This window comes from Dama dama, chromosome 11, assembly GCF_033118175.1.
Source record: "Dama dama isolate Ldn47 chromosome 11, ASM3311817v1, whole genome shotgun sequence".
NCBI lineage: Eukaryota > Metazoa > Chordata > Mammalia > Artiodactyla > Cervidae > Dama > Dama dama.
The window spans coordinates 100538655-100679241 of NC_083691.1; the positions used below are offsets into that span (position 1 = coordinate 100538655).

Sequence of the window (140587 nt, forward strand, 5' to 3'; positions counted from 1 at the left end):
TCTCCAGGCAAGAATGCTAGAGTGGGTTGCCATGCCTTCCCCAGGGGATCTTCCTGACCCAGGGATCGAAACCGAGTCTCTTGTCTGCTGCATTGGCAGATGGGTTATCACTGGCACTACCTGGGAAGCCCTTGATTCAGGGGTACCAGGGAGCAAACAAGGCAGTAAGAAGTCACAGGACCAAGATCTGGAAAAAGAAAGAAACCCAGAGACATCTGGGGCTACTTTCTCCCTAAAGGATCTGGTGATGCAGCAAAGATGCTGAGCAGAGCTGTTGACAGCCTCTGGATCTAAGGAGGTCAAAACTAGGGCCACCAAGAGTGGAGGGGTTGCCTGAAAAATCCTTCATGCTTTAGGTTGGGACCCCGGATGGTTTCATCCCCAAAGTATGAATGAACTGGAAACAGACAAGTGCTCCAAGGCACTGCAAATCATCTCAGTCCCTGAAAGCCAATTAAAACAACTTGGTCTGCAAGTTGTTGGATCACAAGCCATCTGTCCAATGTACACATAATCCTCATGGAGCAAGTTAACCTCATTCTGCCTCAAATTAGTTCTATAGATTTACAGATAAAATATGTGGCGCTTACTTTTTTCCAAGTAGGCAAGGAGACAATACTAACAAAAACCAAGAGAAACAATAGACAATAGAAATAGGCTCACAGAGGCTCCTTATTAGGGAGTTACTGAACTTAAACTATACCTAGTTTGGTCAAATATATAAAAGACAGGCAATATTGATAGAGAACTAGAAATTATTTTTTAATCATTTCCTATTTTTATCCCATCAATTTCATTCTTAAAATGCAAGGTGCTACAGTTCCCTACGCAGGACAACAGATGAAAAGCAAGCCAAGAATTGTTCTGGGAAAAGCCAAAAAGAGGCAACTGTGCCACATTTAAGGATGCTGGTCTGAGAGTGTGTTGGCAGTAGTGAAAATGGGAACACCATCCCAATTTCTAGTAGCAATTTGTTGCTGGTTTTCTAAGATGCAATTAAAAATAGACACCCCCTGGAAACCCAGCAGATTCTTATCTTACAGGGCTTTGCTCCTTTGAGCAGGAACCTGTCTCCCTCTTTGCTTGTATCTGCCCAGACCCAGCTCTGCCCCGGCCCAGAGTAGTCATGGCAAAAAAAGAGAGAGAAATAGCAGCATTTGAGTATTTGCTTTGTGCCAGTCCCCTGCCAAGGGGTTTGCACACATTGTTACATTATTTACAACCCTGTGAGATGGCTATGGCTCTTTTCCCATTTTACAGGTGGAAAAACTGAGGTCTGCAGGACCCATGGATCATGTTCAAGGTACCCTGGTCACCACACACTAGAGCCCAGAGTGAAGCCAGGTCTGACTGCTCCCAGAGTGGGCCCCACCCCCACCTGCTCATCGTTGGGGTGACCCCTGGATGCCTATGGTCAGAGGAGGCCTTGAAGTTCCCTCTCCACCCTTATTGAACACCAACCACATCCAGGTCCCCAGCCTGGGAGAGCTGAAAGACCCAAGGCCAAGGCTTAGCCAAGTGAAAACACTTTAATGGATTCGAGGTCCTGTCCACTTCCTGTTCTCTCTCTTCCTCTTCCCCACTTCTGGAACTCAGGACCTGACACAAAGATGGAGATGGGATGACACCCGGCCACATGCATGGGGCTGAAGGAGTAAGGGCCATCGTGCAAAGTCCTCTTGTGGCCACCAGATCTCTCCAGGAAAAGCTGGGTAGCTGTCAAAGAGGCTACTTTCTGGGGTACCAAGGGTGAGCCCCCAGTGCAGCCCACACCCTAGGTCCCTTCCTAGGAAGCCAGTGCTCAGAGAAGGGCCTAATTCCCAGCCCTGGGGCTCAGCCTTCACTTGGGCCTCCTGCACCCCCGGGGGCCAGGAATCCAGGCTGGGGTCAGTGGAGGGATGGCCCCAGGGCCCTAGGAATGGAGGGCTCAGGGGCCATGAGGCACAGCCTGCAGCTGGCCCAGGCTCGCTCAGTGGCTTTACCTGATCAGTGTGGTTGGGCAGGAGGGGTCTCGGGGTCAGCAGGATTGGGGTAAGGTAAAGAGGGGACACAGGAGGAAAGGGCTTCCCAAGGGAAGGAAGTGAGGGCCAGGCAGGGGACAGAGCAAAGAGGGCAAGTGGGCAAGGAGCTTGGAGGGGGCATGCGGCAGCACGGGGCCGGGCAGGGTCTCCGCCCCCCAGGGACTGAGGCGGGGGGGCTTCCTCTAGGTGGAGAACAGGCTCTTCCTGGTGCTGGTATACTGCAGGGAGGAGGAGACGGGAGACACCTGGGGGATTCTGTTGGCTCTGAAGCTCAAAAGAAGCTAAGTGTGTTTTTGAGAACGAATGAATGAAGGGGTCATGAGCAGAAAGTGGGGTGCAAAGGGATTAGCAAGAGGGTGTCTGGTAACTGGAGACAGGGGACAACCCAGGCCTGGATGCCAGCCTGGGCTCTGGCAACAAAAGTGACAGAAGTCCTCTGGTCCCAGCCAGGTCAGTGCGGAGGCAGGCAGCCCTGTGCATCACCCTGCGGCCATATCTGTGCTGTGGATAGATAAGAACCAAAGGGGGGAGGGCGAGGAGGTGGGAGGGGAAGAGCCGACCTCAGGCCTGTCCGTGCCGGCCACATCCCAGAACCTTCCTCCTGGGCCCTGGGGACCCCAGACCCCAACCCTTCCCTTCCCTTCCTGCCCCCACCCGAGGCACCAAGGAATTACGGGCTTGGGAAAACTCACTCACTGTGGCCCTAGAGCTTCAGGGAGGTGACCCGGGGGATGTGGAAGAGCTGCGTCTCCTCGGAGCTGGTGGAGCTGCAGCATTGTCACAGGGGATGAGTGTGTGAGCCCCCAGGCCCAGGCCCTCAGCCCCGACACAGGAACAAGCCCAGAGCCCAGAAGAGCAGAGTTCCCCAAAGCTATGAACAGTGGGTGTGTTATAGCAAGAAGCCTTCGGGGCAGACACATGGAACAACTTTCTGGCCCCGGAGGCCCTCAGAGCATATGACTCTTCAGGGTTAGGCACAGGCTTCCCTGGCCTGGAGGGGTGTGTGTCTCAAGAAGTTGGGGTGGGGGCAGCAGGGGGTGGGGAAGGGCTCCTTCCTCAGCCCCTGGCCCCACCCCTAGTCCTAGCAGCCTCCTCACCTGAGGCGTTTCCGAATGGGACGGAAGTACTTGGAGGTCTTGACAGCAAAGACGATGCTGGGGATCAGGAAGAAGGTGCACCACCCCAGGCAGAACCAGAAGGCGTTCTGGGACAGAGGATGTGGGGTCAGCACGCTGTGCTGGGCAGCGGTGCTCTCCGGCACGGCTCGACACCCCCAGCACCCCACTGACTCAAAGAGCGGCGCGGGGACGTGACCTCAGGCCCGAGGGGAAGGACCGGGGTGTAGGCGCACGGTGCCTCTCCCTGGCGGCCTCCCCGTCCATGAGCCCTGAGAGCTGGGGCAGGGCGCTCACCCAGGGGTCAGCCACCATGTCACACAGGATCACACGGCCATTGTCCAGGGCTCCGGAGAGGGGCTGGCAGGTGGCAATGCGCTGAGTCACCTGCGGTGTCAACATGAGGCAGCTACATGCCGGCACACCCAGACCCACGGGTGTCCAGAGAGAGGCCGACAGGGACGCGGGACGGACAATGAGGACCCGCTGACGTCGGCCTGTCGCTCACCTCCTGCACTTCCCACCCCATTCACCAGCCTGTGTCAAGCCCCTGCTGGGTGCCCAGAGATGTCCCCCAAGTCACTCACACTGGAAGGCAACACATGTGCACACACACAGTGCACTGCACACGTTCATACCCACACACGCATACAGACACACTCAGGGCTAAGCAAGACCCTCAGCCCAGTGTGAGCGGCAGACTGCTTGCAGAAGCTGTGGTCAGCAAGGGCCCACGGAAGGAGGTGGACCCTGAGGGCTGCGCCAGCCTCAGACAGGCTGGCGAGGGGACCAGCACGAGGGAGGGCAGGGGGCCGAAGACAGCGTGTCCTAGAGAGCGACGCTGGCCAGTCCCAGCCCGGCCATGCCCGGGCCTCAGAGAAGGGCTGTGGCAGAGGTTGGGGGAGGGCAGAACTCAGCATCTGGATGCCAGGTTTGGGAGTTTGGGCCCAGGGCACCCCCAGGGGCTCTAGGGGGCAGAGGAAGGGAAATAGATGGGAGCTTGCCTGAGGCCAGGAGGGTCTGCACACCCACTCACCTCCTCTCTCACCCAGGCTGTGTACTGGGAGAAGTAGCTCATTTCCCGCATCAGGAAACACTCACTTTCCTGCAAGGAAGAGAGGAGTCCTGGGCTGGTAAGAGTCCCAAGGCCAGCAGCCCTGTCCCCCATGCCTGGCACCATCAGGACAGGCTGAGCTGTCTTTCCTGGGAGCCCCCTGGTGAGGGAGCAGGGCTGGAGAATCCTAGGGTGTAAGGCCCCTGTGCCTTAAGCACTCAGCTCACCTCCAACTCTGAGGCTGCCCCCTGTCCCTGCCCCACACCCCTCACTCACATTCCTCAGGATATGGGTGGCCCGGGTTGGCAGCTCGCCTTTCAGGTAAGTGACTCTGTCCAGGACACCTATGATCTCTGACTGTGGGAGAGGAGAGAGGATCCGTCAGGGAATGGCCACTCATTCACTTGTCCATCCATTAACTCAACAAACGACACACAACACACTCAACTTGGGATGGGGGATGTTAGGCCCCAAGGACCCAGAGGCCATACATGGTGGTCCCCAGGGGTCTGCCCGCCCAGCCTCGTGTTCTCCCACCCTACCCTCCACCTCCACTCGGACAGATCAGAGCAGGCAAGGTTTCGAGTCAGCTGAACCCCCATGTCCTTCCTCCCGCTACTGCCCACCCGCCCCTCCTCAACCTCCCCAGCCCTCCCTGGCAGCCACCTGGAGATGTGGGGCAGAGGATGCCAGTGCCTGGACACTGAGGTTGAGTTTAGCCTGTGAAAGAGAGATCAGGGCTGGTTAGGGGAAGGAGGGGTGGGAGGGAGGGTTCACAGCATGCCCCCTTCTCTTCCACGCCCCCTCCCTGCATCTCCTCTCCAGGTCCCCAGCAACCTGAGCATCCAGACATACCACAAGGTTCTGCTGCGGGAGGACCTTCTCCTGATGGAGGTGTTGGAGCCCTCGGGCCTCCTCTTGCAGCTTCTGCCCCAGCGTAGCATTGCCCTGAGGGGAGGCAGATCAGAATGGCACTCTGCCCAGGCCAAGACAGCCTCTGCCAACATACCCTTCACCAAACTGCTCAACAAGACACACTGCAGGGTGTGGAAAGTGCTGGAATCAGAGGTTGGGCTCAGAGGCAGGAAGCTCGTGGGCCACATCTGGGTTTGGGGGCCTACCTGAGCCCAAGTTCCAAGTTCAGCCCTCCCTTGCTCTGCCCACCATGGGGGAGCTGGGGAGGGCTGTCTGTGAGATGTCTCCAAGAGAACTTTTTAAACTCTCAATATTTATAAAGACAAAGTATTCTTTTTTTCCAGTAGATTTTAAGCTTCTAGAGGCAACTGTAATGACATCTGATCCCACTGTCCTCAGAACATCTGATCCTGCGGATGCTACAAGCCATGTGCACCTAGTAATGCCTGCCCAGCTGTGTGATGTCAGACATCGCCCAGCATCTGATCTGAGGTGGGGGATAATCTACTTTAGAGATGAAGGCCCAGAGATGTAGAAAGATTTGCCCAAGGCCCCACAGCCAATTGGTGGTAGAGTTTGAGTCAGAACTGACTCTACAAAACTGACCCTTCACCCCAGTGAGGGGCCCAGGGTCTCAGCCCTCAGTGGTGGACCCTACAAAACTGACCCTTCGTCCCAGTGAGGGGCCCAGGTCTCAGCCCTCGGTAGTGGGGCCCTCAATCCCCTGCCTTTGCCCTCATCCCATCCCCAATTCATAACAGACACGGGTTCAATCCCTGGGTCGGGAAGATCCCCTGGAGGATGGCATGGCAACCCACTCCAGTACTCTTGCCTGGAAAATTCCACAGACGGAGGAGCCTGGCAGGCTACAGTCCATGGGGTCACCAAGAGTCGGACACGACTGAGCGACTTCACACACACACACACCTCCCCAGGTCAGGCACTCTGCCCAGCCCTCTCCCTGGCTTCTGTCTCCAGCCGGCCCAGCAGGGTCGCGGCTCCCTTCTCACTTGGGTCTGCGACAGTCCCTCCAGCTCCTGGGCCAGCTTCTCCACGTCGCTATTCACCACTGGCTTCTGGATCTAGAGATAAGACAGGAGAGGCCGAGAAGGGATGAACCCCGGCTCCCCAACCCTAGAATTCCCATTATTTTCGAAAGTACCCACACCAGCTAAGTCTACTGTAACAACACATCAGTCACAATGGGTTTGACCTGAAATTGTGAAATATATGAGACATTTTCCATTAGAAAAGAAAAAAAAAAGTGAGGCACCCTCTGGTGTAACCCAATGGAGAGGCAACGTCCCATGAGCCTTTGTAACAGCAGTGGGTTCAGGACCATGGACAGAAACACCTGTGGTTGGGTGGGGCGCATTCACTCCCCGCCAGCCCTGGGGGGTGGGGGGTGGGGGTGGCACTCTGGGGCACAGGGTCTGGGGACATCCCCAACAGAAGAGGCCCCAGGGAAGTCAGGGAGAGCAGACGGCCCAGATGAGGTGAGACGGTAGCCCTCCCCACCTCCTCTGTAGGCCCCTCTGATCTACCAAGGTCTGGCCTGAGGTGCCCACTGCTGACCTCGACAAGGAAGCCAGGGTAGTGGATGTCCTCGAGCCCACTGCTCTGCAGGGCCTCCAGGTCCCGGCGGGCGGCAGGGCTCAGCAGGTCCAGATTCTGCACGTCCACTTTGAGCTTCTGCAACTCCTGCTGCAGCTTGACGGTGTACTGGGAGGGAGCGGGCAGGCTGGGGCCGTGCTCGGTGGCTGAGCCAGGACCCCAAAGCTGCTATCCTAAGTGACGAACCCCTCAAGGCCCTCCTTCTGTATATCGAGGACACTGCCAGCCCCAGACAGGCTCCTTGCAGATCTCTGCTCCCCACTCTCCCCATCCCCAACTCTCACTCACCCACCAAGACTCAGCACTCTTCTAGCACCTGTCTTGCTATGGGACAGCAACACAGACCTTCCAAGGTCACCCAGTAGAAACAGCTTCCTTAGCCCATCTTTATTATATCACCTTGTATTAAGGTCTTCATAGCATGCTATTTACTTACTTAACACATAGTATGCTATGTGCTTTGGGCTTCCCTGGTGACTCAGATAATAAGGAATCTGCCTGCAATGCAGGAGACCTAGGTTTAATCCCTGAATAGGGAAGATCCCCTGGAGAAGGGAATGGCTACCCACTTCAGTATTCTTGCCTGGAGAATTCCATGGACAGAGGAGCCTGGCAGGCTATAGGGTTGCAAAGAGTTGGGCATGGCTGAGCAACTAACACACACATGCTGTGTGCTTTATTATATCACAAAGTATGCTATATACTTATGTGGGTACTTGTTTATTGCCATCAACCCCATGAGAATGGCATCTTGTCTGCTCAACTCCATACCAAACCAGCAGTGTCCACAGCAGAGGTTCACATGTGACGGGTTCAGTACAAGTTTCTTGAATGGGTAAAAATAAATGAATGAATGAATGGACACAACATTTCTAAGATTTGTTGTTGTTCAGTTGCTCAGTGGTGTCTGACTCTTTGCGACTCAGTGCTCATGCACTGCAGCACACCAGGCTTCCCTGTCCTTCACTATCTCCTGGAAGTTGCTCAAACCCATGTCCATTGAGTCGATGATGCCATCCAACCATCTCATCCTCTGTCGCCCCCTTCTCTTCTTGCCCTCAATCTTTCCCAGCATCAGGGCCTTTTGCAATGAGTCGGCTCTTCGCATCAGGTGGCCAAATTATTTCTAAGATAGGGCAGTTTAAAAAGGGATTCGACATTTTCCAACCATTGCTGGGAGAGATTTAAAGGGCATGAAATTCAGCCGCAAGTTTCACAGATGAGAAGATGAAGCCAGGAGGAGCATCAGAGGATGCAGCTCAGCCTATCTCTCCCCATCCCCCACACTGCCTTCCTCAGGGGAGCAAAGGCCCATCCTCTCAGAGGCCAGAACCTTAGAGGTTTTAGGCATCAGTAACAGACAGGGACACGTGTCTCCAGATGGGCAGAGCCCTCCTGGGGCCCAGGAAGGCACACGTTGTCTTACTTATCTCTGCATCATCAGCTCACTATTACCTCCTTTGAGGACAAGTTCTGCTAAGGTCATATTTGGAATGTTGTCAGATGGCCCCCGAGGACTGCTCAGGCCCTCCGGACCTGCAGCTCTTCTATGACTTGGACCCCTTCCCTGGACCAGGGCTGAGAGCGCCCCTTCCTTCCAGTCAGAGGCGCGCAGGGCCTCGTCTCAGCGCCCCGGCCCCTCACAGAAGCCCTCCCTGGCCAGCTTTCAGCCTGCGGCCTCCCACCAGGACAGAGTCTGCTCAGACGACCTCCCATCTGATTAGAGATGCTGAGGGAAGAGGTGGCGACAGTGGGAGGGAAACTGCCCCAGGTTATGGTTTAAGACATGGAGTTGGGACTAAAAATCTGGACCACTTGGCTATGCTATGCTGTGGGCTAGGAATGGATGGTGAATTCAAAAGGAGTTGGAAGGGGACTTCCCTGGCAGTCCAGTGATCAAGACTCTGCACTCCCCATGCAGGGGGCACAGGTGTGATCCCTGGTTGAGGAACTAAGATCCCGCATGCCCCCTAGTATTGCCTAAAAGTAAATGCATAAAAATAAAGCAACCACAACGAAAATGCCATGAAAAAAAAGGGGGGGGGGGCAGAAAATGCAAGTAGATACTTAAATAAATATTTTTTAAAAAGGAGTTGGAAGGATTCTGAAGAGGATGCAGAATCAGGAGTTAGCATCTTAGGAGGAGTGGAGGGAGGGCAGGAGGGGAATTTTTACAGCCTCTGTGCACCCTTGGGAGAATCACATTCACAAAGCATGTCTCCTCTCATGAAGTAGATTTTCCTTCTCTTTGTTCTAGAACTGTCTCTTTCCAGTGTGAATAAGTTTCTCCAGTTCTACACACCAAGTTCTGGCAAAGTCCAATGGTTAGGGAGCAGGCTGGTGGGGGGTCAAATCCTGACATCACCTATGGGCTCTGTGAGCTCAGGAGGGGGCTTGTGGGGAGCCCTGCTCTAGCGGGACCCAAGGTCATCACCACCATTTTCACTGTCACACCCCCCCACCCTCCCCACTCCCAGCTGGAGCATCGCAGCCAATGCCTGTCCCGGGTCGGGACACACACCCGAGACCTCTGCCTCACTGTCACCACCCTGTCGGCGTTCAGTCTTCCTGGGAGCACAGCTCTCTGAGCTGATCACAGCCTCCAGGCACTCATGCACCCACCCACACACTCTGGAGCCCACGCCTTCCCTGGGCTCTAGCCCTGGGCCATGCCCTGAGCTTGCACCTGGCTCTTCTGCCCCAGAGGCACCTCCATCGCTCTTGCAGACTTCTCAGGTTGAAGGAGAAGTTTCCTCCATAAAGGCAGGACCAAAAGAGAGGGGACCTGTAGGAGAGGGGGTCCCACTGTGTTCCAGAAGTTTGTCTCACCTGGCTGATATCCAGGTGCTTCTCCAGGTCATAGGAGTCATTGAGCTGCAGGACAGTCCAGAGTGCGGCCCCTTGCTTGCACTGCCTGGGGATGGACATGGGAGGTGAGAGAAGGGAGGGCAGGTGAGTCATCCTAACGGGACACCCACCTTGGTGCCTCCTCACACCCCACCCCCAGCCCAGGCTGCCCACTCACTCATAGGCCAGGAGGATGCTGAGGTTCCTCTTCAGGCCAAGAAGTTGGGACAAGTTCATGGACGGTGGCAAGTTCCCTGGAGTGTCTACAAACTGGGGATGGGGCAGGAGGGAATGGGCTTGGAGCAACGAGTAGGGGACAGGGCCACCCCAGCTTCCCAGGGCCTGGTCCCCTGCCGCCCTGGCACAGCAGAGACCACACCCCTACGACTTCAGCCCACACCTGCCTCTATCTCCAGTCACTCTTGGGCCCTAAATCCTGGCAGGGACTCCCTCCAGGAATCTCTAGGTGGGTGGCCAGCCTGCTCTTCAGCAGAGGATCTGGGCCAGCATCTCAGCTCACTTGCTCAGTGCAATGGGGAACCGGGATCCCCAGTTCCCAGACTTAGTGTTAGGAAACAGAGGGGCTCATGCCTGGGTGCCATCCCTCGCGGCCCCTGCCTGGGGCCTGGGCAGCTGCCCCAGGACTCCCCGGCTCTTACTCCTTATTTACTGGTGAATTTCCGCCTCTCTTCTTAGCCGTCTCCATCATTCTTCCTGTCCCTTTCGCCCTCTGGCCCCCTCTGGCCAAACTTCCTTCTGAACCTCCAGCTCTACCCACGTCTCTCTCCATGTCCCTCTGGGCCCGAGGGCTAGGTAAGCCCACCTCGTACAGCTCTCCGCTCTCCCAGCTCTGGCACACCAGCGTCTGCACGTTGCCGCCCACCAAGAAGGTGGAGAAGACGAGGAGGATGAGGGGCACAGCCAAGAGGAAGCTGAAGCCCACGCCCCTGAGGAAGGTGGGGGGACATGGTTGAGACGGGCGGAGAGGGGAGGATGCCCTGGACCATGCTCTCCATCCCCATTCTGCCTCCCGGGGCCGCCTTGGTCAGTGAGCCGGCCCCAGGGCAGAGCCCTCTGGGGAGAGGACCTCACAGGACGTGGCCTCCAGGGCAGCAGGAAGGACTCAGAACTGGTGACTGCCCCACCTCACCCCACCCCATCCCCACTCCATGCCCTGGCTGGCAGCCTAGAGGAGAGGGCAGCTGTTTTGCTCAAAGAGCCAGGGCTTCAGGATGAGGGGGACACATGTATACCTATGGCTGATTCATGTTGATGTATGGCAAAAACCATCACAATACTGTAATTATCCTCCAATTAAAATAAATTAGTTAATTTTTTAGAAAAAGAGCCAGGGCTGCTGGTCTCTGGGCCGAGGGCACTTGCAGGTGGCCAGTTCCTGGCTCAGCCTCAACATGGCTACCTGGCATGGCCAGCCAGGACTCACCCACAGCTCACCAGCAGAGGCAGCCACCTATAGCATCCAAGTAGGACCCCTACACCATCCAGAGCTTCTTTATGAGGTAGGGATGGCTCCACGCCAGGGTTTGAAGCTTGGGGAGTGAAACGCGGGCTGGATTTCACTCACCCCTTGGGCCAGGCCACTTTATGCAGTGCCCTGCCTGCAAAACTGAATGTGGCAGCCCTGGCCTTAGAGATGATCTAGTTCAGGGATGGCAAACAGATTCTACCTCTGGTGCCACCTGCTAATGGCTGGACACTGGGTAAAGAAGGATTCTGAGGCTGAGAGAGAAAAGTGCCCATTGATTATTATAGTTAGTAAAGTTGCCATTTCCTTCTCCAGGGGATCCTCCCAACCCAGGGACAGGACCCTCATCTCCTGCACTGGCAGGCAGACTCTTTACTGCTGAGTCACCATTATTCACCTGGGCTCAGAGAGAAAGGCACCCATCATTTACTGTAGTTGCCACCAGTGGGGAAGGGGAAGTGCTTCTTCTTTGCCATTCCTGCTGTAGGCCAACCCTTTTATACAAAGGACACTGAGGCCCAGTTGGGTTATAATTCACCCAGGGCCATGCAGCAAGCTGGTCCAGAGCCAGACCAGAGCTCAGTCTCTTGATCCCCAGGACCGGCTCCTGTAGCCACACTAGGAGCATGAGAAGAATGTGCCAGCCCGGTGGGCAGAGACGCTTCCCCTCTCCCCCAGCCCTTCTTACACCATGAGGAAGCGGGCTCCGGCTTCACCCTTGGCTTCCGAGTGGCTGGGGTCCTCTCTGGCAGATAGCCCCCAGATGCCCAGATTGAGGCCCAGCAGGTTACAGACCACCACGAGCAGGACCACCGAGCACAGCACGCAACCTGCAGCCCACCTGCCGAGGAGGAGGTGGGCGTCAGGGAGACAGGCCGGGGCTGACCGAGGGCCTACTGGCTGGGGGAGGCGCCAACCCCGAGGCTGGAGCTTTGTAAGTGACTGCCTGTAGGGTCCTCAGGCTCAGATCCCCAGGGCGCACAGCGGGGTCGGGGGCGTGGGGGCCCAATGAGTAAGGGGTCTTGGCTTAAATGGAGGCAGGGACTTAGTACAAGGAGGGCTGACTAGGGCTGGAAGCTGGGCCCAGGGTGGCTGACAGGCTGAACCATCCACCCCCTCCACCTCGCAGGTTGCCAGACACCTGTATCTCTCATATCTCTGCACTTCCTCCAGGAAGGGGCGGCTGCTCTCTTCGACCTCTTCCAGGGCCTGGCTCCAGCGAGAAGCTGCCTCCCAGACTGGGAACGCTTCTGCCATTGTGTTTAGCCCTCTGGGCTGCTCAGCTACCACCTTCTTCAGCTCTGCCCAAAGCAGCAGGGGCTTAAGGGATGGGGAAGATCCCCCAGGGGCCCAGGAAGGAGACAGACAGACAGGAGGAACATCCGGGATGCATATGGATGATCCAGAGGGCAGCCTCCAGCCTCCCCCACCCCACTGTCCTGCTCCTTTCTCAACAAGCTTCTTTGGTAGGGGTGGGGTGGCGGGCATTCTGGACAGCCTGCCTGGCCCCTGGGCAGGCCCTCACCTCTGACCATGTCGGCCGTCTGCAAGGCAGCCAGGATTGGGAGGGCGTTGAAGGTGGTGTTCTCCTGCCGGAACCAAACGAGGCTGTGCCTCCTGCTTTCCACCCGGGGGGCCCAGCTTGGGGGACCCTTGTTTCGCCAGGTCCGGAGGGAGAGCATCCCTCCATGGTGCTTTCAGGGGACTGGGCTTCCTTTTGCTCTCTTGGTCCTTCTCCCCTCCCTTGGCCCAGGCTGACTCAACTCCCCCAAACATGGCTCCTTTCTCTCTCCACCCGCCTGCCCGGTCTGTGGCAGTAGACTCCAGTGTCTCATCTCTCCCAGCCATTCTGCACAGGACCCTCTGTCTCCCTCAAGTCCAGCTCTGGGCTATTCTTCCAGCCTCCAGTTCCACTTCCTTCCTCCTGGAATAGTTTGCTCTAGTCACCCAGCACAACTGACTCACCAGTTCCCCAACCCTGGCATTTTCCAGGCCCTGGGTCACCGGTGCTGACTCACCTTGCACCCTCCCCCCACAGCCAGTCTCCACCCAGGAGAACCTGCCTGTTTTCTGGGGCTCAGGGTGTGAGCTCGCTCCCTAGCCATCCCCAGCCCACACCTCATGAGGATCCTAGCCCTTCCTTCTGAACTCCAGGCCTACCTCCCCCACCAGACTGTGCATGCAAGGACCAGCATCATGAGCCTCCAGTCCAGAGTGCCATGTGGGAGGTGAGGCCCTAATTGGACCCAAGCCTGAGGTTCAACTGGGCTCCCACCCCAAGAGAGAAGAACTGAGGTCCCTCACTTTTGAGTTCCCAGGCAGGCGGGAGAGAAGGCAGGTAGACCAGGGCAGGCACTCACCTCCCAGACCATGCTGTAGAAGTTGGCCTCTGGGACGTCTTTCAGCCGATGTAGGACGTGGCCCACAGAGGGCACCTGAAACAGTTTTTGAGAGGGGCTTGTTATGACAGAGTCCATGAAGAAGCCTGGGAGGGGTCCCTGGGGAAGGATGGGGGCAGAGGCCTCTCAATACTGTGTCCTCACGTACACGGTGGGGACCACCACAGCCCCGACAGCCCTGGGTGAGAACTCAAGAAGCTAAGTCAGGACTTCCCTGATGGTCCAGTGGTTAGGAATCCACCGCCAATGCAGGGGACATGGGTTCGACCCCTGATCTGGGAAGATCCCACATGCTGTGGGCCACTGAGCCCATGCATGCTCCACAACAGGGGAAGCCACTGCAGCGAGAAGCCTGTGCACCACAGCCGGAGAGCAGCCCTCTCGCCACAACTAGAGAAGAGCCAGAGCAGAAACAAAGACCCAGCACAGCCAAGAATAAAAAAATAAGCAAACAAAGAAGAAGTTAAGTCATGTGAGGCTTACGGCACAAGCCTGGTACAGGGTGACGGCCACTAACCCCAGGTGTGTGGAGAGAGGAGGGGCAGCTGGGGAAAGGGATCGGGTGTTCGCTTCAGAGGACACCCGGAACACAGGTTGCCCAGGGATGTCTGCAGCCACGGGCGGAGCAGCCCCCTTCGCCCCAGAGGACTCAGTCCTGGGCCAGCACCTGGCTGAAGTCTGCTCCCAGCTCCAGGGTGTGGCTTTTGTTCAGGGCCCCTGCGCAGCCCTGGCAGTGGGGCTCCCGCAGGAGTGCCAGGAGGCGCTGCCGGTGCCCGTGGAGAGCCGGCGCCAGGGCGTCCTGCCCCTCCTGCAGCTCCACAGAGGTGGCGTTCAGGCCTCGGAGGTGGTCCACGGAGACCTGCAGGGCTGAGAGACCCATATCCAGACTGAGGGGCCTCTGCTGCTACCAGCATCCTCAGAGGCCTTGGGGGAAGTCAGAGCAACCCAAGGGGCCTGGTGGTCCTCGGTCTCTGTAGCTGTAACGGAAGCGGCCCCAGGGCACAGGAAGCCAGGTGTGGACAGAGAGTCCAGAAAGGCAGGGGTGGGCCCCACTGAGGTGGCAGGAGAAATGTGGGGCCGGGCCCCCAGAGACACTCACCCTGGCCCAGGCTGAGCACTGAGGCCAGCGCCTCATACACGGTGCTCTTGAGCTGGGAGTGCATCGCCTTCCCGATGCTGCTGCCGACACCTGGAGAGCACAGGGCAGTCTGCAGGGCGGCCCCGGGCCCCCCCACCCTCCCCCCGCCTCCCCTTGGCCTCTCGGGGTGCTCCGCAGTGGAGTGAGTGCCACGCCGCCCAGCTGGGCCCAATCCCCACCTCCTCAAGGGCGTGGATGAGGGGATGAGAAGCCCCCATGGCAGAACCCAGCCCAAACCCTCACCATTCAGTTCCTCCAAGACTTGCTCCTGAGGAAGGGAAAACTGCTCTGCCACAGCCTGCAGCTCCTAGGCAAACACAGGGCCGGAGGCTGCTCTTCCCCATCACGGGAACAGCCCGGCTCCCATGCCTTCCCCGCCCGTCCTGCCCAGCATCCCCGCACCTGGGAGTCCATCCTGAGAATAGCAACAGTGTGGTTATGAACGCGACTCCCCAGCAGAGGGCAGTCAGGTGCACGCTGGAAGAGGCACCCTTTCTAATGTGCAGGCTAAGCAGGAATTTGCAGGCCCCACCCTGCTCGGTCCCATCCACCCGGGGGGCGTGTGGGGGTGAGGGGGTGAGGGGCTACTCGGTGCTCACCTGGGGGACCTCGGAAACTAGGCCCCGGAGGCTGAGCAGAGCCTCCGGCACAGCCGCGGCACTGGGGCCCATCTGCTCGTGCATGTGCTGGTTGGTGACAAAGGCAGTGACCACACCGATCCTGCGGGGGTGGGGGAGAGGGAGGGGGGCTGCTGGCTGGATGCCCAGGGCACCTCGGGCCTCGGCCCATGCCTCCCGCATGACCTGGGCGCCCCTCACAGCAGCACGAGGGTGGTCAGCAGCAGGAAGGTCATGAGGACACCACGCTCGCAGGCCATCGTCTTGTGCTCCATCTTCACTCGACCCCCGCAGCGCCGGCGGCAGCGCAAACAGCAGAAGCAGAGCCCGGCGGCGGGCATCGCCAGCAGGTAGAGGCCGGCGATCACAGCGCACACCAGGTAGCCCGCCTGGTACCGCAACACCTGGGCCGGCAGCGAGGCATGAGGGGCTGTCCCGACCCTCCCTCCCAGCCCTCTGCCGCTGGACATCAGAAGGCGGGGGGATGGGGGCACCTTGCCCACGTCGCCTATCTCCTTGTGAGGGGCACCGTGTCCTTATTGTTATTTGTTGTTGTTCAGTCGCTAAGTCATGTGTGACTCTCTGTGACCCCATGGATGGTAGCCCGCCAGGCTTCTCTGTCCATGGGATTTACCAGGGAAGAGTACTGGTGTGGCTTGCCATTTCCTTCTCCAGGGGATCTTCCAGAGCCAAGAATCAAACCTGCGTCTCCTGCATCGGCAGGCAGGTTCTTTACCACTGAGCCACCTGGGGAAGCCCCATATTGTTATTTACCATCTTACAAATAAGGGAAGCAAGTCCAGGGAGTTGGGGCTCCCTGTCCCAGGTGGCGCTAGTGGTGAAGAACTCACCTTCCAATGCGGGAGTCATAAGAGACGCTGGTTCGATCTCTGGGTCGGGAAGATCCCCTGGAGGAGGGCGTGGCAACCCACTGGAGAATGCCGTGGACGGAAGAGCCTGGTAGACTACAGCCCACAGGGTCTCAGAGTTGGACATAACTGAAGCAACTCAGCGCGCAGGCACGCCAACCCCACAGCCACTTAAGGGCAGAGCTGTGGTTTGCAATCAGGTCCGCGGACCGCTCACAGAAGCGAGGAAGTGGTGCCTGAAGCCCACCCCGGGGGTCACCAGCCAGGTGGGCTCAGCTGAGAAGGGCTGTCTCCTCCTGCCCCAGATGCTCACACCTGAACGCCCTCCCGCAAGCCGCCTCCACGCTCACCTCATCCACCTTCACAGAGGCCGGCTCATTCAGCAGGGTCTTTATGAGCTCTGGGGAAAGAGTCAGGCTGAGTCGGGGCAGCGGCCTGCCTGTGTCCACCCCCACTGCCAGGCTAACCCTCTCCGGAGCGGGTCCTCCCATCACCCGGCACCCTCAGGGAAGGCGGAGTCACCGCAGGCCAGTGCCCACCTACCCTGGCCTCCGCACGGCTGCAGGAGGGTATGTCTGAGGGCAGGCCTGGCCCACCCCTCCCTCTGGGCCCCCAGGTAGGAGAGCAGGAGGAAAGCTGGTTAAGAGCAGAGAAGGGGCCTGGTCTAGCGGCCCTCCCCGCTAAGAGTCAGGGACAGGCTGTGGGTTGAGGTGGGGGTCTGGCCGGCCCTCCTGGTCCTTGCAAGCTCCCCACGACACCAGTCTCAGAGAAGACCTCAGTGGGCTCTTTGAGAACTTTGAATGTATCTTCCTCTACTTTAGGGCCGAGAAACAGAGGCTCAGAGAGGAACAGGGGCTCGCCCCAGGTCACTCAGGAAGGTGATGCTCTGGGAGCTTCTGGGGAGGAAGGTGGGGGTGGGGAGAGCTGGGGACCCTGCCCTCCAAGTGGCTGCCGGGGGCGGGCGCGCCCCGCGGTGGGCAGGCGGTTAAGGTGAGGCTGGGGACCCCAACGCGTCCAGGCTCGTCGGGGCAGGGGCGCACTCACCCGCGGGGAAGGGGTTGAGCTGCACCACGGAGAGGAAGCTGCGCACGGTGCCGTACAGGGAGTCCAGGGGGCCCGGGGCGCGGGCGCGAGGGGCCAGCCAGCGGGCCCTGGCCGCCGGGGCGAAAGCCAGGCGCTCCGCGGGGCCGAGCGCCCTGCAGCCCGCCGCGCCCGCCCCCGGGAGGGTCAGGACCACCCCCAGGCCCAGGCGCAGGAGGGCCGCCAGGAGGTCGGGCGCGCGCACCATGGGGTCGGCCGGTAGGCTGCGGGTGGGCGGACGGGGTTCAGGGAGCCGAGAGTGCCAGCGGCGCGCGGGGCAGGCCGCGCATCCTTCGCCCTTCTCCGTCCCGCCGCTCTCCGCTCTCCAAACCTGCCCGACAGGTTTGGGCTACCTGGGCACCCGCCCGAGCGCGGCCGGGCCAGGGGTGGAGGCCAGGGCTGGGGGTGGGGTGGGGTGGGGTGGGGGCAGGGCCTGCTCCGGACCCGCCCCCAGCCGCCCCGGGTGGGAACCTGGGTGCCCTCTGCCCTCGCCACACGCTCTTGGGAGGACTTAGCCTCCGAGCTGAGTGGGGGCGCGCACGTCAGTACCTCTGGATTATGGAGGATGGCCCAATTTCAACGATTATATTCAGTGCCCAGACTCAGAAGCCAAATTTGGAGCCTGGGAAAACAGCCATCAGGCGAAGGCCTGCAAGGGGCGGCAAGCCCAGCCACCCGGGCCCAGGAGCCAGGTTCCTCTCTCAGCTCCCCCTCGGGCCTGTTCTGTTGGCTCCAGCCATGCCTGGGCCCAGGCCAGGTCAGTCCGAAGCAGAGAGGCCACCAGGCTTTGTCCAGGGAGGCTCTGTGACGAGTCACTCAGATGGGTACAATCCCTTGGGAGGGTGAATCCTGGCAAAGGTGTGCCCTTTAGCCCAGCAATGCCCCATCTAGTCATCGCCTGAAAGAACTGTCAAGAATATGCCCAGAGATGTGTCTGCACAAGCTTCTGCTTTGTCAATGGCTGTGAGCCCAGTATGCAGAGGGTGCCCACAGCTGAGCAGGCTGGAGGAAATATTTGCTAAATGGATGGATGTTCCTGGCAGCATTATTCACAATCCCGGAAACAGCCCTGATGGCACCATCATTGGGTGGTGGAGAAACTGGCAAAATGAGCATCTCACACAGTGGGCTGTCAATAAAGAAAATGATGCAGAAATGGCTCTTTTGAAAGATACTTAGTGTCTTAACAAGTGCGAGTAGCTGATGACAAATTGCTGGGTACCTGGAGTGAAGGCATAAAACCATGATCATCTCCAGGTGGAACCTCAGGCAATTTCTAATTCTCTTCTGCTCACCTGCACTTACTAATGTGTGTGCAACAAACGTGCGTTACTCATGAGAAGTTTGTGAGTGGCCATGGCAGCCACCATGGAGCCCTGGAAAGAGAGGATGCACCTGTCCGTGGGACTCCCCAGCTCAGGCTTGGTTTGTGGTGTGTGTGAGGGGAATAGGGGTTTGGGCTGCTCACGGGGGTCTGTGGTGGAGAAGTGACTCAAATTTTATTTTTTTTCTTTTAAAAAATATTTATTTACTTGGCCATGCCAGGTCTTAGTTGCAGCATTCAGCATCTTCCATCTTTGCTGCAGCATGTGGGATCTAGTTCCCTGATTGGGCTCACAGTCTTAGCCACTGGGCCACCAGGCAAGTCCCCTGAAGTGCCTTAAGCTTAAGCCACGGCTGGGCCTGCAGCAGAGCCCCAACTAGACCCATTGCTATCCCTGCAGAGCTGGGGGTTAAGAGGTGCAGTTGTGGAAAGAATAGTCTAGTTAGTTAATAACAGGGCGCAGACAGGAAATGGAACCTCATCAAAGGGTGACTCAGAGATGAGGATCAGGGCTACTCGGGGAATGGACTGGGGTGCCCAAGCTCCTTGGGTCTGGAAGGAGGGGTGTCCAGGGCCAGCACTGACCCCTGGAGCCCAATTGCAGCTGCGGAGGGAGACCTCTGACTGCTCCGCCCTGTAACTAAATGTAAACTAAATGCAGGCTGTGCTCACCCTTCTTATCTGACTCACCTGAGCTTCACACCTGAGCTGAGGACACCAAGGCTGCCATCAGGAAGAGCTGGTCCCCCCAGAGCCTGCCTGCTCACCCTCACTCTCCTCCTCCAATGTGAGCTGCTAGAAGGAGTGACTTCCCTGGCCATCACTTTCTAACTTAGTCCTGCCGCCAGTAGGATGGAAATAACCCCTTCCCGGCTTGGTATAACCCACCTGTGCAATTTTGGTAACTGCCATTTAGGCTTTTCTTCGTGCTTTGACTTGGGTGCACCAGCAGCAGGAAAGCTGAGGTCCTAACCACCTGGGGAGGAGCAGAAACCCTTGGGGCTTTGGGAAATTAGCAGCCCAGACCCCCATGTCCTGGCTCCCCACCCACCCCTCTCCTAACAATTATTAAACTAAGTTTCCTGTGTCTCTAACAAAAACACTGCACTTTGAAGATAAGAGTCTTCCCAGTTGGGACTTCCTTCTTGGTCTAGTGGCTGAGACTCCGTGTTCCCAGTGCAGGGGGCCCAGGGTTTGATCCCTGATTGGGGAACTAGATCCCGCAGGGCTCACCTAAGACCCATTGCAGCCAAATAAATCAATAAAAATTAAAAAAAAAAAGAAGAGTTTCCCCAAGAAAAAGCAAAACATACCAAGCCTCCTTTTTAGGGTACGGCGAGGAGGGTTGATTAAGATACTGAATTTGCCTATTTGATAGGTGAACCAAGTGAGGCTCGGAAGCAGGAGGGACTGTGCCAAGGCAGTGGTCAAGCCACGAGTCTCCTTCCTGAGCCAGATCCTGATGAAGCAATCTAAACAATCTATCGTCAGACCGGCTGGTGGCCCGAGTCTCCTCCCCTCCCCCAGGCCCACCAAGGAGAGCAGGTGAGGCTCAGGGGGTCAGCCCTGGGTGCTGGGCAGAGGAGGAGAGGAAATTGCTGCTATAATTGAATTCCTAGGAGGAGCAGACCAAGCAGGCTGTGTGGGGGCTGGGCCTCTGGGCCCCAGGGTTACCCCTGCAGCAGCCTCTAAGGCTGTGGAGCTGGCAGGCGGGGGCTGCAGGGCTTCTAGAATCAGGAAGCGGGTCCAAAGGAGGTTCTGTCCTGCCACCCCTTGTAGTCACACCTTTCTGGGCACACCTGCATGCCCCGTCCTCCTGCTATCCCTGGGACCCGCTCCCATCCATGGAGATTCCTTCGTTGATCTGGGATCGACTGACCCTCATTACCTTGGGAATATTTCCAGAGCCACTTCCCTACACTTGACCTCACACATTGTCAGAAGTTGATCGTTCCCAAATCTCACAGGCCTTGAGGTTGGGGAGGGGAATGTGGAGGTGGAGACCTGAGCGGGCTGTAAGGGGGACCTTTGCCATGATTCACAAAGCAGCTGGGCCCAAGGACACCAGGGGGCCCTCTGGCTGCCTCATGCCGCCTCCCTGGAGACGGAGAGGGAGAGAAATGCCCAGCGAGGAAGCAGCAGACAGAGCGGGTTCCCCCTCCTTCCCGCCTCTGGGGTCTGTCTGCTGCCCTGGGCTGCTGCTGTCTGTGCTCGGTCGTGTCCCCCTCTCTGCAACCCCGTGGTTGCCGCCGGGCTCCTCCATCCGTGGGGTTTCCCAGGTGCAAACACTGGAGTGGGTGGCCATTTCCTCCTCCAGGGGATTGTCCCGACCCAGGGATGGAACCTGCGTCTTCTGCACGGCAGGCGGGTTCTTTACTGCCAAGTCGAATGGGTTGTAAATCATCCCAGGGGGCAGATCAGCAAGGTCAGAGCACAACACTGCCTCAGTCAACCCTCTTTTGATGGCAAGAATCAGAGATCCACTTAGAGATTTTAAAAGTGAGCATTTATTATAGGGACACAGGGCATTTGAGGAGCCCACGCACGGGCAGTGGAGCTGGGCCTCAGGAGGGCTGGGGGCCGAAACAGGAAGCCACTGAGTGCTCCTGCTCTGTCTCTGGTCAGGGACCTCCCCCACTGCACACTGGCCAGGGATCAGACCCACAGGACAGAGAAGGCTGTCCTGCCAGCCCAAGGCTACCTGTTCTCCCAGATCTGCTGGTGCCAGAGACCAAAGAACCACAAACCACATCCTGAACTCAAGCAGTGAGGCAGTGATGGTGCCAACCTGAGACAGCCTCCCCCAGGCCACCGTGGTCCAGCCCCAAGAGAGACCCCCAGAGGTGCCGTTTCTTCCCATTGGGTGCTCATGAAGCAGCACGGAGCAGACCCCCAGGACCTCTGTCCGCACCCTGAGTCTCCCCTTGGACATGCTCCATCCAGGTGCCCAGGAGTTCAAGGCCAAAAATCTTAAAGAACTAGATCTTATGTTGTATCCAGGAAGCAGTGGCTCCACCCTCTGTCCCCACCATACAGCTCTGCAAGGACACAGGCTTAGGAGTGGAGGGCTGGAAGAGGGGGTTAGGCCCAAAAGAAGCCCACCCAGCCATGACCAGGAGATGAGTGACGTCATGGAGAGTGGGGAACAAACAATACCTAAAGTTTACAGGGAGTCTTTCCTGGTGGTCCAGTGGTTAAGGCTCCATGCTCCCAATGCAGGGGGCCCAGTTTTGATCCCTGGTCAGGGAACTAGGGCCCACGTGCTAGAGCTAAGAGCTCACAACTAAAGATCTGGCATGCACCTAACACCCAGTGCAGACAAATTAATGTTTTTAAGAAAGATTTTTTTAAAAACCCAATAAAGTCTACAGGGAAGTTTCACGTGACATGTTGCCTGCTAAGAATCAGAATCTGTCTCCTGCTTGATGCTGACCACATGAAACTGGGGAGGAAAGCTGTGTGGTCCTGATGATAGACGGAAGATTCAAAAGAATCTCCATCCACTGGACTCGGGTGGCAGGGGCGGGGGGGCATTCAACTGTTGAGCATGAGATGGTGCGGGAGAACTGAAATAGCCATTTCACAGATTCCTAGATTCATAACTGTTTGTGGGAACAAAAAAGACCATGATGGACCTGCTGACCGCAAGGGAGCATGAGTCCAAAATGAGGTTAGACAGCTAGGATGCCCTCTCAGGGCTCCCTCCCAGCAGCATTTCCCCGTTTCCATGCAGCTCCTACATCCCCAGGCTGATGATGGGGCTGAACAAGTTGGGGCCCCCCAGACCCCTGACAGGAAACCCCTGACACCTGAGAGGTCACAGGCACTCCTGCACTCCCACAGCCAGCCCCTCGGAGGTGAGTCTGCAGCAACCACCCTCAGGAGGCAGGATGCTGTCTGCAGGAAGTGGCAAGTTGCTCTTCTGAGCTCTTTGCTCATCTTAGAAGAAAGGAAGGTCTTTCTTCTCTGGGTGATTTACAGGTAGAACTGCCCTCGCTCTCATTTCATTGTTGTCCAGTTGCCAAGTCGTGTCCGACTCTGCGACACACGGACTGCAGCACGCCAGGCTTCCCTGTCCCTCACTATCTCCCAGAGTTTTGCTCAAGTTCATGTCCATTGAATCAATGATACCATCCAACCATCTCATCCTCTGTCACCCCCTTCTCCTCCTGCCCTCAATCTGTCCCAGCATCAGGGTTTTTTCCCAATGAGTTGTCTCTTTGCATCAGGTGGCCAAAGTATTGAGGGCCATTTCATTAAAGAAGTTCAAATCCAAAGTGAGGGCTCGCCAAGGTATGCACTGATGCTGATTAACACAAGTACCACAAAACAAAGTGTGGACATATTCACCTGGGAGTGTGAATTACACAGCAGTTCCCGGGTGGTGCCAGCGGTAAATAATGCTCCTGCCAATGAAGAAGGCATAAGAGACACAGGTTTGATTCCTGGGTCGGGAAGATCCCCTGGAGGAGGGCATAGCAACCCACTCCAGTATCCTTGTCTGGAGAATCCCATGGACAGAGGAGCCTGGCGGGCTACAGTCTATGGGGTCCCAAAAAGTCGGACAGGACTGAAGCGACTTAGCACACACTGTGCTCCTAAAACCCCAGGAAGCCACGGAAAACTGCGGGGCTTCTGAGTCACGTGTCCTCACCTGAAGTGACGTCAGCTTCTCTTTTCTAAAAATAATTGTGTTTATTTTTGGCTGTGCTGGGTCTTTGTTGCTATGAAGGCTTTTCTCTCATTGTGGAGGGCACGGACTATTCTTCGTTGTGGTGCAGGGGCTTCTCATTGTTGTGGCGTCTCTTGTTGCAGAGCAGGGGCTCTTGGGGCGCCGGGCTTCAGTAGTTGTTGCCCCCAGACTCTAGAGCACAGGCTCAGTAGTTGTGACGCATGGGCTTAGCTGCTCCGTGGCCTGTGGGATCCTTCCAGACGAGGGATCAAACCCGTGTCTCCTGAATTGGCAGGCAGATTTTTTTTTTTTTTTACCACTGAGCCACCAGGGAAGCCCTGTAATGCCAACTTTTGAGGAATGGGGATAATGGCAAAAGCAATCATTCCCATGAGAGACCTTCTGTTCCTTGTAAGGTGCAAGTCCTGAAACTTCAGCGCGAACTGGGCTTTTCAGGGCTGCAAAGGGAGCTGTCATCTGCACAGGGGCCTTGGGCTCAGCCAGCAAGAAGAGCAGAGACAAGGCTGGGGGTGGGCTAGGGGGTCTCAACAGGCTGCCGATGCCCCAAGCTGAATCACCTGCAGAGGCCTGGGTTGCAAATCTCCAGGGGTGGCGCTCAGGTCAGTGTGGGTTCCTGCACTCCCAGGAGGTTCTGATGGGCTGAGAGTGACCTGAGAGCCACTGCCATGGGTGGTCCCAGCCCCCCTCACAGGAGTGCAGCCCTTATCCTCACGCACTCAGGAGATTTCCTGCGGGGACACGGGGAGGGGGTGTCAGGACTCTACCCCTGCCCGAGGCCATCCCCACCTTCTGCACCCATTGTAACCGCTGAGCCAGGCTTCCAGGACCACATCAGTGTAGGTGTGGAGACTACACGTGAGCAGCCATTCTCAGGGTGTGGTGGGGGGAGGCAGGAAGAAACTGGGGGACAAGAAGGAGACTGGCCCCACAGAACCACCTTTTGGGAAGCCTGCAGTTACTTGTGGGCCGGCTGGGATTTGGGGGAGTAACACCTGTCCCCAGAATGTTTGGAGATCGGGAGACTTCCCTGCCAAGGCCCAGCAGCCTCTGGGACTCCTTAGGGGGCTTCTGGGGGCCAGTGAGGCCACAGTGAGCTCTTCGGGGGGCACTGTTCTGCAGGCAAGAAAGACGACGAGTCAGTGATCAAAGCAGGGGGGTCCCTACCTGCTCCAGCTGGTCCTTCAATGCAGAAGGACTTTTAAATCAAGACGACAGAGGGGCGGGGACAACGGAAGCCTGTGTTTTCTAAATGCAGAAGACGGTGGGCCAGTGCCTCCTCTGAACACATAGGAGGGTGAAGGGGTCTTTCCCAAACGCAGAGGTGAGTAGACCAGCACCCTGGGGACGCAGAGAACACAGGAGCAGTTCCTTCCAAAGGACTATGGAGCAGTGACTCCAGATGCAGAAGCTAGCAGAACAAGCCAGGGAAGTGGCCCGCGGAGCTGTGCCTACATGTTCAGAGAATGGCGGGCAGTGCCATCGAAACACAAAGGACATCTCAGCTGTGTCTTTAAAACACACTGGACAGTGGGGCGGGAACTGTCGGCCAAAAAATATAGTCACAACCCAAAAGCAGGGAGTTATTTTATTTGGTGGGAATGTCTAGGACTCCGAGTCCGGGAGAGTAACTCTGAGAAAACTGCTCCCAGGAAGCAGGAGGGGAAGACAGGCTATAGACAAGTTTGCAATAAAGGTAGCAGGTAGTCTGAACATCAAAGATCAGGTATCAAGTTAAGGAATTTAGCATTCTGTGTATGGGAAGATACAAGCCTCTGAGCTCAGTGAATTCATTCCTTTCACATGCACCTCAGCTATCTGGGGCCAATTCTGTTTCCTTGTTTACCTTGCTTCTTGTATTCCCCCAGTCCCTCAGCAATCACCATGCAGGAGGGTATGGGGGCTGGGGGTGTGGCGGGGGTGGAGTGGCAGCATCCGCTGGATCCCAGTTTTGGGAGCCCTCATTCACATTTGGAGGCCAGAAATTGCTGAGAGCTGTGACATTTTTTTGTTTATTGATATGGCATGAGAGATTTTCACTTCACACCCCCTTAAGCCACGAGAGTGGCAGTGATGTCCTAATACCAGAGCCTGTGGAGCAGAGGCTCGGGATGCACGGGGCGGGGCTCAGCGCCTCCCACGCTCGGAGCGGACAGGAGGACCAGCCCGGACGCAGAGGGTGATGGAGCCCTGCTGACAGAGGAGCGGTCCGTGGAGAGGCAGTGGGGCCGTGCTTTTCACCACAGACGACAGGGGAGCGTCAGCTTCCAACGGAGAGGAGAGGGCGGCGGGCCTCAGTCTGGGGCCCCGTTTCCCAGCCGGCCGCCAGTCTTGGGCAGATCATATTGGCTGCTCTCTACTTCCCACAGGTGGGACCCTCAGCCAGCTGAGGTGGTGGGATCCTTCCCACACTGACGTCCCCATCTATCACATTTCTCCTGCCTCTTCCACCTCCTCTGGCTGCTCAGCTCTTCTGCTTCCCAGTCTGTGATTAGGAACTCACACCTGAATGTTCCAGGACTGGCTTTCTATCTTCAAGCCAGATGATTAGTGACCTTAATTACATCAGCAAAGTCCCATCACAGAGTGCTTAGAATAGTATTCAATTGAATAACCAAGTGACAGGACTTCCCTGGTGGCTCAGTGGTAAGGAATCTGCCTGCCAATGCAGGGCACACAAGTTTGATCCCTGCCTGGTCCAGGAAGATTTCATCTGAGTTGGCTCTGTGCTCACTAGAGCTCTGGAATCACAACTACTAAGCCCAAGTGCTGCAACTACTGAAGCCAGTGCATCTAGAGCCCATGCTTTGCAAGAAGAGAACCAACTGCAATGAGAAGCCTGGGCACCGCAACAAAGAGTAGGCCCTGATAGCTACAACTAGAGAAACCCACAAAAAGCAAAGAAGACCCAGCACAACCAAAAATAAATAAATAAATTACATCCTTAAAAAAAATTGACCAAGGGACAGGAATCTTCAAGGGGCATCTCTAGGATTCTGTGTATGATAGATTGTAAAGCTTCTCATTTGTCTTGAATTGGCTAATATGCATTGTGACTCTTACCGAAGGAAGTCTTCTATGCAAGCCATTTCTGTTATGATTACATTTAACTGACTACATCAGAAAATCCAAAATGACAATGGGTAAGCCAAAACAAAAATGGATTCTTATGCAAAGTGAGACAGGAGGTTGGTCATCCAGAGCTAGCCTAGAAGTGGCATGAAGTAGCAGTGCCCAGGCCCCTCCTCCCTTTCGTTGACTCTGGCAATTTCTAACCTCATGATTGCCTCATGGAACAAAATGAGAGCTGAAGGTCTGGTCATCACATTGACATCTCAGGCTGGCAGATGGCTGGAAGGGGCTGATATCCCTCCTGGCTAAGGCAACTTCCTTTAAAGCACCCTCTACCCCACCACTCTCAAACACCCACCCCAAGTCACTCCCAGACCCTGAATGTACATTTCATTGACCAGAGGTTAATCAGAAGGCCACATAGGGAGGCTGGGAGGTGCTCTTTGGGCTGGGTGCTCTGCGCCTGGAATAAGGCCGGGGTCCTGTGACTCCAGGAAGATGTGGGGTGTGCACACTGGTTAGATCCAGCTTTCACTACCACCCTGGGTTCTCCGAGAGTATGTGACTACAGATGCCTTGTTTTCAGAGCACAGTGCATAAAGTGTGTTTTCCTTTAACCTGCAGAAAAATGTGTTATGTCTAGCTGCTCGATAAATTTATGTTCTATTCTCCTAGTTCCTGAGCAGTGAAAGTATTTTAAGGCCAAATGAGGCAGCACTGAAGAATATATAGGCTTCCCAAGTGGCTCAAATGATAAAGAATCTGCCTGCCGATGCAGGAGACACAGGAGATGCGGGTTTGATCCCTGGGTCGTGAAGATCCCCTGGAAAAAGAAATGGCAACCCACTCCAGCATGCCTGCCTGAAAAATCCCATGGACAGAGGAGCCTGGCAGTCTTCAGTCCATAAGGTCGCAAAGAACTGAACACAATTGAGTGACTCAGTAGGCATGCACAGAGATAACATAAACAATCATCCCTAAATTGTATCAAAAAAGAAGCCTGTGTTCCTAGAGCTCAAGCCACATCATTCATGTCTCCCTTTGCCCCTTTCACTCATGTGTGAGGCTCAGTCACTCGTCGTGTCCGACTTTTTGCGACACTTTGGACTATGGCCTGCCAGGCCCCTCTGTCTATATTTGACTGTGCTGGTATTCAGATGTGGTGCAGCATGTGTGGCCAGCACAACAGCTCCAGGCAAAACGTTCAAGGCGCAGGGGAGCTGCAGGGCCTGCCTCGCGGCCCATCTTGCCAGCTGGGCCCCCCAGGCCTGGACCTCTGAGAAGGAGGGTCCCCAACTCCTCCTCTCCGCTTGTGTCCAACTCAAATAGCTCAGTGCCCACCCCACACCACCCCCCTCCACTTCCTGTCAAGGTCACTTCTCTGGCGGAGGTCTTGGAGCAAAGGAAGCCTATCTTGGGTTCCCTGTTCACCTTGCAGCTGGTCCCCACCTGGCGTCTGGGAAGCGGGTCTTTTTTCTTCATCCCTGACTCACCACTCAAACAATTATGTAAGGATCTCTGACTAATAGCTAGGGGGCAAAGCAAGGTGACTGCAGCAGAGGAAGGGAAAAAAAACAAACTTCAAATTGAAATGTCAGTCATCATATTCCCAGCAACAAGCTCGGCTCTCTCCAGGGGGTTTCTCCTGGGCTCTGTCTGTCCTCAGGACCTTCCTCCCCTGTGTCCTCTTATGTCTTCCTCCTGCCTCAGACCCTGGTATTGAAAACCCCAGCTTGTAACCTGAGGGTACTAAAGTCAAGGTTTTGTTCGGGTTGGAATTCAAGCTCCCTGTCTGTATTCACAGCAGGTGACACTTCACGGACACATCACATCAGAGAGGTTGACTCTGGGTCCTGGCCTCCCACTTCAGCCTCATTAACCTCTAAGGATCTCAAATGCAGAAGGGAGGTTTGGTCTTGCTTGATTGCCGAGGTTGGCCCTTCAGCCTTACAAAGTGACTGACGGCCGATCTCTGCTGATGGCCAGGAGGGTGAGTCCTGGCCCAGACAGCGTCATTCCCAAAGACGAGGCAGGCCTGGGACTAGAGGCAAGGACACTTATTTTCAGGGCTGGGTCTTCCTGGCCCAGAGGGAGGAGGGGTGAAAGCCAAGAGACAGAGAGCATCAGGGCATCGAGGGAGGGGCAGCCGACTGAGTGCTGAAGCCCCTGACCCGTGGGATAAGTGACCGCGTGCTGGGCCTGCTGCCGGGGGGCCAGGTCGGGAGTGTACCTCGTCCGGGACGCTGTGCCCCAGAGCAGACTGGCCCTTCAAAGGAGGCGGGAGGGGGTGGGGGTGCGGGCACAACGGGAGGGAGAGCAGACGGAATGCTCTGGCCAGACTAGGGGCCGGGCAGGGGCATGGGGTCAGAGTCAGTGAGACAATGAGGCGGTCAGCCAGCGATGGGCAGAAGTTCGGCATCAGGAGATGGCAGGACGGAATTCTCTGGAGGCCCATGGTTGGGACTCTGCACTTTCATTGCCGAGGCCACAGGTTCAGTCCCTGGTCAGGGAACTAAGATCCCCTGCAGGCAGCAGGGTGCAGTCAAAAAAACAAAAACAGAGAAAACACAGGTAGCATCAGGCTAAGCACAGCAAGAATTAGATACACAGGGGGGCCCAGGTGAGCGCAGGTATCAAGGCTCGGGCAGGTGAACGCAAGTCTCAGCAGGCAGGTAGCAGGCATCCAGGGCAGGAAAGCTGACCCAGGGCAGCAGGGGGAAGGAGGTCCTGACTCTGGAGCCTGTGGAGAGCCCTCCAGGGTCAGCTCAAGAACCCAGGTTCCACCAAACCCAAGTCCTCATGAGAAGCCTTGGGCTAAATGGGGCTCCTCTTGGGTAGATGTCAGGCAACCAGAAGTACCTGGACACTTTCAGGGAGAAACGGCCTTTGCTTCAGGTCAGAGAGGGACTTCCCCAGTGGCGCAGTTGGTAAAGAATCCGCCTGCCAATGCAGGAGATGCAAGAGACTTGGGTTCGATCCCTGGGTCGGGAAGATCCCCTAGAGTAGGAAATGGCTACCCATTCCGATAGTCTTGCCTGGAGAATTCCATGGACAGAGGAGCCTGGCGGGCTACAGTCCATGGGGTCACAGAATCGGACGTGACTGAGTGACTAAAAACAACAACAAAGCATCTAATTGCATCACCCAGCAAGGCCAGGGCCTGAGTGTCCATGGCCAGACCTCTCCTCTGAGAGTATAATTGTTTCTGTTCCTCCCTCCACCTGACTCACGTTCCTGAGACACGAGTCTACATCCCTGGGAGAACTCAGGGCAGGCTCACGGGGATGCTGGGCTGGGTTTCCATGGGAAGGCTTTTCTGGGGGCAGAACCACCCAGGGGCCTGTTTCCAGGCAAGGGGTCTTGGGCCTCACATCTACGCACAGTCAGAAGGAGCCTCAGCTCAAGGCACAGGGGCCTCATTCTCCCCAACTGAAAAACCGGGGTCAGAGCCATCTCCCCACTGCAGGTTGTATTCTGCTCCCCTCTCCCGAGGCCTCTGGTCATTTCTATGGCAACAGCTTTACAGACCTGACTCAGTGGGAGCCTGGGTGATGTGACACTGTTGGCCTGGAGAGGCCACAGGAGCAGAAAGCAGCAGCCCGCCCCAGCTGAACAAAGTGTATGTTCAACGGGATAAGGGCCATTAAACCTCTGGGATGTGTGTGTGCGCGCGTGTGTGTGTTCAATGGAAGAAGGACCATCTAAAACCTTTGGGGGGGGGCGGGTGTGTGTGTGTGTTCAATGGGAGAAGGGCCATTAAACCTCTAGGGTGTGTGTGTGTGTGTTCAACAGGAGAAAGGCCATTAAACCCTCTGGGGTGTGTGTGTGTGTGTGTGTGTGTGTGTGTGTGTGTTCAATGGGAAAAGGGCCATTAAATCCTCTGGGGGGCGCGTGTGTGTGTGTGTTCAACGGGAAAAGGGCCATTAAATCCTCTGGGGGAGGGGTGTGTGTGTGTGTATTCAACGGGAAAAGGGCCATTAAACCCTCTCGGGGGTGTGTGTGTGTGTGTGTGTGTTAGTGTGTGTGTGTGTGTTTTCAATGGGAAAAGGGCCATTAATACCTCTGGGGTGTGTGTGTGTGTGTGTGTGTGTGTGTGTGTGAAAAGGTAAAACAAAGACCGAGAATTTAGAGTCCTTAACAGAAACCCTCTCTCAGGGGGGTGTGTGTGTGTGTGTGTGTTTTCAATGGGAAAAGGGCCATTAATACCTCTGGGGTGTGTGTGTGTGTGTGTGTGTGTGTGTGAAAAGGTAAAACAAAGACCGAGAATTTAGAGTCCTTAACAGAAACCCTGGACAAAGCTGTGCTTCTAAAATCTAAAACCATAAGTCCCGAATGTGACTTGAAGTCGTCCCCAGAGAAAAGTGCATCTTTCAAACCCAGTTAGTCCAACAGAGAACAGGACATCCCACATAATGAGGCAAGCTAGAATTAGAGAGCTAAAAATAATTTCAGGTGTGTTTTGCCAAGAATTCAAAAGGCCTTTCGGTCCACCAGCCTTCGCTGGGTACCCATTGTGTATCTACCACACACACTGAGAGCTGGAAGCATGGGTATGTGGAGGAATATTTCTGCAACTCTGTTCCCTGAAGATACAGGGCATGGAGGGAAGGGATTCAGGGCACAGAGGTGTGCTCGGTGATGACAAGAGAGAATCAATTTTCTCGTTGCTGTTTCTCCATAGACAAGGCTTCTAAAGAGACACACCACTTTATTCCTCTTTGAAGCAGACAGACTGAAAATCCTGTTGGCAAGCCCACAGGAAGCACTAAGCTTGACAAGCATTGAAGTGGTGAGGCCACCCCAGCGTTTGGAAGGGATGAGAAGCCAAGTCCCATCATAGGAACGCCAACTAAAACCTTTCTCTTGTTGCTTTGGAGAGGCCCAGGCCTTGACCATGCGCTTGGATCCCAGCTGCTAGGGCCACGCCCAGCTCCCCTCTTCCCAACATTGGACATCACAAGGACGCCTTCTCATCTGCTCTGTAACCCGAAAGTTTGGTCTATGACTAGTCCCTCCCTCTGAAAGCAGAAATGATTTCATGTACATTCAGCACTTCCACAGTCCCTGACGCGTGGCAAACGCTCAACAAAGGTTGGTAATTACCAGTATAATGAGTCTAGGGCTCATTAATAAATTGACAATCTCGGGGGCATGGCTCTGTGAAGGTAAATCGTTTTCCAGACTCCTCCGCAGGCTGGAAAAAGATGAAAGGCATTTTCCGCTGAGGCTGGTAAGTTAAATAGGTAATCGGGATGAGTAATATCATCTGCCCCAAAGTGGACGATGATGATAACAAAACCTGTTCTCCCTAGGGGCTCCGGAGACCACAGGTGTCTCCAGCGCGCTGACCTGTCCCAGCTCCAGCCTGGTTGGTGCAACACTGCCCCCCGGTGAGGACAGAGGAACTACAGGGAAATTCTTAAAAGGACCGTGGTTGAAGTTTAGTCGCTGAGCGCTGTCTGACTGGTTTGCTACCCCATGGACTGCAGCCCACCAGGTTCCTCTGTCTATGGGATTTTCCAGGCAAGAATACTGGAGTGGGTTTCCATTTCCTCCTCTGGGGGATCTTCTTGACCCAGGGACTGAACTGGGTCTCCTCACTGCAGTTGGTCTCCTGAATTACAGGTGGATTCTTTACCACTGAGCCACCTAGGAAGCCCCCTTTGTCTGTAGCTCATTCTTTTTATGGTTGAACAGTAGTTCATTGTGTGAATAAGCCTTAATTTAGTTTTGTATTGTACTGATGGTGACATTTGGTCTGTTCCCAGTTTTGACTACTAAAAATAGCACTACTAGGAACAATCTTGTGTAAGTGTTTTTGTGAACACGTGTTTTCATTTCTCTTGGGTAAATATTCAGGAGTCAGATTTCCGGGTCAATGGGTAGATACATGTTTAACTTTCTAAGAATTTGCTAAACCATTTTTCCAAAGTGGTGGTAGCATTTTCACCTTCCCATCAACAGTATATGCTGCTGCTGCTAAGTCTCTTCAGTCATGTCCGACTCTGTGTGACCCCATAGACGGCAGCCCACCAGGCTCCCCTGTTCCTGGGATTCTCCAGGCAAGAACACTGGAGTGGGTTGCCATTTCCTCCTCCAATGCATGAAAGTGGAAAGTGAAAGTGAAGTAGCTCAGTCGTGTCCGACTCTTAGCGACCTCATGGACTGCAGCCTACCAGGCCCCTCTGTCCATGGGATTTTCCAAGCAAGAGTACTGGAGTGGGTTGCCATTGCCTTCTCCAAACAGTATATGAGTCTCCTTTTATTTCTAAAGTTTGGAGAAGTGCAGTTCTACGTGAGCAGCAAAACAAGGAGAATGAGCATTCATGTAAACTATGACGTCAGGATTTGATGAGAAAGCTGTTCTTTCTAAAACTCCCTGCACAGAGACTTTCCTGGTGGTCCAGTGGTTAAGGATCTGCCTTCCAATGCAGGGGACATGGGTTCAATTCCTGGCCAGGAAACTAAGATCCCACATGCCATGGGGCAAATAAGCCTGCATGCGGGAACTACAGAGCCCACAGGCCACAACTGGAGAGAAGCCTTCACTTCACAAGAAAGATCCCTTGTGCCACAACTAAGACCCAAAACAGCCAAAAAAGATGTAAATATTTTAAAAATAAAATCCCTACACAAATGGAAATGCTGGATTAAAACATCATAGGTCTGCTTATAAAAATGTAAGCGCTACCTTCAGACAGCAAAACCAAAAGAAGAAGAAGGACTTCTTACTAAAAGAAACCAAGGATCTTTGGGGAAAGGCTAGTTTCTGATTTGGTACAAGGAAAGAAAAAAAAGTAAGCCTGGAACCCCTTCCATGTCAGACTAAGGACGGAGTGGCCAGCAAGAAGGGTTCTCACTTTCCACTTTTTATTATAACAAAATGATGGAAGATAATATTCCTAATACAGATAACTAACAAAGAACTTCTATCAAGAATACATATAAAGAACTTCCACAAATGAATCAGAATCTTTTTTAATGAACAAATGACTTGAATTGTTGTAATAGGGAGCAAACTTTGTGTTCTGTTATTAAGTCAATCACTAAAGGGATATTGCCTGTAAATTAAATTATATATACTGGTCCATCTCTGAGAGGGGCTTCCCAGGTGGTTTGGTTGTAAAGAATCCACATGCCAACACAAGCAGATGGAGAAACATACCGTGTTCATGGATTGGAAGAATCAATATTGTCAAAATGGCTATTCTACCCAAAGTGATCTATAGATTCAATGCAATCCCTATCAAGCTACCAATGGTATTTTTCACAGAACTAGAACAAATAATTTCACAATTTGTATGGAAATACAAAAAACCTCGAATAGCCAAAGTAATCTTGAGAAAGAAGAATGGAACTGGAGGAATCAACCTGCCTGACTTCAGACTCTACTACAAAGCCACAGTCATCAAGACAGTACGGTACTGGCACAAAGACAGAAATATAGATCAGTGGAACAGAATAGAAAGCCCAGAGATAAATCCATGAACCTATGGACACCTTATCTTCGACAAAGGAGGCAAGAATATACAATGGAAAAAAGACAACCTCTTTAACAAGTGGTGCTGGGAAAACTGGTCAACCACTTGTAAAAGAATGAAACTAGAACACTTTCTAACACCATACACAAAAATAAACTCAAAATGGATTAAAGATCTAAATGTAAGACCAGAAACTATAAAACTCCTAGAGGAGAACATAGGCAAAACACTCTCCGACATGAATCACAGCAGGATCCTCTATGACCCACCTCCCAGAATATTGGAAATAAAAGCAAAAATAAACAAATGGGACCTAATGAAACTTAAAAGCTTTTGCACTACAAAGGAAACTATAAGTAAGGTGAAAAGACAGCCCTCAGATTGGGAGAAAATAATAGCAAATGAAGCAACAGACAAAGGATTAATCTCAAAAATATACAAGCAACTCCTGAAGCTCAATTCCAGAAAAATAAATGACCCAATCAAAAAATGGGCTAAAGAACTAAACAGACATTTCTCCAAAGAAGACATACAGATGGCTAACAAACACATGAAAAGATGCTCAACATCACTCATTATCAGAGAAATGCAAATCAAAACCACAATGAGGTACCATTACACGCCAGTCAGGATGGCTGCTATCCAAAAGTCTACAAGCAATAAATGCTGGAGAGGGTGTGGAGAAAAGGGAACCCTCTTACACTGTTGGTGGGAATGCAAACTAGTACAGCCACTATGGAAAACAGTGTGGAGATTTCTTAAAAAACTGGAAATAGAACTGCCATATGACCCAGCAATCCCACTTCTAGGCATACACACTGAGGAAACCAGATCTGAAAGAGACACGTGCACCCCAATGTTCATCGCAGCACGGTTTATAATAGCCAGGACATGGAAGCAACCTAGATGCCCAACAGCAGACGAATGGATAAGGAAGCTGTGGTACATATACACCATGGAATATTACTCAGCCATTAAAAAGAATTCATTTGAATCAGTTCTAATGAGATGGATGAAACTGGAGCCCATTATACAGAGTGAAGTAAGCCAGAAAGATAAAGAACATTACAGCATACTAACACATATATATGGAATTTAGAAAGATGGTAACGATAACCCTATATGCAAAACAGAAAAAGAGACACAGAAGTACAGAACAGACTTTTGAACTCTGTGGGAGAAGGTGAGGGTGGGATGTTTCGAAAGAACAGCGTGTATATTATCTATGGTGAAACAGATCACCAGCCCAGGTGGGATGCATGAGACAAGTGCTCGGGCCTGGTGCACTGGGAAGACCCAGAGGAATCGGGTGGAGAGGGAGGTGGGAGGGGGGATCGGGATGGGGAATACGTGTAAATCTATGGCTGATTCATATCAATGTATGACAAAACCCACTGAAAAAAAAAAAAAAAAAAAAAAGAATCCACATGCCAATGCAGGAGATACAGGTTCAATCCCTGGGTCGGGGAGACCCCTTGGAGAACGATATGGCAACCTACTCCAGTATTCTTGCCTGGGAAATCCCATGGACAGAGAAGCCTGGCAGGGCTACAGTCCGTGGGGTCAAAAATGAGTTGGACTCGACTTAGTGACTAAACAACAACAATCTCTGAGAACCCTGCCTCCCCGGTAATGAGTTTTCAGTGAAAATACCTTTGTTTAGCTCACAGTAATCATCCTGACCATACCCACCTGTGAATGGCTGCAGGCAGGAAGAAATTAACAATCTGCACTGGAGTCTGGCCAGAATCAGGACTTTACCTCCTCACCTATTAGTATAAAAGAAGCCTGAATTCTAACTCAGGGAAGATGGTTCTTTGGGACATTAGTCTACCATATTCTTGGTCTGCTGGCTTTCTCAACAAGTCATTACTCCTTGTCCCAACAACTCGTCTCTCGATTTATTTGCCTGTCATTTTGGCAAGCCATAGTAGCTTGGACTTAGTAAGATAGTCACTTAAAAAAAAAGATATCCAAATGTTCAACTAGCATTTGAAAAAGTGATCAGTATCATTAGTTATCAGAAAAATGAAAATTAAAACCACCACAAAAGACCACTGCACATCAACCAGATTGTTAAAAAATTTAAAGGCTAAAATTAGAGTGTAGACAAACTGGAATGCTCATGCTTTAATGACAGAGGTGTTTTAAATTGGTAAAAGTTGTCTGGAAACCATTTGACATTATCTTCTAAAGCTAAATATACGTCTGCTCCGTGACTCAGGAATTTTCCTCCCAGGTATATGCTCAAGAGAAAAGCATAGGCCTAACAGGAATGTTCATAGCAGTTATATTTATAATAGCCCCAAACTAGAAACAACTCGAATATCCATCAACAGTAGAATGGATTGTAGTATAGTCATACAATGGAATACTATATCGTCAGTGGAAAAGAACAAATTACTGATGCATACAAGATAGTTGGGCTTCCCAGGTGGCACTAGTGGTGAAGAACCTCCCTACCAATGCAGGAGACATAAGAGATGCAGGTTTGATCCCTGGGTTGGGAAGATCCCCTGGAAGAGGGCACGGCAATCCACTCCAGTATCCTTGCCTGGAGAATCCCATGGCCAGAGTAGCCTGGTGGGCTACAGTCCATGGGGTCACTAAGAGTCTGACATGACTGAAGGGACTTGGCATGAATGCACAATGTAATAACTGATTCAGGCAAGGATCTTCAATGGAGTCCAAAAACACTAGGTGAACTTTTGTTGGGAAGCAATACATTCAGATGACTTATTAAGTCAAAAAGGAGAGATGATTAATTATAATAAGGGAATCTGGACAAACATTGGAAGAAAGTAATCAAACTTAGCATTAGGAACAACAGGACAAACTGGCATTTTGAGTTTCTTGATATGATTTGAGGATTACACAACAGTCAGGTAGATTTCTTGCTAAAAATGCTTAATCTGGTTCTAATCATGAGAAAATAATCAGAAAATACAGATTGTGGGACATTCCACAAAATGACTGTCCTGGACTCCTCAAAATGTTAATGTCATGAAAGACAAAAAGAGGTTGAAAGATCATTCTAGACTGAAGCAGCCTACAGAGGTAGGGCAAAGAAAATGCAATGTGTTATCATTGATTGAAAACGGATGGTGGAGCTATAAATGACATTTTGGGATAACTGTGGATGAAATAAAACTGACTATATATTAGATAGGGCTTCCCAGGTGGCTCAGCGGTAAAAGAATCTGCCTCCCAATGCAGGAGACGCAGGTTTGATCCCTGGGCGGGGAGATCCCCCAGAGAAGGAAATGGCAACCCACTCCAGCATTCTTGCCTGGGAAATCCCATGGGCAGAGGAGCCTGGCGGGCTACCGTCCACAGGGTTGCAAAAAGTTAGACACGACTTAGCAACTTAGTAAATTTAATTTACAACTTAAATTCTTTTATTTAAGACCAAGGACAATGTCTCTTCCACCACCACTCTCAACTCTGGACAGACAATGCAAATTGCCAACCTCTGATTTCTACCCCTTCAATTTGCCTAAAAGGACCACTTATCCCTTTAAAATGTCATCCCCTTAGCATTATGAGACCGTCTAGCTCAGTCAAGATGTCCTCTTTCCATCATGGCACACCCTGTTTCCTGTGCAAGGATTCAGCAGCGTACATACACATCAGGGTGTTGGAAATAACTCTCCTCTCTCCCTAGGGAGATCCACAGTGTCCTCTGTCAGGATATTTTTAAAAAATGCGAAACTCTTCTCTCACATTCTGAGTAAGCTATGTCCCATATCACCAATGACTTCTCAATTAAATTTCTTTTGTAACATAGTCTTAATTCCTTTGTAGCCCTCACAGCATTATAGTAATTGTTCAGTAAGGATGTTCTGAATGTATTGCATTTACATTGCTTTTATCCAGTATCAATTCTCTTTTGCTGGTTGAAGGCTGAATGCTCACTAAAGGCTTTTCCATATTCCCTGATTTTCCCTCCAGAATGAGTTTTCTGATGTTGAGAAAGGGATGAACTCTGGCTGAAAGCCTTTCCACATTCCTTACACTTATAGGGTTTTTCTCCAGTGTGAGTTTTCTGATGCTTTGTAAGAGATGAGCTCTGGCTGAAGGCTTTTCCACAGTCCTTACACTTGTAAGGTTTCTCTCCAGTGTGTGTTCTCTGATGGCGGATAAGGGCTGAACGGTCACTGAAGGCTTTGGCACAGTCGTTGCACTTGTAGGGTTTCTCCCCTGTGTGAGTTCTCTGGTGCTGAGTCAGGGCTGAGCAGTAGCCAAAGGCCTTCCCACATTCGTTACACTCATAAGGCCTCTCCCCGGTATGAGTTCTCTGGTGCTGAATGAGGCCTGAGCGATCACTAAAAGCTTTTCCACACTCATTACACTTATAGGGTTTCTCTCCAGTGTGGATGACCTGATGCTGGGTAAGGAATGTGCTTTGGCTGAAGGCCTTCCCACATTCATTACACTCGTAAGGTTTCTCTCCAGTATGAATTCGCTGATGTTGAGTGAGGTATGAACTCTGATTGAAGGCCTTCCCGCATTCATTGCATTCATAAGGTTTCTCCCCAGTATGAATTATATGGTGCCTAATAAGGGCTGAGCGGTGACTGAAGGCTTTCCCACATTCGTGACATCTGTAAGGTTTCTCTCCCGTGTGAATCCTCTGGTGCAGAGTCAGGTGTATGCTCTGACTGAAGGCTTTACCGCATTCATTACATTCATAGGGTTTTTCTCCTGTGTGAATTCGCTGATGCAAGACAAAAGCTGAGTAATAACTAAAGGCCTTCTCACACTCATTACACTTCCAAGGTTTCTTTCCTGCACAGATTTTCTCATGTTTCATTAGATCTGAACTTTGCTTCAAGTTCTTTTTAAATGAATCACGGCTGTGTCGGCTCTCTCCTTGCTGTTGGACAAGTAATGACCTCCGACTAAAATTTCTTCCAAATTCATCACACTGGTAGCTTCTCTCCCCAGAAGGTTTCGTCTGAGGGCCAGCCTCTTGTATTAAATGTTTCTCATGGTTTTCCTGCTGATTCTTTAAAGAATCTTCACATTCACTGGAACTTTCCTTTGGAAATCTCTCTACTAACACCCCAGGGGTTGATTCTTCTTCAGAAATGTCCTGCTCTGGGGCTACCTCCTTGCTCTCTGGTTCTGTACCCCAGTCTGAAATAAACAAAACTACAATGTTATAATTTCTTACACTGGGAGAAAAATAATTGCTGTGAAAGGAAAATAATGAAAGAAACAAAAAATGCTTACAGGGAACAGAGGAGCTTGGAAATTCCCACAAATAGCCTTGCAACCTTGAGTGAGCATGAGAAAAGAAAGATGACTGGGCAAAGGGGTGCAGAGGCATAAAGGGAGAGGTGAGCAGGTACTCAACAGTCCCGTGTCTAGCATGGGAGGAAATGAGAAAGAGTAATAGAACAAGACAAAACAGAGGTGATGGGGGGAACAGCAGATAACAAACATGGTCTGGTGGAGACTGGGGGGATCAGAGAGGGACGGTCTGCCAGGGACTGCCCACTGTCACAACCTTATCAGAGCATCATGTTCTGAGAATGTCCATTGTCAGCTGACCTTACCACGAATCTTTTCTTATTCTAGTATGTCCCAATCACTGCTAGCAGACTGAACTTCTAAACCCATACCTCTTAACACAAAAACCTTTGTTGGTTCCACCGTCTCAGAGTGTGACACAAAATCCTCGAAGCTAGCATTCAAGGTAGTCCAGATCTACAAATTAAATTAGTAACTGAAAGGCAACTTAGCAGCTCTGATCACTCCACACTGAAAACACTGGAAGGAGTAAGCCAGAACCAAGTTTTTTCAAAAAATGAGCAATGTATGGGGAGGAGAATTTCAAACCCCTCACAGACTCAGTTTGGTCCAGACTAGGCCTCAAATTCTAGACTTCTTAGTAAGAGTTTGGGGGAGGGGATGGGGAAAGCTGCACCACTAGCAATGTTTAAATATTCCAGGCTTAAATGGTCATTAGTATCCATTCCAACCAAGACTTTACATGACATGAATCAATACAATACAATGTTCTCAATAACATAAAATCAGGGAAGTGCTGGGATTATAATGACAAGTTGGTGGAAACAGGTTAAAGGCAAACGGACTTTTGGCTAAGGGGAGTGGAAGAACTGAAGGCCCAAACATTCATAGAGAACACATGGTTAGTGCAGGGTAGTCAGAGACTTGCCTGTCTGGTGTTAAGGGTTCAAGCTGAAGAGAGAAGGTACAATGACTAGGCAGGTAGGTTAGCAAAGGTCTTGAGGGCAGAAGAGGAATACGGAACTGGAAGAGTTAAGTAGCTCACAGTGGGGAATCTGGCAGTAATATGCTGCCTAAGTAGACAAGGATAAGAAAATATAATTAAAAATTAAAGAAAGTATAATTAGCTGGTGGTCTATTACAGCATCCAGTTTGACAGAAGTGATAGGCTCAAATCTTTCAAAAAGTTAGCAGGACTTAATCCTTAGTTATCATTTGCTTAGCATAGAGCCAGGTACTGTTCTAAGCATTTCTCTTAGACTATTTCATTTGATCCTGACAACCAACCCATGAGTTAAAGCTATTGTTATCTGCATTTTACATATTCCCCATTTTACTGTTGGGAAATTTGAGTCACAGAATGGATAATTCCCAGATGGCTTAGATGGCAAAGAATCTACCTGCCAATGCAGGAGACATGGGTTCACTCCCTGGGTTGGAAAGATCCCCTGGAGAAGGAAATGGCAACCCACTCCAGTATTCTTGTCCAGAAATCCCCCATGGACAGAGAAGACTGGCAGGCTATAGTCCATGGGTGGCAAAAGAGCTCGATACAACCTATTGACTAAACAAACAAATCGATACTTCACTAGAGCTGATAAGTAGTTCAAATTGGCTTTGAACCCAGGAAAAGTGGTTCCAAAGTCTGCACTCTTAACCACTATGCTATGCTGCCCCCGTTTAGATAGACAGTAAGGCATGGGAAGACTCAGAGACCAATTTATGGTCACTGGTCTGAGACAAAAAGTCACCTTATCCTAAAGAGATATTAATAAAATAGCATATATTAAAAAGCATGGTTTAGAGCCTTGCACCCAAACTATTAATAAATATTTAAGAGTTGATTTCACTTCACCTTATTTGGAGAAGAGAACTGATTTGAAAGGATGGAAAGTATTTGTTTTCCAAAAAACAAACCTATGACTTTACAACAGATCATCATCCACAGAGATACAATGAGGCCCAGGAGAATGGCACTTTAACCTTTCCTTGGGTCTAGCAAAATCAAGCATTTCTAAGATGTTGTTCCCATCTGGGTTTTCTGTTTATGGTTTCCAACAGTCACTCACCTGGATTAGGTGCTTTTGAGACTTTTCTTTCCAGCGTCTCCCCACTCTCCAACTGAGAAATTACATCAGGCTTGGAAATTGGAAGCCCTGTTTACAGGGAAAAAAAAAGGAGTCTCAGTGTATATGTTCAGTGTGAGTGACTTGCTTGTCAGAGAGAACAGGATAAGACAGGATTTCTCTGAAGAAGTTAGGAAGATTGATATGTGGTCTACTTGAGTTCAGAACCAGTGAATCACTTGTTTTCACCTCTCCCTATTAAAAAAATAAGCACCCATTTCCTTTTTTTTCCCCTTTAGCCACAGATTTATTATTTGAATATTTGCAACTATTATTCTATACAAATTTCTTATAAAACTCTACATTCCATATTTCTAGGTCACTTCACTCTCCATTTTATGTACCATTTTCATGAAGAAATACTTCCCAAATCACAATCTGCTTGACAGTGTTTGCTGTTGTTTAGTTGCCAAGTGTCCAACTCTTTGCGACCCCATAGACTGCAGCCCACCAGGCTCCTGTGTCAATGGGATTTCCCAGGCAAGAATACTGGAGTGGGTTGTCATTTCTTCTCCACACCCATTTCTTAAGAGGTGTTTCTCCTAGAACTTTGTCTCAGCATCCTCAGTCAGGAAATAGGGAAGAAGGATGGCTACTACCTTGGCAAATACAGTTTTTAAAAGGTGTTCATTTCTGATTCTAGAAGTGTTAAGCCTATGTTTAGAAACAAAGAGCAGAAGATACCTGCCTTATACCGGGATTAGGAATCATTGCATCTAAGAACCTCAGAGCTCCTAGGAACTGAGGAAGCCAGGGTACCACATTGAGTAATTTCGCAGGGTGGGGGTGGGGGTGGGAGTGCTGCTTACCGAGCAAGACCAGATTCCTAGGCTTCTCAGGCTTGCCTCCCTGTGGAGGGTTCAGCTGTTTCCACTGGGTGACAGCCTCGGCCATGTCCCTGATCATCGATCCCTGAAAACCAACCACATCAGTGCTCACCAAGGGACCTCCTACCAGAAGCCTCTGGGCAGGACTCAAGAAGATGGCATAGGAGAAGGAAGACAGGGAGAATAGGAAGGTTAGGCAAAATGACCTCTACCATTCCAACACTGATGTATTTACAACCACAGACTCGCTCCTGACCGTCATGCACCAGAATTGAATATAACCTGCAGCTGGGAAGGAACATCTTCAGGGTAAAATCCAAGGATACCAAGTTCCTAGTTTATGTATCAACAAGTTAAATGATAGAACTATAGAAATCCTTACTATTTAGACATGGGAGAGTAGAGGAAATATAAATTAAGCACTTTGTTTATGGTAGGGTTTAAAAATACAAGAGATTCAACAAATAGGAATTACTTTTCCCTCTAGTTTTCCTTTGACAATATAATCAGTCCAATATATTTACAAAAAAATCAGGATGTTTGCTACACATGTTGCAGTATATAGATTTATTTATAAAACAGCATTTTAAGCCCCAATTATTATGAGTTCCCAAAGTGTTTTTGCCATTTCTCCCCAATCAGTCTGACTACTCTGCCACCCACCCCCATCATCTACTCTCTATCCCATCTCACTCTACTCCTCCTGTATTCTCTGTGCTGCAGGCAGCTGGTGGCTGCCTGAAATGTGGGCCACAACTACTTCTGTCCCTTTATACATGTTGCTTCCTGTTCCTGAAAGTTCCCCCTTTGCCCCATCCTTTCAGCTGTTTTTTAAAAAAACTGTATTTATTTTTAAAATTTTTTTGCTATGCCATGTGGCATGGGGGATCTTAGTTTCCCTACCAGGGATCGAACCAGTGCCCCTTGCATTGGAAGCATGGAGTCTTAACCACTGGATCACCAGGGAAGTCCCCCTTTCAGCGATTTTGATCCTGCTCACACTTTGGCTTTCAGCTCAGGGAAGCCTTCCCTGACTCTCTAGGTTGTAGCACCATGGGTTTTCCCTTTTCCTGGGTTATGCACACGGTGAGAAGACTTTGTGATGAACATCTGTCTGTCCCCATTAGACACTAATCTCCACGGCAGCAGAGACCAGGTTTAATTTGCCTCAGTGAAGCAGCCCTCCTCTCTGGCACAGAGCAGGAACACTGTAGATATTTGTAACGAGTTCAAAGGAGGAACCTTTGAACAAGAATGAATAGAAACAAGTTTAAATGGGGTGTTCTATGAAAGTGTGCCATGGGGACAGAGGTGGGAGGGGAACGGAAGTTTATCAAGTGTTGAAAACACTGCAGAAGTGTTTACTTTACCTTCCCTTGACCTAGGTGACAGGCAAAAAGTTTAGATTGTTTAGTCAAATGTAGGGAGAGTGAGCAGGGTGGGTAATGTTCCTTTGAATCTATAGCTGAATCTGTTCATGAATGATAAAACAAAAGTCTCATAATTTTTCTAATTCTATTAAAACTTTTCTCTATACAACTTCAAGTTAAAGGAGACACATTGAAACAGACCAGTCCCTGGGATGCTAGCAAATGAACCAGTTATGGCTTTCTTTGAAACACCACTTTTGCCATAGCCCCTTGAATATAAATGTATTGGACTGGCTAAAAAGTTTGTTCAGTGGGTATATATTAAAAAAAATTAAGATGTTTGCTACACATATAGATTTATTTATAAAACAGCATTTTAAGCCCCAATTAGGACTACACACACACATATGTATGCTCCAAAACCAACTGGTTAAGTAATTCACATAATAAAATAAAGTTAAAAGAGCTACCTACTTGAATATTCTCTGCTCAAAATAAGTTAACTATTTTTCTAATACTTGAACAATGAAATCACTTCCCTTTTTGAGTTAGGGTTCCTTAAAGTCATATGCCTCAGGAGTGCTCAGCACAGGCAATATAATTTGTACAGTGTCTTTTCTTTACAAGCAAGGCAGCAGAGACAGACTACCTAGCACTTCCTTTCGGGCTTCAGTTCTGAGAAAACCTCAGCGATCAGACTCATTCAGGAAGGGGGCTGCTGCTCAGTGCGCCTGTGCGGGGCCTGGAGGGCAAGTAAACCAATCATGCACCGTCCAGTGGACAGTAGAGCGCCCCTCTTTCCTCTGAAAGCTGTTGTTGTTCAGTCTCTCAGTTGTGTCTGACTCTTTGCAACCCCATGGACTGCAGCACACCAGGCTTCCCTGTGCTTCACAGTCTGCTGGAGTTTGCTCAAACTCACGTCCATTGAGTTGGTGATGCCACCCAACCATCTCATCCTCTGTCACCTACTTCTCCTCCTCATTCAGGTCAGAAGCAGTACTGGTGTTTCCTCCCAGAGTTCTGGATAAACTGTCAGCACCTGGATGCTGTGAGGCAGGTCTGACGATGACGGGCAGTCCCAGTGCGTTTACCACAAGGTCTGCTGTTCTCCCAGGGTCCTGGACCAGATCCTTCAGGGCACCTAGACTCATCTCCTCTCCTTAATCAGTCATGGCACGTTTTGTCTTGCTGGGACTCTAAAAACTTTCATGGGGTCTTATCTGTCTTTGCAATAAGATCCTGTGTGGGACTTCCCTGGTGGTTACGAAGGGTGGTTAACCCTTCCCAGTGATTAAGAATCTGCCTGCCGATGCAGGGGACATGGATTCGATACCTGATTCAGGAAGATTCCACACACCAAGGAGCAACTAAGCCCGTGCACCACCACTACCGAGCCCCTGAGCCATAACTACTGAAGCCCACACACCTAGAGCCCGTGCTCTGCAACAAGAGCAGCCACCACAATGAGAAGCCCGTGCGCCACAGCAAAGAGTGGCCTCCACTGTGGCAACTAGAGAAGGCCCGAGCACAGCGACAAAGACCCAGCACAGCCAAGCATAAATTTCAAAAAATAAATAAAAAGTTAAAAAAAGATCCTGTGTAGACTTTCCTGTGGTCTGGCTACAACAGGCATACGCTTCTCTCACCACACTCCATCCAGCTCACTCCACAGTGACACACATTTCCTCTGAAAATCTCTGACTCTCTCATCACTTGGAGACTTTTTTCCAAAGCTGTTCTCTCTCTTGGAATATTCCTATATTCTATTTTCCATCTATGTACTCTCTAATCTTTCAAAATGCAGCTTTTATGCCAACACTTCCCCCCCCTAAATACTCTAGAGGATGGAAAAGCTCTTCAAGACCTATGATGACTTGTCGGTACTAGTAATTTCTTTCTATTCTTTTTTGATTTTGAAAAGTTTCTTTAATTAAAAATCTTACTGTCTTACAGTCAAGAATTAAACCCTTATACACAACTAATGAAAGGAAATAATGTTCTTTTGGTGGTCACCACTCTTACAAGGTAACTGTATAGTCTGTGGTCAGAAGTGAATTTTTTTTGTAATTGATGAATTTATTTTTAACTGTTTTGTTCTACTAGTAATTTCAGTATTTAAAATTTCTCTGCATTTAGAAAAATATATCTCTTCTTGCTGTTTAATTATGTTTTTTTTTTTTGGTTGTGCTGGGTCTTTGTTGCTGCACGCAGGCTTTCCCTAATCGTGTTAGGTGAGGGGTACTCTCTAGTTGCAGCGCGAGGGCGTCTCACTGTGGTCACTTCTCCTGTTGCAGAGCGCGGGCTCCGGGGTGTGCAGGCTTCGGTAGTTGTGGCCTGAGGGCTCATTAGTTGCAGTGCGAGGGCTTAGTTGCCCCAAGGCACGTGGGATCATCCCTGACCACGGATCTTCCTTATCTATACCTTGTTTCCTCAGTAAACTTCAGGAGGCAGAGGCAAATGGCTTTTACTCCTTTGCATCTCACCAGCAGGCCAATTACAGCACAGAAGAGCTTGTGCACATCTCGTACTAAGCAGACGGAGAAGTCATGCCAGGAGGCAAAATTCTGCATAAGACAGGAGCAATGACTATCAGTTTATCAGTTTATCAGGATAAAGACAGTGGGCTAGGAATCAGGGCTGAGCAAATCCATAACAATGCTGGAAACCATATTCATGTCCCGAGAACAGAAAAAAAAAAAAGAAATTTAAACCCACCTGGGATGCAGGGGTCAGCAGCACAGTGGTCAGGCCATTTTCTTTGGGGTTTCCAGCCTGAGGAAGGTCTGAGTCCTCAGAAAGTGACCCTATAAATAGATACAGGAACCAGGGTGACTACTCTTGTTTGCAGTAAACTCCCAGAAACTGCCAAACACAACGACTAACTTACCTAGGAAGAGTCAACACAGGGAACCAAGGGACAATTCCACAACATCTCTGAAGCAAGACAGCCATGACCATGGCTGCCTCAGGGATCTCCTAGGCTACTCTGCCCTTAAATTCCAGCAGAACACTGCTGGAAGATCCTGGACACTTAAAGACATGTTTATTTATATCTCTTATCTGCTGAGTGACAGTCAAAATAAACGCGAAGTCCCGCTTATGTCAATCCCTGCCTCTTAATGAGTCATTCCTGTTCTGGTCCAGGTTCACAGGATGAAAGAGTAGTTAAATTCTTTTTGAATACTGGCCTTCTCAGAAAAGCAATGGGCCGTGGGGGGGGGGGGGGGGCGCGGGGATCCAGGGCACTAAACAAATCCTGTGACTTCTCAAATCCTCACTTTCCCCCATCTGCCAAATGGGTCTATTTGGATATTCTCCTTCCTCTACAACAGCCTTATGGGGCTCCTGTGAGAACACATGTCATTATCAAAAAGCCAAATGTTCAGATCTGTCGATTTCGTGGGCAAAAGAAGGCATACATCAACTTAAAGACGGCAGGGCACCCGAAAGACCAGCAGGGCAATGCAGGTCGGGGGCTCCCCTTAAACCCCAACGTGAGATCAACTAGTAGGAGACGTTTTTGTATCTTCCTGAGCCTGCCCCAGCCAGAGGGCAGCCTTTCTCCTTTTTTCTCTCCAGCAGGCGGCATCCCTCTGAAATCCTCACCTCTGCGCTTCGGCTCCATGCTGACTCCCTCCGCGCTACCGCCGGTGACGACTGCGGGAAAAGGGAGAGGCGAACGCGCGAGGGGCCGGGGGTCCACCGCGCCGGCCCACCTAGAGGCCCGGGAACGCTCTCGCGACCCTCGCTGGGCAGCTCGGCGCCCTCCACCCGGGGGCCCTCCCCGGCCCTCCTTCGGGGCACTCAGACTCAAGAGAAGACGCACTCAATCCTCCTGGACCCTAGGCTCGACCTCATGAACACCACTGAGTAGGCTTGGCGGGCGACAAAGGCATCTAGGAGCCTGCGGGGCTGAGTCGCGCCGGCCCGGACTCGCTGCTGAACTACGATTCCCAGAATCCTCCGCAGGGCGCGGCGCGCATCACCGGATGCTGCTTCCCAGAGGACCCCGCGGGCGGCTGGCCAGGCTACTTTCTGCGCTGGGGGCTGTGCTGGGTCCCTACAGGTGCTCAGTCCTTCGGCGCGCTCCTTCCTGGACGCCACAGGTGCGGCCGCTTCCTCAGTGTCTACTCTGGGCTCCGACCCCGGAGGTGCTCTGCCGAGCCAAAACCAGCCTCGAGAGGGACACTCACTCTCCGCAACTGTAACTGGCAGAGGGCGGCGCCACCCGCCCACCAGGATTTCTCTCTGGCTACTGTGCTCCCCCGGAGGGTAGGCGTCCGCATCCCAACGGCTGTTCACTCCGCTCCGTCGCTTCCGGTCTACAGCGCCTCCACACCACTGCGGCTCGGGGTGGGGGTGGGGTGGAGACAGAGATTACCCTAAGTAACCAGACAGCACCTTGGAATAAGGAAAAGTAGAATCTCAAAAATTATATCTTGGTCTCACAAAACAGCAGAGTGGAGTTTAAATCCCTTGGTATAAAAACCCATTGGTCCCCAGTGAGTCCCCATTGTCTTAAGGGTGGATTGACCTTGAGTTCGCCTAAATTTATTAGATTTCCTAAATTTAAATTTGAGGATCACTGTTGCCTTCTAGTCTGTCTTTGTGTTTAGCACAACATCCTTCCAGGAAAGCATCCCTGTCTTCCTTAAGAAGCTCCAGTGCCATCAAAGGCCAGTAACTTTGACGTGAAAGTTGATATTAAGAGAGGTAAACAGGGAACCAGTGAATCACCATGGAAGAGGGAAAAACTGGAAAGGATCACCTCAGCTCAACATGGGCCACTTCACCTACTTTCTGCTTTTTTACCATAGAAGTCCCGCCTCAGTAGCAGAGACCACTTAGGAATTTAACGTCCACAGCCGCTTTTCTCTTCGACTTCTTGAGGAATCACGATTCTGGCTTTATCAGCATGTTACCTAGTGACTGGCACCTGGTAACCTTGCTCCCCAGCTCCTCCTCACCTCTGGTTATTCATGTGAGTTGTGGGGGTTAATGTACTCTTAGTGGCACAGGCCTGGGGATGAGTGAGGGGGTGAGTGCTGCAGAGCTCAGAAGCTGGCCAACCTGGCCATCCTGGCATCCCAGATAAATTTCTGGGATTAGTAGTCCCACCACTTATCTGCCCCAGGCTTTGCTGCACAGGTTTGCTCTATCATATTCAATTCATCTCAGAGTTCATCTCATCTCAGAGTTGATCCTTTTTCTCTGAAGCGTTGATTCCTGGAGTGCTTCTGGTAATCTGTATGGTTAAGTTTTCAGTTCTCTCTTAAAACTTAGGGCTTACTTAAACACCAGAGAAATTATTTCCTTTCTTCAAAACCACTTTTAAAATCTTAGGGTAAAACCCTACAAACACTACCAAGTCTTTTGCCTTATATCCTAAGAATGCCAATTTCTGATTCCAAGATTTGATCTTATTAATGGCCATCTGGTGAAGCTAAAACCTCAAAATGGAAAGCCTCCACTACTCCATGTCCTACTGGGAGGTATCAGTTAAGAGTTAAATGGCCCTTTCCTCAGAACTGTTGGCAGGAGATGGAAAGGTACTTCACCTTTTAAAAATGCTCTGCACATCTCCAAGTTTTAAAAGGTAACAAAAGGAGAACTGCTGAATTTATGTTCCCACTCTGTTTCAATTATCACTTTACCCAAATGTCGATTAGAATTCTGAATTCATTCTTGTCTAATCTTGCTGACAATGGCAGAGCATCTTAGGGAAATACTGGACCTTCAACTTACTTTTAAGGCAATAACATTCAGAAGGTAATAAAGATAAGGCAAAAAATAAGGCAATAAAGATTCAGAACTCTCAGAGTCAGTCATCAGTGAAAAGTTTGGCAGTAGTTCCTTTTATTTTCTACTTGACATTATTAAATAATAGCACATATTATCCACTCCAACAGATTCTGCACTCTGGTTTTAACTCAGGTTGCTTTGAAAGTCGACATGTGAAAAACCTTCTCTGCTGTTCCTCTGCTTTAAGACAGGTAGACCAGTAGGGTTGAGTAGATTAGGGAAGGGTCTGTTTGGCAATCCAGTTTCTTGAACTAGATTTCAACTCCCAGGGAGAAATGGATCTTGGTCCATTAGGGTTTATGCAGGGTAGCTACATTCCAGACAGTCTTTCAGAATCAGGTCTTCTGGGCTTCACCCTTGAGTAAACAGAAAGGGAATGCAGATGCCTGGAATCAAAGTTGCCTGGTGCCTCACCTTCAAGAAAATAAAAATATAGGGCAGGGCCCAGGAAATATAGCTTCCTGGTGGCTCAGTGGTAAAGACTCACCCTGCAGTGCAGGAGACATGGGTTCAAGATCTTGGTTGGAAAGATCCTCTGTAGAAGGAAGTGGCAACCCAGTCCAGTATTCTTGCCTGGGAAATCCCATGGACAGAGGAGCCTGGTGGGCTACAGTCCATGGGGTCAAAAGAGTCAGACATGACTCAGTGACTAAACAACAGGGAACAGAAGGATCTGGGGAGTCAGGGCTTCAAGTTGAGTAATGCAGGGTCATGTCAGGGCAGACTTAAATATTTAGAGACACCTTCATTAAACAGGGAGCTATTTTAGGCCTTGAATAAGGCAATGGTGGGCAGGAAGGGGGTCACTTGGAAAGGCTGACCTAACAGTGATATGGAAAAATGTAACCTGTGACAGGGGCTGTTGATATTAACCAATTACTGAGGTGCCTGTTGACCTTCTAGCCTTTTGGTGCTGGGTTCCGATTTATAAGTGATGGCCCTTAAAAATATCCCAAAATGTCTCCCATGATGACATTGGAGGCAACATATTCTAAATGATGAGGGTGAGGAAGAAAGACTGACTCATCTGATTTTATGTGAGAAATGAATCTTTGTTTATTTGGGGTTTGTCTGTTATTGGGCCATAGCTTGATAGCCCCCTCCTCAATAAAGAGGAGGAAAGAATTCAGATCAGGGAGTGACTACTACAGTAATAGAAGCCCAAGATGACAAAAGTACAGGTGAGACTGAAATTCAGAGAAAGGCTGTGAAGCTAAGAGGTGTTTTAAATAGAACTTGGTAAGTCAAAATGTTATTAATTCAGATAAATATTTATTGAGCACCTATTTGCAAGGCACTGTGTGAGATACAAAGACATGTAAGTCAGGCCTCTGTGTACAATCTAGTTTAGCAGATAATACACATACATAAATTATAAAGCAAACCTTATAGCCTCATGGTAAAGAGATTTTGAAGGGAGCCCTGTATTCAAGACCTGACTTTCCTTGTACTAGCCGTTACGTTGGACAAGTTATTTAATCTCTTTAAACTTCAGTTTGCTCATCTGTAAATTGTGGGGAGTAACAGTACCTACTTCAGAGGGTTGTTGAAAGGACCAAATGATTTACTCCTTGCAAAACTCTCAGCTGAGTGCTTACTCCATAATAAGCGCTCAATAAGTGCTAGCTACTAGTAGTAGTATTAAGAGATCTAGATGCTGGCACACAACAGGACAAGGTCAGTGCCCAAAATCCTCCTCCGAGAGAGAGGGACTAACGGCTATAAAAAAAGAACTTCTGGAAACAACAGTGCTGCTCTGACATAAGTGTGCCTTTCCTGTCCAGCTGTGGCCTCCAGTTACATAAAGTGCACTGATGCCTGGGGCTTCGGACAAGAGGTTTGTCTGAGGATTGCCTCCTAACCTTTGTCCCTAGTGTCTGACAAATGTCTTCAGGATGCTGACTCTTTAAAGTCACATTCTAATTTCTGTCATCCCACATTAACTCTGTAACACAGTGGGTGGACAGTGTTCCTTCAAACACTGTGGGTGCAGAGAGGCAGAAAAAGGAGGGGGTAGCCAGCATAGGTGTGATAACCAGGTGATGGATTTAAGAGGGGTCTTGAGTTTTCATGGAGGTCCTTGGACTAAAGCTTTCGCTCCACTCAGTCTATTCCCTGTTTGGCGTAACGCCGTTGATGCTGAATAACTGATGATTTAGAACTGAAGACTTTCCCACACACACTGCATTCAAACGGCTTCTCTCCTGTGTGAACTCTCTGGTGTCGCGTGAGCCGGCACCTCTGGCTGAAGGCTTTCCCACATTCACTGCATTCATATGGCTTGTCTCCAGTGTGAATCTTCTGGTGCTGAGTCAGGGAGGAGCGGTCAAAGAAAGCCTTCCCACACTCACTGCACTGGTAGCGAGGCTCTCCAGCATGGGCTTTCTGATGTCTGTTCAGTGACGAGACCCCATAGAAGGCTTTCCCACACTCATTACATTCATACGGCTTCCGGCCCGTGTGGATTAGCTGGTGTCGCGTAAGAATACTTTTCTGGCTAAAGGCTTTCCCGCACTGGTTACATTCATAAGGACTTTCTCCAGTATGGATCCTCTGGTGGCGGGTAAGGGACGAGCGGTCAAAGAAGGCTTTTCCACACTCACTGCATTTGAAGGGTTTCTCTCCAGTATGAATTCGCTGATGTACAGTCAAGGACGAACGGTCGAAAAAAGCTTTCCCACAGGCGTTGCACTCGTAGGGGCTCTCTCCTGTATGCGACATCAGGTGTCTACTGAGACTGCTCCTGTGGCTGAAGGCCTTCCCACACTCGGGACAGTCATAGGGCTTCTCACCAGTGTGAGTCCTCTGATGGCGGATGAGGGAGGAGTGGTCAAAAAAAGCCTTACCACAGTTGCTGCATTCCTGGTCTCTCTCTTTAGTGAGAATTTTCTTGGGAGGGGTTGCCCTGTGCCGCAAGCTTTCCTCCAGAGAAGGGGGTTTCTTGCAGGCCTCAACTGTAGGGCTTTCCTTCTCTGTTCCCAACCTGCCATCCAGTGCATAAACTTCAAATTTAGGAGATGGAGAACCTTTTCTTCCAAGCTTTTCCTTCAATGATCCTTCTGATTTTTCTTCTTCTGAAGCACCTTGAATCTCAGGCTTAGTCTCCCAATCTGGAGTGGATAGAAAATACAGATGCATGTTTCTTTCCTGGGTTAGGAAATGTTAGCACAGAAAGGAGGGATGCTGTAATAAATCTGAAAAGTAATGACAGTCACTTTGCTTGCTCCCACAAATAGTATTGCACTCTAGGGAGAAACCAAGACCTGGGACTGAAACAGGGAATAGAACTGGTAGTGAAAAATCTCAAAAAAGAGGAGAATTTCCATTGGGAGCATAGCTGGATTAATTAGGAGTGTCAGGTAAGTGAAGGGGATGGTAAGGAATAGGAAAATCAAAGTTTGAATGGATAACATGACAAATCTGAGAAAGGAAACATTTGGTGAATGAAGGTGAACAATACTTTAAGATGTAGAGGGGGAAAAAAGAAAACTGGGTGACAGAGAATAAACAATATAGGAGAAGACGTGAATTTGAGGAAAAATATGATACCCAATACTCCCTCCCACATGCACCTAAATAACAACCACAAAGCAAAACAAAACTCTCCTGCCAGTTCATACTCAATTACCTAAAGAGACATTCTCTGCACCTTCTTTCCCCTCAAATCCATGAAACTCCACTAGCCAAGGCTCATCCCCTCTCTTCAACTGAAAAATCACATCAGGTCCAGGTATTGGAAGTCCTGTTCATAGAGAAAGAAACAAGCCAGGTGGTCATATGTGATGAAAATACACAATGATTCCAAAGCAAATTCCAGCCTCTTAAGTATTTCAGAGAGAAAATGCAAAAGGCAGGAAGTGCACACCAGGTATGCAGAAGTGCAGGAACCTCTGAATGGAGGTCAAGACTGAGGTTCTAAAAGGGAACATGTAGCATCTAGTCAGAGTGAATAGACTCTATTTGAATTAATGTGTTTATTCTTCCCCATGAAGTGAATGGGATGCTCCTAGCTCTAGCACTGGTAGGATGGCAGGAAGAGTCCTTACCTTAGGGAAGATGAGAATGAAAAAAGATTACCTTGAATAAGAATGTGTAATGTAGGTGCCCATTTTTGCTTATTGTTTATGCTTTAGTACAATTATTTTTGGACACAACTGAGCAACTAACATACACATATTAAGTATGATTTTACTTAAACAAGTGGATTGTGTTCATTGTAGGAAAACTAGAGGCATAGACAATACGAAAAATCACCTTTTGTATTTTGTATTCATTTCTTTCTTTCCATTCACTTTAATACAGAAAGATACCTATAGATACACTTTGTTAAAAACTGGATAATGACCATTATATCTCAATTTTTTTGGGAAAAAAAAAAAACTATTGGAGAGCATTATTTGGAAAATAAGGCTACCCCATCTAAAATCATTTCTATTTGATTTATTTTGATGTCTACAAGTTGATAATTTCTAAATCCATCATGACTCACTGTATGTAATACACTCCAGACCCTTTTATATGTAAAAGATCATTTTAGGCAGAAGGCTGTCAATTAAAAACAAAAAACAAAAGTTAAAACTGGAGGGCTTCCCTGGTGGCTCAGATGGTTTAAAAAAATTGGATAATGAAATAATGCTGAATTGTAAACTTGATTTTTTTCACATAGTAATAAATTTAAACTATTATTTTAATTAGCACAGCTCTGCCTCACCATTTAAAAATTTTTTATTTATTTGTGGCTGTGCTGGGTCTGCACTGCTGTGTGGGCTTTTCTCTCGTTGTGGTGAGCCCTCTGTGGTGCAGGGCTGGGCTGCTCAGTGAGGGGGCCTGTGGTTGTCCAGTCTGCTTACAGCTCAAGGAGTAAGCCTGTCCCAGGCTGGGGTTCAGGATTCAGAAAACCACTGTCACTGTGACTGCTAAGTCACATCCCTCTGCTCTTCCATCTTGTCTCTCAGGGGTTCCAACTCAGGTGGGAGAAGAAGAAGTGTCAATATATTAGCCTCTCAACTCCGCATCAATTCAGTACAGGGTCTACTCCTGGTGGGAAGCTCTCCTTACCCAATGAGACGATGCTCTTGTAGTTCTCCAGCATCACCTCCTTGTAGAGGTCCCTCTGAGTAGGGACCAGATGCCTCCACTCTTCATCTGTGAAAACTATGGCCACATCCTCGAATGTCACTGGGTCCTGGAAACATAATCATGTTCTCCCTTATTCATAATCCTTCTCTTACATGGACCAGACAAAACTGTCATACATGACAACAGCTTGGAGGATGCTGGAAGAGTGGAAAGAAAAGTGGAAATGGGAGTGGAAAGACAACAGTTTTGAAGTATTTGGGTTAAGTGCCATAAAGCCATGAGGCATGACTTTTTGGTCACAACCCCACACTACCTTTCTAGCTGAGCCTTGGAGTATTGGGGGCTCTTTTATCAGACTTACAGAAAAATTGGAAGAATAGAACAAAGACCCTTCATCCAGCATCCCCAAATGTTATTTTCCACACTGGTTTTATCTTTGTCTCAGAATATACACATTTGCCTATCTTTTCTCCAAACTTCTTTAAAGTAACTTGTAAACATGATGTCTTTTTACTTATTAATGTTTCAGTGTATATTTTGTAAAAACAAGGATTTTCTCTTATATAATGACAGTATAATTGTAAAAATCAGGAGAGGAGTGATATTATTTAATCTATAAACTTAGTCCAATTTCACCAATTGTCTTGATGTGAGTCTGCATACGTGCGTGCTCAGTCACATCCAACTCTTTGTAACCCATGGAATGTAGCCTGCCAGGTTCCTCTGTCCATGGAATTTTCCAGGCAAGGATACTGGAGTGGGTGGCCATTTCCTCCTCCAGGGAATCTTCCCGACCCAAGGATCGAACCCAAATCTCCAGCATTGGCAGGCGGATTCTTTACCACTGAGCCATCTGGGAAGCCCTTATGTCTGTGTTTGCGTGGACAAATCCTTCAAATAGTGGTGTTGATTAGATCATCTCTAGGCTTTCTCTCAATTCACTCTAATGTTCTTTGATTCTGTAAGTTCCATCTTTATCCCCAAGTCTAAAACCCAGATGAGTCTCCAGAGTGTCTGCAGAGGTTCTAAGCCAGAGCTCAGAATTAAAAAAACTCTGCCCTGGGGCAGAAAGGGGGTAGGCTGTGTGTCTCTACCCTCACAAAAACTCTCTCTCCAGGACTCTTTCAACCTCACTGGGGTGCTTTATAGTATGTGTCACATTCTCTGCCTAACCCAACACTCCCTGGAATATGGGGGCCTACTTTCAGTCCATTTGTGGATGTACTAAAGGGAAATCAGAACTTGAAACTGCCTGCTGCTCCCTAGACCCTCCCATGAGACCCCTACCATCAGTTTTAAGGCAAAATCAAAGTGAAGGCAATGGAGGCTGTGTCCCTGGTAACAGGCTAGTGGGCACATATTCAAGGCAAGAAGGGGTCACTGAAAGATACCAACACAAGTCATTCCTTATGGAGTCCTTTTTCCACCTGGGTGGCTTTGAGCAGAGAAGCCCCAAGACAGAAAGAAAAGTGGTTACATTCTGGAGCCTAATAGTTTCAGAAACACAAGAGTCTACCTCACCTGGCATCTGGTCAGAGACACAGCAGCCATTCCCTCCAGTGTGCTCTCCTTGCGGAGAAGAGCCGAGTCCTAATGAGGTAGAGAGGTGGGAGGAGAAACAGGCTGTGAGAAAGACCAGTCTTGTTTAGTAGTTTTGTGACCCGTGAAGCAAGAAATCTCCACACACCACTGAGTTACGTACCCACCCTCATCCTCAATACCCTACACAAAGGGAAAGCAAAGAAATGCAAGGCCAAGAGCAAGCCCACCCCATCCCAGAATTGGAGTGCAAGGCTGTGCAGAATACAGTGTGGTGCTTGTTTTCATCATGATCTTAGAGGTAAAGTTCTATTCCTGGCAGTTGAGAATATATTAAGGCTCATATTGCCTTTATAAATTCACATTAAATATTGTTCATCATGGGGCTTCCCAGGTGGCACTAGTGGTAAAGAACCCACCTGTCAGTGCAGGAGATGTAAGAGATGTGGGTTTGACCCCTGGGTAGGGAAGATGCCCTGAAGGAGAAGGAAATGGCACCCCACTCCAGTATTCTCTCCTGGAGAATCCCATGGACGGATGAGCCTGGCGGGCTATAGTCCATGAGGTTGCAAAGAGTCAGACATGACTGAGGATTTGAGATCAGATCAGATTGTTCATCATGATTACCAGACAAGAAGTATAAGAAGTTTTATGAATGGCTATATGGACAACTCCTGTCAAGGAAACACCTACAGCCTCTTCAAAGGAAAAATACCGCATTCACAGCAACACCCGGTGCTAACAGAGCAACCCTGGGGCAGCCACAGCTTGTTCCACATGACCCTGAGGCTCAAGCCTGGGGCCATGCTGATTAAGCCACAGGTGGGCGGTACAGAGGCTGACCCGTGGACTGATATGTGGTCTGGTTTCAAAAGTTGACGTCCATCCTCAGGATCGTGAACTAAGAAATGCCAGGACCACAGGTTAGATGGGTGAATGAATAACAAGGATCAATGAATACACTGCCTTGACTGCAGGACAGTACTCAGACACACCTTTCCCTCTTCCTTCTCAGGACCACACAATCCCCACGCCCCACTCATGAATCCCCCAAATGCTTGATTTGACTATGTCTTAATTAGACTCTTTATGTGAGAAACTGAGATATACTCAGTTAACTCAAGTAAAGTTTAATGACAAAGATTCACACAAAGCCTAAGAGGCTTTCCCAAAATAAAAAGAACCTAGTTCCACCAGTGGGCAATGAGCTGAAAGTATATCATGAGAGACAGAAGTAGCCATGAGAGTCAGAGGAGTCAAAGGTACCAGGAGGCAAAATCCATGAGTATGTGGGGGGCATGGGGTAGAGAACAGGCTGTAATAGACCAACACAGGCAGGTATGTTGGTGGTGAAGTGTTGAAAGCAAAGCCCCAAGAATCCCTGGCCCCTGAAACCCTACTTCACCCCAGCATCAGCCCAGACCGCAGTTTGCATGTAGACTAGCTGTATTTATTCTTAGATTTCCATAAGGCTCTGACCCTACCAGAAGGGCTTCCCTGGTGGCTCAGCTGGTAAAGAATCCGCCTGCAATGTGGGAGATCTGGGTTCGATCCCTGGGTTGGGAAGATCCCCTGAAGAAGGGAAAGCCTACCCACTCCAGTATTCTGGCCTGGAGAATTTGTAATTTGTATCAGGGGCCTTAAAACACATACTTTTGACCCAGCAACTTCCTCTTATGAAGTTTTTCCTAAGGGAAAACATACGCAAAGCTTCTTATTAACTATCATTAACGCTAACCTTTACTGAGTGCCATGTGAGGCAACGTCCTAAGCATTATATGTCATCTCATTTAATCTACAGAAGAGCAAAAAAAAAAAAAAAAATTTTACTTATTTTTGGCTGCACTGGGTCTTGGTTGCAGTGCATGAGCTTTCTCTAGCTGTGGCAAGTGGGGGCTACTCTTGTGGAGTATGGGCTCTAGAGCTTGGGCTCAGTAGTTGTGCACAGGCTTAGTTGCCCCGTGGCATGTGAAATCTTCCTGAAGCAGGGACTGAACTGGTGTCCCCTGCGTTGCAAGGTGGAGTCTTAACCAGTGGACCTCCAGGGAAGTCCCAGAAGAGCAAAAACTTGAAATATCTTAAGTTTCTAAAATACAGGATTTGATCATGTATGGCTGTGACAGTTGGGCCATAAAGAAGTCTGAGCACTGAACAATTGATGCTTTCAAATTGTGGTGCTGGAGAAGACTCTTGAGAGTCCTTTGGACTGCAAGGAGATCCAACCAGTCAATCCTAAAGGAAATCAGTCCTGAATATTCATTGGAAGGACTGATGCTGAAGCTGAAGCTCCAGTACCTTAGCCACCTGATTCAAAGAACTGACTCACTGGAAAAAAAACCCTGATGCTGAGAAAGATTGAGGGCAGGAGGAGAAGGGGGGTGACAGAAGGTGAGATGGTTGGATGGTATCACTGACTCAGTGGACATGAGTTTGAGTGAACTTTGGGAGACAGTGAAGTACAGGAAAGCCTGGTGTGCTGCAGTCCATGGGGTCACAAGAGAGTCGGACACACCCCGCACACACCTGAAACTGTATGCTTGAAAAATGCCAAGGTGTTTATGAGCTCTGATCCAACAGTCCTCTTCTCCTTATTTCTCTGAAGCTTTTTGACTGTTTCGGCAAGTTTCTCATGCTGCCCAGCGCTCAGACTGTGTACAGTGCTCTTGCTGTCTCGCAGAAAGTCCATCCACACCTGATGCTCCATTTTCCACCTCTACAGAAATGCTTCTTGAATCTAGTCCCACTCCCTCTTCCAAACTCATCCTGCATTTCCAAATGACTAAGTATTTTGAGTTAGGCATTCTGTCAGCATCTTAAAACCATCTATTCCTATGCAGTTCCCCACATCAATTCCTTTCCCTGCCCTTACAGTTCTCTTTGTTGTTTAGTCAGTAAGCTGTGTCTGATTCTTGGTGACCCCATGGACTATAGTCTGCCAGGCTCCTCTGTCCATGGGATTCTGCAGGCAAGAATACTGGAGTGGATTGCCAATTCTTCCTCCAGGGGATCTTCCCAACCCAGGGATTGAACCTGTGTCTTCTGTGTTGGCAGGCAGTTTCATTACTGCTGAGCCACAAGGAAGCCCTTACACTTACAGCAGATGTTTTATTATTTTCCCAGCTGCCCCAAATTCACACTCTTTCCTGGCTCTCTTACCTCCCAAATCTAGTTAGTCACCAGGTCCTTCGGACTCTTCTTTTGCAATGTCATTTGTATCTTTCCCTACCACTGACACCATCATAATTCAGGCTCATGACAGCTTGATTCAGGAATATGACCACTACCAAGCATTCCTGACTGGCTCCCTACACTAGTCCCTTCCCCTCTCTAGTTCTTAATGTGACCTCTAGAATAAAAGCACCAAAATTAGCTTTATTCCTGTCAATCCCTGATCCGTCCCATACAATCCATCCTTCTGACCGTGTCTTGTCCTGATCCTCTATGCCCTGACCACAGTGTGCTTTTCCCCATCCTTGTCTCTCACTATTCCTAGACGCTTCACTCTTATAAAAAGCATTTCCTTCTCAAATCTGCCTATCACTTCGCTACTTCTTTCGTATTTTTTTTCCCCCACATCTAGTTCTACCTCCCCCACGAAGCCCCCCCCCCCCCCCCCCCCCCCCGATCACTCGTACGGAGGTCTAGGGAGGGTAGCTAAACCAGACAATCTGAGGCGCTTTTTGGAAAAGAGAGGAACTGGAGTGGGCGGAACCCTAGATTTAGTGTCAATTCCACCCACGTTTATTAAGCAATTGTTATGAGAAGAAGGTACCGGAGGGGCGAAGGAAGCCTCCAAACTTCCAACCGCAGAGCTGGGATCTGACATAAAGAGGGGGCACGCCGAAAGGCCACCGCTAACAGTGCCCACACGGAACACACACACTGGGATGCGGGTACAACTTTCCTAGTCCGCACCTGTCCGAGCAGGGACGTCGCCGCACGCACAACACACACACACACACATTCTGCAGGCTGGCTCCGCCCGCTTCACCCCTTCTACTCCTACTGCACCTCCCCCAGGGTCTCAGTACCCCACTCTCTCTGCCGCTGCGCGCTCTCCGCCGCTCAATAGTACACACCCGCAGCTCTCACCTCCTGCACAGACTGCTCGGGACCCAGGAAGACGGCGCCTCTTCGGGTCGGGAGAGCAGTGCGCCTGCGCAGAGTTCTGACGCCCACGCTCCCGACCAGAGCCTGGCCTTGGCCGACTCCATTTCCCAGAAGTCTCAGCGGTGGGAGCGCTTTAATATGACCTCAAAGATCTGCGCAAGCGTACCCGTGTGAGACGAGTTGGCGGCGCTGGACCGAATCCTACGTGCTAGGGCGGCAGCTTGATCGTGAAAAAGCAACCGGTCGTGGATGCTTGTGAGGCTTGTGTTCCCCCTGGAAGTACTGCTTATGTGTGATGTCACGTCCCTCCGGTCCTCCGATGGGAGGACCGTCCTAAGGAAATATGTCTCTCTCAGCCTTGGGACTCACCCCTCCTGAGGACTTCTAGTCTTCTGACCCTCCGAAGGGCCTTGTTTCTGCTTCAGGTTGTTAGTTAACTGTTGTTGTTGGTTGTAAAGTTTGGGCAGGAGAGACGCAGAGTTTGGGTCCGAGGATGGGGCTGTGCATGTGCACATTTTTCTGCTTAAGAGAGAAGAACCCAGGATATACGTGTATTTGATTGGGCAGCAGTGCGGACTCCCGACATTTTGAGCATACAGGAGCCTGCCTTCCATGGTACTACTGGAAGGACCCTCGTTGGAGACATCGTAGGGATTCTCAACAGTAGCTGCATGCCGGAATCACCTGACGAGCTTTAACATATTGATGCCCGGGCTTCCCTCTGAGGAGTGAGAGTTTGAAAAGATCTGCAAGTGATCCTCAGTTCAGTTCAGTCGCCCTGTCAAGTCCGACTCTGCGACCCCATGGACTGCAGCACACCAGGCTTCCCTGTCCATCATCAACTCCCAGAGTTTACTCAGACTCACGTCCACCCAGTCGGTGATGCCATCCAACCATCTCATCCTCTCTCCTCCCCTTCTCCTCCTGCTTTCAATCTTTCCCAGCATCAGGGTCTTTTCCAATCAGTCAGTTCTTTGCATCAGGTGGCCAAAGTATTGAAGTTTCAACTTCAGCATCAGTCCTTCCAATGAATATTCAGGACTGATTTCCTTTAGGATTGACTTGTTGGATCTCCTTGCAGTCCAAGGGACTCTCAAGAGTCTTCTCCAACACCACAGTTCAAAAGCATCAATTCTTCGGCACTCAGCTTTCTTTATAGTCCAACTCTCACATCCATACATGACTACTGGAAAAACCATAGCCTTGACTAGATAGACCTTTGTTGGTAAAATAATGTCTCTGCTTTTCAATATGCTGTCTAGGTTGGTCATAACTTTCCTTCCAAGGAGTAAGCGTCTTTTAATTTCATGGCTGCAATCACCATCTGCAGTGATTTTGGAGCCCAGAAAAATAAAGTCAGCCACTGTTTCCGCTGTTTCCCCATTTATTTGCCGTGAAGTGATGGGACCAGATGCCATGATCTTAGTTTTCTGAATGCTGAGCTTTAAGCCAACTTTTTCACTTTCCTCTTTCACCAAGAGGCTCTTTAGTTCTTCTTCACTTTCTGCCATAAGGGTGGTATCATCTGCATATCTGAGATTATTGATATTTCTCCCGGCAATCTTGATTGCAGCTTGTGCTTCCTCTAGCCCAGTTTCTCATGATGTACTCTGCATATAAGTTAAATAAGCAGGTGACAATACACAGCCTTGATGTGGATGTACTCCTTTCCCTATTTGGAACCAGTCTGTTGTTCTATTTCCAGTTCTAACTGTTCCTTCCTGACCTGCATGCAGGTTTCTCAAGAGGCAGGTCAGGTGGTCTGGTATTCCCATCTCTTGAAGAATTTTCCATAGTTTATTGTGATCCACACAGTCAAAGGCTTTGGCATAATCAATAAAGCAGAAATAGATGTTTTTCTGGAACTCTCTTGCTTTTTCAATGATCCAGCAGATGTTGGCAATTTGATCTCTGGTTCCTCTGCCTTTTCTAAAACCAGTTTGAACATCTGGAAGTTCATGGTTCATGTATTGCTGAAGCCTGGCTTGGAGAATTTAAAGCATTACTTTACTAGCATGTGAGATGAGTGCAATTGTGTGGTAGTTTGAGCATTTTTGGCATTGCCTTTCTTTGGGATTGGAATGAAAACTGACCTTTTCCAGTCCTGTGGCCACTGCTGAGTTTTCCAAATTAATTACCTTTTTACTTTTCTTTAAGAAAAAAGCAACTTAGCCAGAGAGTATAGGACCAGTAAAGGTATAGACTAGAGGATAAAAGTACAAAGAATCAGTAGCATCTGAAGCAGTTCAGTTTCTGGTTATGTCAGCCACGAATGAGAGGACACGCTTCTCATGTGTTCATACCCTCACCTTTTTTGGTTCCAGAGCATAGAACAGAAACTTCTGTGCCAGCCATGGTTCCCAGGCAGCCCTGTCCCCTTTTCCTCTCTCTGGCTCCGGAGAAGGAGGGCTTACTTGCTGGGCACTTGCTGAACCATCTTGGCCATCTGTGTCACCAGAAGTGCTGGCAGAAAGGTGAAACATTAAAAGAGCAAGAAAGGAGAAAAGGCCTTTGGCCTCGATAGGTTATTTGTCCCAACTGTAGGGTATAGTTAGAGACGAGGCAGTGAAGAAAGGAAGACGACCTCAACAGAGACAGGTTACCGTTATTCAGGCTAGGAGGGGCGACAGTCGGTCTAACGACCAGGCTGAGCGTGTGCAGGATCAGGGAGGCTTCATATTTAAGGGGAGGTTTTGCAGAAGCGATATGGGAAGATTTAGTTAGGCGGATGAACAGGGGTGGGGGGTCCCGGGAGGACGCAATCTGCCCGGAGTATCGGGGTGGGACTTAAAGTTCAGTTTTGTCATCACCGCAGTCAGGTGGTTCAGCAAGGGCCCTTGAGGTCTTTATCTTCTTTTCTAGGCCCAAGGACTCCTTCACCAACCTCTCAGTCCTCAAAAGTCTCCTCTCTGGTTGAAGAGGGCCTCCGGAGAACCATCGTTTTAATATCCAGATCATTTCTCTATTTCTTTTAGGTCTGAAATGATCCTCGCTTCTAGAGGAGGAAGGAGTCCAAAGTCCTCTCTTTGAGTTCACCCTTCGCTGAACCTAATCTTGGGGGGAGGCGGGAGGGGAGCAGTGGGAGAAAGACGGAGAGGTAGGGAACAGACTGTCAGGATCTCCTGGATGCTTTATAAGAAATTCACATGTCCGGAGAGCCTCCTAGAAATTCTTATTTGGCAGGCTCGGGGTTTAGGCCAGGATTCTTTTTTTTTTTTTTTTTAAACTCCAGTGGCTTCTGTTGAACTGCTCCAAACCCGGCTGTTGGGCCCAGTTACTAAAGGCACTTCCAATACGGGGGTTGCTTCCAGTTCCCAGCCCCTGGCGGAGGGGGGGGGTGGGGGTGGGGAGGGCAGAGTGAAACCTCTGTCCAGGTAACTGGTGCGCACTTGCCCAGCCTGCAATTGCCAGAGCAGAGCACCCAAGGTCCCCAAGCCGCCAGTGCGCAGGCGCCGCTCGTTCGACGCCCCCCACCCCCCACCACCGCAGACCCGCCTCCGACGCTTTTTCTGCGGACCCCAGCGTGCCGGCCTTCCTCTCGCGCAGGCTCAGGACGGGTCTCGGGAGGCGGGGCTGGAAACCGGGTGTTGCTTGGATCTTTGTGGGTTCAGCTACTCCTGCTGCGCAGGCCAGCCATGGGCATTGCGCCCTGAGCCAGTGAAAGAGTGCGAAGTGTCTGTCCGTCTGCCCTCCTGCGAGGGGCTGAGGAGGCCTGGAACTGGGCGCAGAGTTGCAGGGCCGATCGGTTCCCTGTGAGCTCTCCAGAAGCGATTCTGGAGGAGCGCGGGGCACCGAGATCTCAGGTGTGGCTGTGGCCATTTCCTGGTGGTCTCCGTGGGAGCTGGGTCCTAGAGTTCGGTCTCCAGAAGGAGGCGGCGGCCAGTCTTCTGAGGCGCCTGGGAGTGCAAGAGGGGATAGAACATTGCTTCCCACAGCCACAGCCGCAGCCGCCGTGAGCTCATTTGGGACGCCAATCCGGGTTTGACAGCCCTGCTCTGGGTCCTGCAGGTCGGTTGGGCGTCGCTGCGCGAAGTGGGGATGCCCGGTGTCATCCGGCTGGCTCCCCGCTCCCTGAGTCCCGGCAGGATCGCAGGGCCGCCGCCGAATGACAGAGATTTGGACCTAGTGAAAGAACTAGCCCCAGCTATGGACTCCAGAGCTTCAGGTTTGGCTCGGTGCCGCGGGCCGGAACTCTCCTGGGGAGTTAGTGCTGGTCTAGGAGGAGAAGGAGAACCATGGGGTGGGGGCAGGGAGTCCCAGTGGCGGGCAGAGCCTGTCCTTGGGATTTCCCAGGCAAGGATATTGGAGTGGGTTGCCATTTCCTTCTCCGGACCCAGGGGTTGAACCCGAGTCTCCTGCATTGGCAGGCGGATTCTTTAGTACTGATCCACCTGGGAAGCCCTGGCCTTATAATAAAGGGGCTCTTAAAAGACGCTTCAGAGACCTAATGACGCTTTATTTATTTATTTTTCTTTCTTTTTTTTTTTTTCCTAATGACGCTTTAGAACACTCAGGATAGCTCTCAGGAAGACCTGGCCTCTGCACTACTTCCCAAGGAGAAGGGTAGAGGTGTGACTTCCGCAAAGTCCCATATCTTTACGTGGTCTTGTCCTAGGCCTTATTTTGTCTTGTTAATCTGTCTTATTCCCTCAGGTGACATTTAAAGTTCCTTGAAGCTCTTCTCCATGTTTATATTTTCAAAAGGCCTAATATAGGACCTGCATGTTGGAGGTCCATTGACCACAAAGGAGTGGCCAGACTGTGGTCACCCTCCGGCAACCTGCAGCTTGTTGTGGCCTGTGGACAAGTGGGGGCCTCACGCAGCAGTGAGGACAGGCAGCCTGTGGCCTGTCCGCCAGCTGCCTTAGGTCCAGCCTTATCCCCGGAAACCATGGGGGCGACACACTGGCCTGGGGAGTCTGGGAGCTGTAAATCTCATGAGGGTTAGCCTTCCTCATGGCTCCTTTTACCTTCCTAGTTCTCCCTTCTCAGGAACCTGCTCTTCCTCCGGAGAGATGCCTAGGAGACAAGGGAACAGCCAGCTTATTCCTGAAAGCCAGACCTCAGGTGAGTTGGGGTTCTCTTTAAGTTTTTCTCAAATGCCTGAACTATGGAGAGTTCTGCCTCCTTTTCTCTGGAGCCTGCTCATTTGCCAGAGGGACCTGGCCCCAGTTCCTGCTCTGCAGGAGGCTGAGTCCATCAAGGCTGTTGCTGGTCTCCTTGCCCCAGGGCCCTCTACCCAGGGAGACTGGGCCCCTGTGCACGTGTTATCTCCCTGGATTAGTGTGGGGACGCACTGAAGACCCTGCCTTGGGACTGGGGGGTCTTTTATGTGTCCTGGTTCTGCTGTCTGGGTGCAGCTCCCAGTCCAATGTTCTCCTTGGCTCTTGGCTCTGCCCTCCAGAAGTTCCTTCATTTTGCAGTATCTCCCGTGGTCGCATATGAAGATGATACTGGAGAATAAACTTTTTTTTGAGGGCTAAGAAGCTTTTTTATCCTGAGTAGTTTGATGGCCCAAGGATTGTTTCAAGTCTTGCACCTTAAGTGTGACTCTCAAACACCTGACCAGCTTTTTGTGCATTTGCTTCCATTAGCTCCGTATATCAATAGCTTTTCCCACAGTTGTTATTGAAATATGCCCCTCTCTTTAGACTTAATTGTGGAGCTTCTGGCAAAACCTTACTTTTAGTCACTCTGACAAATTTGGTCCCACTGAGAGGATTTACTGGTAGCCATCTGAAATTATTAAGAGGCTTAAGTAAAAGGTCTGACAATCACACAAATGACTTAGTCCTTGCCATTAGGCTGGGTTTTAATCATCTTTTGTTATGCAAAAGCTGTATGTATTTTGTCTTTGACCAGTTGGAAATGAGAATTCATTAAATCTCCAACCTTGCAAGTCCTGGTATTTCTGGGACACTTTCTTCTTCTTCTTTTAAAACATTAAAAATGGCTATGCCATGTGGCATGTGGGATCTTAGTTCCTCAACCAGGGATTGAACCCACTTCCCCTGAATTGGAAGCCCAGAGTCTTAATCACTGGACAGCCAAGGAAGTCCCTCTGGACACTTTCTCTTTGCCTTACATTTTTATTTTGCAAATCAGCAAACTCTTAGACTAATTTGTGTGTGTGTGTGTCATACTTTTGTCAAATGTAGCCAGTGACAACCAGCTCATACTATTGATGTTTCCCTCGTCTCATCACAGCACCAGCTGATCTTGCATTGTTCCTCTTTCACGTTATTGCATCAAGTGTTACCACACAGTTCACCATCAAATTACATGGGTTGCTGTTTTGCCAATGTTTTCTACTGCCTGGCCCTGAAGCCACTATCACGTATTTTAGGCTATTTTATTATGGCAGAACTCCACCTGGAGTACCAGCTTTTTTAATGAGTCAGTTGAGGCTAGTTATGCTGTGATAACAACAGCAAATCCTGAGAGGCTTACAGCAACAACGGTTTTTTTCTTGTCCATGTTACATGCAAGCTATGGTTTTGCCCCACATCTTCACTCTGGGATCATTTGCCATTCTCAGAGCAGCAATTGTAGAAGCTGACTGTGAAAGCTTTTGCTCATAAGTAGCTCATGTCACTTGCTTCACATTCCAAATGTGAAAGTGAATAACTTGACTACACCTGAGTCAGTGGGGTAGGAAAATCAGTTCTGTAGGGAGGGCCAATGAATATTTTGCACAAATAGTACAAGCTATCATTTGGGCCCCTAAGGCAGTGTGTTTTCCACATTTGATTATTTTAGACTGCCTTTAATATAAAATTATTAGTTTGGCTTATTCTGTGGAATCAGTATCTAAATGGGATTTGACTTTTAAACATTTTGAGGGGAAAGTAAAAGGAGTTTATACTACCTTCACTTATTTGCTTTTTAGTTCATAGTTTATGGCTTATTGTACAATGTAAGTCAATTGAGAGTATTGTTGTTATAGAGGCTGACAGGATAGTTCTGGCTGGGACCCACAGAATGGTTGTACCTTGTGAGGCCCTGAGATCTGGGGTTCTCACTCTCAACCTTGCACATTCAGGAACTGAAAAATGATTAGGCTTTGGGGGAGATAATTGATATTAATCAGACTCAGAGAAGACTTACTAATTCAGTGTAAGGCCACTTGACACACTCTCACTGAACTGTGTGCTTGCAGAGCTGTTATGGGATACGTTATTCCAAGTCCCAGATGATTTTATTTGGCCTTAGTAAGAATTGTCACCGAAATCCTAGGCCACAAGTTTCAAAAATACTTAATTAGAAGACTACTGACACTATGATATGCTCAGAATGCAGAGTTTATCAGTTTGTTTTTAATTGATTCTATTTAAATGTCACTAAATTATGAGCCATTCCGAAAACTGAGGAAATGGATTGTATATATTTCTGTCACATAAGTGGAGTGTCTCTAAAGGTTTGATTCTCCTGAGGCCCTGAATATATTTCTAAGCAGTTTGATGTTGAGATCTGTGGGTACTGCATGGGATATCGAGTAGTAAGGATGACATGGTCCCTGGAGCAGCTTAAACTATCTTTCAGATGATAAAACCTGGCATTGCGAGCCGGGAACTCTTGGAATCCCTTCTTGTACACCCTAAGGTCCTACTCAGACACCTGTCTCCTCTTCTCCCAGGGCCATGAGTGTGCTCCCCGAGTGTGCAAGACTGTCTTCTGTGTTTCAGGACCTGATGACGTTTGAGGATGTGGCTGTGGAATTCACCTGGTGGGAGTGGGGGCGGTTGGACCCTGCTCAGAAGGACCTGTACCGGGAGGTGATGCTGGAGAATTTCAAGAACCTGGCCTCCCTGGGTAAGCTCAGCTCCTCCGAGGCCCAGAGCCTGCCCATCAGGCCATCTTTAGTTCCTTGGTGTTAAAAGCTAGGGGTGTCTGGGCCTGGTGGCTGACTTTTGCCCTGAAATTCCAGAATTAGACATTTATTTTCTCTTGGGGGCCAGGAGATTCAGTATTTCTTCTCCTCGTTCCTAGGAAAGTCCTGCTGTATGCGAGATCAGAGTAAGAAGCTTCATGACTTCACCATGCTTAGTTGCAGGCTGTCCATAAGCCTTGGCCTCTTCTATACCCATACCATGATTGTTTTCCTTCTCTACCACCAGGGTTTCCAGTGTCCAAACCATATATGATCTGCCAGTTGGAGGAAGGGGAAGAGCCCTGTATTTTAGAGAGAGAAATCTCAACAGGTGTCCACTCAGGTGAGAGTCAGGCCAAAACAACAGTACACGTCATAAGGGCCAACTGTGACTGGAAAGTTCCTTTAAACCCTTGGTCAGGGGCCTCTTCTTTGAGAAAGTGCGGTCACTTGCCAGGAGGCCTTTTCTTTGAGGAGGTGAAGTCACTTGCCAAGAGCCCTCCACTCCAGTATTTTGAATACTTGTAGGCTTCTGTAATGTTTTCTGGTATGAAAAGGTGTTCATTTTCCTCTCTAGTGTTTATCTTTCCTTTGTTTGTTTCTTGCGAATAATGTGGATAAGAAATAAACATCTGCCCATCTCTACCCACCCTTCAGGGTCCTTGGGACTATGCGTCATCACTTGACGTCACACGATCAGTGTTAGATGTAATCTAAGGACCAATAGTTTTTAAGTCCTATATCAGCAGGGATAAAAGAGTTAGCAGCAGATCAAACAGAACAGTTAAGTAGCCCAGAAATTAAAGGGCTACTGGCAAGGACATCCTGACAGATGACATCAGGAAGATCAAGGTGAGGACACTTCAGGCTTGGTTAAGTTGAACTACAACAGTGGTGGTTCTAAGAACAAAGACCACTTCTTACCAGCTCTTGATGGCCATCTCTTTGAATTCCTAGGTGACTTGAGACCTTGGGGTGGTAGGCTCCACCCCTTGGGGCAAAATTCTGGACACAAAGCTCTCCTGCCTGCCATGTGCAGCCCAAGCATACTGCAGGAGATGACAGCTTGTGTCCGTGTCCATCTCTGAAACAGAATCAGCCTCAGGCCAGAGCTGAAGCTCCCCAAAGCAGGGCTCAAATCCTGAGAGCGCAGGCTGGGCCTCAAGACTCCAGAAGAGGACAGACAGGGAAGATGCTGATCTCTGTATTGGTACTCTCTTGATCGTGTTTCCTTCCAGAATGAAGGCAAGGGTCTGACATCTGGATCTAGTCTCATCATCAGTATCTGTCTGTTTATAGTGTTCTACAAATATGGTATGTTTCAGAATCTCTACAGGAGCTTGTTAAACATTCAGATCCTCAGGATCCCCACAAGACCTACTGGCTCAAAATCCAGTCTGTGGGAGCCCTGCTTAGGCATTGCCAGTCATTTCTCTCTTCAGAAGGGTCACTATTATCACATTAGCTTTCTATTGTTGCTGAAACAAATTGTCACAAACTTAGTGGCTTTAATCAACACAAGTTTATTATCTCATAGTTCACAACTCAGAATCAAGTATGGGTCTCACACTGTTAAAACCAAGATATCAGCATGGCTGAGTTCCTTTCTGGAGTGTCTAGGGGACAGTCTGTTTCCTGTTCATCTGTGTTGTTGGCAGAACCAATTCCTGACAATGATCAGACTGAGTTTCTTGTTTTCTTGCTGGCTATAAACTGAGGAGCATTCCCAGCTTCTAAAGACTACTACATTCCTTGGCCCATGGGGCCCTTCCTCCATCTTCAGAGCCAGAAGTGATGGGTCAAGTCTTTCTCACACCACATCGTTCTGACTCAGCCAGGAACTGGTCTCTGATTTTGAGAACTCATGTGATTAGACTGGGCCCACCTAAATGACTCATGATAATCTCCCGGCCTCAGGGTCTGTGCCCTTAATCATATCTGCAAAGTCTCTTCTGCCATGTAAAGTAACATGTTTACATGTTCCTGGGATTTGAATATATAAATATGTTCAGATGGACTTGGACATCTTTGGGGGATAATTATTCTGCTGTCACAGTTACATGCAATAATAGATGTTAAATGTATACAGTATGTATATTATAATATGTACATAATACATAATAATGTGTGGTGTGGACTGAGCTGTTGAGGGAAGATTTTTGTGGAGGGCATCTTCCTATCTTCCTCTCATCTTTACAGTCTTTGGATTTACCTTGTGTTACTGTTGTTCAGTAGCTAAGTCATGTCCGACTGCAACCCCATGGACTGTAGCCCTCAAGGCTCCTCTCTGTCCATGGGATTTCCCAGGCAAGAATACTGGAGTGAGTTTCCATTTCCTTCTCCAGAGGACCTTCCTGCCCAGGGATTGAACCTGCATCTCCTTCACTTCAGGCTGATTCTTTACCACTGAGCCACCAGGGAAGCCCTTACCTTGTGTGCTGGAGTCCCAACACTGTTCTCTCAGGTTTTTCTAATCTCCAGTTACCTGCTTATCTTATTCTTGGCACTTCCAAAATGTTCTTCAGACATGCACCATTCTTGGAAGAGACTGTACACCTCTTTTAGGTATTATTTTAAAGGTTAATTATCTTACATCTATCGTAGGACTTTACTTCCTCTTGGCACATAGAACAGGCAATACCAGCCTGTCTTTTTTTGTTTTTTTCCAGACTGGGAGAGAAGGCCTCAAGCCAAGGAAGCTATGCTAAGTCAAGGACTTTCCAAAGAAGAATTATTGCAGAGAGCATCAGTGGAGAAACACATTAGAGATGAACTCAGGTCCTCCAAACTGAAAGCAACCTGTGGTTGGGATGACCAGGTAGAGATGCATCCAAAAAAACAGGAGAGATATCTGAAAGAAACGTCACTCACTCACAAATCTCCTCCCACCCTTAAGAGAGGTCATGAATGGAGTGAATTGGGGACCGGATCAGGTTTAAGGTCAGTCCCTATTAACCAGCACTGTGTTCCCACAGGAGAAGTATACTATAAATGTGATACAGCATTCAGACAGACTTCAGGGAGAAGTAACTCTCAGAGAACTCAACCAGGGAAGAAATCTTGCAAATGCAATGAATGTGGGAAGTTGTTCCATTTCCAGTCAGAACTTCGGCGCCATCAGAGATGTCACACTGGAGAAAAGCCCTATGAGTGCAGTGAATGTGGAAGAGCCTTTGGTCATATTTCATCCCTTATTAAACATCAGAGAACTCACACTGGAGAGAAGCCCTATGAATGCAGTGAATGTGGAAGAGCCTTCAGCCAGAGTTCCTCTCTTGTTCTACATTACAGATTTCATACAGGAGAGAAACCCTACAAATGTAATGAATGTGGAAGGGCCTTTGGTCATACTTCATCCCTTATTAAACATCAGAGAACTCACACTGGAGAAAAGCCCTATGAATGCAGAGAATGTGGGAGAACCTTCAGCCAGAGTTCCTCTCTCATTGTACACTACAGATTTCATACAGGAGAGAAACCCTACAAATGTAATAGGTGTGGGAGAGCCTTCAGCCAGAGTTCATCTCTCACTCAGCATTATAGACACCATACTGGAGAGAAACCCTACAAATGTAATGAGTGTGGAAGAGCCTTTGCTCACACTGCCTCCCTTATTAAACATCAGAAAAGTCATGCTGGGGAAAAACACCTCTGAATTCAGCCAATGCAGGAAGGCTTTCGGCTGGAAAACATACACCACTAAACCTCAGAGGATATGCTGAATTACATATTAGAAAGAGATCCTAGGAGTGCAACGAATGTGGGAAGACCTTTGGTCAGAGGACACATTTTGCTCAACAGCAGACAGGACACACCAAACTGAAGCTCTATTAAGAGGAGGTGGGCTTTCATCATACCGCCTCCCTTATCAAACACAAGAGAATTCAAACCAGTAAGAAACTATGTGAATATAATGGATTTGGAAAGGCTTTAGTTAGTGGGTCACACGTTCAACATCAGACAGTTTATTATTTTTAAGATTTTTTTTTAATATGAACCATTTTTAAAGTCTTTATCGAATTTGTTACAATATTGTTTCTGTTTTATGTTTTGGTTTTCTGGCCATGAGGCATGTGGGATCTTAACTCCCTGACCAGGGATCGAACCCACACCCCCTGCTTTGGAAGGTGAAGCCTTAACCACTGGACCACCAGGGAAGTCTCTGTACATGGGAGAATGTATACTTGGGAGAAGCCTCATCAGTGTAATGTGTATAGCACAGCCTTCAGTTATATATTGTTTCAAAAGCAAACAAAAATCCCCAAAACAACTCCAGATAACTCACACATATTTTACATTAGTAACAGCTTAAGTTTTCTTTCAAAGGGCAAAGTGAAGTGAAAGTCACTCAGTCGTGTCTGACTCTTTGTGACCCCATGGACTATACAGTCCATGGAATTCTCCAGGCCAGAATACTGGAGTGGGTAAGCCTTTCCCTTCTTCAGGGGATCTTCCCAACCCAGGGGTTGAACCCAGGTCTCCTGCATTGCAGACGGATTCTTTACCAACTGAGCCACAAGGGAAGCCCCATATATATATATATACCCTTTCCCCCCCACCCAGTGTCCTTCTCTAACCCTCATTCAGGTCACTTTATATGCCTGGATGCCTGCAACTTTGTAGCTGCTTCTTGCCTAACATAGTCCCTTTATCTTGTGTATCTCTGGCCATGTTAATCATTCTCATCAGTGGGCATCTATCCTGCTGCCCCGTTCTGCCCCCAAAGCCTCTGTTTTGCCTATAGGATAAAGGCTCACCTCTCAGTTTGACATTCAGTGCCCTCTTCAGTCTGCCCTAACCTCCTGCTCTTCCTGACAAGAAGCTCCATTTCAGACAAACTAGCTTGCTTGCCACACCTCAAACATGTGTCCACACTTCCCAGCCTGGGCTGTTCTGCCTAAGCTGTTCCACCAGCCTGGAATGCCCTCTCCACTGTCTAAAGCCTGGTGATCAGTCAGAACCCTATTCAAATGTCCCTTCATTGGGGAAGAATTCTCTTGAATACCAATGGGAATTCTCGTACTCATTTCCAATTGTAAAAGCATCTGTTTTTCCATAAGTATTATTTTCAATTACTGACTTCTGATTGTTCTGGATCTTCACTGCTGCACACAGGCTTTCTCTAGTTCTAGAGAGTGGGGGCTACTCTCTAGTTGCGATGCACAGGCTTCACATTGTGGTGGCTTCTTATTGTGGAGCATAGGGTCTAGGGGTATGGGCTTCGGTAGTTTTAGCATGAAGGCTCAGTAGTTGCGCTATGAGGGTCCTAGGGCATGTAGGCTTTAGTAGTTGCAGCACAGGGGCTCATTAGTTGTGGCTCTCAAACCTTAGAGCATGCATGCTTCAGTAGTTGCAGCGCTTGGGCTCAGTAGTTGTTGACTCTAGAGCATGGGCTTAGTAGTTGTGGCGCACGGGCTTAGCTGGCATGAGGAATCTTCTCATTCCAGTCCCCTATAATGAAAAGAACATCCTTTTTGGGTGTATAATGAAAAGGACATCTTTTTTGGGTGTTAGTTCTAGAAGGTCTTGTAGGTCTTCATAGAACCATTCAACTTCAGCTTCTTCAGCATTACTGGTTGGGGCATAGACTTGGATTACCATGAGATTGAATAATTTGCCTTGGAAATGAACAGAGATCATCGTGTCATTTTTGAGAATGCATCCAAGTACTGCATTTCAGACTCTTTTGTTGACTATGATGGCTACTCCATTTCTTCTAAGAAATTCTTGCCCACAGTAGTAGATATAATGGTCATCTCAGTTAAATTCACCCATTCCAGTCCATTTTAGTTCACTGATTCCTAAAATGCTGACGTTCACTCTTGTCATCCATCTCCTGTTTCAATCATCGAAAAAGCAAGAGTTCAAGAAAAACATCTATTTCTGCTTTATTGTCTATGCCAAAGCCTTTGACTATGTGGATCACAACAAACTGGAAAATTCTGAAAAGAGATGGGAATACCAGACCTCCTGACCTGCCTCTTGAGAAATCTGTATGCAGGTCAGGAAGCAACAGTTAGAACTGGACATGGAACAACAGACTGGTTCCAAATAGGGAAAGGAGTATGTCAAGACTGTGTATTGTCACCCAGCTTATTTAACGTATATGCAGAGTACATCATGAGAAACGCTGGGCTGGAGGAAGCACAAGCTGGAATCAAGATTGCCGGGAGAAATATCAATAATCTCAGATATGCAGATGATCCCACCCTTATGGCAGAAAGTGAAGAAGAACTAAAGAGCCTCTTGATGAAAGTGAAAGAGGAGAGTGAAAAAGTTGGCTTAAAGTTCAGCATTCAGAAAACTAAGATCATGGCATCTGGTCCCATCACTTCATGGCAAATAGATGGGGAAACAGTGACAGACTTTATTTTGGGGAGCTCCAAAATCACTGCAGATGGTGACTACAGCCATGAAATTAAAAGACGCTTACTCCTTGGAAGAAAAGTTATGACCAACCTAGACAGCATATTGAAAAGCAGAGACATTACTTTGCCAACAAAGGTCTGTTTAGTCAAGGCTATGGTTTTTCCAGTAGTCATGTATGGATGTGAGAGTTGGACTATAAAGAAAGCTGAGTGCCGAAGAATTGATGCTTTTGAACCGTGGTGTTGGAGAAGACTCTTGAGAGTCCCTTGGACAGCAAGGAGATCCACCAGTCCACCCTAAAGGAAATCAGTCCTGAATATTCATTGGAAGGACTGATGTTAAAGCTGAAACTACAATACTTTGGCTACCTGAGTGAAGAACTGACTCCTTTGAACCCGAACATCATTTGATCCTGATGCTGGGAAAGATTGAAGGCGGGAGGAGAAGGGGACGACAAAGGATGAGATGGTTGGGATGGCATCACCGACTCAATGGATATGAGTTTGAGTAAACTCTGGGAGTTGGTGATGGACAGGGAGGCCTGGCGTGCTGCAGTCCATGGGGTCATAGAGTTGGACACGGCTGAGCGACTAAACTGGAATCTTCTTGGACCAGGGATCAAACCTGTGTCCCCTGCACTGGCAGGCAGATTCCCATCCACTGTGTTACCAGGGAAGCCCTCCATAATATTTGAAAGTGAAAGATATCTTGACTTGGAATAGTTCTTATCACTGTCTTAATCTATTTAAATCATTGGTTGTTTATTATCTTGCCATTTTCTTGTCTCCTGAACCAGATTATCAGCTGTTTCAGGTCATTTCTCATATTTCCTCTCAGAAATGAGCACCCAATAGATGCTTACTGCTGCTGCTGCTGCTGCTAAGTTGCTTCAGTTGTGTCCAATTCTGTGTGACCCCATAGACAGCAGCCCACCAGGCCCCCCTGCCCCTGGGATTCTCCAGGCAAGAACACTGGAGTGCGTTGCCATTTCCTTCTCCAATGCATGAAAGTGAGAAGTGAAAGTGAAGTTGCTCAGTCATGTCTGACTCTTCGCGACCTCATGGACTGCAGCTTACCAGGCTCCTCCATCCATGGGATTTTCCAGGCAAGAGTACTGGAGTGGGTTGCCATTGCCTTCTCTGAGATGCTTACTAATCATGTTTTAACTTGAAAAACAACTTGTGTTGCCCACGTTTTCTCGGTACTCTGACCACAAATTTTTGTACTAGATAAAAATCTTTCCTTCCAGAAAACTACCAATTAAATATTTTCTTAAAAAAATACAATATTGTTTCCTGTAATTATTTTTCAAATTCAAGTATAGGTTAGCATTGTTCTGCGTTCTGTGGGTGGCTTGTTGGATTTGTCCATGAACATTTATTGCAATTTTATTTATAAATTCTCATTCCAACTACCCAGTGTTGGGCTAAACTCCACAGGCTAAGGATATAGTCCCCCTCAAGACTGGGAGAGAGGGACATTAGCAAAGTCACAGGTCGGTTTGTTTAAGATCATTTGTCCCTGTGGATGATAATGGAAGAGCCACTGGCTTTAATTCTCCATAGTGTCATTTGGTGAGACTAGACTGTTCATATATATTTATCATGGTGATCTGCCAATGGATGGCATACCCAGAAGTTGGTAAGATTTAGAGCAGTGGCAACTATTTAGGATAATCTAAGAATGGGAAGATCTCCTGGAGGAGGAAATGGCACCCCACTCCAGTATTCTTGCCCGGAGAACCCTATGGACAGAGGAGCCATCCATGGAGTTGCAAAGAGTCAGACATGACTGAGCGTGTGGGCATGATATAAGCATGAAAAATGGTGTTAGAATCAGTATGCTCTGACCTAACAAAGAGGAAAGAGAAAACAGGTCATTATGGATGGATGACAACTAGGGATCAATAGAAATGAGAAGAATAACTATGGCCAAGCAGATGAAAAATAAAACAGGACTTTTCTGGGTTCTTTTTGTTTGTTTGTTTTGAAGTACAGTTGATTTACAGTATCATGGTAGGCAAAACAGGGCTTTGCCACAGGTCTTGGTCTGACATCTTGGGCAGAAGCTATCCCTTATCTGAAGTTATCAATTTATTCCGAAGGTCTTCGGTCAGCTGGTCTAGAGACCAGCTGCTTTACAGCATCTTGGAAAATCCTCAGTTTGAAGTCCTCTGCTGGAATAGGCTTCCAGTTGTGTCAATTCCGAGACTCTTCTTTAGTTGTAAAATATGTATGGAAGAATTGACATCCTGGAGTTTCACTGCTGCATTAGTTAACAACATCTGATAAGGTTCTATACAGTAACGCTCAAGAGCAGTTTTTCTCTGCTGTCTTACGCAAAAATCTCACGGTTGAGGATCACAAAGAGGCTATTTAAGAAGAGGCTGTGGGAAGCTGTCCTTAACCTATTGATGACAGGACTGGGTATACATGAATCCCCTGTAATATTTTGCCATGGCTGCATGATTTAGTATTGGAAGTGGAATCTCCAAATAACTGTTCATTTCTTAGACAACTGATGTATTCCCAAGGGAGTGAACCATATGCCCATAAGGTGCTTGTGAGAGTACCCTTGGCCAGGGAGCTAAAGGGTTCTGAGATTTTTGGTAATGTTAATAATGTCACTGATTTCTGTAAAGTGTGTGCCTTGACCACTCAATATAAAAAATGGGATGTCCTAAGTTGGAAACACAAAATCAAGCTGTTTTTAGGAAGGACTATAGCTTTTTCATCTTGGAGAAGGAAATGGCAACCCATTCCAGTGTTCTTGCCTGGAGAATCCCAGGGACGGGGAAGCCTGGGGAGCTGCCGTCTATGGGGTCACACAGAGTTGGACATGACTGAAGTGATGCAGCAGCAGCAGCAACATAGCTTTTCATGGCAATTAGATGCTCCAGTCCATCATTAAAATGGACATTAAGAAGTAAAACACTCGTGGGACCTACCCAGGAGAGGACTGGCAGATGGACTTCACCCAGATGCCCGTTTCTCAAGGGTATAAATACCTATTAGCCATGATAGATACATTCACAGGATGGATTGAAGGCTTTCCCACCCGGACTGAGAGCCTGAGGAGGTGGTAAAAAAACTTTCTGAGATTTGGTCTTCCCAGGTCATTACAAAGTAACAATAGGACATCACTTACTTCTAAGGTCCCCCAAGGGGTCTCTAAAGCATTGGGCATTACTTCTTATCTCCATTGTGCCTGGAGGCCTCAGTCTCCAGGAAAAGTAGAAAGAGCCAACCAATTCTTAAAATCAGCAATAAAAACGATAACCCAGGAGACCTCCCTGGGATGGAAGGAGGCTTTACCAATAGCTCTCATTCGTACCCGTATTGCCCCTAAGGAACAGATTGGTCTTAGTCCTTATGAGATGCTACATGGGAGACCTTTTGTTTATGTCAGTGACCTCTTCCTAGATCCGGAGGTTCAGACCCTCCAGTCTTATACCATGGCCATTGGGCAATTCTAACAAGATACATGCTTGTAGTGTCAACCAGGACCCAAAAGATTCTAAAGAGCCACCACTATATGCTTCAGGGATTCAAGTCCTAATTAAAGTCTGGAGAGATGGGTCCCCAAAGGCTCAACTCCAGCCAACATGCAAGGGCCCATACCCTGTAATACTTTCTACCCCCATGGCAGTCAATGTACCAGGACACAACTCCTGGATTCACTACTCATGAGTCAAGCCATGGAAGAAAACTGAAGAGGATACTCGATACACCTGTGAGCCCCTGGGAGATCTCAGATACCTATTCAGGACTACAAATGAGTGCCATTCTAATGAACACCCCCAAAATCAAGTTTCTTGGGATAGGATTTCTCAGGATAGCTCTAAAGAGCCAACACAGCTTGGCAGGGGCTGTATCCCAAAATAGACAGGAGATAGAGCTGATCCCTGAGCAAGGAGGGACTTGATCCATCTTGAATGAGACGTGTTGTTTCTGGGTAAATACCTCCAGCTAAGTTAAAGCAAGTCTCACAATCTCAAGAAAACATGCAGATCTACAGGATCTCAAAGAACGAGCTGGAGAGATCTCGGGGTGGCTACAGTCTCTCTTTGGGGGATCCTTCTCCTGGCAATGGGGAATTTGGTGTTGGCTAATGCCCGTACTAATCCCTGTTATCACCATATTGATGCTGCTTATGATTGCTCCATGTATTATCAATTGTCTAACTTGTTTTGTCTCTGCCCAGGTCAACAAGCTAAAACATGCGGTGCCATTTCAACAAGAATATATAAAACTACAGTCGACCATGGAAAATGTCACTCACCCTTAGATGAACAGCGCTATAAGGACTCTGAGGCTTGAGATTTGCAAGAGGGGGAGGCACAGTGCCCTTCGCTGTCCCAGTTCAGCAGGAAGTAGTCAAAGAGACCTCAACACTGCTACTCCCAAAGAATTGGGCCTTCCCTCTCTTGAGCGGGGAATGTTAGGTAGTTAGAATAGGAAAAAGGAGTCCAAAATAGCAGTGGCTAGAAGACAAAGAAAGGAAAAAGCCCGTGAAAGTAGAACAAAGGAAGGTCCAAAGACCAAGTGAGAACTTCAGGTGAAGCAAACAGCCCTCCAGGCTAGCCCAGTTTACATAGGGCAGGCTCAGGGGAAGAAGAAAAAACAGAAAAAGGGGCCAAAATTGAGCCTGCTTCTTTTGGGTTGGCCCGCCCTCACGCCTTGGGGATGTATTTTCCTTTGCTTGCCAAATAAAACTGAGCTGTAACCAAAAAAAAAAAAAAAGTAAAACACATTTGAATTTCATGAAAGGTAGAAGCTGGATAAAATCCATCTGAAGGTGTTCAGGGATCTTTGAGGCCTTGGTTGCTGGCCATGGTCCACATTTAATTCTTCAAAGATTATGTTTACAGGTGACACATGACCTAAAAATAACTTGTTAAAAGTTTGTTTTTTAAAGTTTATTTATCAACGTCAATTTAAGATAATAACCAATTTGTCCGTATCATGAAGGATAGTTTTATGGGGGCGCGGAAAAAAAAAAAAACTAGCTGATATCCATCTGAAATCATCTGGCACCACCAAGTGGCCATCTTGGGAGCGCCAGTAATGACCTGAGTGAAAGTTGCCTGCGTGCTCAGTCCTGTTTGACTCTTTCTCAGTTCCACGGAGTGAAGCCCACCAGGCTCCTCTGTCCATGAAATTCTCCAGGCAAGAAAACTGGAGTGGGTTTACATTTCCTTTTCCAGGGCATCTTCCCGATCCAGGGATCGAACCCACATCTCCCTTGTCTCTGCATTGGCAGGTGGATTCTTTCCCATTGTGCCATCTGGGAAGCCCATGAGTGAAGGTTACATTTTTTAAAAAACATTCTTCTTTTTCAGAATCAGAGGATAAATGCTGATATTTCATAATGGTCTCTCTGAATTCCTCCAGAGATTAACCCTTTGAGGGTTCAGTTAGGAATCTCACCTAGGTTAAGGCAGTTTGTTTGACATCATGATCTGTAGAGCATTTCCTTTCACCTCCATATTGTCTTTTTCACGTGAACTGAGGCCGTTTTAAGAGCTACTTCTCTAGGCAACAGGAGCGACTTAAGTTCTTTAGCTTGTAGTTCATTTTAAAATTATTTATTTATTTGGCTGTGCTGGGTCTTAGTTGTGGCATGTGGGATCCCTCACCAGGGGTCAAACCCATGTCTCCAGCATTGGCAGGCATTCTTTACTGCTGAACCACCAGGAAGCCCACATGATGGGTATATACCTCTAAGCATTGAAAGCAGGGACTAGAAAAGTTATTTTTGAGTATTTTCATGACTGAACACACACCCCATGTTCACAGCAATATTATTCACAAGAGCAAAAAGGCAGAAGCAACTCAATTGTTCATCGGCAGATGAATAAACAATGCAGTGTACAGTGGAACATTATGCTGCGCTGTGCTTAGTCGTTTCAGTCGTGTCTGACTCTCTGTGACCCCACAGACTGTAGCCCACCAGGCTCCTCTGTCCATGGGGTTCACCAGGCAAGAATATTGGAGTGGGTTGCTGTGCCCTCCTCCAGGGAATCTTCCCGACCCAGGAATAGAACCTGTATCTCCAGCGTCTCCTGCATTGTATGCAGCTTCTTTACCCACTGAGCCACCTGAGAAGCCCCACAGTGAAATATTATCTGGCCTTAAAGGAAGGAAATTCTAACACATGCTACACATGGATGAACCTTGAGGACATAATGCTAAGTGAAATAAACCAGTCACAAGAGGACAAACACTGTATGATTCCACTTATATGAGACAATTAATCCAATTCATAGAGACAAAGAATAGAATGGTGCTTGCCAGAGACTGCAGAGAAAAAGGAATGGTGAATTACTGCCTAATAGGTACAAAGGTTCTGTTTTTCAAGATGAAAAGAGTTCTGGAGATGAATCATAGGGATGGCCACAGAACAGTGTGAATGGACTCAATGCTTCTGATGTGTTCACTTAAAAATGGTTACGATAGTAAATTTTATATTATGCATATTTTGTGACAAAAATTTTTAAATGTCAAAAATGTACATGAATGTTCATAGCAGCTTTGTTTGAAATAGCCAAAATCTTAAGATAAACTATATATATACATATTCTATAACGATGAATGGTTAAACCAAAAGGAAGAAACTATTGACGCATTTAACAACTTGGAAAGACATCAAGGGTATTATGCTGAGTGAAAAAAACTCGTCTCCAAAGGACATGTAACTAATTCCATTTACATAACATTCCCAAAATGACAAAATTTTAAATATGGAGAACATATTAGTGGTTGTCAAGGGTTAGGGATGGTGGAGGAAGACAGAAGAGGGAGAAAGTGACTCTTAAGAGAAAGCATGAGGGATCTTTGTGATGACAGTTCTACCATGATTGTGGTGGTTACTGAACTCCACACACACCCACATCACACACACCCACCTCCACAGATGCATGTAAACTCATAGAATCCAATGAATTCTGTGAATTTCATCAATATGTACAAGGGTTTTGATACTGTATTATAGTTGACCCTTGAACAACATGGGTTTGGAATGCATGGGTCCACTTACACGCACAATTTTTCAATAGATATTGTCGTACTACATGATATGCTTCCTTGGTGGCTCAGTGGTAAAGAATCTGCCTGCCAATGAAGGAGATGTGGGTTTGATCCCTGGGTCGGGAAGATCCCGTGGAGAAGGAAATGACAACCTGCTTCAGTATTCTTGCCTGGGAAATCCCATAGACAGAGGAGCCTGGCAGGCTACAGGCCATGGGGTCACAAAAGAATGAGACATGACTTAGCGACTAAACAACAAAAACATGATAGGCAATGGGCTAAATCCACGGATACGGAACCATGAATTCAGAATACCGACTATGGGACCTGAGCACCCATGGATCTTGGTACCCATGGAAGGTCCTAAAGCCCATCGTCTGTGACTACTGAGGGATGACTGTAGAAGATGCTACCGTTGGAAACAACTGGGTCAAAGGTGCAGGAGCCCTTTCTGTACTATTTCTGCAGCTCCCTATAAATCTATCATTACTTTAAAATAAAAGAAAAAACAAACCAGAACCTGAATGCTTGGTGATGGGCCAAATTCCCTAGCAAGCTGAGCTGTCCCTCATGAACTGCGTGCTGTCTACTCTTGAGTGCCAAGACCATGGCCTGTTTTCTTGCTGTACTATCTTCTCCCTCAACCCCCACCTACAGCTTCACGGTAATTTCCATGCGACCCATTGCCTGAAGGACAAAACTCTTGGGTTCTGCAAGGTATGTAGGCATGGCCTAAAAGGACACAGCCGCACCACATTCCACTTTGGGAAAGCGCTGAGGAACAGAGGAGGAGGAAAATCCTCAGTGGACAGAACTTTGGGCAGTGCACTTGGTTGTTCATTTTGCCTGATCAGGTGTATAGATCCATACTTTTTCATGGACCATGGCTAATGGCTTGGTTGGATGATCAGGTACTTGAAAGGAATGCGATTAGAAAATTCAAGGAGTTGTGGGGAAGACGATGTGGACAGACTTCTCTAATTTGGCATAGAATGTGAACTTGATTATGTTCCATATGAATGCTTACCAAATTTTAATGAGGTGGACAGAATAACCAACCTGAGAATGTCCGTCTGCTTCCTCCCCCAGTCAAATGGACTCAAGAGCAATGCCCTAGGGATGGAAGTTATGTTTGAGCTCAACGACACAGACTTTCACTTACTAGGGCCAATATGACTATAGCCACTGCCGAGCGTTCAATATTCTAACAGCAGAGACCAACACTGAGCCCCCCATAAGACAGAACACCCCGAAGGATCAGTCAGCTACCTTACTGCAGACTGACTACATCGGGCCAGTTCTACTAAGGAAGGAGCAGCCCCTTGTTCTGACGCTCTGGATATGGATTCGTCTTCATCGCCCGCAATGCCTCTCCCAGAGCGTTACTGGAGTTGGGTATGAACGGCTTTTTTATTCTTCCGTTTCGACCATTCCCCGCTTCGACCTTCACTTAGACCCCGCTCCGTGCTCGTCCGTACCTCTCATTTCGGTTTGGGAAGAGTTCACAGCATCAGCTTCATTCAGAGAGAGTATTATGTCTGCGGTGCGCGCGCTCGCCGCTCTCGAGATCCGGAGAGTCCCGCGGGGAGACGGAGCCCAGCCCCGCCCACCCCGGCGGCCAGCCCACGCCCACCCCAGTGGCCAGCCCCGCCCACCCCGGCGGCCAGCCCACGCCCCTCCCCCCCGGGGGCCAGCCCAAGCCCCGCCCCTGGGTCCTAACGCGAAGACCCCGCTGGGGCTGTCCGCGGCGAGGCCGGATTCATCCCACCCGCTGCCTGTCTGGACACCGCCTCACCCGGGCCTGCGCTGCAGCGCGGCCCCCGGACCTTGGGGACTCGGGCCGAGGTCTGCGGCCGTTGGATGAAGAGCAGTCACGACAGGCGGTAGGAAGGCTGCTCGGGGACCTCCACCATGGCGGCTGCGGTACGCGCTGCGGGCTTCCTCCATGCTCTGTGTGGCGCTTCGGCAGGTGAGAGCCTGGACGCTGGGAGCCGGAGCTTTGAGCCGATCGGGAGCGGGGGTGCGGGTGGGGGCGGCTCTCCCGGGGCCTGCATTCGCCCGGGCGGGAAAAAGCAAGAAGCCGCAGCTCCTGGCCCCTCGCGCCGGGTTGCCGGCTCACTGGGGTCTGCTGTGTGACCTTGCGTGCGTTCGCACCCTTTCTGGGTCTCAGGGCCTGGGTGTGTAAAGTGAGGATGGACTGGACGCGGTCCAGGGTTCTTTCCAGCTCACCAGACGGCTCGTGCATGCTCGGCTAAGTGAGGAGGATAGTAGCAAGGCAGCATCGCCTTCCCCGCGGGCGCGACTTGCGGGTAGATCGAGGCAAGAGAAGCTCGAAAGGGAAATAGGCTGTCCTCCAGCTTGAGTAGAATAGGATTAGTGTCAGTTATTTTAGATTTAGGGCTGATCAATGCTCTTTATTAAAAAGAAGAATGTTGGTATTGTCCCCCAGCCCATGTTCGTTGTTTGCAGCCTGAGGAGAGGCAGCCTCCAGCGCTAAGTGTATCTCTAGGAACCAGTATACGATTGACCTGACCTCTGATCGCTCTGTTTTATTATAAACCTGCAGTCCAGCATTCGTAATTCTGAAATCTAAAGATCTGTGAAAATCGAAAAGTTCTTTTTTGTAACTTGTTTTGTTAGGAAACTTGACCTGAAATCCTTTGTCAGAAAATCTGACCTGAGAAATATTTTTACTTTTGTTTATGTTTGTGACCACCTCCTCTTTTTTCAAAGCCCTGTGCAAATAGCACCAAGCATCTGCAGCTTTCTTCCGTGAGTTCTTATGTGTAGCAGGGTCTATCTTAAACTCTTTATGCTTTTTTCCTTTATCTTCACAATGTCTTTATGAGATAGATACCTTTACATTCCTATTTTACAGATTAGGGAATTAGGACACACAGGTTGAGAAACTTGTTCAAGGTTAGACTGGAAGGACGTCAGGTTTTTGCAGCCATACCACCTGGTTCCAGAGCCTTTTTCTTTCTTTTTCTAGTGTATAACTTTTTTTTTTTTTGATAGTGGTTTTATTGGGATGTAACTTACACACCATATGATTCACCTTCTCAAACTATACATCTCAGTGGTTTTTAGTATATTTACAGAGCTGTGCGAAAAAGATCTTCACGACCCAGATGATCACGAAGATGTGATCACTCATCTAAAGCCAGACATCCTGGAATGTGAAGTTAAATGGGCCTTAGGAAGCATTATTACAAACAAAGCTAGTGGAATTGATGGAATTCCAGTTGAGCTATTTCAAATCCTAAAAGGTGATGCTATGAAAGTGCTGCACTCAATATGCCAGCAAATTTGGAAAACTCAGCAATGGCCACAGGATTGGAAAAGCTCACTTTTCATTCCAATCCCAAAGAAAGGAAAGAATGCTCAAACTACCACACAAATTGGACTCATCTCACATGCTAGTGAAGTAATGCTCAAAATTCTCCAAGCCAGGCTTCAGCAATATGTGAGCTGTTAACTTCCAGATGTTCAAGCTGGTTTTAGAAAAGGCAGAGGAACCAGAGATCAAATTGCCAACATCTGCTGGATCATCGAAAAAGCAAGAGTTCCAGAAAAACATCTACTTCTGCTTTACTGACTGTTCCAAAGCCTTTGACTGTGTGTATCACAATAAACTGGAAAATTCTTCAAGAGTTGGGAATACCAGACCACCTGACCTGCCTCTTGAAAAATCTGTATGCAGGTCAGGAAGCAACAGTTAGAACTGGACATGGAACAACAGACTGGTTCCAAATAGTATATTTGACATGTATATTGTCACCCAACTTATTTAACTTATATGCAGAGTACATCATGAGAAACTCTGGGCTGGAGGAAGCACAAGCTGGAATCAAGATTGCTGGGAGAAATATCAATAACCTCAGATATGCAGATGACACCACCCTTATGGCAGAAAGTGAAGAAATAAAGAGCCTCTTGATGAAAGTGAAAGAGGACAGTGAAAAAGTTGGCTTAAAGCTCAACATTCAGAAAACTAAGATCATGGCATCCGGACCCATTACTTCATGGCAAATAGATGGGGAAACACTGGAAACAGTGGCTGACTTTATTTTTCTGGGCTCCAAGATCACTGCAGATGGTGACTGCAGCCATGAAATTAAAAGACGCTTACTCCTTGGAAGGAAGGTTATGACCAACCTAGACAACATATTAAAAAGCAGAGACATTACTTTGCCAACAAAGGTCTATTTAGTCAAGGCTATGGGTTTTCCAGTGGTCATGTATGGACGTGAGAGTTGGACTGTAAAGAAAGCTGAGTGCCAAAGAATTGATGGTTTTGAACTGTGGTTTTGGAGAAGACTCTTGAGAGTCCCTTGGACTGCAAGGAGATCCAACCAGTCCATCCTGAGGGACATCAGTCCTGAGTGTTCATTGGAAGGACTGATGTTGAAGCTGGAACTCCAATACTTTGGCCACTTGATGCGAAGAGCTGACTCATTTGAAAAGACCCTGATGCTGGGAAGGATTGAAGGTGGGAGGAGAAGGGGACGACAGAGGATGAGATGGTTGAATGGCATCATCAACTCAATGGACATGAGTTTGGGTGGACTCCGGGAGTTGGTCGTGGACAGGGAGGCTTGGTGTGCTGTGGTCCACGGGGTTGCAAAGAGTCTGACACGACTGAGCAACTGAACTGACTGACTGACTGACACAGCTGTGTAACCATCCCCATAATCAATTTTAAAACATTTTAATCACCTCAAAAAGAACCTTCGCCATCATCCCCCCCAGTTCCCTATTCCCCCAGCCCCTGAAAACCACTAATCTACTTTTTTTCTCTATAGTTTGCATGTTCTGTATATGTTATATAAATGAAATCATGTAATACATGATCTTTTATGACTGTCTTTTTTCATTTAGCATAGTGTTTTTCAGATTTGTCCATGTGGTAGCATAAATCAGTACTTCTTCTTTATGGCAGAATGACGTTTTATTTTGTGTATGTACATTTTTGTTTATCCATTCATCACTTGAGCATGTGGGTTGTTTGTACCTTTTGGCTATTATGTTTAGTGTTGCTGTAAGTATTTGTGTGCAGTTTTGTGTGTCTATTTTTATTTTTCACGTGTATGTACCTGGGAGTAGAATTGCTTGATCGAACAGAGACTGCATGTTTCACTTTTTGAGGAACTGCTAGACTGTGTTCTAAGGTAGCTGTACCTTTTTACATTCCCACCATCATGAGGATTTTTATTTCTCTACATCCTTGTCAATACTTATTGATTTTCTGTCTTTTTAACTATAGTGATCTTAGTAGATGTGATGTGGTATAAATTTGTAGTTATGATTTGTGCCTCCCTGATGGTTAACAAATGCCTTTTTTTGAGGAGAATGTGTGAGGCTTGGTAACAGGTCGGGTGAGAGTGTGAAGCAGCCAGTGTGGTGTGATGTCAGCTTCTTGGGCAAGGCGTCATGGTGCCCAGAAACTCTGCATTTACTTGTTCTGGTCCTTTAATACTGTAGATATTGCTGTTCCTTAGGTGTTAAAAATGTTCCTTTTCATGTAGAAATATATCTTAACCTGTGTTTTTTTTTAATTTACAGGTCATTTGTGGTCCAGGCAGCTTCATCTGAACACCTTTCCAGCAGCTTCCATTTGGGCGTTGAAGGCTGTTCCCAGCAATGGTGAGATTATTTGTCTAACTCCCTTTTCTTCTAAGATCTGATGTTAAGAGTACTTTGTGTAGTTTCTAAAATGTAAATGAATGAAGGACATTCTTTATAATAGAAATGAGTGAGGTCTAAAGAGTATTTTTCAAATCTTTAATGATAATGGCTGTTATAATTCAAGGCTCTAAAACATAATAGCCATGATTTATTGAGTAATGATTTGTGTGCCAGGTTAGTAGTATGTTATCTTGGTTAATCCTCACACCAGTCTTTAGTGACGGAGTTGTTATTCCCATTGTTATTCCCAGATGCTAAAGGGAGTCTCTTAGAGGCTGAGTGACTTGCTTAAGGTCACACAGCCAGTAATGGCAGGACTGGGTCCTGAGGTGTTCTGGGCATTGTGACTCCTCCTCGGAACACAGTGTTTGCAGAAGGTTTTTGTCCTTTCCTGACAGTGCCAGGCCCCGTCTTCACTCACTTGCCAAAAGGGACGGAGAGCAGCGCTTGCTGAGCCCACGCTCTGCCTTGTTGTTGTTTAGTCACTCAGTTGTGTCTGGCTTTCTGTGACCACATGGACTGTGGCCCACCAGGCTCCTCTGTGCATGGGATTTCCCAGGCAAGAATACCGGAGTGGGTGGCCATTCCTTCTCCAGGGGTCTTCCTGACCCAGGGACTGGCCTCCCATCTCCTGCGTTGGCAGGCCGGGTTCCTTACAGCTGAGCAGGCCACCTGGGAACATCATGTTGTGCTTACGACCAGGTAAATCCTGCCTCTTCCACACGGCCTCTGCGTAGGGCAGAGCTGAAATCTCCTTGTGTTTTCTCCGTGCTAGACTCGACCGTTGGTCTTCTTCCTTTCATCTTGTGAAGCCTGCGGTTGAGGTGCCTTTGTGCTTGTTCAGCTGGTTGGTACAGGAGTCTGGGGCGCCTGGCTCTTCCTGCATCTGCTTCTTTGTTGTTCAGGTGATGCGTTCAGTCATAAACTACTTACTCTGCCCTTGACTCTGAGCCAGGCAGTGTCCCAGCCGGAGCTGATGTGGGGCCTAGAGAAGGGTTCTGTGAGGAAGGCCAGAGAGGAGCACTCCTGCTCGGGGGCCAGCCCCACAGGAGGCTCTGGGGCGAGGAAGGTAATGACTGGTGGAATGAAGACATACTTCTCCACCTTTTCTGCCTGTGACCAAATGACGCCCTCAGTCTCCTTGTGTGTAAAATCAGGAGAGTAGTTCCTGCTTTGGAGATTGTTATCTTACAATACTATGCTTCCAAGGAATACCACAAAGTTTATACCTTAAACCATTTCCCTTTGCTAGGCCTTCTCATCTTCCAGTGACACTTTGTTTTAACTTTACCTGGTTATATTTCCAAATAGATAGTGTATATTGTTCTTTTCCCTGTTAACATCATTATGCTGATTGAAGGTTTAACTGAGCCCCATGTCTGCTTTTTCTGAGCATAGTTGTAAGCACAGTTTTGATGAGATCTCAGTCCCATGGACAGAGGAGCCTGGCGGGCTACAGTCCATGGGGTTGCAAGAGTTGGATACGAGTGAGTGACTGAGCTGAGCTGAGTATTTCAAGGATTGCAACATTAAACAGCAAGAATAAAGAGTTGGATACAAGTGAGTGACTGAGCTGAGCTGAGTATTTCAAGGATTGCAACATTAAACAGCAAGAATAAATTAACATGTACTTGGTATTTTGTTGAAGATTGAGGGGGGTTACAAGAAAAACTAAAATGTGTCCAACGTAGTGGGATTTAGAGTGATTATTGAAGACCTGAATTTATTTAAAATGAAAAGAACAGTATGTATACTATCTATGGTGAAACAGATCACCAGCCCAGGTGGGATGCATGAGACAAGTGCTCCGGCCTGGTGCACTGGGAAGACCCAGAGGAATCGGGTGGAGAGGGAGGTGGGAGGGGGGATCGGGATTGGGAATACATGTAAATCCATGGCTGATTCATATCAATGTATGTCAAAACCCACTGGGAAAAAAAAATAATAATAATAAAAATAAATTTTAAAATAAAATAAAATAAAATAAAATGAAAAGCCAGTAGTTTCCATTTACTTAGTAAGCTGACAGGTCCGGAGAGATCTCCCTGTGTCATCTGAGCCAGCGTCCAAAAGTTTGCTTTTATTTTTTAAAGAAAGACTGTCTTCAAAATACGATTCTTAAAAGTTCAGCATTTTAGTGACTTGTTTTATCAGTCAGAGTTAATTTGACGGCGCTGGCAGTGTTTCTGCACGGGCGTGGAGCATCTAACGAAGTTTTACTCTTGTCTGCCTACAGGCCCTTTGTCACCTGCAGGAGCTAGAGACAGCTGCCATTTTACCAGCTTGGCCCGCGTGCTGCAGACACAGTGCTGCCTTTCTGCTCCCAGCAGTTTGGCGGCCCAACAGCACAGATCCTATAGTTTCTTCACTAAACGTACGTAGTCTGGCCACAAACTCCCCATTTCATGAAACAGGAAAATAAAAGGTGCTTTGGCTTCTTAATTTTTCTTCTTTTTCTTCTCCTTAAACGAATTTACACTCCAGAGGTTAATATATACAGGCATACCTCGTTTTATTGCTCTTTGCTTTATTGTGTTTTGAGGATATTGCATTTTTTGCACATTTAAGATTTGCGGCAACCCTGTGTTGAACAAATCTGTCTGCACCATTTTTTCCAACACGCTCTGCTCACTTCGTGTCTCTGTCATATTCTGGTAATTCTTGCAATATTTCAAACTTTTTAGTTATTATTATATTTGATATGGCGATATGAGATCAGTGATCTTTGATGTTGCTACTTTGACTTGTTAAAGATGAACATTTTTAGCAGTAGAATATTTTTTAAATTAAACTATATACTGTTGTTTTAGGCATAATGTTTTAGACATAATGCTATTGTGTGCTAAAGACTATGGTATAGTGTAAACATAACTTTTGTATGCACTTGGAGACCAAATATTTGTGTAACTCACTTGATTGTGCTAGTCGCTTTGTTGCAGTGGTCTGGGGCCAAATCCAGATTGTTCTTGTTGTACTGTTCAGTTGCTCAGTCATGTCCGGCGATGCCATGGACTGCAGCACGCCAGGCTTCCCTGTCCTTCACCATCTCCCAGAGCTTGCTCAAAATCATGTCCATTGAGTCGGTGATGCCATCCAACCATTTCATCCTCTGTCGTCCCCTTCTCCTCCTGCCTTCAGTCTTTCCTAGTGTCAGGGTCTTTTCCAGTGAGTCAGTTCTTTGCATTAAGTGGCCGAAGTATTGGAACTTCAGCTTCAGCATCAGTCCTTCCAATGAATATTCAGGACTGATCTCCTTTAGGATGGACTGGTTGGATCTCCTTGCAGTCCAAAGGACTCTCAAGAGTCTTCTCCAGCACCACAGTTCAAAAGCATCAGTTCTTTGGCGCTCAGCCTTCTTTATGGTCCAATTCTCACATCCATACATGACTACTGGAAAAACCACAGCTTTGACTGGATGGACCTTTTTTGGCAAAGTAATGTCTCTGCTTTTTAATATGCTGTCTAGGTTGGTCATAGCTTTTCTTCCAAGGAACAAGTGTCTTTTTAATTTCATGGCTGCAGTCACCATCTGCAGTGATTTTTGGAGCCCCCCAAAATAAAGTCTGTCACTGTTTGCATTGTTTCCCCATCTATGTTCCATGAAGTGATGGGATTGGATGCCATCATCTTCGTTTTTTGAATGTTGAGTTTTAAGCCAACTTTTTCTCTCTCCTCTTTCACCTTCATCAGGAGGCTCTTTACTTCCTCTTTGGTTCCTGCCATAAGGGTGGTGTCATCTGCATGTCCAAGTTTATTGATACTTCTCCCAGCAATCTTGATTCCAGCTTGTGCTTCATCCAGCCCAGCATTTTGCATGATGTCCTCTGCATATAAGTTAAATAAGCAGGGTGACAGTATACAGCTTTGATGTACTGCTTTTCCAATTTGCCACCAGTCCATTATTCGATGTCCTGTTCTTACTGTTGCTTCTTAACCTGCATACAGGTTTCTCAGGAGGCAGGTAAGGCGGTCTGGTGTTTCCGTCTCTTGAAGAATTTTTCACAGTTTGTTGTGATCCTTTTAGTCAAAGGCTTTGGCACAGTCACTGAAGCAGAAGCAGACGTTTTTCTGGAATCCAGATTTATCTCCATTAAAAGTGCTTGCACTGTGAGCTTTCAAGTTTTTGATGGCATTTATAGATACCATCCTTTTTAAGGAATAAGGAAAGAAAGTCAGTGTTTAGTGAAAGTTTAGTTTGAGATTGGTAATTTTATTTCAAACCTGTGGTTCTCTTAAATGAATCAGTGTCCATCTAAAGTTTGAGTTTAACTCTTTGCTTTGAACAGGAATACACAGAGCAGCATGTGATGCGGAAACTGACCTATTTTTCTGAGCTTCAGTTTCAAAGATTAGTTCTAACATGTGTATCTTGAAAAACAGGGTACTGTATAGACGCAGAACATTAAAAAATACTGTAAGTCCAAAACATTTTCCCCTTTTCATGTTATCAAACCAAAGGATCAAAGTGTAAGGCCTTTCAGGAAGTAAGCAGGTAGAACCTTTAAAGCCTACGGGCTCATAAGAAAGGTAAAATGAAGATACTCATTTGACTTCTGGAATGTGCTTAGTATTTCAGGCATGTAGATATATGTGTCTTAGATTTTTCACTAGTACAACGTTTGTATAGCTCTGATTCTTTATTAAATTGGTAATGGAATAACTGGTCGTCATAAAATCAGTTGGTGATAACGTGAAAGGCAGAGTCCTTGTGAAGATAATTTAAGTCTAATAAACAACGTGGCTATACCAATAAAATTAAGAAGTAGTCAGAAGTAAAGAATCTGAATGTTCCACAAGTACAGAGGGGAAAATACTCTCTGCAATGTATGGTAGGAAAGATTGGGGGAGCTCAGAAATTCACAGATGGAAACAAATCAGTGGTGTCAGGGTCTGTACATTAAAGTAAAAAGATAATCATCTAAGAAGTACATACAGGCATGTGCAAGATTTAACTGTCAGACCCCATACATACTCATTCTTTCCCAAGTGTTGGTTAGGTTTTCATTAGAGTTGAAGACGAATTTGGGCATCTTGTTTTGAAGGATATACAGAAATACAGGGCATTTTCAGAATAGAGCAAACAAATAGATGATTAAGATTTATGGGTTCAAATTGCAGAGTTGGCTCTTTGGGCTGAGAGACCGAATTGGGAAGGCTAGTTACTGATTATGTCAACAGTTAAGACAGTGGAGGCAAGAGGGCAGGGAAGAGCCGTGTCACATAGGTGATAAACTGTTCAGGAGACACATCTGTAGGAAAGTAACTGGGATATAAATGTCGGTTGTCTTTTGTGCTGGGGAGGCCGTATTCTGTAAAAGGAGTAGCGTCAAATCTTGGGCTTTTCAAATGGAAATCTTGTGGAATGTGCAAAGGCTGTTTTAATTTTGCTTTCATTGCCATAATGATGCAAGTGACCCACCTTCTTCCAGCCCTTTTTGCTCAACAGGAATAAATCACTAGGCCCTGAATCACTGGTTGAGGAAATTCTGTAACACCTGTCTCCTTACAGTAACAGCAGATGAGCTGTGGAAAGGTGCTTTAGCAGAAACTGGTGCCGGAGCAAGAAAAGGAAGAGGCAAAAGAACCAAGAGGAAAAGAAGGAAGGATTTGAACAGGGGTCAGATCATCGGTGAAGGTAAACTTGTAAAAACAGCTATTGTGCTTTCTAAGATTTTTTTTTTCTCTGCAAAATTTTACAGATGTTTTACGAACTAGAAGCATCAAAACATTTCTAATGAGGGGCATTAGGAAATGTGGTTTTAGAGTCCAGCCAAATGGCTTACTGCCCCGTGATTCAGGGGAAGGAAAATCCCGTAGAAAGCAATTCGTTCATTGAGTTATTCATGCCACAAGCCTTAAGTGCCCTTGTGTGGCACCCGCTCTGAAAGGCTCTGGGCTCGAAGAGTTTGCAGTTCAGTGGTAGGAAATCAGAGTTAGCGAACTTCTCTGCTGAGGGTCAGGAAGTGAGTGTCTTCAGCTGCATGGTCTCTCTACAGCCATTCCACTCTGCTCTTGTAGCAGAGGAGCAGCTACAGGTAATACGTAATTGAATGGGCACAGCTGTGTTCCAATAAAACTTTATTTACAAAAACAAGTGTGAGGGATTCTTAGTGCACGGACTGGGGATCTGAATTGAAAGTGAGGAGTCTTAATTGCTCGACTGCCAGGGAAGTCCCTTGATGCCTTTTTTATTGTCCTCAATTCCAGTTGCCTCCACTAAGGAAACCACTGATTTCATTTTGATGTTTCCTTCTGACATTTTCTTTTTTTTTTTAAACTTTTTATTTTGTATTGGGTTATAGCTGATTAACAATCCTTCTGACATTTCTAATGCTTTTGTATACATAAAAACCCTAAGAGGAATATACATTTTCTTTTAAAAACAATTAGATTATATCACATGGTACATGTTCTCTTATACTTCACTTTTTTTTTTTCACTCAATAATAGGCCTTAGAAATTATTCCATATCAGAACCTACAGGGCTGCCTTATTCTTTGAGTTTAATGCAGCATATTTCATCGGTTGGATATGCCATAGTTCATTTTGCTGTTTCAATATTGCTAGACTATTAGATTGTTTCTCTTTTTGGCCTTTACAAGTAACACCTCAGTGGACATCCTTGTCCAAGCACACATATGCTTCATAACCGAGTGGCAGTGTTTCTCTAGGCAGTACCGTTAAGTGGAATTATTGACTGTTACAATGGGTATGTTTAAAATTTTAGTAGACGGTGCCAAGTGGCCTGTAAAGTGAGTATGTTAGTTTAAGCTCCCACAGCAGTATCTGTCTGTGTGCCCATTGCCTGGCATTTTAATACTCAAGAAATGAATGCTTTTAAAAGAATTATTTCTGTGTGTTTTTAACCCTTCAGGGCGTCGTGGCTTCCTATGGCCTGGTCTGAATGCCCCACTTATGAAAAGCGGAGCTATACAGACTATCACTCAAAGAAGCAAGGAAGAGCAAGAAAAGGTGCAGGCTGATATGGTACAACAGAGAGAAGAGTGGGACCGGAAGAGGAAGATGAAGGTTAAACGGGAGCGAGGATGGAGCGGAAACTCATGGGGCGGCATCAGTCTTGGCCCCCCTGACCCTGGTCCCAATGGAGGTAACAGAGTCCTGGTTTCACTAACATTGTGATGGAGAGGGCACTCCTAGGTTCTGGAATTCTTTAATACCGTTCTATTTACTCCTCTGTTTAGATTGCCCTTTTTTAAAACAAGGGTTTGAATACCACTGGAATAACTTCACATTGTTAACCAGCTGTATTTGATGAACCACTAGAGGCCTGTAAACCAAGAGGTACTCCACAGATAGGATGCAAAGCGCTGGGCTCTGGCGTCTCCCTTGTGTGGCTTCCCAGAGCCTTTGAGTGTGGCGGTGTGCATTACGCCTGCTACGAGTCACCCATAGCATGCAGCTCCCCAAGTGCTGTTGGTCGTGGGGTATGGAGCAACATGCCTTGGGAGTGCTGTTTTGATAACAGAGGAAACCAAATAGTTGCCATTAAGCATCCTAAAAGAACACATGAGATAAAAGTTGATAATATTTATCAGATGAAATTAGAAAACAAAGTTGTCTCCCCCACTGTTTCCTGAGTATGTAAAGAAGTAAAAATCATCTGAAAAATTTGTTCTTGTCTATGAACAGGAGATGAGAAAGTAGGCAAGAGTTTGGCTCCTTTCTTAAGTTTGGCTTAAAGAGGAGAGGAGAGGATGAGATGGAGAGACTCAGGCTAACACACTGAGGGCTTAGAAGAATGCTTCCATCAGAAGCATGATGATGGGGGGGAGAGGGAAAAAAACCCATGAACTTAAGTCCTCCTTAGGGGTCCAGATTTAGCCTGTAGATAAACGGGTGTACTTGTGACAGAAGAAAGGGCAGTGGACAGAGTCAGGTGAGCTGTATTTTGACAGTGAGTGTCGTCTCTCCGGAGGCTTCATTGAGTCTTTGAGAAGGAGATGGGATCATGGGCGAGTGTGGCCACCAGTGTGTGTTGATGAAATCGTAACATATCTGGGACTGGCCTCAGAATTACCCAGTGGAGTGGGAATTGGACCGAATTTAGAGGAAAGGAGATTGACGTGAGTTGATAATCACTGAAGCCAGCTCATGGTACATAAACTTACATTTTGCTGGTTATTTTGTCGCCTATGGATGTAAATTTCCTATAGTAAAGTCAAAATAAAAGAACAGGGAGTGTTTGAAATGGCTGCTGTGGTGAGAAGAGAGGGGCCTAAGTAAAAGGGTGTAGAAGGCCTGCAGACAGCAGAGAGGACCCAAGCGTGTGCCACGCGCCGCCTTCTCTGCAGTAGTGCCCCGCAGGTCCGCTGTGGGCAGACAGCGGCACTGACTGCATCCTGGATGGTGTGGTGGGCGGGAAGAGGTGAGCGAGTCGAGCACATGCACAGGACCTAGCGGAAGTGGTGGACGGTAGTGTCTTGACTGCGTGGGAGAGGCTGGAAGACCAGAGGGGTGATGGAGAAAGGGTGCAGTGGTCAGGAGTCTGGAGATGCTGGCCAAGCCCCAGGAAGCATTGCCTTTGAGTCATTGCATGAGGGCGGGAGGGGTGGGAGGATGCAGTCGGGAAGATGGTGGCCGAGTTTATGAATTTAGGGGTGGAACAGTTTCTGGTAGTGATGAGGACCAGGGTGTGGCCTTGAGAGTGGCACCAAAATATCTGAGATTCTTGGTGAAAAGTCAGTGATGGTACCAGTGTTAAAAAATGCTGTCATACACTAATTACATGGACACATTTATATTCCTGTTTTTTTTCCTCCCTGCAGAAACATATGATGATTTCGATACCAGGATACTTGAGGTAGGCATGCTGAACTAAATACCCAGTTAAGCCTTCAGAGAAGTTGGGGTAGTAGATATTGAGGGGATGCAGCAAGAGGAACAGTGAAGAAAAGCCTTTGATGTGTGACTTTCTGAGCTACAGGGCTGCTTTGTGTAAGGAAATGATGAAATGTCAATTTCATTTCTCTTCTGACTGCTGCCCTTTTAGAGGGCTGCTCATCAGGGCCTCGTGGCAAGGCAACTTCTTGGTATTGTTGATACCAGAATTTGGAGATTGCATTAAATTTCCTCCTTCTTAAAGCAAAGGTTGCAGTAGCAATTTCTCTCAAAATCAGCTGTATCTGACACTTAGTTCAGGAAACAGAGGTTGGGGGGAGACATGGGGAGGGGTAGAAAGCTTGGAGTTCCTGTGAATGTCCAGCTCTTTCTGGGAAGAGGTTCTGCTGGGCTGCTTATAGGCTTTTGAAACTGAAGTCTGTATCAGGTCAATTTCAGTCACTTTCTCCAGGGCATTTCCTAAAATCGTCAACTTCCCTTTGAGCTCACACTTGGTGTTAAATGCCATATGGAATGTGTTGAGTTTGTGATTGATTGTGTACATTATTTCTTCAGTATCAATTGCATTCAAGTTTAAAATATATTTACAAGTACTTTATGACTTTGGGTCCTGGGGAACCCCTTGTGGAAGTTAGTTCTTTCAAGAATTTTGTCCGTGGGAGTGATTTCCAGTAAGAGGATCTGCAAGAGTGGACTTGAGCTCCCTTTTTCTTTAACTTCACTTTATGGGAAAGGGGCTGCCATGTAAGCAGTTAACAGTTTCGTAGTTCTTGGTGAATTTATAAATATGCCCCCAAATGTAGATTTTTCTACAGTGCATAACAGTCAGGTATTTCAGAAGTTTCTGTCTTTCTCTTGAGTCTAATCCATAGAGATCCACTTCTGTGCTGATTATTTCTGAACCCTGCATTTTATCATTTATAAGATTCAAACTTTCATATTTTAGCATTTCTGCTATTGGGATGTGTCAGTCAAGTCAGTTACCATCTGTGTTAGAGTTTAATCAGCAACTTTTCTTTCTTGTGGTGCCTTCATTAGAATAAGGTAGACTGTGTTTTACGGTTTCTAATCTCTTTAAAAGTTATCTCAGCCAGATCATCTAACCAGCTTGTAAAATAAGAAGAGAAAGTCCTGTTTCCATCTTACTCCTGAAGATGGAGGTTTCCTTTGGAGGAGGTGTGCTGTTTGTGTTTGTGGGAGTGAGGGACGATGTGTGTGTTCAGCGTGTGTGTGTGTATTTATGTGCGTGTGTGCGTGTGTGTGTATAGGTTCCTCTGGTTCCCTACTGCAGAATTTCCTTAAGGGGTAACATGAACATTTTGTCCTCGAGGTGAGGAATGTTTTCAACATGACGGCCAAAGAGGGAAGGAAGAGATCCGTCCGTGTCCTGGTCGCCGTGGGGAACGGCAGAGGAGCCGCAGGCAAGTGAGGGGAGGACATGAGGAGCTGGCGGTGGGGGTGGACCGGCGTGGCCTGGGCTCAGCTCTGCTCTTGGTGGCTTCAGGCTTTCCCCATTGATTGTCTTTCAAGGTGGCTTAGGCTCACAGACCTTGTGGTGAACTCGAGTAATTCCTTCGAGGAAAAAGAGAGATCTTCCTACACCTGCTTTTTTCCATGAGGACAGTGAATGTTTTAAAAGGCTTAAGACACTGTTGTGTTATGTATAATAGTAAAAAAAACTGGGAGTGGGGAGAGAGACAGTAAATATCCCACAATAGGGACATAGTTACCAGAAGAGTATAACCAAGCATTGTGATACTCTATAGCCGTTAAACAGTTATGGGAAATTACTTATAAAATAATCATTAGGTCAGACAGACAGACTAGAAACCACTTCATGTAAGGCTATAATATAATCCCAATTTTTAAAAGTGCAAAGAAAAGCCTGTAGGGATTGGCAGAGTATACACTGAAAAGGTTGAACTGTTTAATTAGCATGTTTGCCAGTTCTTCAGATTTCTTCTTGAGACTCTTCATGAAGTTTCCACAGGGAACACCTGTTTTTGAAATGTACACGTGAATGTGTGAGGGAAAGAAAACTGGGGAACTGCCTCCTTACACCCACACTGACACTATAAAACAGGCGTTTATGACGCCGGTAGGTAGTATGTTGCCAAAGGAAACGACTCTCTTAACAGTCAGTTTTCTTCCCAGGAATTCTTTGTTCCTATACCACCATTTGTTTTCTGTAAAAATAATTGTATTCACTTATTTTGGCTGTCCTGGGTCTTTGTTGCTGACGGGCTTTTCTCTAGCTGTGTTGAGCAGGGTGCTGTCCAGTTGCAGCATGAGCTTCTCAGTGCAGTGGCTTCCCTTGTTGCAGAACGTGGGCTTCAGGAGCGGGAGGGCTCGTGGTTGTGGCTCCCGGGCCGCAGAAAACTGACTCAGCAGGTGTGGTTCGCGGGCTCAGTTGCTCCACCACGTGTGGGATCTTCCCAGATCAGGGGCCGAACCTGTGTCTTCTGCAGGCAGATTATTTACCACGGAGCCACCGGAGAAGCCCAACAGTGAGCTTCTTGTACATGTCATTTGTTGTACTTTTGCAAGTATATTGATAGGGGAAATATCTTGCAGTGAAATTGCTACCTCAAATATTTTTACTTTTTCTTTTAAAGGTTTTGCCATTGGGAAAGCCACTGAACGGGCAGATGCTTTCAGAAAAGTATGTACATTTTTTTCTTTGTTAACAGTAAAAGATCAATAATGTCTATGCTAGACTTCGTGGGAACCGCAGAAAAATACTTACTGTCAAAGGTTACTGATATCATAAAAGGCAATTTCAGAAGGGCCTGTATTCTTGCATCATTTCTATTAGCCTTGTGATTGCTTACCAGAACTATGAGACAGTGGGGAAACTTTGAACAGAATGTTAAACAAATTTAAGGAATTATTGATTTGGTTTGGGTTTGGCGTTTTTCTTTTGTTTTTTTTTTTTGGTGTGATAGTGATGTTATATTTTTTTTTCAAAATTAAATCCTTGACTTTTGGAAGCATCTACTGAAATTTTGCTGTAAATTTGCAGTTTTTCATAATAAAATATTTTATAAAAGTTAATTTTTGAATCTCTGAGAAAATGTAAATTCCAACAGGAGATTTAAGAAAATAATTTTCCTTCTTTCTCTCAGGCAAAGAACAGAGCCGTTCACTATTTGCATTACATAGAACGATATGAAGACCATACCAGTGAGTGTCAATCTTTTCTTTTAAAATTTTCAGGCTTATACTTCTTTCTTTATGTGTGGTAATATATCTCTGTGGATATTTTTGTTCTTTGCGTGTTACAACCTTCTTTCATATAAATATATAAAAATGTAGAAACAAACTTACTCTCACGAGAAGGTTAGCAGTGAGTGAAATCAGAGCTGGTTGCTCGTCCTTGGCCGGCGCATGGTGGCTGCGTAGGGCCGTGTTGCTTGCTTTGCGTATTGGCAAAAGGGCGTTAAAGTATGCCCCTAACCCTTCTTATGTTTCTGTTTTTACCCTCCAGTATACCATGATATTTCCTTAACATTTAAAAGGACACATATCAAGATGAAGAAACAACCCAGAGGTAACTAAAAAAATTCTTACAACGTGTTGGAGGTAAAGCAGAGAAACTGTACCAGTTTCATCCTGCCCCCTGTTTTTGCTCACCTTTGCCTGAACTTATTTTGAAAACACTAAAATGGATAGGCCTAAGTTAGATTTAAGTAGATTGAGGTTTTTGGGGAAGTAAAAAGCAGTCAGCCTTGGGACTTCCCTCAGGCTTCCAATGCAGGGGGCTCAGGTTTGATCACCATTTGGGGAACTGAGATCCCACATACTGCAAATCATGACAGAAAAGTAAATGAATTAAATGTATAATTCTATGATTTTTTTTTTTAAAAAGTAGTCAACCTACTTAGACTCACATGATTACAAACACATTCCAGGGGTAACTGTAGGTGGGAAGAGCACTTAATGAATAGGAAACGGCAACTGAGTGAGTAGTTGAGTTTGTAGTGGGAGCATTGGTTCAGTCAATCAGTTCAGTCGTGTCTGACTCTTTGCAACCCCGTGGACTGCAGCACGCCAGGCCTCCCTGTCCATCACCACTCCTGGAGTTCACTCTGTCCTTTGAGTCGGTAATGCCATCCAACCATCTCATCCTCTGTCCCCTTATCCTCCCACCTGCAATCTTTCCCAGCATGAGGGTCTTTTCAAATGAGTCAGTTCTTCACATCAGGTGGCCAAAGTATGGGAGTTTCAGCTTTAGCATCAGTCCTTCCAGTGAACACTCAGGACTGATCTCCTTCAGGATGGACTGGCTGGATCTCCTTGCAGTCCAAGGGACTCTCAAAAGTCTTCTCCAACACCACAGTTCAAAAGCATCAGTTCTTTAAAAGCACTGGTTGCTCCTAGAGAATTCATGATGGATGCTGCAGATGGTTGTTTTCCAACAGCGTATCAGCTCCACTCACTTACTCTCAGCAAGGGTGAACTGAGCAGCTTTGGTGAGCCAGGCGCTGCACCAGGCTCTGGGGTCTGGAGACGGGCCTTCGTCCTGTCTCGGGGAGAGCAGGCAGCCAGAGGTTAGGGTCATGGGTCTATGCCAGTTATGCCCGGTGGACTCAGGCAGTAGAATTCTTAAACATTCTGATGTGTTTCACCTGTGGTTCCATAGTAAAAATGGTTTTGTATAACTCTAGGTAATAGCTTAAAAAGTCTGGTTCAGAAGATAGAACATACACAGTATTTAAATTTTTCATGCCAAAGCTTCTAATACAACTTTGCTAGAGCCATGGCATGGAAATAAGAAAGAAAAAAAGTCAAATACAGTACCAATTATATTAGAGCACTTGAACTTGGCTTCTGCTTCAAAATCATAAGTAATCATTCATATGCCAGATAATAAAAACATTTATCATTAGAAAAAGTATTGAGTTGAACACTTGGATATTAAGGTTTAGACCTGTGCTATCCCATTTGGCTTTTGAGTACTTGAAAGGTGGCTTCTGGGAATCCCTGTGTCAGATACCACCAGATTTCAGAGCCTCCATATGAAAAAAAAAAAAAAGAATAAGGAATAGCTAAAAAATATTATGGTATTGAGGATATGTTGAAATGATAATGTTTTGGACATACTGGATTCATAAAATACATTATTAAAAACAGTTTTACCTCCTTTAAAAAAATCTTTTAAAACTGTATCTGCAAGATCATTTGAAAACATATATATGGCTTGCATTTGTGGCTTGTGTAATGTTTTTGTTAGACATGTTACTTTGGATACATCTTTATCTAAATGATTTTTGAAAGACTGCTGGTTATAATTGCAGAAGTTACTCTTTTTTTTAATCCTCACTGTCTTCTGATTAAAGCTGTATTTTTCAGCTCAGCTTTAAGGTATGTGCTGAGTTTTGTGCCTGGCTAATCAGAGTGCTAGAGAACTTCCCAAGTGGTACAGTGGTAAAGAATCTGCCTGCCAATGCAGGAGCCACAGGAAATGCGGGTTCAATCGCTGGGTCCAAAAGATACCCGGGAGAAGGAAATGGCAGCCCACTCCAGTGTTCTTGCCTGGAGAAGCCCATGGACAGCGGAGCCTGATGGGTTACAGTCCATGGGGTCATGAAGAGCTGGACACGACTGAGCAACTAACCAGCAACACCATGGGAAGGGATTACAGGCAGACAAGAGGAGGGTGAGTGGCTGGAGAGAAAACCGCCGAAGATTTAGAGGCCAGCCTGGAGGTGAGAAGGCTGGGCCAGTAAGCAGGAGGCAATCTGAGGGAGGGTGTGTTACTGAAGCCAAGAGTTTCTCCAGGAGGAAGTGCATGATTCAATGCAGCTGACCATTCAAGGAGGGTGAGAACAGATGTCTGGTGAGCCTTAGTTAACATGGGCATGGGGTGCCAAGAAACTTCAGGCATCTCTGTTAATCTTAAGAGCCTTATTTTTTGTCCATGTGTTTCACAAACTTATAGGTATATGTATTTTTAAATTAATTAATTAGTTTTTGGTTGTGCTGGGTCTTTGTTGCTCCTCGGGGGCTTTCTCTAGCTGCGGTGTGCGCACAGGCAGGAGCTGTGGGGCACGGGCTTAACTGCTCCGAGGCATGTGGGATCTTCCCGGACCAGAGATCAAAGCATGTCCCCTGCATTAGCAGGCAGATTCTTAACCACTGAGCCAGCAGGGACGTCCAGAAACACATATGTTATTTATTTAGTCCATATAACATCTCATTTAAGTCAGAGTCATCCTTGAAGTTCAGTAAGTTGTGAAAGGTCACCCAGCTGGGAAGTGATGAAGGCAGAATGTGGACCAACATCTAAACCCAGAGTGGGAGCCATGTGAAGCCAGCAGGTGGCACCACCTGCCTCGCGGGCGAGCGGGCGGGCGTTTGACCTGATTTTCCTCTTTCTAGGCTATGGCCTCCGCTGCCACCGAGCCATCACTACCATCTGCCGGCTCATCGGCATCAAAGACATGTACGCCAAGGTCTCTGGCTCCGTCAACATGCTCAACCTCACCCGGGGCCTCTTCCAGGGGCTCTCTCGCCAGGTAGGTCAACCCTGCGCTCGGAAACTGAGGAGCCAGTTTGTATTTCAGCCGTGTGCTCTGAGACCAGCATCTCCTGGGCCGTCCTGGAGTTGCTCTTGGGCCACCTGAGGACCAGGCATTCTTTGTCTGTGGGTGCATCAGGTTAGTTAATCCAACTGAAGAGGTAATTCATGAGGCTTATCCTTTAAAAAAAAACTGTATGGGTTTTTGAAGTTTTAAAATTAAGTATTTTTAAAAGCCAGTAATTATAACCTTTTATTATGGCAAGAATATGTGCTTGTTCGAAAACTCCAACAACATAAAAATGTTAACTAAAAAGGGGAAGTCCTCTCCTAATCCTGTCCTTTCAGTGGGAACCAGGGTGAAGGCTCCGGGCACCTCCACTCGAGAGCAGTCTCCAATCCGTTTGATGGCACCTGCATAGGTCGTTCAGGGGGACATCTGAGTCAGCGCAAACTATGCACTTAATAGTTGAGGTTATCTCTCCACATAGATGGGGCCTCCGGGCTGCTGCCCAGCTCACCCCCGCAGCCTGGGCTGGGCTCAGTCACACCAGCGGCAGGGAGGAAGGTCTGTCGTTGCAGGGGCCCCTCCCCCAGCTCTGCAGGGCTGGCTTGTCCCTTGAAAGAAAGGCCGGGTGGCCCTCAGCAGAGCTGAGTGAGCAGAAAGACAGCTGGGTTCAAGAGGCATTCACGGACCTCCATTTGCTGCGGACTTTGGCAGGCTCTCTGACAGACTGTGCTGGCTGTTTCTGAATAAAGTGATCCATGGAGTAATTGTAGCAGTCACTGTTTAAAATAGGAAAACTAATTGAAAGAAAAATTTTGCCTAAAAAAACTTTTTTGATCAGCTGTGTCTTAGTACTATCTAAAAACATCTTTCAAAAGCACTTCTAAATTTAAACTTACTTTTAGAGACGTAATTGTTTGATGTAACTTAAAATGTTTGTTTTTAGGTTATATTTATGGTCAAGTAGACCTGTTCTTTTATGTGATATTTTGTTTTGTGTCAGTACTTTGAATCTTTGGCTACAGTGACTACGTATCATCTCTTCTAAAATGGCATCAGCTATAAGAAGTTGCATTATGCTATTCAAAAAAAATGACACCAGTGTAAGCGGCACACCACCAATTACAAGACTCCAATTTATTTATGAATTAGCTCTTCTCTCTTCTAGTTTCAAATATATGCAGAATTAGAATAGTACAGGGTGTACTATCCTCACGGCATGTTAGATATTTTAATATATTATCTGTAAACCATCTATTGAGTTTACTCACTGTGTCCAGACGTTTATGGCTTCCCTCTGTTACGAATCCTCACGGCTCTGTTACACACCAACAGTTAGCTGCTCATGCACCCCAGCCAACCCCAGTCATTGTGAACCAAATCTCAGACATCAGTTTAACTCACTCACAAGTATTTCATCATGTATCTCTAAAAGATAAGGATTAAAAAGTACCAGACAGTACTACCATCATGCCTAAAAAATTACCAGTAACTCAATGTCAAACATCTAGTTAGTGTTCATAGAAATGTATCCATTTGTCAGATTAAAAAACATTTTTTATATAGTTTATTTGAATTAGATGGCAGAAAAGAGCAATACGTTTAAAATCTTTGCTGTGTCTTTTAAATCACTTTGAATCTGGAAGTTCCAATTTTCTTTTTTCTCTTAGTTTTCTGTTGTTGAAGAAACCAGGTTGTCTGTCCCAGTCTGGTGCTGGATATCAGGATGCTTGACATCCTGTCTCCCTGCATGTCCTGTAAATTGGCAGCTAGAACAGGGGCATGATGAGATTCGAGTTCAGTGTGGGGCACGGCATGGCACGTGACTGGGAGGTTGATGAAGACAGGAGACCAGAGGCCAAGGCCCTTTCTTCATGCCCCTTGGGGGTGGGGAGGTGGGGCGGGATGATTCTGCCCCCAGTAGGTCACCGTTAGTATAGCCACAGGAAGTTCCTGCTCTTTAAGTTAGAGACTTCAGATTTTTTTGTTTTGTGTTTGTTGTTTTTTTTTTTAAAGTAAAATCTTACTTTCAATCACTCTTACATAAATTCAGTTAGCTAATAAACTTGATATTACATTACCTGGGCCATGTTTCCTGCTGTAATAATCACCTTCAGTTAATGAACTCTAAAGAGTTGCTCCATTTTAATCAGCCAGACGGTTCTGCCATGTCAGGGGCAGACCCCATTAGACCAGCCTCACAGACCTAACCTGGTGTTCTCTCCGTTTGGTTGTGCCCAGGAAACCCACCAACAGCTGGCTGACAAGAAGAGTCTCCATGTTGTGGAATTCCGGGAGGAATGTGGCCCTCTGCCCATCGTGGTTGCCTCACCACAGGGGGCCTTGAGAAAGGATCCGGAGCCGGAAGATGAGGTTCCAGACATCAAATTGGACTGGGACGATGTCAAGGCCGAGCAGGGAATGAAGCGCTCTGTGTGGTCAGGTTTAAAGAGAGCTGCCACGTAGGCCTCCCTCCTGCCTGGGCCAGCCTGGCACCGGCTGCTTCCAGCACCTGGGAGAGACTCATCCTCTCACACTTCAGATTGTCTTTTTAAAAAAAAAAAAGGAAAGGCCAACCTTACATTCGTTTATTTACAGATAATAAATAATGCAGATGTAATTGATGGAGCATGTCATACATACCAGTCACTGTGATAGGAACTTTACATACGTGTCTTAGTTAAAAACTACTTCAAATATTTATTTAAACTAGTAAAAATCAAATGAACTGGGGAGGCAGGGCTGCTAGTCTGACCTGATGAAAAATAATGTGCAGTCAAGTTGTAGTTGACTGTAACACACAATTGGAAAGCAGAGGAAATATGCAGACTTAGTTCTTTTTGACTCTAGAAATTCCCTTTTTAGTAAACCTCTTTGTCCGGGTTTTGGTGGTTGCTCTCGGGATTATTAACAGCTCAGCAGTAAAGAATCTGCCAGGAGTGCGGGAGCTGTAGGAGTTGGTGGTTTGATCCCTGGGTTGGGAAGATCCCCTGGAGGAGGGCATGACGGCCCACTCCAGTATTCTTGCCTGGAGAATCCCAGGGACAGAGGAGCCTTGGTAGGCTACAGTCCACAGGGTGGCACAGAGTTGGACAGGACTGAGGCGACTTAGCATGCACACACTAGGTATTACATTACACCTACATCACTTACTGGTGATGACTTTGTGCTGGTTTGAGTGAAGTATACAAACCTTACCTCTCTTCAAATCCCCTTTCCTCCTCTGTTTCTATAATTGTTTTAAAATTTCCTCTGCCTACATTGAGAGGTCCCAGCACACAGTAGGTGCTCCGTCAGCACCCAGTCTCTCTGGTCTGAGGACCTTTCTGCTGTTGCTCAGCTTCTTACATGCCCTCTTCACCAGGCTACATGGGTTTTCTGGGAGCACTGCACTTAGCAGGGAGGACTGCCCACTGGCCAGAACTTGCACCTGCAGACACTTTCTAAACAGCTGGATGCAGACAGAGCTGAGCAATGAGATGCACCAGCAGGAAGACTGGACCAAGGTTTGCTAGGGGTAGGGAGGTGAGTGGTCTGGGTGAAGGAAAACAGGGAGGGCATTTTTTGAGGCTTCCCGTCCTCATTACATCCAGTGTGAAGAAGATGCAAATCAAATGCCCAATGAAACTGCACATTATAAAAATGACTCAGGATATGAGGAATGAGAAAGTCATGTCAGAGAATCTTCTGCAAAGCTTGGGACTAACGAGGCTTTAGTGTTACTGGCAACTGAAAAGGGAAAAGAGAGAAAGCATGTCACAGCTTCTTTATAAAGAGAATGACTGAAGTTTCAAAACCTTGAGAAAACTTGGGAAATTCAACTAAGCCTGCAGTTTCTTTTTTGTTGTTGTTGGGGTTGAACATGAGCCTGTGTTAGCATCACGGGTGCTTTATGAAAAAAATGAAACTTTCTCAGTCAACACTTGTTTGCAAATTTTGTTAAACATGTGACAAACTTCCTATCATTTCTGTGTATTTAAAATTTTCAGTATAAGCCCCGATCAAATCTTTTGCTCCTAATTTACTGCAACATTTTAAAAAATTTATTCGGCTGTGCTGGGTCTTAGTTGTGGCATGTGGGATCTAGTTACCTGACCAGGGATTGAACCTGGGTCCCCTGCATTGAGAGTGTGAAGTGTTAGTCACTGGACTACCAGGGAAGTCCCTACTGTAACATTTTAATGAAGTTTTAAGTAGACTCAGTGAAAGTGGCCTTTTCTGGTACAGTTACTCTGGAATAACAAACAGCTGTCATCTGAACTGCCCTTTGATGCTGCGTCTGAGATTTGGTCTAAGCAAGGATTCCTTAGAAAGAAAGCTGACATGATGGTGTTGCTCACATGGGAGAATAAAAAAAAAACAAGAAATAGCCCCGTGAGAGGATTGACCATAAAGGCACTTTATAAATTTTTGAAGAGTTTATCATGTTTCATCCTGCACATCTGTAAATATTTGCTGGGAGAGTTTTATTCTCTATGACAACTAGAATATCCTTGAAGATGTAAGGTATCCATGAAGACCTAGAAACATGCTGCAAGATGGATACTCAAAAGAGCCCATGGAAAATTGCAATCAACAGCAACAAAGACTCAGTCCAGGGACCAGTGAGGGATCCTTGTTTTGTGGTCTCTCAGATCACAGTCCCCACTTCCCACTCCACCACCCCCTTCAATAGGAAATGACCTTAGAAAGACCTCTCAACTCTTGGAGGCTAAAGGTAACGAGCCCTTTACCCTGACATGAAGGTACATCAACAGTCAACATAGCACCCACAAAGAGAATGTCGCTTTTTGTTTTCTTTTTCCACCATCAAGAGCAATTCTGCATCCTCAAACGTTATGCTGGAAGGCAGCCTGATGAGTGACCATTGTCTGTGTTTTCAGGAATGTTCTCTGTTCCTACTGTAGGAAACCTTGCATCTGATTAAAGAAAACACGGCATGGACCACGTACAGCAGTGTGACTATGATTGAAAACACCTGAAACCAAGAAAAATAACCATTACTGGGGGTGCCTGGTGAGAGGGCAAGTCCTGGGCCTTCCAAGCTGGGCTGGCCGCTTGCATGACACTTGGCCCTGAAGTGTGTGGGCTGCCGTTACCTCCCATCACTCACATAGTCATCCTTTCCTGCAGAGCCCAGGTGTAGCCCACAACGCTCTAGGCAGCGACTCCAGGGGACCTATTGCATCTCCTGACCTTGGCATGCAAAGTCAGCCATCTGTCATCACACATCTCCATTTGGTGCCACCCAGTTGGAAACGAGGGCCCTCAAGACCCCTCCAAAGATACTTGCAGGCAAATATCCCCTGCTCTTCATGGAAAACTTCCTTCCTGCACACCAGGACCACCCGAGTCTGCCAGCTGTGCTTCCAGCAGCCTTGGCTCAGAGAATATGACCGCGTGGGTTTCCTGGCTCTGCTTAAGGTCTCATTGCTGCCTGGACATCCTCAGACCCCCACGAGAATTTTACGCTAAGATCCTGAATTTCACAAGCATAGGACAGGAAGCCAGGACACAGGAAGTGAGGGACTGGCATGGGGAGAAGGAATTTTGAGGTTTTGCTGAAAGGAGGGGGTTTACTGAGAAAGCTGCTGGAAGCAGAGGCTGAGAAATGTGGCAGACGGTCACACTGCCTGGTCAAGGCCCTGACCTGCCATGTTTTCACTGGGGCACCGTCTATCCTATCACCCAGCTCCGAGTGGCTGGCCCTGAGGGCTGCCTGCCCACAAGCAAACATCTGCATCTGGCTTGACCTTGGGTGTGGGGTCAAGAGTTTCCAGCTGCTGGGGTTGGGATGAGGGAGGTACCAATGGGTTCTCTACTGTGGGGGGTGAAGAAACAGTCCCTTGAAGGTGACGGAGGAGGCGGATGACCCCCCCAGGGGAAGGAGGAGCAACCAGGTGCTGCCTTGCTGTAGTTGGGAGCCATCTTGGGAGATGAACTAAATATGGGAGAGGCTCCCACACTGTGGGACAGTTGAGGGGGTCCCAGGGACCATGAGGGGGCCCTGCTTATGGAACTGGGGAGCAGCTGGGAGCTGAGGGGAGTGTGTGGCTTCCCCGGGGAAGGGGATGGGCCCCTGGGGACGAGCAGACAGGCTTTGAGGCTCTCTGCCCGAGACCCTTCCCTCGGAGCAGGAAGGGCATCCACACTAACCCCCTTCCCAGAGCCCAGCGGTACCCCCCGCCCCCGCCTCGGGTTTTATTTCAACCTCTGCTCTTCAGTCACTCAGGTGTGTCCGGCTCTGTGACCCCATCGGCTGCAGTACGCCAGGCTTCCTTGTCTTTCACCACCTCCTGTTTGCTCAAGTTCACGTCCACTGAGTCAGTGATGCTGTCTAACCATCTCATCCTCTGCTGCCCTCTGACCTACCCTCCCCAAAAGGCGTGCGGGGGCACAGCTTTGGCACCTAGGATGGTTATGTTGTGGCCTGTCGTCACATTTGACCTCAGGGTTTCCTAGAGGTCTAAGTAAGGAGGAACGTTTCTTCAACTTTTTCTTGTTTTTTAAACAATGTTCATGGTTAGAAATACACCTGATATGAATTAGCACGCTGATGCAAGCCTACATAAGCACAGCTCTGGAGAAGAGTTCCAGGAAACAATACATTCTCATTCCTTGCCATTCTTTTTTTTTTTAATTTATGCATTTTAATTGGAGGGTAATTGCTTTACAATATTGTGTTGGTTTCTGCCATACATCAACATGAATAAGCTGTAGGTTATACATATGTCCTCTCTTTCTTGAATTGCCTGTCATTCTGATCCATTTCAGCAACGAGAAAAGTAAGTCATGAACTCATGGCCCACTAAGGGGTCTTGTCCCCACAGTTCCTTTTAGAGCTTAGGGACCTGCAGGCAAGGTGCCCCCAGGACACAGTCTCACCCCATCTATTCTCCTAATGGGGTGAGGGAGGTTCCAGCCCCTGTTCTACCCATTGCTACCTGGGAAGTCTTGGGAGGAAGTGGTTTAATAGCTCTCTCATCCTCCAGGGAAACAAAAAGAATTGCTGTCTCATTTTATAGGTGAGCAAACTGAGGTTCAGAGGCACAAGAAACTTGCAGAAAGAATGAGTGTGAAGTTCACACTGTCTTACTGCACAGGTTCTCAGAGCTGTCAGGAAGGAGATGCCGTCGACAAGAGACAAAGGTCTAGTCCCAGAAGCGGACACCCACAGCTGGAGGCCTGGACATGCTGTGCCTGGCGGTGCCTCCCCGCAGCCCCCGAGCCAGGGCCTGGGAGACACTGGCCGCTCAGTTTCCCATCCCTGGTCTCAACGCTGTCCCCACCCTGACCGTGAGCGTCCCTGGAAGGCCCTCAGGGACAGCCTGGACCCCAGGCTCCTCCAGTTCCTGGTCACCCCAGGGGGAGTTGTGCACGCTCTTAGGGCCTGGCTCCCCATCTGTGACATGGGTGTGATGACAGCACCTGCATCCTCGGGCTGCTGTGAGGGGAAAATGAGATTGTTCACAGGAGCTCCGAAGTGCAGGCCCTCACCGTCATGCCCCCTCCCGCATCTGCCCCCTCAAAGCCCGCCCAGGCTCAGGCCCCTGGCCAGCCCGGGCCTGGGCACCGAAGCACTGACTGTGCCCGAGGGGATCTGGGCGCATCAGTTCCCTCCTCTGGGGCTTTGTTTTTCCAGAAATCGGGGGGAAGGTTTACTTGGTTGAGAATTAAGTGAACTAAGAACCTCCAGGGAGGACTCAGGAACCCTTCTGCTCAGAGCCCCCATCAGTGGGCGGCGGGAGCTGTGAACACTGAGGTGGAACTGAGGACTCACCACAGCAGAGATGTTTTCACTGTAGTGTTTGTATATGTCATCTTGCAGGCCGATAGTGACCAGAGTTTCCAGGGCAGAGGCGCTGAAGTAAAACAGGGCGGCGAGGCAATGGTAGGCTGTGTCCTGCAGGTCAGAAAGGGCCGTCAGAGAGGCGGGGTGCCCGTGGTGACGTGGGCAGCTATGGTCCCAGAGGGCCCATTGACCCCACCTGTCCCTGCCTGGCCAGGCCCCTCTGTTACCCCTTCCCCGCCCCAACCTCCGGTCCAGCCCCAGCCCCCTCCTCACAAGGACTGATTAACTAACCAGGGCTGCTCGCTGGTTTGGGAGGCACAGCAAGGACCTTAAAGGAGGAGGGGCTTTCACCTGAGATGAGATCTAGTAAGGGCGGGAGAGGGCCTCTTGGATTGTTGGAAACTGGTTTTGGACATGAGCTGTGTTATCCGTGGTCACGGTCCGGAGTTCAGGTGCGGTCTTGGCGCCAGTGCAGAGGGAGAAGGTTAGGCCGTGTCCATTGTTTTGTTGTTCATTTTGAGGGGTATTCTAGTGGGGCTCCAGGCATGGTTAAAAGGAAAAACGTACTAGAACGGGTTTGAGTGGTTGTGAATGGAGGGGGTTTCTAAGTCTAGGCTGGAGGCCTTTGGAGAGTACAGAGCCTGGCTAAGAGCCCCACGCCCGTCCAGGGGAGGTCAGGGCAGGTGACCCAGGTGCCAGTTCCGCCTTTCACGGGCCTCAGGCAGAATTCGTGTGAAGAGCGATCACAGGCCATCCCTCTTCCCCGCCCGGTTCCTCTCTGGTGACCCCGCGTTAGAGGCGGGGACCCCCCCCATCCCTCCCCCCCCCCCCCGACTCCCCGGCCCCTCCCGGAGGTGAAAGCCGGTCCCGCTGGGCGGTGGGAGATGCCGACTGACCCCTGGCAGGTGCGGGAGGGACAGGGAGGGATGTCAGGCTGCTGGTTTCCAGGAGAGGGGAGATCGCAGAGGAGAAGGCAGAGCCCCCGGAGAACCAGGTGGGGACAGTCAGCCTCCTGCCGCGGGAGCCCTGGGCTGCTGTGGGCTGCTCGGCCTTGGAGGGCTCCTCACCCAGCACTGGAAAAGCCCGCCTCCCAGGGGAGTGTCCATCACTACCCCCTGCCCCCGGACACGCAGGGTGGGACTCACCAGGGTGATCCAGAAACTCCAGTTCTTATGGGCACCAACAATGTAGAGGCAAAGCAGGAGAGTGGTGACTATGAAGCAGGACACAGACACGAACAGGACCCAGCCCTGGACCAGGGGGATAGGCACCTGGGCCAAGAGGATGAAGATCCACACCAGCCCCCCAGAGACCTGCAGAGGGGGAAGAAGGGGCGAGGGTCGGACCAGGAGAGCCCAGGCCCAGAGGCTACAAATGTTAACCCGCTTAATCCTCATACTGAACCATTTGTGAGATGGGCAAACTGAGTCATATACAAGGTAAAAATTCGTTAGCACGAGAAAGGATTTATGCCATCCAGTTTTATCATTAGAAGAGCTAATTCTGAGGTTATATCCTTCCTAACTTTTGGATGGCAAAAAGCAAAGAAGAACTAAAGAGCCTCTTGATGAAGGTAAAAGAGGAGAGTGAAAAAGCTGGCTTAAAACTCCAAAAAACTAAGATCATGGCATCTGGTCCCATCACTTCATGGCAAATAGATGGGGAAACAGTGGAAACTGTTGTAGATTTTGTTTTCTTGGGCTCCAAAATCCTGTGACTGCAGCCGCAAAATTAAAAGATGCTTGCTCCTTGGAAGAAAAATTATGACAAACCTGGACAGCGTATTAAAAAGCAGAGACATCACTTTGCTGACAAAGGCCCATATAGTCAAAGCTATGGTTTTCCCAGTCGTCATGTATAGATGTGAGAGCTGGACCATAAAGAAAGCTGAGTGCCAAACAATTGATGCTTTTGAACTGTGGTGCTAGAGAAGACTATTGAGAGTCTCTTGGACAGAAAGGAGATCCAACCAGTCCATCCTAACGGAGATCAACCCTGAATACTCATTGGAACGACTGATGCTGAAGCTCCAATATTTTAGCTACCTGATGCAAAGAGCCAACTCATTGGAAAAGACCCTGATGCTGGAAAAATTGAAGTCAGGAGGAGAAGGGGATGACGGAGGATGAGATGGTTGGATGGCATCATTGACTCAATGGACAAGAGTTTGAGCAAACTCCGGGAGATGGTGAAGGACAGGGAACCCTTGCGTGTTGCAGTCCATAGGGTCACAGAATCAGACATGACTGAGCAACTGAATAACAGCAAGTATTTTTGATGTAAAAATATCCTTTCTTTTATAAAATGGTAGTGACTAGTTGATCCTTTTGGTCTTTACTTTGCAAAATGAATTAGTTACACTATGTTATTAGCATTAAAAAAAATTGGCCCCTAAATGTCCAAGTCCAGGACCCAAGAGGTCCTGGTCTTGGATGATGTAGGACAGGCATGAGAGAAGTACTCTCTCCTCGTCATCATCCAGAAGACACCCTGCTTAGTGTCCTCAGGGTCGGGGAGCCCCCAGGATCGTAAGGACAGATGTAGGGGTCATGACTTCAGTGCCCCAGTCCAGCTCCCCCTGTGGACAAGGCACAACTGTGCTGGGAGTCTCTGCACCTGCCTCCCCTTCTCCTGGTCCATCTCCAGTCCAGTGAAGTCTCCCTAGCCAGAAAAGGCCTGGGCTGGGACACAGGTGGACACGGCTTTGCAGTCAGAGGGTCCAAGGAGCTGCAGAACTTGGCACCATCCTCCTGAGGGCCTGCGGGCTGAGGATGGGAACTCTTGCCCCTGTCGTTATCCAGAAGACACTCTGCTTGGTGTCCTCAGGGTCAGTGAGCTCCAGGAGCATACGGACAGATGTAGAGGTCATGACCTCAGATCCACAAAGCCAGGGGCTTGTAGACAGGCTTGCCCTCGTTTGGATGGACCTTCTTCTCTCCCTGTGCCCACTGGCTTTACCCAGCAGGATACAGAAGAATAAGGAGGTTTCATGAAAAATATGAATGTCAGCCATAAGAGACAAAAATCCTTGGACGCTTAGATCAGACAGGAGTGGGTTCTGTGCAAGAAAAACAGGAGATCTGATGGGAGGCATCCAGGGGGCCAGCCGTGCGGCGAGCTCACAACAGTGCATATGCCGCAGTGAGCAGAGCGCCCTCAGCCAACGGCACTGCTCTGCAGGGCCTCAGGTTCTCTCTTTGGGAATGGGTGTGGTTGTCAGTTTTACCCGTTTTCTGCCCTTGTGGTCGAGGATTCTCTTCTGATTCAAACACATTAGCCAGGTAGGAGATAAACGCCAGTCCCTTTCCTGTGGACACAGGCTGAGAACTAGTGTCTCAGAGAGCCCCTTGTGTGCCAGGGGCATGGGCAGAGTCTTGCATCAGGCAGCGGACAGACCCCGCCTGGCCTGCAGTGCAGGAGAGGGTGCTCTCAGAGTGGGCTTCCAGGTCAGCTGGGTACGGAGGACTTAGCCGCACCGGCACCCGCACCAAAGGGGCACCATGAACGGAGACCACGGAGGGGCTGGTCTGTCCTAGGGAGGAGTCCTCAGACGTGAGAGCTGGTTGGGTGGCCCCCTTCTGGCCAGGTCCCTTGATCAGCAGTGTCTGGCTTATCAGCAGGCAGCTGGAGGACACGATGGAGGCTGTGGGAGATTGGGGGCAAGGTTTTGTGCCAGCAGGTGCCCTCGCCCTGAAACAGTGCGCTGCCAGACAGTGATAAACTGACACGATGACAAATCATGTTTGAAAACTTAAACCAGGCCCAGTGGTAACTGCTCCTATGCCTTCTGGCAGATATAGCAATTTGCTATTAGTATGTGCTCAGAATTCACAATGCTTTCCCCAGGGTCCTGGCACCATGCTGGTGCCACCCTGAAGGCACAAGACAGGAAGGGCAGCCACAGCATCCTCTCCTCCTTGGCCACCACCCCTGGTCAGGCTGGCCAGAGCAGCTCCTAGCAGAGGACATACCCACTTCTGCCCTCTGTTCCCCTCTTCGGTGAGAAGAGTCTTTGGGACGCCCCTATTGAGATAGGCTATCTGTGTGGTACTTGACCCCAGAGACAAGTTAAATGTTCCCTCAACAGCCTCACCCACTCCCAAATCTACTCAACGTCCTGCCTGAGAAGGGCATCTAAAGAAAAGGTGGGTCATCCTTACTGCCCCTGCCCCCCCCCCCCACTTGCCTCCTTTCAGCACACACTAGCCAGGTGATCTCAGACCATGCATTTGAGGTATTGATAAATTAACAATTGCACCTGATTGCTACTGAACAGTAACTGTGTGCATCACTTGTTTTAAGAGCTTTGTGTATATGACATTCACTTATTCCTCACAGCATCCCACAGGTTTATACTGTCATGTCCCCATTTTATTGATGCAAAAACTGAGGCACAGTTGCCTGCTCACATCCTCACAGCTGCTGAGTGCCAGCTTCGACAGGCTGGCTGTGGAGCCCAGGTCAGGACCTCTGTGTGTGTGTCACAGTTACACAGGGTGACGCAAGAGCAGTTCACCATGACACTGCCCTCGTATGTAGGGTCGGCTTGAGAAATGGCCGGGAGGAGTCACACTGGTGGAGAGGAGGCTGCCCCACGAGCCTTGCTCCTGCTCCCAGCGGTCCTTCGGCCCTGGGGCTGGTGAACTGCAGAGGAAGTGCCCCTCTCCCAGCCTCCCCTGGTTCAGCATGCCCTGTTCTGTGACCCCACTTTTGGCAACAGCTGTGTGGTGTGTGTGGCTCAGAGACAGGCTTACACCACCGGGTTGTGCCTGCCTTCCTCTTCCTGTGACGACCCTGCAGGCTTCAGAGGTCAGGGGCTCCAGGGTCGGGGTGCAGGCCTGGGGGAGCGCGGCCACGCCGCACCCGAGATAGCACTCTTCCCTGCTCCTGGGCGGTGTCCTGGTCTTGGGAGGGGAGTGGTGTCCACCCTGCTGACCTGGAGGCTGAAGGTCTGGCATCCGCAACTCCCAGGCTATTGGGAAGTCAGGTATGGGAATACAGACTGGGAGTAAGCAACAACTCACTGGACCACAGATTTAAAAAATTGATCAAGACTTTCACACCCGTTGGACTAGAAGAAAATTACAAAGTCTGACTCTACCAAGTGAGGCAAGGTCTGGGAACAATGGAACTTTGATAAGCTGCTGGTGGGAGTCAGGAGTGTTATACAGTATGGGAACCTTCTTTCTAAAAGAATGCAAAGCAAGCTGGAGTCTTAGAAGGGGCCTGAGCAAGCAAGGGTCCTGAGCTTAATTAATATTTATTAGCTTCCTGGTAACGCCGCTCCCGGGCTGTGTAAGGTAGAATAACCCTTTTGAACAGTGGTGTGCTAACATCTGGGAAAAGGAGGATGTGCAACCCCTATGACCCAGCAAGTGAAGTCTCTGTGTGTTCCTGAAAGAAATTCCCAACATACAAGTAAAGGGAATACAAGAATGTTCTTTGGCAGTGTCGTCTGCAATATCAAAATGAAGCAGATTGGAAATCGCCCAAACGCCCATCAACAGAAGATGGATAAAGAGTGTCGAGAGGTATTAATCTCAGAACAAGGCTGCATGAAAAGCCTGTTGCAGAAGGATATGTACAGGGCAACAAAACTTTCATAAAGTGAGAAAACATAAAACCACACCACGTGTAGTCATAGGTAGTTAGGGGTGCAGTCAAGTTTTAACCCTGAACACACATTCAGCCCAGGGGTGGTTCTGTAGCTGGAAGGAGAAGAGACAGTAATAAACAGAATATCCAGGGGGCTTGGATGTCATCTGAAAGTTCTATTTCCTTAATACTGAGAGGAACATTAAGATCTGACAAAGCTGAGTGATAATTACATGGGTATTCATTAAAGTATTATATATAGTGTAGTGTGAGTCGCTCAGTTGTGTCCGACTCTGCAACCCCATGGACTGTAGCCCGCCAGGCTTCTCTTTCCATGGAATTCTCCAGGCAAGAATACTGGAGTGGGTTACCATTTCCTTCTCCAAAAATATCATATATACTTTTCGATAATATTTGAAATAGTTCTTAAGTTTTAAGAGGCTGAAGTGGAGGGGTCTCCCTGGTGGCTCAGTGGTAAAGAATTCCCCTGCCAATACAGGAGAGGCCGGTTTGATCCCTGGCCTGGGAAGATCCCTCGTGGCCCGGAGCACTTAAGTCCGTGGGCCGCTGCTGAGCCTGTGCTCCGGAGCCCACGCGGCTGAGGCCCGCGTGCCCTCGAGCCTGTGCTCTGCGAGGAGAGAAGGTGCCCACGGCCCACAGTGGGAGCAAGCCCACTCTCCACAACTAGAGAGAAGCCTGCACAGCCACGACGGCCCAGCACAGCCAAAGTAAATAAATTATTTAAAGAAGCAAATTGACGGGGAATTGGCACAACAGGAAATGAACCATTTCACCTTGACCAGTTCAGCGGTATTTAATACATTCATGATGTTGTGCAGTCCACCATCTCTAGCTCCAAAACATTTTATCACCCCAAAAGGAAACACCATGCCCATTAAACTGCTCCCCATTTCTCTCTCTTCTCAGGCCCTAGGACACCACTCGTTTGTGTTCTGTGTCTACAGATTTATCTATTCTGTGCCTTTCATATAAATGGGATCCAGTACCACGTGACCTTTTGTGTCTAGCTTCTCAGCATAGCGTTTTCAGATTTATTAACGCTGTAGTATGGATCAGTGCTTCATTCCTTTCTAAGGCTGAGTAATATTCCAATGCATGGGATATCACAATTTCTTTAATTCACCCACTGATGGGACACTTGGGCTATTCCTACCTGTTAGTTATTGTGAATGGAGTTGCTATAAACATGCATGTTTATGAACCTATTCAGGTCTCTGTATTCAATTCTTTTGATCTTAAACCTAGGTTTGGAATTGCTGGGTCGTGTGGTAATTATTATTTGTTTTTAAAATTTTAATTAAAAATTTTAATTTTATATTGGAGGATGGCTGATTAACAAAGTCATGTTAGTTCCAAGTGTGCAGCAAAGTGATCCATCTATACATACACACGTACCTGTTCTTTTTCAAGTTCTTTTCCAACTGAGGTTATTAAATAATATTGAGCAGAGTTCCCTGTGCTATACAGTAGGTCCTTGTTAGTTATCTATTTAAAATATAGCAGTGTGTACATGTCAATCCCAAACTTCCAATCTATCCCTGCCCCCCACCCGTCCCCCGGGTAGCCGTTAATGTATTCTCTGTGAGTCTGTGTCTGTTATAAATAAGTTCATTTGTATAATTTTTAAAAGATTTGCATATAAGCAATATCATATGATATCTGTCTGACTTACTTCGCTTAGTATGATCATCTCCAGGTCCACTGATGTTGCTGCAATTGGCATTATTTCATTCTTTTAAATGGCTGACTAATATTCCATTGCATATGTGTGCCACATCGTCTTTATCGATTCATCTGTCAATGGACATTTAGATTGCTTTCATTTCTTGGCTATTTTAAACTGTGCTGCAAAGAACACTGGGGTGGATATTTCCTTTCAGACCGTGTTTTTCTCCGGCTATACACCCAGGAGTGGGACTGCAGTATCAGATGGTAGCTTTATCTTAGTGTTTTAAGGAATCTCCATACTACTCTTCTCTATAGTGGTTGTACCGATTTACATTTCCACCAACAGTGTAGGACCTGTTTCCTTCTCTCCACACCCTCTCCATTATTGTCGTAGATTTTTGTGATGATGGCTGGTAATTATTTCTGAGGAATTAGCAGTTGAGCAAATTTACATTCCCACCAGCAATGTCTGAGGGTCCCAATTTCTCCACATCCTAGCCAGTACTTATTTTCCAGTTTTTTGACAACAGTAGTCCTAATTTCATGTGAAGTAGTAGCTCATTGTTGTTGTTTTTAACATTTTACTTATTTAATTTTCATCGCTGTGCAGGCTTTCTCTAGTTGCGGACAGCAGGGCTCCTCTCCAGTTGCACGGCGCAGGCTTCTCACTGCAGGGGTTTCTCTAGTTGAGGATCACGGGCTCCAGGGCCTGCGGGCTCAGTAGTTGTTGCACTGCGGGTCAGTGGTCGCGGGGCTTTGATTTCACTTTCCTAATGATTAATGATGATGAGTATCTTTTCACATGCTTATTGACCATTTGCATGTCTTCTTCGGAGTACTGTGTATTCAAGTCTTTTGTCCATTTTCTTCACTGGGTTGTGTATGTTTTGTTGTTGAAACAGTTCATAATTAAAAAAACATAAACAACCCTCCCAGATTGGCCAGCTGCTTCTTAGGCCCTTTAGTTCTCTACTCTTTCCACACATCAAAACACATACAGCTTTGCATGCCTACAACTTGTACAGACGAAAATATGAAGAACGGGCATCTGCTTTCTTTTCTGCCCTCCCAGGCACTCTATGAGCCCATCCCCAGTTCAAGGAGGAAGTAAAAAATTTGGGGTGACACTGAGGCATCCAGGGCCCTCTGGAAGTGGGAGTGATCTGGAAGTGATCCGGAAAGCAGGGGAGGAGAAAAAAATTACTTCTAAGACAGGTGTGAGAGGAATATTTCGGGCAAAGGAGACATTCCTCCTAGAAGCCCCTACTATCTGCAGGCATCAAAATGACTCATTTCAGGTAGTCCATAGATCTGAGATTTCCTACTCCTGGTTTTCTACTTCTACTTGTTGATTTAGGGGGATCCTCCTCATCACCAAAGACTCCCCCCAGCAGGCTGGGCTCGTCCTTCACTCCGGGGCACTCCACCCACTAAGCGGTGATGACAAAGAAGGCAGAGGGCGCTGGGAGGCTGTCCCTTCTGTGACGCCAGGATCCCCCTACCCCCCAGCACACACACCTGCCACCACCTGAGCCAGACCTTGTCTGGGCAAGAGGAGGAGGGCGCACCAGAGTCTTCTGCATGAAGCCCAACTAACACACACTCTCATGACTCTTGTTATAATGCTCCCCAAACAGTTACAAAGGTAGAGCAAGCCACTCATCAAGGCAACCTACGAGACACTAGCAAGTCCTTTTGTTGCTTAAAAAATCTCTCTGCCCCACCACACCTCACCTTTAGCCAGCATCCTTTGTATATACAGTAGGCTCTGAAGGAACCACCCATTCACTGCTTATTCCCTGGTCATAGGTTCTACAGGATTATTTCCAGAAACACAGCCTCGGGCAAGCACAGGCTCAGTGCTGAGTGAAAGCACAGAGATGAGTAGTCTGGGAAGGAATATTCTAGTGGATACCAGTCCTTTCCACTCTGGGCCTGAGTGTCCCCACCTACAAATGGTGTGGCTAGGTCCAGAGGTGTCCAGGGTTTCTCCTAGATGCCAGTTCCTCCACAAGGGTGCAACCAGGCTACCCTTCTGCCATCTCCCCCAACCCTCCATGGAAGACAGAACCTGCTCCCTTTTCCGTTCACATCTCCTTGACAATCAGGAGACAAGAAGCTGGGGACCCATTTCTAAACAGGTTTGGACGTTTTCTTTTCCAACAGACTCTCCAGGTGGCCATTTCTGCGGTGGGGGTGTAGGGAAATGTCTCTCGTGGCTTCTGGCGTTAAAGCCACAGAAGAAATACAGCCTGCCTGCCACCCCACACCCACCCCCGCCTCCCTGCACCGCCTTTAGGCGAGGCCCTGGGAAGTTTAGGCTGAGTCCCCCAAGGAGCACTTCACAGGAGCCCAGAGCAGGAAGCGCTTTCCCCGCAGCCTCGAAGCCTCGCGTTGAGGCTGTGCGGCTCCAGTGTAAGGAGGGACCAACCGCAGGGGCAGGAGTCCTTGGATGCTCAAGGTCAGCCAAGTCAGGGCCCGGCTCTCACAGGCCCTCTCCCTCCCTCCATCCCTCACACTGGGCACAGTGACTGTGGCGAGCAAATGACGGCCGGTTTTTATCATTTCCAGATTGCCACAATTTCGTTCACTCACCAGAAACGTCCAAGAGAAAATAATCCGGATTCGGTTCCTCCTACAACACCAACCCTATCTCCACACCTTTTTTGGTAATACTTAATTTTCCTTTTGTCAATTTTTATATTTTTTAAACAAAATCCTAACCATGGAGAGAGTTGGGCGCCTCTACAAGGACGTCGATCGCCAAGAAGCCCATGGGAAGCAAGCTGGGAGCGCAGCTTTGGTACCGGCGCGCTGCCGGTGGCCCCGGGCCAGCTTCCGACCACTGAGCCGTGTGTATTTGGTTTCTCCACCTAAGCTCCGGTGACGGTCTCCCCGTCGTCGTGGGCTAGAAGGGGCCGGAAGGCTGCATGTGGCGGCGGGGAAGAGACAGTCCTCACCGGCCTTTTCTATCCCACCCAGTGCTCCCGGACCAGTGCGGCTCCGGGACGGGCGGGCGGGCAGAGCGCACGGCACTGCCCACCCCGTCCCACCCCGCCCTCCCTGGCGCTCAGCGACTCACAAACTCGAAGACGAAGAGCAGGTCGGGGAAGGTGGTGAAGACCGCGGAACCCCTGGGCAGCCGGCTGCCGCCCGAAGCCGTTCCGGTGGCCATGCAGGCGCGCCGGTGTCCGCCTCGGAATCAGAGGCGCGCGTCTCTGGCTCCGCGCTGACCGAGCACGTGCTCGGGGAGCCCGGTGACCCGGGTGCAGCCGCGCGGGTTGAGGCCGGGATTTCGGGGCCAAGGAAAGAGGAGCCCCAGGCTGCTGCCGGCGGGGCCCTGCCGCCGCCCTAGACCGTCGGGCTTCGTCCTGAACCACCCGGGAATAAGGGCGGGGACTTGGCTCCTGTGTCCCAGGTCTGCGCTCCACCTCCAAATCCGAGCCTAACAAAACCACTTCGGCTAGGCGCTTTGCACACTTTGATTCCTCGCAAGTGATGATCATCATCCCTCAAGAATGATCTCTGTCAGAAACCAGCACTCCTTGTCTTCGCACTCCTCCGGTCACCATTGCTCCAGCTGTTCTTAAGGTGGACTTCTTTCGTCTTTCTGCTGGGTGAGTTAGTACTTGGGACCTCTGGTTCCAGGCTCCAGGAGGGGCCAGTTCCCAGGCCTGCCCACAGCTGCAGGGGCGGTGCTGAGACTCGCTCTGGCTTCCCATCCCCTTTCTCTGAGCCCTAGGAGCCAGCACTGGGAACCCTGCCCCTCCTGCGTGGTCCCCGCACTCCTACGCTGGAGCTGCTGGGCGATGGATTAAGGGCAGTCACAGTGGCCTTGAACCTTGGGGCGGGGAGGGAGCCAGCACTGCCCAGCGCTTGCTAAGTGCCTAGAGCCCCATAGGTTCTTTGTTCACATGGCCTCATTTGATGCTGGGATGAGAGTGCGGGGAGACCCGAGAGCACCCACCAGCCCAGCCTGGCTTCGGCTCGGGGTTCAGGGAGCTTGTGGAAGAAGGGACCCTTGAGGAGTGAGCAGTGGTTACCTGGAGGGAGGAGGCAGCCTTCCCTGCAGAGGAGCAGCAGGCACGGAGCCTTGGAGGACAGTCAGGCCCTGCTCCTCATGCTGCGAGGCTGCCGGATAAATATGGGAATCCCTGAGGGGGTCAGAGCCACTCTGCCGGCCCGGGGGAAGAGCCAAGGCATCCAGGGCAGAAGGAAACAGGCACAGACGGGTTCTGGGAGAGGACAGGGAGGACAGCCTGAGCAAGAAGAGGGGGGCAAGGTGCGCCTGGAGAGTCCTGCAGGCTGGAAAGGCTCTGATCTCTGGGGAGCAGAGTAGCTCTTGGGGCAGAGCTGGAAAGGCCAAGGGCAGGCTGGGCTCAGGAGGAAAGAGGCAAAATTTTGTATATGTTGTTGTTGTTGTTCAGTCGCTAAGTTGTGTCCAACTGTTTGCAACTCCAGGGACTACTGCACGCCAGGCCTCCCTGTCCCTCACCATCTCCCAGAGATTGCCAAGTTCCTGTCCACTGAATAGGTGATGCATCCAACCATCTCATACTCTGTCGCTCTCTTGTGGATGTTAATGAGCCTCATCATAAAATCAGAACTTTAAAAATTGGTGTTAGTTGCCTTGAAGACAAACCTAAAGAAACACAGGCCACGGCGGTTTGAATTCTGGATGTAGAAAAAGAAAAACTCAAGAGTTTTTTCCTCTTCTCATTTAAGATTAAAAATACTTCCCCTTCTTTTGTCTTTTTAAAGTAACTACATCAAACTAAATAGTATAAAGCTTATCTCAACTTAGTCTTGTCCCTCCATTCAGCCCTGAGACCAATCTCACTCAATCTCTCTGTCCCAAAGAGGGGCGGGACCCTATAGCTCTGCAGCAGAATTTGCCACCTGCCCAGCAGGTTGCACCGGGAATCTGACCCAAATCAAAGGCAAATCTGAGATTACCAGGTAGTGCTAGTGGTAAAGAACCCGTCTGTCAGGGCAGGAGACACAGGAGATGAGGATTCGATTCCTGGGTTGGAAAGTTCCTCTAGAGAAGTGGCAACCCACTCCAGTATTCTTGCCTGGGAAATCCCATGGACAGAGGAGCCTGGTGAGCTACAGTCCATGGGGTTGCAAAGGGTGGAACTGAAGCGACTGAAGCGACTTAGCACCCAATGCATGGAGCACCATGCTTCCAAAGGATAATGTGTGTACATCACCACTGCCTCACCTTGAACTCTTAAAAGGGGTTCTCATGACCTTGCAATCCTAGGGAAGGAAACAGTTTCTAAAAGGAACTAGAATTTTCATCAGCAGATAAAATCTCTCAGCCCAGGAGAAACCCACCTTTGGTGGATTCATTCCCCCGGGGTTCACCCCATTGTGCATACACTATCATCTGCTGGTACCTTGTCAGGATGTGAACCAAGGCCGCACCCCCCCACCCTGGCCCTTAGGGGGCAGTGGGCTTACTCTTCCCTTCCCTCCCCACCTCAGTTACCCAGCCAGCCTGCTGTGGACGTTCCACCCTGGGGGGCTTCCTGGAACTGTGGGGTGAATGAGGCCCACCCAGCTCAGAAGTAGGTACAGAGGCAGCAGCCCCTTCGGGCTCGGTCTGGGGTCAGCTGTGGTCACTGGGGTTCTGAGCAGCTGCCTTCAGCCCAGAAGCTTCCATTTCTCCCCCAAGAAAAGCTCAGGCCTCGGGTCCAGCACCTCCAGCTCAGAGGGCCTGGGTCCTCTCACCCTCCGCACACCTGCATCCAGCTAGTGTCCGAGTCCTGGCCCAGGGAGGTGGTGAGGGCAAGCATGACCACCTGCACCTCTCCTGACCCCTGGGCTCTGCACCCACATGTTCTCCTCACTCTTTTCCTGCCCCTCCATCTGCAGGAGCCCCTCCCTGCCCCCAGGCCCCTCCTGCAAACCAGTCGAGGCCCAGCTCAGTCCCAATCTCTCTTTGCCTCTCTGGATCTCTCTTGTAGTTCATGCAATAGGTTTACATCTGTCTTCCCATGACACCGTGTGGGAGTGCACATACCTAGTTGTGCAAACAATGAGGGATCCTTTTTGCTCAGGTAATTCCCTGGGCTCACTATTTTACACACGTTCTCTCATTAATCACTCTACAACTCTACTTGGAACACAATTTTTAAGTGGTGGTAAAATCACTCAATACTCACCATCTTCACCACTTTTACGTGCACAGTTCAGCGGGGTCCATTCACGCTGTTTGCAGCCATCAGCACGATCCATCCATGTACTCGCTTCCTCTTGGGAAACTGCATCTCCTTACCTACTAAGCAATAAATCCCCGTTCTCTCCCCTCAGTCCTGGCAATCATTGTTGTATTTACTGTTTCTAACTTTGATTATTCTAAGTACATCTTACAAATAGAGTCAGGCAATATTTATCCCTGTCCATTGGACTTACTTCCCTTTGCATAATGTCCTTTAGGTTCATTTGTGCTATTACTTATATCAGAATTTCCTTCCATTTTAAGACTGAATAATATTTCATCATACACATAGACTGCATTTTCCTTGTCTACTTATCTTTAGATTGAGACTTCAGTTGTGCTATGAATAGTTCTGCTACAAGCATGGGTGTACAAATATTTTTGTGAGACCCTGATTTCAATTCTCTTAGGAATATACCAAGAAGAGAACTTGCTAGGTTGTATGGTCATTCTAATTTTAATTGTTTCAAGAACCCACCATATTGTTTTCCATAGCAGCTAAACTATTTTACATTCCCATCTACAATGTGTAAGGGTTTCAATTTCTTCACATCTTTGCCAACACTTTTTATTTTCTGCTTTTTAAAAAAATATTAACCATTCTATTGGATGTGAGGTGGTCTCTCTTCATAATTTTCATTTGCATTTTCTTAATGAAAATTATGTTGAGCATCTTTTTATGTGCTTATTAGCCATTTATACATCTCCTTGGATAATGTCTATTCAAGTCCTTTGTTCTTTTTCTTTTTTTGGCTGCACTGCATGGTAGGTGGGATCTTAGTTCCCCAATCAGGGATCAGATCCACACCCCCTGCAGTGGAAGGGCAGAGTCTTAACCACTGGACCATCAGGGAAGTCTCTTTATTCATTTTTGAATCAACTTGTTTGCTTTTTCACAGTCAAGTTTCCATAGGCCTGTATATTCTGGATACTAACACCTTGTCATTTATATGATTTGCAGACATTTCCCACTGTTCTTTAGGTTGCCTTTAGACTCTGTGGATAGAGTTGCTTGATAGACAAATATGAGAAACTTTCATGAAATCCAATTTGTGTGTTTTTTCCTTTTAATACTTGTGCTTTTGGTTCCTATCTAAGACATCATTCCCAAATCCTTGTTTGATGCTTCTGGCATTTGTTTTCTTCTAAGAGATTTATGTTTTACACTTAGATTCAAGAATATATAGGACACTTACCACTATGGTCCAGAAGACAAGTTTCAGTCAGTATAAAAGGATTCAAGTCATACAAAGTGTATTTCTGATCAAATGTTTTAAATTAGAAATCAATAATATCTGAAAAATCAAAATATTTTCCAAATACTGTAAATAACATGAGGATGTGAGAAAATTAAATGGGGCAAATTAGAAAATATTTGGGATTAAGTAGACTATAAAGCTGGCCTTCCCTGGTGGTTCAGATGGTAAAGAATCTGCCTACAATGTGGGAGACCTCGGTTCAGTCCTCGGGTTGGGAAGATCCCCTGGAGGAGGGCATGGCAACCCACTCCAGTATTCTTGCCTGGAGAATCCCCATGGACAGAGGAGCCTGGGGAGGCCATAGAGTTGGACACGACTGAGTGACTCAGCATAGCACACAGCACAGACTAGAAAGCTACAGAAATTGAGATGTATGGTATTGGCATCAATAGAGACACATAGATCAAAGGAAGAGAATACAGTGTATAAAAATACATCCACTAAATGTGATCAGTTGAGTTTCAACAAAGATATAAAGTCAATTCAGTGAAAAAAAGATATAACCAACAGTTTTGGAATAGTTGGATCAGTTCAGTTTAGTGGCTTTGTCCTCTCCGACTCTTTGTGACCCCTTGGACTGCAGCACGTCAGGCTTCCCTGTCAATCACCAACTCCCAGGGCTTGCTCAAACTCTTGTCCATTGAGTCGATGATGCCATCCAGCCATCTCATCCTCTGCTGTCCCCTTCTCCTCCTGCCTTCAGTCTTTCCCAGCATCAGGGGCTTTTCTAATGAGTGGATTCTCCGCATCAGGTGGCCAAAGCATTGGAGCTTTAGCTTCAGCATCAGTCCTTCCAATGAACACCCAGGACTGACTTCCTTTAGGATGGACTGGTTGGATCTCCTTGCAGTCCAAGGGACTCTCAAGAGTCTTCTCCAAAACCACAGTTCAAAAGCATCAATTCTTTGGCACTCAGCTTTCTTTACAGTCCAACTCTCACATCCATACATGACTACTGGAAAGACCATAGCCTTGACTAGATGGACCTTTGTCAGCAAAGCAATGTCTCTGATTTTTAATATGCTACCTAGTTGGTCATAGCTCTTCTTCCAAAGAACAAGCGTCTTTTAATTTCATGGCTGCAGTCACCACCTGCGGTGATTTAGGAGCCCCCCAGAATAAAGTCTGTCACTGTTTTCATTATTTTCCCATCTATTTGCCATGAAGTGATGGGACTGGATGCCATGATCTTCATTTTTTGAATGCTGAGTTTTAAACCAGCTTTTTCACTCTCCTCTTTCACTTTCATCAAGGCTCTTCCCTTTCTGCCTTAGGGGTGGTGTCATCTGCATATCTGAGGTTATAGATATTTCTCCCTGCAATCTTGATTCCAGCTTGTGCTTCATCCAGCCCGGCATTTTGCATGATGTACTCTGCATTTAAGTTTAATAAGCAGGGTGACAATATACAGCCTTGACATACTCCTTTCCCAATTTGGAACAAGTCTGTTGTTAGAACCTGCCCAGTTCTAACTGTTGCTTTTTGGCCTCCATACAGGTTTCTCAGGAGGCAGGTCAGGTGGTCTGATATTTCCATCTCTTGAAGAATTTTCCACAGTTTGTTGTGATCCACATAGTCAAAGGCTTTGGTATAGTCAGTGAAGCAGAAGTAGATGTTTTTCTGGAACTCTCTTGCTTTTTCAATGATGCAGCGGATGTTGGCAATTTGATCTCTGGTTTCTCTGCCTTTTCTAAATCCAGCTTGAACATCTGGAAGTTCACAGTTCACGTCCTGTTGGAGAATTTTGAGCATTACTTTGCTAGCATGTGAGATGAGTGCAATTGTGCGATAGTTTGAACATTCTTTGGCATTTCCTTTCTTTGGGATTGGAATGAAAACTGACCTTTTCCAGTCCTGTGGCCAATGCTGAGTTTTCCAAATTTGCTGGCATATTGGGTGCAGTACTTTCACAGCATCATCTTTTAGGATTTGAAATAGCTCAACTAGAATTCCATCACCTCCACTAGTTTTGTTTGTAGTGATGTTTCCTAAGGCCCACTTGACATTGCATTCCAGGATGTCTGGCTCTAGGTGAGCGATCACACCATTGTCGTCATCTGGGTCTTGAAAATCTTTTTTTGTATATTTCTTCTGTGTATTCTTGCCACCTCTTCTTAATATCTTCTGCTTCTATTAGGTTCATTCCATTTCTGTCCTTTATTGAGCCCATCTTTGCATGAAATGTTCCCTTGGTATCTCTAATTTTCTTGAAGAGATCTCTAGTCTTCCCCATTCTATTATTTTCCTCTATTTCTTTGCACTGATCACTGAGGAAAGTTTTCTTATGTCTCCTTGCTACACTTTGGAACTCTGCATTCAGATGGGTATATCTTTCCTTTTCTCCTTTACCTTTAGCTTCTCTTCTTTTCTCAGCTATTTGTAAGGCCTCCTGAGACAACCATTTTGCCTTTTTGCATTTCTTTTTCTTGGGGATGGTTTTGATCACTGCCTCCTATACAAGGTTACGAACCTCTGTCCATAGTTCTTCAGGCACTCTGTCTATCAGATCTAATGCCTTGAATCTATTTGTCACTTTCACTGTATAATTGTAAGGGATTTGATTTAGGTAATACCTGAATGGTCTAGTGGTTTTCCCTACTTTCTTCAATATAAACCTGAAGTTTGCAATAAGGAGTTCTTGATCTGAGCCACAGTTAGCTCTCAGTCTTGTTTTTGCTGACTATATAGAGCTTCTCCATCTTTGGCTGCAAAGAATAAATCAACAAACAGGTCCAAAATGCTGTACTTGGATGCAATTTCAAAAATGACAGAATGATCTCTGTTCATTTCCAAGGCAAACCATTCAATATCACAATAATCCAAGTCTATGCCCCAACCAGTAATGCTGAAGAAGCTGAAGTTGAATGGTTCTATGAAGACCTACAAGACCTTCTAAAACTAAAACCCAAAAAAGATATCCTTTTCATCATAGGGGACTGGAATGCAAAAGTAGGAAGTCAAGAGATACCAGGAGTGACAGGTAAATTTGCCCTTGGAGTACAAAATGAAGCAGGGCAAAGGCTAACAGAGTTTTGCCCAGAGAAGGCACTGGTGATAGCAAACACCCTCTTCCAACAATAGTTGGATGTCCATATACAAAAAATGAACTTTGATTCATATTCCAAACCATATACAAAAACTAACTGAAAATATTTCCTAGACTTATTTGTAAAACCCAAATCCAAAATTTGTAGATGGAGACAGAGGAACAATCTGTGACCATGGGTTAGGCAAAGATTTCTCAGATATAATATCAAAGGCGTGATCCATGAAATACTGGTAAATTAAGCTGCATCAAATTTAAGAATTTCTTCTCCTCAAAGACTGTTGAGGATGTGAAGAAGGTAAGCCACAGACTGGAGAAAATATTCACAAATCACTCATCTAATAAAGGACTTGTACTCAGATACATATAGAATTATGAAAACTCGCAGTAAGAAAACAAACAATCCCATAAAAAATGGACAAGACACATGAACAGACACCTCACCAAAGAAGATATAGCACTGGTAAACAGGCTTGAAAAGATGTTTATTAAGAATTGTTGTTTAGTTGCTAAGTTGTGTCCAACTCTTTGCAACCCCATGGACTATATAGCTCACCAGACTCCTCTGTCCATGGGATTTTCCAGGCAAGAATACTGGAGTGGGTTGCTTATTTCCTTCTCCAGGGGATCTTCCCAACCGAGGGATGGAACCCATGTTTCCTGGATTGACATCATTGGCAGGCAGACTCTTTACCACTGAGCCATCAGGGAAGCCCTTATCAATAACTGCCGAGTTGCTTCAGTCGTTTCTGACTGTGCAACCCTATGGACCGTAACCGCCAGGCCCTTCTGTCCATGGGATTCTCCAGATGAGAATACTGGAGTGGGTTGCCATGCCTTCCCCCAGGGGATCTTCCCCACCCAGGTATTGAACCCGTGTCTCCTGCCTCTCCTGCACTGCTGGCAGATTCTTTACCACTGAGCCACCAGGGAAGCCCTTATCAATAACTAGGGAAATGCAAATAAAAACCACTAAGATACCACTATGCCCCAATTAGGAAGTCCCAAATTAAGATTTAGTATCAAATGTTGGTGAGCATCTGGGACAACTGAAACTGTTGGACGTTGCTAATGGGAATGCAGAATGGCACCCCCACTTTGGAAGTAATTTGACAGCTTAAATGTCAAAGATACACTTACAACTTGGCCAGTCTCCCTCTAGGCATGTATTCAAGAGAAAGCAAGCCTTACCAAGACTTGAGTATAAATGCTCATAGAAGCTTTATTTATAATAGGCAAAACCTGGACCAATGCAGGTATATTTCAACAGGTGAAAGTATACACGCCCTGGACTATGTCTACATGAAGATTACTGCTCAGAGATAAGCAGGATACATACCCAACATGGATGCATCTCAAAATAACCATGTTGAGTAAAACAAGCCAGACAAGATTTATCTCATTGTATGTTCCTTTTTTGTAATAATCTATAAAGTACAAGTTAATGTATAGTAACAGAAAGTAGATCAATGGTTGCCTGGGGATAGGAGAGGGTGGGGAGAGGTGGGAGGGAGGGATGACAGGAAGGGTTTGAGCAACTTTTGAGAACAACAGGTATGTTTATTATCTTGACTGTGGTGATGGTTTCACTGTACATGCAACGTCAACATTTTCCAAAGTGTATACTTTAAACAGGTGTCCTTTGTTATTGAAACATCATTAAAATGGTTAAAAGTTATAGTTACGAGACTTCCCTGGTAGTCCAGTGGTCAAGAGTCTGGCTGCCAATGCAGGGGACACGGGTTTGATCCCTGGTTCGGGAAGCTTCCGCATGCTGCAGAGCAGGTAAACTCTGGGTCACAACTACTGAGCCTGAGCTCTAGAGCCCTGCTTTGCAACAAGAGAAGCCACAGCAACCAGAAGCCCATGCACTGCAACTGGAGAAAGTCCACCCGCAGCAGCAAAGACCAAGCTCAGCCAAAACTAAATAATAAAAATAAATTTAAAAAATTATAGTTACAACCACCAGGGGGCAGGCAGCGCTCCCCCAATAGCCCCCGTTCTGTTTACTGAATGAGGCAGTACCTGCTACCCTGTAGAAATTGATCATTCTAGTAGAAAGTCATCTCTCTCCTCAAAGAAATATTGTGCAGTTGGAAATGCTTGCCTACTACACAGGTAAATCATTCCAACTTGGACTGCTAGATGTGGGATTCCTAGGAGCTATAATCACCTACTAGCGTCCCAGTTCAAGTTAAACATAGTCCAGATTTGTGCTACCAAGACTAGTCTTGGAAGAATCCCATTTGCCTCTCTTCCTCTCATGCAGGGTTTGCAAATGGTGATTAGGTGGCATTGGAAATCTTCAGAAGGTTCTTTCTTTGATTAGTGATGCAAAGAGAGAGCCTATGGACTAAGGGGCAGAAAGAAAAAAAAAACCTTTTCTTGTTCAACTGATGGAAGACTCAGTCCAACTTCTGCCATATGGTCAATGAAGAAGTCAGGAAAAGCCAGCTGTGTGGGCTGGGGCTGCTCTTACTTCTCAGGGTCTCTGTTTCCTCCTGTCTAAAACAAGGAGATATGGCTTCCCCGGTGGTCCAGTGGTTAAGAATTCGCCTTCCAATGCTGGGGCCGTGGGTTCGATCTCTGGTTGGGGCACTAATCCCACATTCCAAGGGCCACCAAAGCCCATGCGCTGCAATTGCAGAGCCCGCGTGCATGGACTAGCATGCCACAATTAGTGCAAAGCCTGCACGTGGCAAGGACGGTCCCGCGTGCTCTGGACTAGCATGCCACAACTAGTGCGAAGCCTGCACGCCGCAAGGACGATCCCATGTGCTGCAGCTAAAAGCCAACGCAGCCAAAAATAAACGAACACATGTTTTTAGAATAAAGTAAGTTAAAAATCAAAAAATAAAAGAAGGGGATAGACCAAGCGGCTCATTAACTGGGCTGAGACTGCTGCTCGAGGCTCATGGGGAAGAGTTCCTGACACTCAGCAGGCACAGTCCCGGGTCCCCGGCCGCTCACTCAGGAGACTGACACACCCCTGAGACCCTCCCTGGAAGCGCTGCCTGAGTAAGCAGCAGCAGTCCTGAGCTTAAGTTTCTCTCTGGACAATGGTGATTTCTTAGAAAATTGTCCTGCCTCTGGGGGGATCCGTAGGGGCCCACACAGCAGGGTGGTAGTATTTTTGTCTCACCTCATTCCTGGGGATGAGCTCAGTGTCTGGTAAACTTAAACTAGGAGTCCCTCTCTTTGGGAGCATCGCAGATATAAGCAAACAATCAGGGTAAGATTTTTCATCTTACAAATGGAGCTGTTGCTATGGAAGTGGTGATGACCTCTGGTTCATAGGAGCTCAGTTACTAAGATTCATGCTAACAAAGACTCTTTGAAAAAAAAAAAAACTTATTTATTTGTTTGTGGCTGTGCTGGGTGGTCATTGCTGTGAGGGCCCTTCTCGAGCTGCAGCGAGCGGGGTTATTCTAACTGTGGTGCACAGGCTTCTCAATGCAGTGGCTGCTCTCCTTGCAGAGCTCCAGAGCACAGCCTCGGTAGTTGTGGTGCATGGGCCTGGCTGCTCTACAGCACGTGGGATCTCCCCAGACCAGGGATCAAACCATCAAACCACGTCTCTTGCACTGGAGGGTGGAGTCTTCACCACTGAGCCACCAGCAAACACTCTCAAAAGCATGTCATCCTGAAGGCCAGGGAGAGAGGCCAGTACACGTTCCGTCTGCCTCCTGAGCCGGGTCTGGGACACGTCTTCTGGGGCAGCTGCCAGGGAGCGTCATGGGTGAGGGGGACTGCCATCCATACAGCCAGGGTCATTCCTTGAAGCCCATGAGCCATGTTCTCTGTGGCCCTCAGGGAACCCATGTGTGTCCTTTTAAAGGGGACTTTAACCTCAGGCCCTCTGCCAATGCTGGGACCACAGCAGTCCTCAGAAGAGACCCCCATGGCCGTGCCCCTTCCTGAAGTCCCGCCTGGTGACGTGCTCTCTGGCCATCTGCGTCTTCCTGAACCTGTCCTGCCCTTTCCAGAGGCCCCACGGGGGTGTGAGTAGCACTCCCCTTCTGAGTCCCAAGCTGCTAGTGGGGAGCAAGACTTCCCTCCAACCTCCAGCTGTCCTCACCCACCACCCTGGGGGTTTTATTCCTGTTTGCTGTAAGCCCACCAGCTGTGAGCAGGCTTCCAAGAGCCCTCACCCTCTGCTCCCAGGGTTGGCGAGAGCCTCCCTCCTACCCAAAGCCTTCTTGGTAGCCCTCCTTGGCAGCTTCTGCCCAAAGCTGGCGGCCTCCAACAGAGCAAGAAACCACTCCCACCACCGGGTCCCATCCAGTCCCCCCTTCCCTTCTACCGAGATAAAGAGAACCTGAAGGGATTCCTGTTACTAAGCTGCACAGCAGAAAGGCAGCTTCCAAAGAAGCTGCTCCAAAGTGCTAGAGCAGGAAGGGTATTTCAGGATTTGGGAATGGAGACACTCGGAGACCAAACGGCAAAGCTTCTGAGAGTGGACACAAGTGCTCAGCCATTAGAGCACGTGTCATGTCAGCTTTAGCAAAACAGACCACTGGTTGGCAGAAGGGAGAACAAGAAGACCTGAGGTTCCCTTGAGAAGGTCGGAGGGATGATTTTTCAGAAGCTCAGCAGGACAAATAGGATTTCCCAGCTGGAGCGAAGGGGACTTGCAAAAGCTGTGAGAACAGGGTGGAGATTCAAGACAGTTCAGGAGAGACTTCCTGGATGGCCCAGTGTGCTCCCAGTGTTGGGAGCTGCGCTTCAATCCCTGGTCAGGGAACTAGATCCCATATGCTGCAACTAAGAGTTTGCATGCTGCAACTAATGATCCCGTGTGTGTGTGTGTTCAGTCACTTAGTTGTGTCCAACTCTGGGACTCTATGGACTGTAGCCCACCAGTCTCCTCTGTTCATGGAATTTCCCAGGCAAGAATACTGGAGCATGTTGCCATTTCCTACTCCGGAGGATCTTCCCGACCCAGGGATCAAATCCAGGTCTCTTGCATCTCCTGCATTGGCAGGCGGGTTCTTTACCACTAGTGCCACTGGGAAGTCCAATGATCCCGTGCTCACTCAGTCGTGTCCAACTCTGTGACCCCGTGGACTGCAGTCTGCCAGGCTCCTCTGTCCATGGAACTCTCCAGGCAGCAATACTGGAGTGGGTTGCCGAATGATCCCATATGCCCCAACAGAGCTGGAAGATCCTGCATGCCACAACCTAGATCCGGCATAGCCAAATAAGTGAATAAATAAATACATATTTTTGAAAAAAAGATAGTTCAGGAAAAAACAGTCTTTTACTTACACATATGTGTGCAAACGTATACACACACACACACTCACACATTAGACTGCTGCATACTCTCAAATGGCAGCTTTGTCAGGGCTTCTGTGTCCTGGAATTCATAGGAACAAAGTCTGCCTTCCCCTCAGCAGGAAGCCACGGGGGGCTTCCAGTGGCCAAGACATCTGATGTGAGCCTGTGAGTCTGCACTCACTAGGTCTCTCTGAATTCACCGCTCGGTCACACCTAGAGAGGGGCCTTGAGTTTGGCTCGGCAGCGGGGCTTGTTCCCCGCGCATTTGGGGCCTCATGGCTCTGAGGCTGCTAGTGCTCAGAAGCTGGGCATGCTGAGAAACCCCTAAGAGTGTGAGTCACTCAGAATGTGAGTGGGGCGGAGAGGCGTCCGCTCAGATGGCCGCCAGGGTGCCTCCCCCTCCTGCAGGGGTCAAATGGCTCCCTCCCTTCCTACGAAGCCCTCACTGTCACAGACTGGTGTGGCTCAAATCCCTGATGGCATCTGGCCAGTGGGGCACCCCAGGGGTGGAGCTGGGGGGGATGGCTGCTGGTCACACAGCTGCTCCTTAGCTCAAAGGCCATTGCTGGTTCTGGGGAGACCCTCTCCCCTCGAATCCCCAGCCTTTCCATGGATGAAGACCTCTATTTAGAATCTGGAAAAATAAAAAATAAAAACCATATACTGGCTCCCTCCCCAAGGTATATCTAAGAGTAGATGCAGTTCTAATGATTTCTGATAGAGAAAATAAAAACCAATAGAAAGCTGCTCTGAGTTTGGTTATGTTTTTAAGTGATGCTTGCTAGCATCACAAATACATCTACGCATATCTGAAAAAAAGCCCTGAAGGGCATGTAGGAGCTTGAATTACAGATGATGCTCAGATCCAGTCCCCAGCATCCTCAGGGTGTGGACCATAGGTTTATAAAATCAGAAAGTCCCCCAGCTCTCTAGGAGAGCTGGACTTGGCAGTGTGCATGCTCGCGCGCACTCACGCACACACACACACACACATTCCTGCTTCACTCCAGCTACAGCTGGCCCTAGAGGATCAGGCTGTAAGGTGTCCAGGTGATCTCTGAGACCCTCTGTGAAACTCCAGGTTTCAGTGATAATGATACTGAGGTCAGAGCCTTCCAAAAAGGATGTGAGATATATGTATACACAAACACCCACAATGGAATATTACTCAGCCATAAAAAGAAATGAAGTAATGCCATTTGCAGCAACATGGATGGCCTTAGAGATTATCATATTAAGTGAAGTAAATCAGACAGAGAAAGACAAATATCATATGGTATCACTTATATGTGGGAGCTAAACAAATGATATAAGTGAACTTATTTACAAAACAGAAATAGACTCACAGACATAGAAAACAAATGTGTGGTTATCAGAGAGGATAGTAGAGGGTAGGTGGGGTAGATAAATTAAGAGTTTGGTCTTAACATATTCACACTACTATGTATAAAGTAGGCAAACAACAAGGACCAATTGTCTAGCACAGGGAACTATATGCAATGTCTTGTAATAACCTATAATGGAAAAGAATCTGAAAAAGTGTACATTGGGTTAGCCTAATAGTTCAAGTTTGTTCGGGTTTTTTGTAACATCTTATGGAAAAACCCGAACAAACTTTTTGCCCAACTCCACATATATACAGATACACACACATATGTGTGTATACACACACACAAATGCAAATATAACGGGATCACTGCGCTGTACTCCTGAAGCTAACTCAACGTTGTAGATGAACTCTTCTTCACTTAGAAGTGGTTAAAAATGGACTTCACCAGTGGTGCAGTGGACAAGAATCCGCCTGCCAATTCAGGGGACATGGGTTTGATTCCTGGTCCGGGAAGATACCTCATGCCACGGAGCAACCAAGTGTGTGTGCCTCAACTACTGAGCCTGTGCTCTAGAGCCCGAGAGCCAGAGCTGTGAGCCCACATTCCGCAGCTCCTGAAGCCCACCTGCCCTGGAGCCCGTGTCTGCAACAGGAGAAGCCACCACAGTGAGAAGCCCGCACACCACAGTAAAGAGGAGCCCCGCTCTCTGCAACTAGAGAAAGCCCACACGCAGCATTGGAGACCCAGTGCAACTAAAAATAAAATTTTAAAAGTGGTTAGAAAATGATAATAACACTCTAATCAGCTTCTTAAAAGTACAGAGTTGTATCAACCCTGGGGCAAATGGATGAGAATCTCCAGGGCTTGGGCCCAGGGCTGTATTTCTTTAAAGCTTCCCAAGTCTGGGCAACACACAAAAAGACAACTCTATCAACCCCATATGTGCATCCAAAGAAAAATCCCAAATAAATATGGCTTACATAAAGAAGATTACAGCATTAGTATGTTGGCTCCTGCTGGAATTATTCCTCTTTCTGTGTAAAGCTTTGCTTTGATTCCTTTACTGTCTGGGAGCAAAGTTTCAAGACAACAAGACATGGAGGCCGAAGGACTGCTCATCCCTAGCCATCTCTCTACCCAAGGTGCAATTTCCCCTGAGCCTGAATGTCCTGGACTCCAGCGTTGGTGGCACCCTTGGTCCAGAGGTGGACTTGGAGGGCTTTGGCTCCAATCCATAGCCAGGTCTCAAGGGCAGGACTGAGGGTGGGGCTCGGGTGTTCCGAGTGCTAGCCTTCTGAAAGCAGAAATCACAGGTCTGGAGCACAGCCTACCTTGGCTCCTTCCTCCTTCAGAACATGAAGAATGAAACTGTTCTCTAAACAGTAAGCAAGCCTGATCTTCAAAGACTGGTCAGAAACGGAAAAGTGTGCAGACCTGCACAATGCTGCTACACGCACCACACAGATCTCGGTGAAACTAGCCTGAGAACATGAGCCCTGATTTATTCTGTCTGGTCCCCTGAGAAGGGGAAATCATCACATTATGGGGTTAGGGTGTCCAGGATGCTGCCAGAACAATGGCTTCTGAATTGGTTCAACACTAGTCTATCAGTTTAATTGAGTAGTGCGTGCTTAATTTAGTTGCTTCGGTAGTGTCTAACTCTTTGTAACAAGTAACAGCTTAAAAGGGAAAACCCTGGGATTGCTCCAAGAGAGGCCCGAAACACTGATCAAAGTTACACACACTCTTGAAAAGAATCTCTTGGCAAACTAGGAGGAAAGAGAATTTCCTTAATGTGATTCATTGTACAGACCAGAGTAAACCTGGAACTTAAGGGTGAAACCTTAGAAACATTCCATCCATTTAAGTATGAAATAGGACATGCATGCCCACTCCTCCACCTTTAGTTCTGTCTCTGGGGTTGACCCAGCCTTCATTTGTAGTGGACATGATCCTCCTACATAGTCCAAGAAGATCAATGGACAAACTCTTAGAGCAAATACAAGGGAGGCTTAGGATAGCCAGATACAGGCAACCCCATAGGAAATTGTCAAGTGGCCAGGGTCCCAGAATGACCAGTAACATAAAAGAGATTCTAGCCATGATAGCAACACAAATTATAAAGAACACAAGAACACACATAACAGACAACGTGCAAAATTGCTAAGGGGGAAACAATAAATCTCTGCTGAAAGATAGAAACAGCTCAACCAAATGGAGACATGCCTTTCAGGGGTTAGAAGACTCTGTAGGCAGTTGTGTCCATAGATCTGGAGCTGAGATAAAGGGACATGATAAATGGACTACGGCATCCTTGCCACGGGTGTGAGTGATTTCTTCAAGGAAGAATGTGGACACAGAGCAGAAAGCAAGGTAGCTTCACATGGAATGTTGCAGGTCGCCAAGCCAGAGAAATGGATGGGAGACAGGATAGTGCGAAGTCACTGCAGCCCAGGAAGGAAGTAGTGTCAAAGCGAGGAGGCCCAATGGGAGGTCGAGGAAGACTGGGGTTGACCCCAGGTCAACTATATTCAGTAAGGAGGAGTTAATTACTGACCTGTGAAGGAGTAGCTTTCTTGGGATAGATAATGATGTTGTGATTCCTTCACCAAACAGCCCACCCATATTACCCTTCAGTGATCCTCCAGGGGATTCCCCATTTGAACTAGACCACATTTTAGAACTGCCGAGCAGCTTTTAGACTTCCTTATAGATGTGAGCTATCACACAAATAAAACTTCAGGTGCAGATTAATTTAACCAAACATTTTCAAAAGAAAATTATACCAATCCCGCACAACTCAGAAAATGGAAAAGGAGAGAAAACTTCTCAACTTATTCTATGGGACAGGCCTTACCCTAATATTCAAACTAGACAAACACATTATAAGACTATTATAGAACAACAAACCTTATAAGCCAAGACACAAAAGACACAAAATCTTTGGCAAATATTAGAAGGTTGAATTCAACAAAAAGCATTTTTCTACAAATCCATTAAAAATACATCATGACCAAATGGAGCTTATTCTACAATGTGAAGTTAGTTTAACATTTAAAACTCAACTGATGTAATTCCCCATGTTAACAGACTAAAGAAAACCCACTTGATTATCTCAACAGATGATGAAAAAGCATTTGACAAATCTGACTAAATTCAGCAAATTTTCATGATTAAATCTCTCAGAAAATAAAAAACAGAAACTTTAACAACTTTAGCCTGACAAAAACCATCTGTGAGATACCTCCAACAAGTACCTTGTTTAGTAGTAAAAGACAGAATGCTTTCTCTCTGAGATTGGAAAAGCAAGAATACTCACTCTCACTACAACTATTCACTGTTTTAATGAAGGTCCTAGACAGTGTCATAAGGCAAGGAAAATAAATGAAAGGCATCCAAATTGAAAAGGAAAAAATAAAATGTCTTTATTCACAGATGATATGATTGTATCTGTATAAAATCCTACAGAATTTATGAAAAACTACTAGAATTCTTAAATGAGTTTAGCAAGGTCATACAAGATCAATATAGAAAAATCAATTACATTTCCACATATAGCACCAAGCATTTAAAAATGAAAATGTCATTTACAGTAGCATAAAAAGGAAGGATATTAACAATGTGTGTAAGATCACAAAAAAATAGTTGCTGAGAAGTTAAAGAAGATTAAATAAATGGAGAGATATGCCACATTTAAAGATTAAAAGACATGTTGTTAAGATGTCAGTTTTCCCAAAATTGATCTGTAGTGCAATCCCAGTCATAGACTCATTAGGTAGAAAATTGATATGCAAATGTAAAAGATCTAGAAGAGTCAAGAAATTTTGAAAAAGAAGAAAAAAGAGGGCTTACAATAGCTGATTTCAAGGCTTATTATAATAAGTATAACAGTGTGATATTGACTAAAAGACACAAATCAAGGGGTACACAAAAGAGAATCCAGAAATAGACCTACATGTATATTGCAAAACCATTTTTGACAAATACGGCCAACTGATTTTGACCTAGGCTCCAAGGTAATTCAATGAGGAAAAGGATAGTCTTTTCAACACGCAGTGCTGGAAGCCTTGGATATTTGTACAGGAGAAAAATATCAACCTTACTTTAAGCTACACACAAAAATTAACTCAAAATGGAACATAGATCTGAACATAAAAGTTAGATCAATAGAATTTCTAGAAGATATTGTAGGAAAAAGAATCTTCAAAACTTTCGGGTAGGCAAAGACTGAGGTGTCTTAGAAACACAAACGGCACAAAAGATACATTGGTAAATCAGTCTTCATAAATATAAAATCTCTGCTTTTCAAAAGACAGTATTAAGAACACAAAAAGCCAAACCACAAACTGGGAGGATAAATTCACAAAGGTCTTGTATCTGCCAAATGTCTTGTATCCAACTTCAGTCATGTATTCCTCAAGGATATGTACAATTATCGTTGTTGTTGCTCAGTTGTGTCTTTTTGAGACCCCATGGACTGTAGCCTGCCAGACTCCTCTGTCCATGGGATTTCCCAGGCCAGAGTACTGGAGTGGGCTGCCATTTTCTTCTCCAAGGGATCTTTCTGACTTAGGGATCGAACCTGTGTCTCTTGTTTGGAAGGCGGATTCTTTACCACTGAGCCACCAAGAAAGCCATATGTACGATTGCCTCTCATTAATTCTGGTTCTGTATTGTGAGTTGACCCACTTGCTGATATTTACCTGTAACCCCCAAATCAACCCTCATGGCACTTCTACAGTCATTTGTGGACATGTGCAGACTACTTAGGAACTTGACTTGCCTGATATACAGTTTTTAGCTGAGGTTGAACAGGGTGATGCTCTGCCTTCAGGTTTCAGCCCTTGTCCTGATATCAAGCATCCTTTTCATGGTCCATTTAGTGCCATGTGTTTTGCATTTTTGTTCTTTGTGTTGGTGATTTTGCTTTTTCAAATAGTGCCCAAGCATAATGCTGGCTGCTATTGACTAAGTACCAAAAAGCTGCAATGTGCCTTACAGAAAAAAACGCCTGTGTTAATAAGGTTCATTCAAGAATAAATTAGAGTGCTGTTGATCATGAGTTCAATGTGAATGAATCAACAAATTACATTAAACAAGATACCTTTAAATAGAAACAGATAGAACAAATGATGTACTTGCCGGCTGGTGAAAATGTAGTGACCATAGGCTTACAGAACCCGAGCCTATATTTACCCTAGGAGAAGTAGTTCATTATTTACTAAGCCAGTGTTTGTGGTGACTTTCCCAAAATAACTACTGCAAATAATGAGATCCAAATATGTATCTGATTGTGTGTGTGTGTGTGTGTGTGAAGTATTGTCCTATTGCATTCAAGATTTCAGAGTTGCAATTTCTTTCATGTTGGCAGGGAAATAATTAATAATTTTCAATAAAGGTGGGACTGCTTTATAGGTTCGGGGCTACGGAGGGCGGGGTGTTCCTGGAGGTCTGGCGCAGGCGCCCTGCTCCCGGAACCTCAGCCGGATGCGCCGGGCAGCGTCTGTGCACACGGCCCACTACCGCCACCTTGGGTTGACTGTGGGGCGCAGCTTCTCCTCAAGGTGGCTGCCGGTCAGCGTGTCGGTGATGTGTTAGGTGCCGGGCATCTGCACACGGCTCCCTGTAAGCCACTGAAACTAGGTTTCACACAAAAGAAGAGGTTAGACCTCATCCTGTCACCTACTGCTGCTGCTAAGTCGCTTCAGCCGTGTCCGACTGTGTGCGACCCCATAGACGGCTCCCCGTCCCATTTCCTTCTCCAATGTGTGAAAGTGAAAAGTGAAAGTGAAGTCACTCAGTCGTGTCCGACTCTTAGCGACCCCATGGACTGCAGCCTACCGGGCTCCTCCGTCCATGGGATTTTCCAGGCAAGAGTACTGGAGTGGGGTGCCTATCACCTAATTCCAGCTTATTTGTCTCGGGGAGCTCATAGGTCGGTAGTGACCACTGTCGTGCTCTAAGTGGCTCAGCTCTGAACGGGCCTGGAGCCTACTCTCCCGGAAGTCTGACAGTGAAGGGGAAGAGCAGAGTGGGCGGAGAGCTTTGGGGTTTTTTTGGTTTGATTGGGGCTGTTGCTGGTTTCTTGTATTTGGGTCTTGATGTTACTCTGTGGCTCCATCGGTGTTGACCTTGGTCTTGTTTGGAGGGGCGGGACCCGAGCAGGAGCTGAGGTGCAAACCAGTAGGGAGCAGGTG

At 47.9% G+C, this 140587-nt stretch overlaps 6 protein-coding genes across 8 annotated transcripts; 2 read left to right on the plus strand and 4 right to left on the minus strand.

Moving 5' to 3' along the window:
* Window positions 1–2724: 2724 nt before the first annotated feature.
* On the minus strand, window positions 2725–28696 carry PROM2 (prominin 2). The gene is made up of 26 exons (XM_061156134.1): window positions 28472–28696; window positions 24132–24285; window positions 23885–23900; window positions 17120–17379; window positions 16426–16475; window positions 15408–15610; window positions 15189–15309; window positions 14833–14896; window positions 14551–14640; window positions 14119–14318; window positions 13413–13487; window positions 12578–12641; window positions 12194–12353; window positions 11741–11893; window positions 10390–10513; window positions 9745–9836; window positions 9549–9633; window positions 6681–6827; window positions 6116–6187; window positions 5046–5138; window positions 4857–4910; window positions 4467–4547; window positions 4173–4241; window positions 3434–3523; window positions 3119–3225; window positions 2725–2788 (listed from the first exon to the last, which is right to left on the minus strand). The coding sequence occupies exons 1-26, from the start codon at window positions 28694–28696 to the stop codon at window positions 2725–2727; spliced, it is 2913 nt and encodes a 970-aa protein (XP_061012117.1).
* Window positions 28697–37124: 8428 nt separating this feature from the next.
* ZNF892 (zinc finger protein 892) lies at window positions 37125–47559 on the minus strand. The gene is made up of 5 exons (XM_061156029.1): window positions 46908–47559; window positions 46017–46105; window positions 41914–42016; window positions 41048–41134; window positions 37125–38861 (listed from the first exon to the last, which is right to left on the minus strand). The coding sequence occupies exons 1-5, from the start codon at window positions 46924–46926 to the stop codon at window positions 37591–37593; spliced, it is 1569 nt and encodes a 522-aa protein (XP_061012012.1). The 5' UTR covers window positions 46927–47559; the 3' UTR covers window positions 37125–37590.
* Window positions 47560–49158: 1599 nt separating this feature from the next.
* Window positions 49159–59869, minus strand: ZNF2 (zinc finger protein 2). Of its 3 annotated transcripts, XM_061156031.1 has the most exons (6): window positions 59814–59841; window positions 58245–58434; window positions 55704–55772; window positions 54162–54288; window positions 52732–52845; window positions 49159–52213 (listed from the first exon to the last, which is right to left on the minus strand). In XM_061156031.1, exons 3-6 carry the CDS (start codon window positions 55731–55733, stop codon window positions 51207–51209), a joined length of 1278 nt encoding a protein of 425 aa, XP_061012014.1. In that variant the 5' UTR covers window positions 55734–55772; window positions 58245–58434; window positions 59814–59841; the 3' UTR covers window positions 49159–51206. The 3 variants fall into 3 exon arrangements, with proteins under 3 accessions (XP_061012014.1, XP_061012013.1, XP_061012015.1); XM_061156030.1 differs by lacking the exon at window positions 58245–58434 and having other exon boundaries at window positions 59814–59869; XM_061156032.1 differs by lacking the exon at window positions 58245–58434 and having other exon boundaries at window positions 59801–59860.
* A 3332-nt stretch (window positions 59870–63201) lies between these two features.
* ZNF514 (zinc finger protein 514) lies at window positions 63202–82962 on the plus strand. The gene is made up of 7 exons (XM_061156135.1): window positions 63202–63996; window positions 64810–64898; window positions 67517–67643; window positions 67949–68044; window positions 70371–70519; window positions 70677–70778; window positions 82477–82962. The coding sequence occupies exons 1-7, from the start codon at window positions 63870–63872 to the stop codon at window positions 82960–82962; spliced, it is 1176 nt and encodes a 391-aa protein (XP_061012118.1). The 5' UTR covers window positions 63202–63869.
* Window positions 82834–104796, plus strand: MRPS5 (mitochondrial ribosomal protein S5). The gene is made up of 12 exons (XM_061156033.1): window positions 82834–83067; window positions 86664–86744; window positions 89023–89160; window positions 92296–92421; window positions 93661–93894; window positions 95573–95607; window positions 96976–97066; window positions 98261–98307; window positions 98771–98828; window positions 99133–99195; window positions 102027–102163; window positions 104414–104796. The coding sequence occupies exons 1-12, from the start codon at window positions 83010–83012 to the stop codon at window positions 104636–104638; spliced, it is 1293 nt and encodes a 430-aa protein (XP_061012016.1). The 5' UTR covers window positions 82834–83009; the 3' UTR covers window positions 104639–104796.
* Window positions 104797–107051: 2255 nt separating this feature from the next.
* On the minus strand, window positions 107052–120423 carry LOC133065357 (myelin and lymphocyte protein-like). The gene is made up of 4 exons (XM_061156136.1): window positions 120331–120423; window positions 111110–111277; window positions 109953–110075; window positions 107052–107150 (listed from the first exon to the last, which is right to left on the minus strand). The coding sequence occupies exons 1-4, from the start codon at window positions 120421–120423 to the stop codon at window positions 107052–107054; spliced, it is 483 nt and encodes a 160-aa protein (XP_061012119.1).
* Window positions 120424–140587: the final 20164 nt, after the last annotated feature.

Bases quoted from the DNA above. Each gene is read 5' to 3' on its own strand.
- PROM2 (XM_061156134.1), bottom strand. From the start codon at position 28,696: ATGGGCCTCCAGAGAATTCCGTCCTGCCATCTCCTGATGCCGAACTTC. The intron at 24,286-28,471 runs GTACACTCCCGA...TCTTGCCTGCAG, and splicing joins GGCACAGCGTCCCGGACGAG to AACAGTGCCCCCCGAAGAGC. The intron at 9,837-10,389 runs GTGGGCTTACCT...CCCCATCCCCAG, and splicing joins AGAGCGGAGAGCTGTACGAG to TTTGTAGACACTCCAGGGAA.
- ZNF892 (XM_061156029.1), bottom strand. The intron at 41,135-41,913 runs GTAAGCAGCACT...CCCTGTAAACAG, and splicing joins TAGGAATCTGGTCTTGCTCG to GGCTTCCAATTTCCAAGCCT. The intron at 38,862-41,047 runs GTGAGTGACTGT...TGTTTATTTCAG, and splicing joins CTCAAAAGCACCTAATCCAG to ACTGGGGTACAGAACCAGAG.
- ZNF2 (XM_061156030.1), bottom strand. From the start codon at position 55,733: ATGGCTGCTGTGTCTCTGACCAGATGCCAG. The intron at 54,289-55,703 runs GTGAGGTAGACT...TTATGTTTCCAG, and splicing joins TGTCTCTGACCAGATGCCAG to GACCCAGTGACATTCGAGGA. The intron at 52,846-54,161 runs GTAAGGAGAGCT...CTCTATGAACAG, and splicing joins CAAGAGCATCGTCTCATTGG to GACTTCCAATACCTGGACCT.
- ZNF514 (XM_061156135.1), top strand. From the start codon at position 63,870: ATGCCCGGTGTCATCCGGCTGGCTCCCCGCTCCCTGAGTCCCGGCAGG. The intron at 64,899-67,516 runs GTGAGTTGGGGT...TCTGTGTTTCAG, and splicing joins TCCTGAAAGCCAGACCTCAG to GACCTGATGACGTTTGAGGA. The intron at 70,779-82,476 runs GTGGGAAGTTGT...TGCCTCTCCCAG, and splicing joins ATCTTGCAAATGCAATGAAT to AGCGTTACTGGAGTTGGGTA.
- MRPS5 (XM_061156033.1), top strand. From the start codon at position 83,010: ATGGCGGCTGCGGTACGCGCTGCGGGCTTCCTCCATGCTCTGTGTGGC. The intron at 86,745-89,022 runs GTGAGATTATTT...GTCTGCCTACAG, and splicing joins GAAGGCTGTTCCCAGCAATG to GCCCTTTGTCACCTGCAGGA. The intron at 93,895-95,572 runs GTAACAGAGTCC...TCCTCCCTGCAG, and splicing joins TGACCCTGGTCCCAATGGAG to AAACATATGATGATTTCGAT.
- LOC133065357 (XM_061156136.1), bottom strand. From the start codon at position 120,423: ATGGCCACCGGAACGGCTTCGGGCGGCAGCCGGCTGCCCAGGGGTTCC. The intron at 111,278-120,330 runs GTGAGTCGCTGA...CCCCCTCTGCAG, and splicing joins TGCTCTTCGTCTTCGAGTTT to GTCTCTGGGGGGCTGGTGTG. The intron at 110,076-111,109 runs GTGAGTCCCACC...TCTGACCTGCAG, and splicing joins GGAGTTTCTGGATCACCCTG to GACACAGCCTACCATTGCCT.